General features: G+C 41.0%; 3 protein-coding genes, 1 non-coding gene and 1 pseudogene across 4 annotated transcripts; 3 read left to right on the forward strand and 2 right to left on the reverse strand.

Moving 5' to 3' along the window:
- The first annotated feature begins 48,731 nt into the window (after positions 1 to 48,731).
- Plp1 (proteolipid protein 1) lies at positions 48,732 to 63,655 on the forward strand. The gene is given in 8 exon segments (XM_032889326.1): positions 48,732 to 48,878; positions 56,851 to 57,037; positions 57,717 to 57,978; positions 59,010 to 59,178; positions 59,746 to 59,785; positions 59,787 to 59,815; positions 60,565 to 60,632; positions 61,517 to 63,655. Coding segments are annotated over 8 exon segments (831 nt in total). The 5' UTR covers positions 48,732 to 48,874; the 3' UTR covers positions 61,589 to 63,655.
- Positions 63,656 to 67,819: 4,164 nt separating this feature from the next.
- On the reverse strand, positions 67,820 to 67,922 carry LOC116889439. Its single transcript, XR_004386401.1, has one exon. It is a non-coding gene; the product is annotated as a U6 spliceosomal RNA (small nuclear RNA).
- A 10,728-nt stretch (positions 67,923 to 78,650) lies between these two features.
- On the forward strand, positions 78,651 to 79,403 carry LOC116888579 (glutathione S-transferase P-like). Its single transcript, XM_032889880.1, has one exon. It carries the CDS (start codon positions 78,718 to 78,720, stop codon positions 79,387 to 79,389), a length of 672 nt encoding a protein of 223 aa, XP_032745771.1. The 5' UTR covers positions 78,651 to 78,717; the 3' UTR covers positions 79,390 to 79,403.
- A 6,514-nt stretch (positions 79,404 to 85,917) lies between these two features.
- Positions 85,918 to 93,471, reverse strand: Rab9b (RAB9B, member RAS oncogene family). The gene is made up of 3 exons (XM_032890092.1): positions 93,323 to 93,471; positions 87,959 to 88,028; positions 85,918 to 86,812 (listed from the first exon to the last, which is right to left on the reverse strand). The coding sequence occupies exon 3, from the start codon at positions 86,766 to 86,768 to the stop codon at positions 86,163 to 86,165; it is 606 nt and encodes a 201-aa protein (XP_032745983.1). The 5' UTR covers positions 86,769 to 86,812; positions 87,959 to 88,028; positions 93,323 to 93,471; the 3' UTR covers positions 85,918 to 86,162.
- A 43,237-nt stretch (positions 93,472 to 136,708) lies between these two features.
- On the forward strand, positions 136,709 to 137,322 carry LOC116888062 (annotated as a pseudogene).
- The last annotated feature ends 6,857 nt before the right edge of the window (positions 137,323 to 144,179 follow it).

A 144,179-nucleotide genomic window follows, 5' to 3' on the forward strand; every position in this document is an offset into this window, starting at 1 on the left:
TGCTGTTGCTGCTGCTGTTGGCCATTTGCCACCTGCCTGTGGGAGGCCACATGGCCCTGCATACAGAGCAAGCAGACTCTACTGTCCTCAGCCTTACTCAGGTCACCTCTCCACTGGTCCCTGTCCTAGAACTCTAGGATAGGCTGGGAATCTTCTTTCTTCAGTCCCAAAGCCTGTTTTGGTTACCCAGATTCTGAGATTATCTTGTCAAAGGAACCAAGACTAAGAGTGACTTTGTGAAACCACTCTATACACCCTTTAGTTTCTAGAATGTTCCTAACACTGACAGGACCTAGAAGGGTCAAGAACTGACAGCCCGTACAAGGCCCTGGTTGATATGAGGAGACAATTTTGACTAAGCTATGGGCTACTTGGTCAACCTTTGGAGGGTCACTACCCTGCTCTGTGATCCAGTTTCCATACATAGAACAAATAGCTCAAACTTAGAACTCTCTACGAGTCTGTCTTGCTCTAATTCCATCTACTTGTTCTTGGATCTTGAGGCAAGGGTTAGCAAAGCCCAACCCAGTGAACCCTTTCTGTTTGTATACTGTCAGCTCCCTCTGTGCTGCCAGTCCACTTTTAGCTGCTTTTTCCTTCTAAGCATACTGTCCCATTCTGCGCCCCTTCCTGCTTGCCATCATGTGCCTGCAAGGAATGGGGCTGAAAGTGCCTAAGAAGTGAGATGCTCTGGGACACTCCTTGTGTTAAGAGGGAGAAGACACAGCTCTGGCATTTACTCTTTTTACTTTGTTAGGCATTCCTTTGAAGACCACTGTACCTGAGCCATAGCTATCTTGTCCATTCAGCATACCCTGTCAACCTATACTAGCTCTTGTTAAAATGCAGAAGGGGCAGATAGTCAGGGGACATTCAAAAGGAGCCCCAAGAATTCTTTACTTGCAAAGCGAGGAAATAACTGCTACCTGGTACCTCTCAAAAGGACAGTGAGCAGCCATGTGTAAAAGGGCAGGGTGACTGCAGAAAGCTAAGGTTTGGGCATCCCAGCTCCAACATGCTGTGGTCCTGTGGCAATCCTGTGCCACCTGCAGGCTATTTGGCAGGCATCTGACAGATATTTCTGTCATTTTTAGAGATCCAGCTGATATGGAGGTTCAGTTATAGGACGAATGACCTCCATTTTAGGGATCAGCTACCTAGCCCCTACCCAGGCCCATGCAATTCACCCATACAGATGCTCCTATACCAGCACTGGGGCTGCACATCTGTACTGGACAGCTCCTGAGTCCTGACTGAGTAGGGTGTGTCTTCCCCCAATGCCCTTCAGACTAGGTTTGTTTTTTCAAACTTAGAAGAAACTATGGCAGCTGCCCAGTCTGTTACCCCCAGCCCCCAAGTTGTGTTTGCATGCGCCTCCTTCTCACCCCTCCGAGCTCACCTGAGGAGGACCTTCCCTGGCAAGGTCCAGAGAAGAAGGAAGAGGCTTGCTGGAACAAGAGTTGTCATTCTGCAGGGACCTTGGAGTCCTTTCTCAGCTTGACTGCCAAGGTGAGAGCAGGTATCTCTGAGGGAAAGCCAACAGTATAGAGCCCTTCTCCAACTTGGACTGGAATAAGGAAGGAGCCTGTGTGTCTGGGCTAGGAGTTGAGCACTCTTTCCTTTCCTGCCTCTTTGCTGCCCTGTCCTTAGCAGTCAGGGTCTAGAACTATTCCCCTGAATAGATCTGAACCTGACACAGATAACCCTACCAGCTCCGGCTTGAGCTTATCTTATACTGAGAAGGGCCTCAGCCTGCTGGTCAGGGAGCCAGAAAAGATTCTCTTTGGGTAGCAATCACTCTCCAAACCCTGGAGAGTCTTGGAGGGGAGGGAGGAATGAGACCGGTAGAAAGATGTTTCTCTCCCTCCCACATCCCCCTAGATGCACCCTCTGAAAGCAGCAATTTAAAGGCACAGTCGCCAGTAGCTGGAATGGGGTTCCCGGCTTGTCTGAGTACTGGGGAGGAGCTTGGGCTGCTGAGCTGCCACTTGGGGAAAGCCTGAGGTGTTAGGTCCAGCCTCCAACTCAAACAGGAGGAGCACTAGCTCACTCGCAGTCTGTGCTCAGCCTTGTTACTCCTCTACCCAGCAGCTTTGTTTTAGCCTGGAGTCAAAATGGGGCCCTAGAGAATAGTATTAATGTTTTTTCTAAGGGAGTAAAGACTTGAGAGGGGTCATGGAGCAGCCACAGGGTATCCTGAAGATGAAACAGGTCAAACAGATGTATGGAGGCTGACTTCAGGGGGCTGCTTGTCTATACCCTCAGGATTAGAGGAATGGAGGATGACAGCCCACAACCTGACCCCCTCTTTACCTGCCCAGCTCTATTGTTTTCCTATTCACTTTAACCTGATCGCATTGTCTCCCCTGCTTGGTTCCCCTTGGTCTCGTACTCTTTGTGGAATCCTGTGACCTGTTGTAGCTCTCAAAATCCTTCCTCCTCAGTGTCTGCTCCCCAGGGCTGCTTGTGGGAAGGGACACTATCCTGAGTGCTTGGCTGGGACATTGGCTTTGTCAGCTTTAGAGGAATCACAAGTGGGAGGCAAGGCAGAATGTGACCTTCCTCCCTTGCTTTCTGCACATCTGCCCATGGCATCCAGATGCTTAAGCAGCTCCATTTTCTCCTGTCTGCTTGCTTGTCCAATTTTCCCTGTGTATCATAAAGCCCCAGGACTTCCCTGAGTACCCCTCCTACCTGATTTGCTCTCTCTTCACTGAAGTTTTCCACTGTCCACCTTTTTGCATCTTAGTTTTCCTCTGTTCTTTCTCTGTGTTTCGCCTCTCATGTCTGTCTCCCTCCTATATTCCCCATCTCTTTCATTGTTTCCTTTCTCTAGCTTTCCTGTGTCTTAAATCTTTCACACTGTCCTCCTAAATTATAGCAGTGAGGAACCAAGGGCTTTCTTTTCTTCAGTGGAAACTCTCCTACCAGCTCTGCAGAGTGCTAGGGAAGGAATCAGTACCATTGTATACTGGTTAATTTGTTGTCTGGGTGGCTGTAACCTGTCTAGCTTCATCAGAAAGAGGTTGGGGAAGATTGCCCAGGGATTCTTATTGCCTATATAGAGTGATTAATAACAAGGCATTCATGTGTAGATCTTATTCAGCATCCCCTTCCCTTTTTTGCTGTGTTATTAAGGAAGAGGATTTTTCAAATTACAGATGAAAGCCAAAGAAGAGAATTTTCAAGAATAAATGCTAAAATATTGATGAGTAAGCTCAGTCTTTGGAATTTGGACTGAGAATGCTATATGCTTCAATGTTTACATGGTGGGCAAAAGCAAAATACTAATTACCCTGTAACATCTTTAGCCACCCTTTTACTTCTTCACCCATTGTCCTTATTTCCCTTAAGCATCACATACCCCACTTTTAGGCAGGAACCGAACCTGGAACCTTTCAGGGCAGTGGACGGTGGTGGGTAGGGGGGACTGAGAACAGGGTTCCACTTGTCTCCTTTCTGTAACTTCCCCATCCTTGATAACCCTGATCCTGTCTCTTTCGTTGACCAAACAAGTACCCCCACTTCTTTCAGGTTATAGCACAAGACCCTGCAGAAATATCTGGTCATATTTTTCATTCTACCGATTGGTCTGACACTGTCTATTCTGTCTTCACAGCTCAGTGGTATTTTCACATGTTGTCTACAGAGTACCCTTCCTTATATTCTTACCTGTCCGGATGCAGTGTTCTTATTTTTTGTCAAACAAGACTATGGAAACACTTAGGTCTGAGTTAGGAGACTCTTTATGTATTCTCTAGATCCTTCCTTTTCGATCTCTCAGCATACCACACTTGATGATTTCTTTGCTTCTTTCTGACTCTGTCGAGAGCTTCCTGAGCAGAAAGATATTACCTGCCAAATCTACAGCACAGGATAGGCAATTAGGGAGCATGTTTGAAAAGCCGCACCCTTGGCACCCAAATCCACAAGTTTACCACCTATGAATCACTCTCTGTCAAGATAGAATGATAAGTTCAACATGCAGAGAAAGCACCAGCATGAGGCAATGGTAATAAGGAGAAATAAGAAAGCAGTTTTTATTCACTTGCCCCTTGGGCCTGTAGCCTCACATTCAGTCATCTGGAATTCTTCCTAATGGAAGGCATAGTCCCCTGGAGACTGGTCTATTGTTGTAGGTCTCACCTCCTCTGTGCCCCATGGGATCACTGAGAGCTGAAAAGCATGGCAGGGTCAGCTTCCTGGGAGGACAGACTCTTTCTTATGAGAGGCTGCAGCAATGAGCAAATGTCTGGCTGGTCTGATGAAGAGGCACGCTTCCTAGGGTGCCCAGGGGCAGACTCTGGATAAAGAAGGGAACCAAAACCAAGTAAGCTGCCACTTGGTTTTGCCAAGAAACAGCCGAGATGCTAATTCCAAATTTGTTCTACTGAAAAGAAAGCCATTTCTTTGAAATGATGTGGGGGGAAAGGTACAAAGTCTGACTAGCCTTGACCTGTAACTGCTTTTCCTTCTCACTACCACACTATGAAGCACTATGTTGGAAAAAGTACTGTATCTTTTCCAGTTTAGCAATTGGATGATACATTGTCATGAGAACTGGCTTCTATGTGTCCTTGAGGTGGTATAGAAGTTACAGTAAACAACCTGTTTTTCATATTTTGTCTTGAAAAAAATTACTTTCCTAAGTATAGCTTTGTAAGTGCCAAAAGTGCATTAGGCACATTTTCACAAATGTATAATTCCACAAAGGGAAGCCATCAGTTTCAGTCCTATACAGTGAGAATTGCAGCTGCACCCTGCTGACAACCAGACTTGCAGAAACTTCAATGTAAAGAGCAGCATTTCATTATTGGAATGGGTATTGTTTGTGAATTCTGTGACTTCTGGGCTACACTTGAGGAGGCAAAATTGGAGAAGGGTTTAGCATAATTTCCTGGACCTATTCTAATAACTGGGGATGCTATGGTTCTGATACTGTCCATTTCACTTACTGATGTAGAGAATGGACTGAGACATAAGTCAAAAAGGCAGGATGTATTCACAGTCTGAGAAAACTCCCAGGCTTAAGCAAGTTTTGGAAGCAGGGGGATAGGTAGTTAAGAGAGGGTGTGTATGGAAATAAAAGACAGAAACCATTTAAGAAATCTGTTGCTGCTGCTGACCAGAGCATTTCCTTTAGATCCCCAAGGAACAAGGCTATATCTATTTTCTATATGTGAAAGTTTTCTTTTCAGAGTCACTTTTAATTTCAAAGGATGGGACAGTTTACTTGAAAGTAGGAGCTCCACTTCTGGTACTTGGGAGCCTTGGCAGCAAAGGTAGGAGGCCCTTAAGCCCTGCAGATATCAGAAGATGGGCTGAGAGTACGCAGAGTACAGCATCAAGGGTACCTGGAGTCTCACTGTGCTAGATTCAGTTGGGGCAAGGAAGAACAAAATATGTTCAGCATTCTCCCTACGCTCTAGAGAGTGACTGGCTCAAGTTTGATGCTTCAAAGATTGGACCTGCTTTTTATGAAACATTTTAGACGAGGATTTTACAGGGATAATTTGGGACTACAAACTTCTGGGAGGCGCATGGAAAGGTTAACTGAGATTCCTTGAGTCTTCAAAGAGAGTCCATCTCTCAGCACCAGAACCAGGGAACAACCCCTGCCTTTGTTGCTGGCTTCTGTGTTCAGTGCCCAGGATATAACAGTGTGATAGTGCTCTAGCTAGAACATACGTATTTACTAGTACTGAGGTGTACCTCATTTCTCCCCTGCTACATCCTCAGGATCTCATTCTCTCCATTAGTCACATGAGGGCAATTTACTGCCTGTAAAGAAGTTTTGTTGAGGTTTCCCACAGAGCTTGCATTGACTATCCTATTTCTTGACTTTCATAACTTTCACATCCTTATTCAGCATTGATAGAACCATGTCATGGCTCTCCTCAGAGCTTATTGTGTGTGTGTGTGTGTGTGTGTGTGTGTGTGTGTGTGTGTGTGGGTGGGTGGGTGGGTGTGGGTGTGGCCATGCTTGTGAATAACTTATTTCTGTCATTTGGGCATTGTTAATAATCTGTGGCTATGTAAAATGAGAAGTCCTTATATAACAAAAGCAACAGAACCTGGGAAAATAAATATTTGCTGTATCAAATGGATTTCATTTTTACTAGTTCATGCACTTGTTCAACAATGATGTATTGAGTGCAAATCATACGACAGATGTTCTAGGTGCCAGAGATATGATATGATATGATAGTGAACAAAGCAGAAGTCTGGGTGTGCTCTTGTGTAGTTTGTACTCCACTGGGTTGGAATATAATTCCTTTCCGACCAGGAGGGCATCTGCATGAATTATCATCAGGTCCGGGCCTGAGAGCCTCTCCTAGCACCTGAGCAGGTTACATATTACATGATATAAAAACAAGCAGCTTTTCAGCAAGCAATAGTGAGCGTCATTTCCATCTAGTGTGGAATATGCCTGCCAGAAGTGACAGAGCTCGTCACTCTCCAGAAATGCTCCCCAAATGCTTACTCTCTCTTCAGTAATCCAGCCCTGCACACATGCTCCTCTTAAGAGAGCTCAGTGGGACTAGCAGTGTTGTTTGCTGTGGGACCTCTCTAAGTGGTTTCTAATAACTCATGGTTTTGGCTCCCTTCTGTTCCTCTCCGTTTCCACCTTTATTTTTAGTTTTTCTGTCTCTTTTCCTTTCTTTTATTCCACCATGATGTTGCTGGTACTACAGGAGTAGGTGGCAAGGAAAACCTTGTTTGGCGACTACATAGAATTATGCACAAAATTGAATTTGCAGTAGCTTCACCAATATTATAGATAGATAGAGCTAAGTCTGAAAAACTTACCTGGCAAGAATAAGAAATTTAATTGAATGAACATTGTATTAGCCTAACCTTTACTCTTGTTGGGCTCATTGTGTGAGTATGCACATGTGTGTGCATGCAGACAAATATATACACAGTCCCCTCTTTCATAATCTGAAGGTGATACTCCTGCTGCTAGCAATTATCATCCAAGAATGACTTGCTGTAGCCGAAGAATTTGGATTATGATGAGCAGACCTTTTGATTTCTAGCTGTGGTTTCTATATATACTGTGCTAATGAAGCCCTTTTAGCCACAGTTACTTAGAATAAATAGAATCCTTAGGTAAGATGCAAAATTGAACCACATTTTGTACCAGGAATGCTTATTCATTTTGTGAAGTTATACTATATATGGCTCCAAATGAAAATTTTTAATAAAGATCAAGCCCTTCAAAAAATCACCAGAGATGCTAATCAGACAACAGGCTACTCCAAGCCTCAGCAGGACACACATCAGCTTTTGCTGCCACCACCTCCTGCAATGTCAGCAACATTGTCGTTAGACACCGAGTTTTGCTCTGAGGAATCTGACTTCTTTTCTCTCGCCATTGTCAGTTTCTTTCTGTCACCTTCACACTGCCTTTCTACCATGCATTCCATCCCACGTGGTCTCTAATCCCCTCACTTTCCACAGCAGTGTGCCCACTGCTGAGTCAAAGGCAGGTGCTCTTTCACAGCAGCAGACCCAGTGCAACTAGCCTCAATTATGGTCCGGTTTCAGGAGCGACAAATAGGATGCTGAGGTCTTGATATTTCCAGGCAACCAGGAGCACAGAGGCAGGAAATCGCTCAGCTGTATTGTGTTAAGCAAGGGGACTTGGGGGGACCATGTGTTATTCATGTATATCTCCAGGTCTATGGAATAGAAGAAAACTGTTTCGAAGGCTCACGGAGTAGAGATGAACATGTTAGCAGGGTGGAGAAGGGCGCAGGAGGAAACTGGCAGTGAGCACAGCGGAGCTCAGTTTATGCAAGTGTACGAGATGAAGGGAATTTTCTTTTCTTTTCCCTTTTTCTCTCTGAGTTTTTAATGCCCACAAAATATTTGCTGTGAATCCATTCAAAATCAAATAGCAGTCAGCAGCAGTCAGAAGAAAAAGCTAAAGTAATAAGCCTCAGATTGGCATGCATGCCTGCATCCTCAGCACTTGGGAGATAGAAGCAGGAGGTTAGTATGTTTAAGGTCAGCCTGGGATACATAGAGTATGAGGCCTGATTTGGCAATATACTAAGACCCTGCTAACAAAACAAACTAGATAATGAAAACACACTGAGACAATCAAAAACCCACAACAAGAAACATTTCACCACCATCCAAATACCAGAATCCAGTCACCTGGAGAAACTTTTAATTCTTCATTCATGCCAATTGCATTAATTGAACCTTGCTGCGGAATTTGGTCTACTGTACCCTCCAAAGTATACTCCCCAAGCCACTGTCCTGAGTGGATTATTTTATCCTGTAAAGACTAAAAAGGAAGTGTAGTTATTATAAGAGACATTTCAGGCATTTAATTGTGCTCAAATTATCAAGGGTGAAAAGTCTTTGTTCCAGGTTGGTGGGATACAGAACAATTATCTGATACATTTCAGCATTCTGTTAAAATCTGACATGCTATCATCGTCCGAATGTGGTTAGTGAGGAAGTTGTCTCAATCCCAGTGAAGATATCCTTTCATCCACAAGATGAACCATCGATAAAATTAACTCAGTTCTTCTAAAAGTCTTCCTTTGTCTTCAAAGCTCCAAGCCCATGATACTAGTTCTCTTTAGCTCTGCCTAGTACCTTGCCTTACCTCCAGCCATGACCAGAAAAGTCAGTAAAATGAACTGTCCTCATAGGTGGTTTTGACATGCCTTTTGGCCTTTGTTTGATGGCTGAAACACTGTTTTGGTGATGAGTGGAGAGAAAGGTTAGACTTTCCTGAACTCTTCCAAATCTTCATGCAAAAGATCAAGTAAGATGTGGCCAGATCTTGAAGACCAAATGCAAGTCCTTCTTTTTGGAGGACACAGGTGTACACACTAGAGTCACTAAAGTGAAAGGCTCAAAGTGACCCAAGGATTTAGTGAAGCTGTTAGAGGAGACCTCTGATGTTTTGGTTTCTGCATTATGTTTCTTGTCATTGTTCCTCCCAGCAAAGCTCAAATTAGTCTGTTTTATGCTGACTGGCATGCCCACTGCTTCCTTCCCCAGGATACACGCATGTGCACACCTGTGCTATGTACTGTATGTACTCCATAGCCGTAGCCTCCTGTTGGTACAGCACAAGTTCAGGAAATCTTGCCATCCTGACTTTCTAGCTCTTAGGAACAGGCCAAAGAAGGTATTTTATAATTGAGCCACAAGTCAGTCAGTTATACATCTTCTACCATTTATGAAGTAACGTGTTCTCAAAAAAACAAATCAGCTGAGGCAGGAAGAGAGGAGAAAGAACAGAAAAACAATTGGATCCATTTCCTGAAAATTTCTTGACAATCTTTCCATTTACCTAAACTACAATGTGTGTGTGTGTGTGTGTGTGTGTGTGTGTGTGTGTGTGTGTGTGTTTGTATGAGTGTATATGGTAGTTTGAATGAGAATGACCCCCCCATGCTTATATATTTGAATGTTTGGTCCCTAGTTATTAAAAACTGTTCTAGGAAGGATTAGGAGGTCTTATGGGAGGAAATGTGACACTGGGGATGGGATTTGAGGGTTCAAAAGTCCGTGCCATCACCAATTAGCTTCTTTCTCCACCTTGTGCTTCCAGATCAGATGTAAACTCTCAGCTACTACTCTGATGCCAAGCTTGTCTGCCTGTTGCCATGCTCCCCATCATGATGATTATGAACTCACCCTCTGAAACTGTAAGCATGCCCCCAATTAATGCTTTGAACATGGTGTCTCTCACAGATAGAAGGTAGTGTAGTATGTGTATTATATGTGTGTTGTGGGGTTTTCTTTGGTATATTCACACACAGATACAGACACAGACACAGACACAGGAAGACACCAGATATCTTCCTCTATGGCTCACTACCTTATCTGGACTGGGCACATAGTGATTTGACTAGGCCAGAGAGATCAAGGATTCCCTGTCTCAGTACCTCAGTGTTGGGTTTACAGATATGCACAGCCATGTCAGACATTTTATGAGGGTGCTAGACATCCAAATCAGGTCCTCGTGTGTGTACAAGCAGTCTTACCTACTAAGCTGTATCCTCAGCCTTCTGAACCATTCCTTTAAACTATATTCTTTGGGACAACCATCCTTTGCAGTGCTGGCATCCATTGTCTCAGTACAGTGATGACAAAAATGTCTTTATCTACAATCCTCCTCAGCATGGTTTTGGAATTTAGTATCCTGCTCCATAGTGGGCGGACAGGCTCTTTAGCAACAAGAAGTAAGCAACTTGTAGTGATGTGCTTCTTTCTCAGAGAGACAAGTAGGTACATGCTATGGGCAACTTTTGAGTTTCCCCCTTTAAGAAAGTACAACCTTAATAGATATGGTGGTATAGGCCTGTAATCCTAGTATTTGGGAGGTAGAATCAGGTGGATCAAGAGATAGGAGCTAGCTCAGCTAGATAACAAGTTTGAAGTCAGCCTGAACTACATGAAACCTTGTCTCTAAAAGCAAAACGCAAATGAAGAAAGCCCACCCTAAGAACTTTGCTAGATGGCCCAGTGTTAGGCCTTGCTCATTAAGGTCGAAGTCTACCATTGTCCTGACCTTTCTCTTAAGCTCAGTGTGAAATAGAGGCCTCTGTTACCAGCAGAGCTTCTCCTTCTCTGACCTTCAAAGGGGAGGCTGAAACCCCACCCTCTACCCATGGAATGTTGTGTCACCTTGGTGAGATTACAGGTTTAGCTTCCTTTCTCCCCCACAGGAACCTGTCCAGCAAGCATCCTGGAATTCCTGGAATGTCTCACCATGCAAATCCTATATCTTAAGCAGTAGCCAATGATAAATACCTACCCATGAAATTCCTAGCTCCTTTTCCCAAACGATATAGCCCTTGATTCATTTCCATCATACTCCCCTGTTCTGTCAACTCTGCTCCCTTTGTCCTCATAGGACATAGTACCTGGGAAAAGGAAGGACCACAGCCCAGTACCGGAAGATCTATCTCTGGGAGAATACAGCACCCCTGTTTGTTATATTGAGAAGTTTCATTTTTTTCCTTCTTTTTTTTTCTTCATTTTTTTCTTTTAATGAATATCTTCCTTATTTACATTTCAAATGTTATCCCCCATCTCAGATTCCTTTCTGCAAACCCCCTATCCCACCCCTCTCCACTGCTTCTATGAGGGTGATCCTTGACCCACTTACTCCTACCTCTCTGCCCTGGCATTCCCCTGCACTGGGGCATTGAGCCTTTACAAGACCAGGACCTTTCTTCCTGTTGATACCAACAAGGCCATCCTCTGCTACATATACAGCTGGAGCTGTGGGTCCCTCCATGTGCAAACACTGGTTGGCGGTTTAGTCCCTGGGAGCTCTGATGGGGCCCAGTTGATTGATATTGTTGTTCTTCCTATGGAGAACTTTCTTTCTTTTTTTTTTTTCTTTTTCTTTTTCTTTTTTATTAACTTGAGTATTTCTTATATACATTTTGAGTGTTATTCCCTTCCCCGGTTTCCAGGCAAACATCCCCTCCCACCTCCCTTCTTTTTATAGGTATTCCCTTCCCATCCTCCCCCCTTGTCGCCCTCCCCCCCAACAATCTAGTTCACTGGGGTTCAGTCTTACAGGACCCAGGGCTTCCCTTCCACTGGTGCTCTTACTAGGATATTCATTGCTACCTATGAGTTCAGAGTCCAGGGTCAGTCCATGTATAGTCTTTAGGTAGTGGCTTAGTCCCTGGAAGCTCTGGTTGCTTGGCATTGTTGTACATATGGGGTCTCTAGCCCCTTCAAGCTCTTCCAGTTCTTTCTCTGATTTATGGAGAACTTTCTTAAGCAGAAGGGATTCTGTTCTTACAACGTTGACCTCTGTTTGCTAGACACTTTATATGGCACTTCCATAATTATCATTTTCTTTGACTCATAAATATCCTTATTCCTAGAAACAAGTTCAGAAGTGACAACTAAACATCCAGGTCCTATAGACAGGATGTTTGACCCCTAACAACTTCTCAGGAGTTCTGTGGCGTTCTAAGGTTACCAGAGTCTGGCTTATAGGGAACACTAACTGTATTTGTGTTTGGTGAATAAAGAATGAGTGTTTGCAGGAACTGTCTGGAGAAAGAATAGGCTCACAGCTAGGGTTCCTCCACTCCCTTTACTCTCTACTTCTCCATGTACTTAAGCAAAAGACTTGTTGTTTTATGTTGTTGTAGGTGGCGGTGGTGGTGTGTGTATGGGGGCATGTTTTATTTTATTTATTTTTGTCCAGAACCTTTATATTGGCAACACATAATTGAAATAGTATGGATCGATGTGTTTTCTTTGACCCCATTATTCTCATTAAGTAAGTCAGGACAGTATGCTCCTTAACTGTCTTCAGTAGACAAAGAGGGCAGGCAGGCTTTGGGTAGCCCACGTGTGTTCAGATCTTTTTTCTACTACTTACTATGTGACCTTTTACAGGCATTTTAACTATCTTAATTTCCTGTATCCCCAGCTTTGTCTTATTTGTTTGGCTTTGTTTTTAGACAGGATCTTGCTATGTAGTTCATGCTGGCCTGGAACATTGTACCCCAGACTGCTCTGGGCTCATGATCTTCCTGCCCTGACCTCCCAAATGCTGGGATTATATGCATGCATCACCATACCCTATTCTCTGCTTCTATTTGTTAAGTGAGAAAATAAACCACTCCATCAGGGTGGTTGTGACTGTCAAGTGGATTAAGAGATAGTAAGAACTAGAGCAGGGTCAGACACATATCACTTGGTAAATGTTGATTCTGACTCTCAGCCCTGGAGCCCTTCTTTCCTTTCATTTGCTCTGTGATCTGAAATGGTTTTGCTCTAGGTGTGCATAGCTTAGTGGTGAGAAGATAACAGAACCAAGAAGGTGGGCATTATAAGGAATACCATTTAGAACAATTGCCAGTACTTCCTAGGCCATTGGTACTATGACTGGTAAAGCATCCTGAATGAGGGTGTGGCTCGGGCAGAAAAGAGATAGAAATGATGCTAAGGATACAGAGGACTAGAAATTGAGAGGACTCAGAGAAAAAGGAGTCATAGTGGGGAAAGGGAAAATGAGGAGGCAGGAAGAAAAGGTTTGTAAATGATAGTGAAGGGGTAGAACTAAAAGATACTAAATTGCTCCTGGAACATGAATCATAAATGCGGGAAAATAAAATTAACATCTTTATTGAAAAGAAAAGGAAGTAGGAAATATCTTGTTACTGGAAAACTCCTATAGAAAGGAGCAAGAACTGGGACCTTTGGAGGCTGGTTACTGTGGTGATGCTCTATGTCTTCTATTCTATTACCTTGTGAATCTGTCAGCAGATGGTTGATTTCTGCTTTAGTTTCTATCATGAGGGGATAGCCCTTGGTGAAGTCCTGGAGTTTCCATCTCCAACATATTTGTTATGCTGTGAGATCTACTGGCTATTGTTGTCTAGCTCCTTTTTGATAAGTTGCAAGTCTAGGAAGACAATGGAGAAATTATATACTGGGACTCTGGAAGCAGAAGCCTGTGTACCTCTTTTCAGGTAAATGGGAAGGTATGTTTAGCAAGCCAGGAGCACCTCAGGGATGGGGAGATTTGAGAAAGTTTTGTAACCCCTTCCTTTGTAAGATAAAGTAAGGTGAGTGCTTTCCTAGAAAACTTAGGTCAACAAACATTTTGGTTTGTTGAAGACTAAGGGGTTTCCATGGAAACAAAATTTTCGGTGTTGTTATAAAATCAAGCAGATACTAGCCAAACTAGGATTGTTGGACCCCCTATGGGGGAAAAACCCTAAATTTCAAGTAGACACAAAGCTTAAAGAAGACTCATGAGACAAATTCTCAGTTTGGCTGTGGTGCACACATGGCCGGTGATTGGGTAGTTCAGTTTTTGCCATCACCCTGTTCTCTTTATCTTACTCACTATATGTAAGGTGAATCTCAGAGTTCAAATACTGAAACCAACTGCAATTTGTAAAACTGAAAACTTCAAGACCCTATTGTGATCTGTTTAGTCAAAGTTTCGGTGACAGTGCAGCCCAGGCATTGTACTTTCTAGGTTCAGTATAAGAGCTTGTCTCAAGAGAATACTGCAGAGAGCTTTAGAGGACACTTCTGGCCTCCACATTTGCACCGCACCCCCCATATTCACAGAGAAGCATACACTACACACATACACAAAGTGGAATAATAGGTTGAAAGGGGACAAAACAAACTGAAGAATAATACCCAAAGAAAGAAGTACCAGTAGAAAACAGCCAGTGCTGGCCCCCTTCTCTATAGTTCCACTAAAGGACATCATTATATCTATATCCCACCCAGAAGCACAAAACCCAGCAAAACCAAGGTCTTGGGAAGGAGAAAAGAGGAGACCCACAGCTCCTGCTGGCCAGGTAAATACCTGAGGGCAGGGGACAGTATTCTGCTTGCTGTACCTCTTAGCTTACCTACTAAGCATTCTTGGCCCCTGAAACAATGCTCAGTTTCTTCTCTGCAGTCTGGTGAGAAATGGGAGCACTGGTCCCCATGCAGTATTCCCAAGGCTGCATACATTCTGAAGCGCTGCCTCAGGCAACTTGCAAGAGAATGTCATGTTCCCTCTGCAGAGATAGCTGAGAGTACCTTGAAAGGTGAAGTTCTACGGATCAAGGGCCTGTGGCCTCTGATGAGCATCCAGCATTTCTGAGTATTTACCAGGGTCCAGCACTGGCTGCTTTATACATGTCTTCAGCACTCTTTGAGGTAGGAGCTACTGTTCACCCTTTTATAGATGAGGAGACTGAGGCTTTGGAAGAGTGAATGGGTTGTCACCATCACACAGTCAGGAACAAGAACTGGACCATGATCCTCATGTTCTATCCATAGAGCTTAAGATCACAATCCTTTTCTAAAATTGTCTGCTGTCTCATATGTAAGGATAGGACTCAGGCAACGGGAGGCCAGCCATGATCCTGAATTCAGTCATCCAGTTAATGCTAGAGCTGGAGTCAACAATTAAATCCCCCTCTCCTCTTCAGCATCTCTTTATCTAATGACTCCAGTGCCTCTGACTACACTAGTCATAACTTGTCCTTGTGTCTCCAGCCACATAGGGTAGAACCAATCTAGACAGGCCACTGAGATCTTCTGAACCGTAGGGCTACATCAACTGTGTGTGTGCTTGACTCTGAGTCCATGGTGAGAGCAGACCTTCCAGTTTGGACCAAAGTACTAGAGACTAATATCAGCCCCAAGGAGCACCATGGTCACCACACAGTCACTTTGTGACTGCCACCTTCCAGAGGTTCCTTCAGCCGTCCTTTCTTGCTTAGGAGTCAGCTGCTAGCCCTGCCACCGTCTGCCTTCCTCTTAGGCTTTCTCTTTGGCTAGCTGTGAGACTGGACCTGGATGGAGTTGGTCAACCCTACCCAGGGCTTTTAATGAGAAAAATTTGGTTATATCCAGGAAGCAAAAATGAATAATTCAGCAAAGGCAGCCCAGAAATGTTAGTGTTTCAGAGCAGATTCCCTTGACAGTGGGTGAAGCAGAACCGCGCTGCATCTTATGGGGGTGGGGTGACAGCAGCAGAAGGAAGGAGCAGAGGAGGCTACACCAGAATTCCTAGCAGAAAGCTAAAAGATCCTTGTCAAAATTTCTTCACCATTTTGGAATTAAGCCGATTTAGGCTGCTGTAAAATCTCTACTAATCTTGCCCTGTAAATTGGTGGCCTCTTAATGACCATTGTCTGTCTCCAAAGATCAGTGTTGACATCTCTGGGTGAGTGTTAACCTGTTTTCTGACTTCATTGGACTTTCAAGTGATTAAGATCGCTCAGAGGGGAAAAAGTGCTTATAGAAGGGAAGGGCACACAGCGTTCCAGTTTGTCTTATCCTTTGAGAATTTTAGACTATGTTATTTTGAATTCCTCGAATACAACCTTTTCTACCCTCTCATGCTGTCTCACCCAACTTGGTGATTTTGTTCTTTTTACATTCGTTCCGTATCAAGTCTGGTTTGTGGTGCTGACCTATTATTGGGATTGGGGCCTATCCTGGTAATGTATCAACTTACCAGGGGTTAGATCAGTAAGGAAACAGACTCTCCCTCTCCCAGTAGCTATCAAATAGCTCCAACTAATGATGAGATTTTACACCTAAGTTCCCCTTGTATGCTGTAATTGTCTGACTGGAGCTTCTGTGGGTCTTGTCCATACTGTCACAGTCTCTGAATTCCTATATGCTACTGTCTTGAAAGCACCGTTCCTTTGATGTTATGCCTATTACAATAATTTCCCTCCCTTTTCCATGGAAATTCATATTACAGCCCTTCCCCCAAGGCTCAGTTTCTTGTTTATGGGCAGGGTAGAAAAACAAATGGAGTAGATACACCTTCATATCTTAGCATAAGCCCCTTCCCTGTTGGGCAGCAGCTACTGAGGTCATTCTTAGACAGCACCTTTGAGGATAAGAAAAACTGTTTCTCCTACAAGGTGATGTGACTGTAATTGAGACCATAGAGAATTTCTCGCCAGTTGACAGCTTAGGACACAGCACTGAAGCCTTAGCCATCGTTTGGATAAAAAGGAGTAATCTCTTAATGGGGACCAGCCAGACTAAAGCAAGATTTCCAGGTTTTCAATGCCTAGGAGATCCAGTCCAGTAAGTAACTTAGGTTCTGATGTTCAAGAATCAGAAAAGAATTTGACCTCAGCTCTACTGCCCCTTAACCAAGAGAATACTTAGGAAATTGGTATAATCTTCCTAAGCCCCAATGTTGTTATCTGTAAAACAAGTAACATCGGAACACTGCTGGACTATTCTGATAGCAAGGGGTGTGTGTGTGTGTGTGTGTGTGTGTGTGTGTGTGTGTGTGTGTTTAGATTTGAGATATTTATATGTAGAAAGGTGCATTCAACAACCTCAGACTGGTTTGAGCAATGTCTGTGCAAAGCTTACTGGAATGACAAGTTTCCAATTAATGACTTTATTATTAATGGCACCTTCCCATTACCAGAGCTGCATCAGAGGGAACCTTTAGAGTCTTAGGGACCCAACTTTGGTGCTAGGGTCTGTCATTTATTAGTCATATTGAGTTTGGAAAAATACTTATTATCCTTGAGTCTCATTATTTTTATCTATGGAATAGAACTAATACCTCTTGGTATTTGCATGTGTGTTAAATTAGAATGTACATATGTCCTGACGAATAATAATTGCTCAATAAATGGAAGAATCAGTATATAGATGCTAATGCTATTTAAAGTGATTAGAAAATTACTTTATATACATAATAGGCTTAATTATAAAATCTTCACTGAATATTTATTGTGTGCCTAGAATACTAGAGACAGTGGTCAGCCAAATCATTTGCCTTGACAGAATAAAACTGGATCCCACACACACTTAGAAAGACAGACAGACAGACAGACAGACAGACACACACACACACACACACACACACGTAGATTATATCAGTCACTGGGGGAGCGGCACAGAGGGAAGAAGATGCATATTCAAGGAAAAAGCTATATCAGTTTGCAGAAGACGACATCAACTCTACTAAGAAAATAAAATGAGCAAGTGAACTTTATTAGCACCTACCCCTGAGTTTTTCTTCCGAAACTTATAGCCTTCCTCGTTAACTAATTGGATTTGGGAAAGTTAGGAATTCAGCCATACCTCTTCAGTATAGGACCAATGGGACTGACCCAAGCATTAGCTTCATGTTGGGTTTATAAGTCAAAGGCCAGGTCATACTGTGACTCAATGAATATCTTAACCCAAGCCTAGTTTCACCCTCAATCTCTTGGGCCAGGAGGTTACCTACGCAGTAGCTAGTAAGAATAATATAGCCAATGATATCCCCTTAAAGCAGTGGTTCTCAACCTCTGGGTCACTACCCCTTTGAGGGTTTAATGACCTTTTCGCAGAGGTGGCATATTAAACATTTGCATCATGATTCATAACAGTAGCAAAATTACAGTCATGAAATAACAATGAAATAATTCTATGGTTGGGAGTCACCACAACATGTGGAGCTGAAAACTTCTGCCTTTAACAGCTGTCCACCATTGCACATGACCATCCATCCTTAAAGTGTGGTGCCCTATAATGATCAAACAGAAGCAAACAAGGGCTGTGGCAATAGTGCCATTGGGAACGTTGGTGAAGGCAGAGTTGGATGTCAGAGAAACTTAAGTTGTCATGAATATTTCCAGAGGAATGCTTCTTCATTTCTTATTTTCTTTACTCTGTTTCCTCCTCTTGTTATGGAAGAAGGAGCAAGTGGCTCTATGTGCCACAAAGAGCTGACTGGTCACCAAACATGCATGGCATTTCTCTTAGGCTGTTGGACCGATCTTTGGAAGTTTAGGGAAGAAAAAAGATCAGGGTTCATGTTCATCACCAACACTATTTGAATTTTGATTCAAGTTCATATCGGAGGCCCTCAGTGCCTTCCCAAGAGAATTTCTTGGGGATGCTGCCCAATGCAAGCCTGCCATTCCTTACCACAGTCGTCCCTTTGTTCTCTCTGGGGTTTCCCCTTTCAGTTGTCATATAGCCCCAGACCTGGCTTAATTTAACCAAGTATTGAAATCATCCCAGGAAAGGCAGAGCAGCCAGCCTCTGCTCTTTACTGTCAACTGGGTTGAAGACTGAGGAAGCCTGGAGGCTTACTGGTTGCCATGGTGAAGAGTGGGCCCTGAGAGTATTCAGAAGCTGGGAGCTTGAGCTTTTTTGTTTGTCGGTTTTGATTAGTTCTGTTTGCTTTATACACCCCCCATTTCTCCTTTTCTTCTCCCCTGCCACCTACCCCTCCAGAGTCACAAATCACTAAGGCAGAAGGAGATTACTAGGGGCAAAAATCAGGTCCCAGGCTACACTAAATACAGGCTGCCCAGCTGAGGATAATTGCAGTGTATTTGGCAATGCAGACTCTTGGGAGGGCTGAGTTTGGAATATGAGTTGTTATACCTTTGTGGCATGGTGCAGCATCCTGAGACAGAAAAGGACTCCTGTGGAAAAAGAGAGACAGCTCTGTTCTGGAACTTTTGGCCTTGTGTTTTCTTACCCCAAGGGATTTGGGCTTTTGTTTTGTTTTGACAGCTCCAGGCATCTAGTCCACACAATTTTCCTCAATTATCTTCTCTCCCACTGCTGACCAGGAAGAACATATTTGTAGAGAAAGTGTGGGTTCTGGAAGAACCATGCACATTATGTAATAATTATTGTTATCCCTATTATTATTATTTCATAAATAATTCTCCTCACTTCAATCCATGTTTCTGAAAAAGGGAGAGAGCTGACTCAGGAAGATTTTTGTGGACTGGACTGCAGTGAAAACTGACCTCCTTCCTTTTTAATTGGTACCCTGGGGCTGAAGGAGGAGCACTATGAAGAGAAGGAAACCCTGAGCACACAGCAAAGGCAGATCATGGCATATGTAGGAGGTGCAGTGTCTCCTCTCTTGCATTCACTGCTAATTGCATAATACAGCCTAGACAGGATGAGTATGGCAGTGCAAAAAATGGCAACATGCTCATATCCCTCATCCAGCCATTTTTCATCCCAGCATAGGAATGGGCATTTCTTTTTAACTCTCAAAATGTGGAGAGTCTTAGCTTCCAAGTTCCTTTTTCCTTTATTTGCACTGTGAATTTTTGTATATAATCTAATCCATTTTCTCTATCCATGATTTTTTTTCTATCTTTATTACATTGGGTATTTCTTACTTACATTTCAAATGTTATTCCCTTTCCTGGTTTCCAGGCCAACATCCCCCTGACCCCTCACCATCCCCTTCTCTATGGGTGTTCCCCTCCCAGTGCTTCCCCCATTACCACCCTTCCCGCAACAATCCCGTTCACTGGGGGTCCAGCCGTAGCAGGACCAAGGACTTCCCCTTCCACTGGTGCTCTTACTAGGATATTCATTGCTAACAATGTTGTTGGAGCCCAGGATCAGTCCATGTATAGTCTTTGGGTAGTGGCTTAGTCCCTGGAAGCTCTGGTTGGTTGGAATTGTTGTTCTTATGGGGTCTCGAGCCCCTTCAAGCTCTTCCAGTCCTTTCTCTGATTCCTTCAATGGGGGTCCCAGTTCTCAGTTCAGTGGTTTGCTGCTGGCATTCACCTCTGTATTTGCTGTATTCTGGGTGTGTCTCTCAGGAGAGATCTACATCCGGTTCCTGTCAGCCTGCACTTCTTTGCTTCATCCATCTTATCTAGTATGGTGGCTGTATATGTATGGGGGGCAGGCTCTGAATGGGCGTTCCTTCAGCCTCTGTTATAAAATTAGCTTCCCTATACCCTCCCAATGGTATTCTTGTTCCCCTTTTAAAGAAGGAGTGAAGCATTCGCATTTTGATCATCTGTCTTGAGATTCATGTGTTCTGTGCATCTAGGGTAATTCGAGCATTTGGACTAATATCCGCTTATCAATGAGTGCATACCATGTGTGGTTTTTTTTTGTGATTGGGTTACCTCACTCAGGATGATATATTCCAGTTCCATCAATTTGCCTATGAATTTCATAAAGTCATTGTATTTGATAGCAGAGTAATATTCCATTGTTTAGATGTACCACATTTTCTGTATCCATTCCTCTGTTGAAGGGCATCTGGGTTCTTTCCAGCTTCTGGCTATTATAAATAAGGCTGCGATGAACATAGTGGAGCATGTGTCTTTTTTATATGTTGGGGCATCTTTTGGGTATATGCCCAAGAGCGGTATAGCTGGATCCTCAGGTAGTTCAATGTCCAATTTTCTGAGGAACCTCCAGATTGATTTCCAGAATGGTTGTACCAGTCTGCAATCCCACCAACAATGGAGGAGTGTTCCTCTTCGCATCCTCGCCAGCATCTGCTGTCGAGGAGTTTTGATATTAGGCATTCTCACTGGTGGAGGAGGAAACTCAGGGTTGTTTTGATTTGCATTTTATAACTAAAGATGCTGAACATTTTTTAGGTGTTTCTCAGCCATTTCGCATTCTCAGCTGTGAATTCTTTGTTTAGCTCTGAACCCCATTTTTAATGGGGTTACTTGTCTCCCTGCAGTCTAACTTCTTGAGTTCTTTGTATATTTTGGAAATAAGCCCTCTATCAGTTGCAGGATTGGTAAAGATCTTTTCCCAATCTGTTGGTTGCCGTTTTGTCCTAACCACAGTGTCCTTTGCCTTACAGAAGCTTTGCAGTTTTATGAGATCCCATTTGTCCATTCTTGATCTTAGAGCATAAGCCATTGGTGTTTTGTTCAGGAAATTTTCTCCAGTGACCATGTGTTCGAGATGCTTCCCCACTTTTTCTTCTATTAGAGTATATCTGGTTTGATGTGGAGGTCCTTGATCCACTTGGACTTAAGCTTTGTAGAGGGTGATAAGAATGGATCGATCTGCATTCTTCTACATGTTGACCTCCAGTTGAACCATCACCATTTGCTGAAAATGCTATCTTTTTTCCATTGGATGGTTTTGGCTCCTTTGTCAAAAATCAAGTGACCATAGGTGTGTGGGTTCATTTCTGGGTCTTCAATTCAATTCCATTGGTCTATCTGTCTGTCTCTGTACCAATACCATGCAGTTTTTATCACTATTGCCCTGTAATACTGCTTGAGTTCAGGGATAGTGATTCCCATTGAAGTCCTTTTATTGTTGAGGATAGTTTTTCATCCTGGGTTTTTGTTATTCCAGATGAATTTGCAAATTGTTCTGTCTAACTCTTTGAAGAATTGGATTGGTATTTTGATGGGGATTGCATTGAATCTGTAGATTGCTTTTGGTAAAATGGCCATTTTTACTATATTAATCCTGCCAATCCATGAGCATGGGAGATCTTTCCATCTTCTGAGGTCTTCTTCAATTTCTTTCCTCAGAGGCTTGAAGTTCTCATCATACAGATCTTTCACTTGCTTGGTTAAAGTCACACCAAGGTATTTTATATTATTTGGGACTATTATGAAGGTGTCATTTTCCTGATTTCTTTCTCTGCTTGTTTCTCTTTTGTGTAGGGGAAAGGCTACTGATTTGAGATAATTTTATACCCAGCCACTTTGCTGAAGTTGTTTATCAGTTTAGTAGATCTCTGTGGAACTTTTTTGAGATCATGTAATATACTTATCATATCACCTGCAAACAGTGATATTTTGACTTAATTCTTTCAATCTGTATCCCTTTGACCCTTTTTTTTTGTTGTCAAGATTGCCTCTGGGTAGGACTTTAGGGGAGAGGGAATCTTTTGTTCTTCCCAGGATTTTTATCATGAAGGGGGTGTTGAATTTTGTCAAATGCTATTCTCAGCACTTTTAATGAGATGGATCATGTGGTTTTTGTCGCTCTCAATTTTTATATAGTGGAGTATGTTTATGGTTTTCCCGATATTAAAACCATCCCTGCATACCTGGGCAGGTTCCTTACTTGATCATGATGATGATTTTTTGATGTGTTCTTGGATTCGGTTTAAAGAATTTTATTGAGCATTTTTTACATTGATATTCATAAGGAAATTATCTGAAGTTCTCTTTCTTTTGTTGGGTCTTTGTGGTTTAGGTATAAGAGTAATTGGCTTCATAGAAGGAATTCGGTAGTGCTCCATCTGTTTCAGTTTTGTGGAATAGTTTGGATAATATTGGTATGAGGTCTTCTATGAAGGTCTGATAGAATTCTGCACTGAACTCATCTGGACCTGGGCTCTTTTTTGGTTGGGAGACTTTTAATGACTGCTTCTATTTCCTTAGGAGTTATGGGGTTGTTTAAATGGTTTATCTGTTCCCCATTTAACTTCGGTACATGGTATCTGTCTAGGAAATAGTCTATTTCCTGCAGATTTTCAAGTTTTGTTGAGTATAGGCTTTTATAGTAAGATCTGATGATATTTTGAATTTCTTCTGAATCTGTAGTTATGTCTCCCTTTTCATTTCTGATTTTGTTAATTTGGACACACTCTCTGTGTCCTCTCGTTAGTCTGGCTAAGGGTTTATCTATCTTGTTGATTTTCCCAAAGAACCAAATTTTGGTCTTCCCATAATTTTCTATGGTCCTTTTTGTTTCTACTTTGGTTGATTGTTTGAGTTTTACTATTTCCTGCCTTCTACCTTCTGGGTGTATTTGTTTCTTTTTGCTCTAGAGCTTTGAAAAAGTTGCCCAAGTCAAAAAGCATGCCTTCCTCTCTCCTCATTTCTTTCTCTGTGGTACCAGAGCTATGAGTTTTCCTCTAGTACAGCTTTCATTGTGTCCATGTTTTCTGGGTATATAAATCTTCATTTCATAAATTCTAAGAAGTCTTTAATTTTCATTTCTTCCTTTGACCAAGTTATCATTGAGTAGAGCATTGTTCAACTCCATGTATATGTGGAGCCGCCTTCCTTTTTATTGTTATTGAAGACCAGCTTAGCCCGTAAAATTGAGAATGATGGGATTATTTTCATCTGTTGAGCCTTGTTGTGCCCGATTATATCGTCAGTTTTGGAGAAAGTACCGTGAGGTGGTGAGAAAAAGGTATATCCTTTTGTTTCAGGATAGAACGTTCTTATAAATATCTGTTAAGTCCATTTATTCTCAAGGGACTCTCTCTTAGTTCATCTAATGCCCTGTTTAATTTCTGTTTCTTGACCTGTCCATTGATGAGATTAAATAAACTTCCTACTATTATTGTGAGGTACCATGTGTTTTGAGCTTAGTAAGGTTTCTTTTGATGCATGTAGGTGCCTTGTATTTGGGAGAATAGATATTTAGATTGAGAGTTCATCTTGGTGGATTTTTTTTTTGATGAATATGAAGCTGTCCTTCCTTAACTTTTTGATGACTTTTAGTTGAAAATTGATTTTATTTGATATTAGAATGGCTATCCAGCCTTGTTTTTCCAACCATTTGCTTGGTTGTTTTCCAGCCTCCCTGAGTTAGTGTCTGTCTTTGTCTCTGAGGTGTGTTTCTGTAGGCATGGTGAGCAACCCTGTCGCGGTATCCAGCTCCTGTTAATCAAGTGTCTTTTATTGGGGAGTTGATCATTGATGTTGAGAGATATTATGATTAGTGATTGTTGCTCTCTTATCTTCGTATTTTAGAGGTGAGATTATGTTTGTGTGTTGTCTTCTCTTTAATTTTGTTGCAAACAACAGTTTCTTGCTTTTCAAGGTTTAGTCGCCTTTGGTATTGGGCTTTACTACGGTCATCCTTTTGTAGGCCAAAAGTTGTAGAAAGATATTATGCAAATTTCATTCTGTAGGGAATATCTTGGTTTCTCCATCTATATTAATTGAGAGTTTTGCTGAATACGAGCAATTGGGTTGGCTTTTGCATTCTTAGGTTCTGTTGACATCATCCAGGATCTTCTGGCTTTCTTAGTCTTTGCAGAGAAGTCTAGTGTAATTCTGTTAGGTCTGTCTTTTGTAACCTTTTTCCTTACTATGTCTTATTCTTTGTTTTGTGCATTTGTTTTGACCTATTATGTGATAGGAGGAGTTTTTTTGGTCCAATCTATTTGGAGTTTCTGTAGGCTTCTTAAATGTGTTTATGGGCATTCTTTCTTTTAGGTTAGGAAGTTTTTTCTTTATGATTTTGTTGAAATATTTACTGGAATTTTGTTTTGGGGAGTCTTCACTCTGTTCTACTTACACCGTATCCTTAGGTTTGATTTTCCATTGTGTCCTTATGGATTTCCTGGCGTTTTTGGTCATACTTTTTTCTGTTTACATTTGCTTTCACTGTTGTGTCAATGATTTCTATGGAATCTTCTGCCCTGAGATTCTTTCTATCTCTTGTATTCTGTTGGTGATGCTTGTATCTTGACTCCTTGTCTCTTTAGTTTTCTATATCCAGGGGGTTGTCTCCTTTGTGCTTTCTTTTATTGTTTCTATTTCCATTTTTAATTGCTTCACCTGTTTGATTGTGTTTTCCATAATTCTTTCAGGTTGCAGGGATTTTCTCCTGGACTTCTACTTGTTTCACTGTTTAATTTTATTTCTCTAAGAGAGTTCTTCATGTGTCTTTCTTAAAGTTCCCTCATCTATCCGCGATCAAATGTGATTTTTAAATCTAGATCTTGCTTTTGTGGTGTGTTGGATATTCAGTGTTTGCTTTGGTGGAGGGGAGAACTTGGTTCTATTGCCATGTAGTCTTGGTTTCTCTTGCTTGGGTTCCTGTGCTTGCCTCAGCCATCAGATTATCTCTAGTGCTACCTTTGTTCTGCCCCTGACTATAGCTTGACCACCCCATAGGCTTACAAAATAAGGAGAGTTTAGACCTGGGCTATTTCCTGTTTTCTTTCAGCCAATTATGGGAACAGAATGTTCTGCTTTCATGCGTGTATTTGTTCCTGCCCTCTGGCTTTCATCTCTTCCTGTGGGCATGTGTCCTGAGTCCACCAGGCAGGTCACTTGCAGCAGAAAAGTTGGTCTTTCCTCTGGTCTCCGGCCTGAAGCCCCTTTTTGGGGCTGGGTTTCTGCTCTCCGTGAGGGCAGCAACCAGTAGGGCCTGCCCCTCCTTCTCCAGGGTCCCTGTGCACTGTGGGCCCAGATGGAGCTAGTTGTTTTCCTCTAGTGTCAGAAATGTGGGCGGAGAGTAGTCTCCTCTGGTTTCCCAGGCGTGTCTGCCCCTCTAAAGGTCTAGCTCTCCCTCCCACATGATTTGGGTGTAGGGAGCTGTTTGACTGGGTCAGTTCATATCTGCACTCAGTCTGAACTGCAGGGCTCCTGCAGTTTGACTGCCCCTGTCTTCCTATGCCCACAGGCTCTATACAGTTTCCTCTTGGGCCACAGGTATGGGCAAAGGTGGGCAGAATTGGTGGTCTCTCCTGCCCTGCAGTCTCAGGATTGCCCACACATCTGTGCAATCAAGTGTCCCTCCCACGGGGTTTGCGAGCAGGAAGCTGTGGACCAGGATCAGTGAGGTTCGGGCACCCGGGAATGTGAATTTTTATCTAACCTGTGACAGATCAATTTTATTTCTGGTTATATACACTAGAAACTAAATTTAGATTATACTAAGTGGCTTGCATGAAAATGACTTTTGTAATGCTGTAAGATAGATTGGAATCAACCTAAATATACACCAACAAGAGAATAGATGAATAGATATCCATAGATATCCATAGAATTAGCTCAATAATTATATTACTGAAATAAACAGTAAGAGATACACTACGTAATACTATTTATGCAATCCAGCTACATAACAGTATCCCCCAAGAAAGTCAGTATAAATAGGGACAATGATAAGTAGGGAAATAAACGAAATTGAAGAATAACTAGAAATAAAATCAAATAAAATGGACTATCGATAACTAATAGTAACAGTGTGACTCTACCATAATTTTAATAATTGCAAACCTTTGCCCCTGAGGAACATCCTCAATCATGGAAAAAGTCAAGATAGAAAGGAGGACAAAAGGAAAAGAATAGATTAGATACAGTATAGAAAAATATTCAAATCAGTGTCTGGTTACAAGTTTTTGCCCAGCCAAGTGTTTGCTTTCTTCTCCTGCACCTCTGTTTCCTTACAGCAGCAAGTGGTAGTGAACAGGACAATAAGAGGCAGGCTGTAAAGCCAAACTCCTAGTAGCTTAGTATATTTTGTGCTGCTGTAACAGTATATACCACAGACTGCAGAAAATAACAGAAAAATTTCTCAGTTTTCAAACTAGGACAGCAAGTTTAGAAGCAACTGAGTTCAGTCTTCAGCTCTCAGGTATCACATTGTTGTTGCATTCTCCCAAAAGACCATCAATTCTTCCCATAGAAGAAAGCAGAAGAGCAAGAAATATTGTGTTCACCCCAAAAATCTTTTTATAGTGGTATTTATCCACTCATGAATGTCACCTCCAAACATTATGTTCTGTGAAGTTGCTGACACATATATTTGGGGAGGATACATTCAGGCTAAAGAACCTGTATATCTGGATTCAGGGTTCTGTATATTCTTGGATTCAGTTGATCTCTCTGGGGGAAGTGTCTCTGTTGAAGAGCACCTGAAATAAAACAAGGTGCTTTAGCTGAAGATCTTTAAGGACCCTACGTGTGCGCATGCTGTAAGGTTCACTGCTAAAAAAGTTGACATATCATTTAAGGGAACTATTCTCCTTATATAGGGACACAGAAAATGACCCCAAACTGAAGGGGCTCAAAAAAGGAATAATTCAATTGCCTCAGTCTCTGTCGCTGAAAGTTCATCAGTTTAGTGAAGTTTGACTGACCCAAAAGTGGTTCTGGGTATAGAAGCCCTTGGAGACTTATTGGCAAAAAGAGAAGTGATGGGAAGAAACCTCATTCCAAGGACTTAGTTTAAGCAGACCAATCCATGAATCCCTGATTTGTGACAAAGGAGGTAACCAGATAGTAGTACATATTTACAGTCTGGCCCTGGTCTGTTTTATATCTGAGGAATAACACTGTTGTAGTGGTCCAAGACAGAACTAAGCCAATTTCTTACAAATTTGGAAAACAGTATAGACCAGAAAGGAGCAGATAAGTATACATACATGGGGGCATAAAAGGCAAAAGCTTCTAGAAAGAACAATTGCTTCTCTCTTTTTTTTTTATTTCTTCTGAGTCAAGTGCTCTAGTTAGGATTCTCACTGAACCAGACTTGACACTGACCTTGACTTTTAGTTGTAGTAACGGAAATGCCCTACCACACAGCAAAGTGGTCACCTGTCTTTCTGCAGGAAGACAAACTTGGTCATGTGGTAAGCATCCATATTATGTCCATGTGTCTCCTTGCTTTTGCTTTTCTCTCCACCTCCTCCCCCAATTCCTAAGCTGTAGGGCCCTCAGTCCTCCTGGCTCTACATCTGTTGTCTTTCTGTCTGTCTTTGCCTCCAAGGTCAAATGATTGGGATTTGCTGATTTTTAAAAATTGTAAATATTTTGTAGGCTGCCTGCCCAGGAACACAAATGGCACAGGGAGTGCCAGTCCACTTTGGATACTCTTTTGTCCAATGTCCTTGGTAGATTAAGGGAGGGAGGGAAGTGGGCTAGCACCAGATGATAAGGGAACATTGCCAGTGGTGTGTTGCAAAGTTCACAGATCAGCTTTTGTTATTAATGTCCCCTCTTCTTCCTCCTCCCCTTGGATTCCTCCTGGAGAGAAGCACTGAGGATAGGAAAGAGCAAAGTGACAGAAATGTCCATTGAGTTATAGAGTAAGTAGCTACAATGTGTCTATAGCCATGGTGGGAACTTTACATCTGTCTCACTTGATGCTCACCTTGGCTCTTATTGGTCAATAGTATAAGCTTTTCCTGGGTTATAGTTAGGAAAATTGAACCGCTTGGTCATGTGATAAGCATTCCCTTCCAGGTCTCACATGGAGCTGTGATTTGGACCCAGGTTTTTCTCACTCCAGCTACATTGCCATTAGCCACAGGGCATTGTTAGGAGCACAAATATGTTAGGAGTATTGACTTATGTTCCTAGCCATGCCACAAATATGTGCGGCAAGTAATTGAAAATTCTCCCTGGGCCTCAGGTCCTCTGCCATAAAATAAGGAGAAATAGCCTTTGTCCTCCCAAGTTTGGGGATGATAGTAAAGCCAAAGTTGCCTAAGAATGTGGGATAAGAGTAATTCCTTTGGATAGGAAAGAATAAACACTGGCCCAGATCTGGCTGCCTGAGTTTCAGTGATGTCGTAGCCCTTCACTGTTTCTGTGGTATTTAATGAATCATCATAGGTTTCCAGGCCTCAGCATAAAATGAAGAAAGTGGCTTCAGCAGTACCATCCAGTTCTGTGGCTCTCTTATCATTTCACTTGTTTTGAAGGGTATCTGATGCTGGAGGAACTTGACCCCATTCAACTTTTCTTGGTGTGCTCGTAATGACTGAGTGTCATGGTTTGCCAGCACTTGTTATGGTCCCTCTTATTACCCTGTCCTATGAGTCTTGATCTAAGTAATTACCCTTACTCAACGCCTTGTTATTAATCAGTGCCTTGGCTCAATCTGAATGTAATCGCACTCATCTATACTTCCTAAACCAAAATGAGTGTCATTGTCTTCATTTGGTGTCACCTGATGCTGTTCTTAGGGAGATGGGAAAGACCTAGTCTAAGGCTTGGATTGTAAAATAGACACATGACAATGGTGTAAATCCCAAAATGCTGTGATTCTAGGCTAATCTTTATATCATGCAACATGATTCTATGGCAAATCTGTATTCTGCTTGGCACCAAGAAGGGCACTTAAGAAGCTTACTAGTTGGTAAAAAAACAAGTGGGTCTCCTGGCACATTGTAGCTGTAATGTCCTGTGTATTTGACTAGGACCTTCAGAATTGTCTTTCATCACTTTCTCAAAACCTTTTAGGAGATAAAACAGTATTATCTTCATTTTTCAGATGAGTGAGGAAGCTAAGCCACTTGAGTGAAACAACGTGTCTATGAAAGGAAGAGCTTCAAAAACAGTGTCATAATAATATGTGATATACAGACTCCAAGCACAGAATGGTGAGCCACTGAAAAGAGAAACATGGGAACAGTTTAATGTTAAGCTATCTTATTCTTTAAGAACTGGGGATCACTAAAGTATGAATTTTTACACAGAGGAATGAAAGGATGCAGAGCTGATGGGGACTGAGCAGGATAAGCAGAGTCAAGAAAGACTAGGACTTCTCCTTATACCTATTGAACCTGACTTAGGGTACCATGATAGAAATGCACCAGGATTCCCACAAAGTTATCCTCATAGTGTTTTGATTGAGCCAGTCCTGCTGAGCAGCTGATGGTTTTCTCAGCATCTGTCCTGTCGGAGGTGTTCTCTGAGCCCCAGGAGTCCTGCAGGTCACCCAGCCCCCAACACTCTGGCTTCTTTCAAAAGCAGAGCTCGAGGGCACATCTGCCAAGTTCCTCTGCTAACAAGCAATCTCTTCTCTGGTAGTTGTGCTGGAATAATTGAGCACAGCAGCATGTGCATGTGATAATGTGCATGTACTTGTATGTGGGGAAAGTGGGGTCAGCTGCTGCTAGCCTGGGGTGAGATGAAGTTTCTGTCTGCTTTCCAGTTACCTTGCAACTGCTTCCTTCTCCAGATATTTGATTTTGCTTCCTTCCTCTGTTTTCTCTCCTGCTTCTTCTCACATTCCTGATAGGGGCTTCCCTGTGCCCCTAAGACCACACTGTTCCAGAACCTTACCAGGGTAAATTCTAGGACTTTCTCTAAAATGGATGGTACCTCCAGGAAATGGGATAAGTTCCTGAGCAAAGAAGAGTAAGACTAACTCAGAAGGTAGAGGGCACAGGAGGGGCATTCTAGTCAGGTGATGTGCCCAGTCATTAGGGATATAAGGTTTAGAAGCAGGATATCTGAGTAAAAACTGTTTTATGTCCTCCTGGCTATGTAGCCTTATACTGCTTCAATTCCGTCTGCCTTTAAATTGGGAGGTAATAACAATAACTTGTGTTATTATCCGTATGTAGCTTTCCATTGATTTAAAGATTTTGAGTCTGCCTTCTGTGAGTGAGGCCCTGGAGACTTTGTTCCCAACCTCCAAGATCCAGGAGCTTTCATTGGACACATTCCTGCCCAGGTGAAGGGCCATGACAACTCTTAAAGCTTTCTGTCTGAGGGTCAGAAACTCAGCTGCAACCCAGTGTGATCAGCATTGAAGCTGTGGGGATCTCTAAGAAGTGCTTTCTGGGCCAGCTCCAATGCTGTGATTGTTTGAGTGACTTCTCGTCATAGAACACATAATAGTCTCACTTATGGAAGGGTCTGTCAGACTTGCAGGAAAACAATGGGGGGGGGGAGGTAGTCATTGCCTGCAGGAGCTGAGAAGCTGACTCCTCTTCCCTTGGTACAATCAAGCTGTTCAACACCATCTACGAGAGTAGCTCACACAGAGGTAAACCTCAGGAGATTGTCCAGCTTGAAGTCGAAGGGAAGGCAGTAGCTTTAAATCAATGCTAACTCCAGTATAGAGAGAAGAGGAAAAACAGATAAGAGATCCAGGCCAACTTTGAGAAACAGAAAGTTTAAAATAGCTGGGCGGTGTGTGTGTGTGTGTGTGTGTGTGTGTGTGTGTGTGTGTGTGTGTGTGTGATGCATTGAGAAAATGCTGGTTGGAGACTAGAGCTAAATAGGTTACACAAAACTCTTTTAGGTCTGTAGTTACAGTGCAATAATATAGCACTTAGCCAATATTAAGACATCTTAGCTTTGATTCCCCAGCACCACAACAAATGTCACCTTCTGCAGATGGGCGTCCACATACTGGCAACACTATGTGAACTCAATGTTTTTGTTTTTGTTTTTGTTTTAAACAGAGGGAGTTGAGAGAGAAGGCTGGTAGGAAGATGGGGAGGACTTAGAGAGGAGAGAATGGAGAATAGGACACTTAATAATTTATCTTTTAAAACATAAAACAAAAGTTCTTAAAAAAAAAAAAAACATTCATTCTGCTCTCTTTTGAATCGTAGGTGATGTATTCAACCTTATGTACTGCCATCCACAGTGGCTGTGTAGCAGCCTTGATCAGTGTTTTCCTTGCTGCCAGAATTGTCTGTGTTGAATTCTGTTCTTTGCAGGCCTTTCAGTAACTTTCACTGGCATCTGTTAGCTGACTCCTGAACAGTAGGAGAGCATGAGACTGAAGACTGAGTGGAAGGGAGCAAGCTAGTCTTGGTCTGTTCCAGCCATAGGAGTCATGTCAGAGGACTCCAGACAATGCAGAGCTGAGAGCCTAAGGCTAGAGAGACAGCATTAATCCACAGAGGTTTATAAGGAGACAGGGCCTTTTGTATTGATTGAAACATAAGGAGGATAGAACATTGAGCATTGACTAGTTCCTAAGGATGAGGTAAAGAAAGATACTGCTTAAAATACTCACTAACCAGGAGGAACCTGGGATCGCAGTAATTGAGATAAGTACATGCCAGGCCAATCACTTTGTTATCAGGGATGGGGAGGAACAACAGAAACTACTACTTATTTTTATAAGACCTTAGTATCATTAAACAGCAGATCTACATTAGTTAGCATTTCCCCCCAATATACTACTTTTATTGCTTATTTGGGTATTTCACACCATACACTCTGATCAGACTCCCCGGCCATCTCATATCTACTTCCCCTTGTGACCACCCCCAAGAAAAATAAGAAAAAAATAAAACAAGTCAAATTTGCGTTACCCATATACTCACTAGAGCATGGTCAAACTCCCAGTGGCCAGCCCCTTAAAGAAAACTGAGTCCTTCCCCACCTACATCCTCTCCAGAAGCCGTCAGTTATGGAGAACTACACTGAGCATCCTTATCACAAATTTTAATTGTTCTCTTCAGTGGCTTACTGTTTAGATTGTTGCCTTTTTGGTGTGTGTGGAGATACAGCCAAGATCCTTTTCCCCACAGTGGGATGGGTCCTTCTATAGCGATTGACAATGAAAATAATCCCGCACGACCTTGCCCACAATCCAGACTGATCTGGGAAATTTTTGAAGACTACCTTCTCAGGTATGACTCTAGGCTTTGTCAAGTTGACAGTTAAAAGTAACCAGGACATATACCTACTCTTCATTTCTTTGCGTTAGACAAAATTGAAGCACTTCTGCTCACATTCTGAAGATAAACCAACCTCTCTTTGCAAGAGACTCCAACTTTTCACTATTCTGTGAAGTTGTCATTCTCTGAAACACACCTTGGGAAACTCTTTTCTCTCCAGTGATGGACTCTAATAATATTTATCAGTTCTTTGGGGGATATTTGCGTTTGTTTTCATTGATAAATTCTTTTCTATTCATTATCTTCTATTTCTAAGGGAAATGAAGAGAGGTTTCCTTTTAAATATATTTTTAATTTCTATGCACTGGTGTTTTAGTTGCATTCATGTCAGCGTAAGGGTGTCAGATTCCCTGGAACTAGAGTTACAGACAGTTGTGAGCTGCTGTGTCAGTGCTGGGAATTAAACCCGGGTTCATCTGGAAGAGCAGCCAGTGCTATTAAACATTGAGCTGTCTCTCCAGCCCCACGAGGTCCCCTCCCCGTTTTTTGAGACAGAATCTCACTGTAAACCTTAGCTGTACTGGAACTCTCAGAGATGTACTGTTCTCTGCCTCCCCCGTGTTGGATTTAAAGGCATCTGTCAGCATATCTAACCAAAGTTCCTTTCCTTACAAATGCACACTGCCTTCACAAGGTCAAGCCAGCCAAAATCCCAGTATGGCTTGGAGACAGTCTTATGACGTCCCACCCCTAGCTGAGAAGCTATTGACAAATGGATGTCCATTGAGGAAGAGTCACCTATCTTTGGAAATATGAGCTGAGGTTACCCATTCTCCAGTAGATGGTCCCACACTCATACATACAGTACTACATGAATTCGGTGACTATTTTTTTAAGTGCCTAAAATTGGTAGGGAAAAATGGTAGAATGGATAGGAGAGGAATTGGGGGGGGGTACAACTGGGAGTTGCTGAATCAAAATACATTATATGCATTATGAGTAGTAAATAAAATATTAAAAAAATAATGCAAACTTCATAGTCTGGGCTGCTGGAGAAGGGCAATGAAAAGTTGTGTCTGTTGAGATTGGAGCATTCCACTGGAAGGAACAGAAACCAGACTGGTAGCTATATGTAGTGGCTATGAGATAAACAATAGCATAGTAGTCCAGATGGACCAAGTCAGCCCTCAACTCTAAACTCTTATGTCTGCAGTCTGGAGGGTAAGGTCTTACGAACATGTAGACCATCCTACCCATCCCATGCTTCTCCTATGTCTGCCGTTGCTTTTGATTGTTTAATAAAAAGAGCCATGCCAAGAACTGTACTAGTCTATGATCTTATGAGGAGAGGATGCTCTGTTCTTATAACCTCACCATGTGAGATCTACCTAGTACAAACCTTGGCCCTACAACCACAATGCCTTCATAAGAAGGTCCTGAATGTGGTCTTTTTTCTCCTCCTCCTCCTCCTCCTCCTCCTCTTCTTCTTTTTCCTCTTCTTCTTTTTTACTATGTCAAGGCTTGTTTTTAATTATCACAGTCCTATGGTGGAACAGGGATTTGAAAATTACAATATTTTAGAATTGTATAAACAGTATTAACTTGTATGAATTGTATAAATAGTAGTAAGCACAAAATAGGAAAGACCCTCACATCTCTGAGACAGGCTCTGGCAAAAAGCCAAGCATGGGTGAAAGAACGCACAGGATACATCCCAACCCAGTGTTCCTCCTAGACAAGTACCTGCTGCAGTAAGACCTCAGCAAGTGCGCCAGGCCCAGGGATGGCACGTCCAGCCCCAGACACTGCACTATCTGCATGTAGGTGCTGGAAAACACATCCAGATCTGCATACAACAGAGTGCAGATGGCTCCCATGATGGGGGCCAGTTACATTGCTGACAAGTGATGAAGACACAGGATCGACTACCACTTCCTTTTGCAGCCTAGCACTGCAGATGCCAGACAGCTGATACGCCTTTCGGTAGTAGGAGATTGCGGTATCCTCGGATATTAGTGGCAACTTCAGAGTCTGACACAGGTGTCTTACTCCACTGAGAGCTCATTGCAGCTGAGACTAACTTGTTCGTTTTCCCCTGTGCCTTGAGAATATGTCACTTCTCTGAAGTTACCCTCATCGCAGAAGGTAGTAGTAAGGACCCCTTCAGTGACCACACAGTCACAGTCAGAATATACCAGCTTGTTCTGAGAATAATGTGAATCTAACATGAACTCAGAGGAGCCGCAATCCAGAGAAAGGCTTCCGTTCAGCATCTCACCATTTGTCAAGTGCTGTGGTATGGCCACACACCAACTCCTAAGAACTTATAACTCCCTGAATATGGTCTTAGGGAGTCCCCAATAGCACTGTCTGGCCTGAGAAGGATCCTTTGTATCTGAAATAGTTTGGTCCCTAATGGCTCCCTCTCAAGACTCTTGACAGTAGACTCCCTCATAACACCTTTGCCTCACAGTGGGCTGGGGGCAGCTTCAGTTCTACTCTAGTGTAACCCATTACCTGCTAACCAAGCCAATCTAAGCCGAAGAGTCAAAATAAGGTAGTTTGAAATAAATGCAGACACAGGCAACCCATTCCCCACTTCCCTAATGTACATTTCAGATTGCTGTCACTAAAGCTCTGCTGAATCAACTTTGTTTTTCCTCCCCATGTTTTTTTCTAACCATAGAAGATTTTGCGCGGAGTCTTTATCCTAGGTCAATGAATCTTGACACTTGCCTATGTAGGAAGCCTATAGCTGGGTGTCATGCCTACGTCAACCATCACATCCATCTTCCCTCTTACCAAGAGAGCTTCCTTCAGCATTTCAACACTTGTTCCCAGTTGGAAAGGAGAGAAGAAAAAGGTTTGCCCATTGCGGGGGAGTCTAAGAGAAGCTTCTTCAAGGAGAAGCCATGTCTTTTGCTTCTTCCTAACCTGTACTTCTTGTGTCTATTCCAAAGTAGACAGGAGGCTGACAGCAGTGAGGACTCACTCCATCCTTGTTGCAAGACTAGCTGTAATTCTCCTCCATCAGCACTTAATAGACATTCTGCAGTGGTAGCTCTGCCCCTCCCTTCAGTCTCCCTGGAAAGTCCTGTGCTGAGCTAGCAGCTGCCTCACTATGGCCTGCAGAGCACCTAACCTCTATCAGCACCAGCCTTAAAGAGACCTGAAAAAAAGAGAGCTTTTCTTGTTGTTATACTCTGCACCTGTGCTTACAATAATTTTATAAGCCAGGTAAAACCCCAGAAGAAATCAAACAGCACATTAGCATGCATCAGAATCCATAACAGGCAAATACAGGAATGTGGGTATCCACCCACAGCACTTTCCCCTTTATACTTTTGTGGTTAGCATACAGAAATAGGTTTCATTGTGACATCTCCCTATCACTGTTCTATCCTTATCTACCTACCTTCCCCCACTGCTGAGCTTCTACTCACAAGGTTCCTCTCCTTATGCTTTAATGCCATATACATTCCATTGCACTCTCTTGCTTTTCCTCTTCCTACATTTCGGGGTTTTCTCCTCTTATAGTTCCTTATCAGTTTATATATCCTGAATGTATATGTTTGGAAGAGGTGGAAGAAAGTACTTTAAAAATACAGACTATATCAGTATCATATATTTAAACCTTAGTTCTGCATATGAAGAAATACAACATTTGTCTTTTTTACACCTTATTTCATGTACTATGTTTTCCAATACACTACATTTTCCTTTAGATCTCTTAATCTCATTTTTCTTCACTACTGAATAAAATTTCATTGTGTATATATACCACATTTTCTGCATATGAATACCTAGACTGGTTGCATTTGTAGGATGTTCATACAGACACAATTTAATGACCCACTATGGCGATCAAAGGCTAATTTGAGCATTTAAAATTACTGAGGACAGATTTTTAAATTTTTTTATTATTTAATTTAAAAATATGTGTGTGTACATATGGGAACAGTGCAGGTGCCCACAGACGACAGAAGAGTATGTCAAGTCATCTGGAGTAGGAGTGGCCGGGAAGTTGTGAGCCACCTGGTATTAGTCCTGGGACCTGAACTTGAGTCCTCTGAAAGAGCAGTGTGTATGTACTCTTAACCACCAATCTTTCCAGCTCTTGGCATGGCCAATTGAAGAGTGTATAATGTGAACTTAAGATGTAACTTGTCAGAAAATAGAATTTTTTTGAGGAACTGCCAGGAACATAGTAGAATTTCATCTTCTTCTTCATCATCATCATAGAATGTACTCTTTTAAGGACAGTGTAGCCTAGTGCAAAGATCGAATCCTGGGTTCTTGAGTTTCTTAGTTTAATAAATAATTTGAAGAAGTTATTTAAATTTGGGGGTTTCATGTTTATTATCTGTAAAATGTGAGCAATAAAAGTGCAGTAATATGCATGTTACTCATTGCAGCAAGGGAGAATTAGGTTGTACCTTAGTAAGATGGTGTTAGGGATGTCAGATAGGACTTGTCTTAATGTGATTTTGAGGAGAGCGTTTGGAAACAGGACTTTACTCAATGTTGGATGCTCTCAGGCCCTCTCTTCTACCTCCCTACCTTCTCCCTCCTTCCCTCTGTGTATGTCTGTACTTTATGTTTGTGTATGTGTGCATGAATGTACATGTGTATGCATGCTTATATAGAGGTCAGAGGTTGCCACTGAATGTCTTCCTAGGTTACAACTCACTTTATACCTTTGTGTTTGTCTCTGTGTATTGTGTATCTCTGTTCTAACACATGTATTCATGTACATATATGTGGTATGTATGTGACTGTGCTCACCCACACAGGTGTGTATGGAGACCAGCGGCTGAGGTAAGAATATCTCCTTCAGTTGCTTTGACACTTCAGTCTTTGAGACAGGCTCTCTCACTGATCCTGAAGCTGTTTTGTCTAGGGGGTTGGTCATTAAGCCTTGGGGATACTCCTGTCTCTGTTCCCTAGTGCTGGGGTTACATGTATGAGTTACCACATCTGGCTTTTCCTTGGGCGTTGAGGATCCAAACAGATCTTCATGTTTGTACAGAAGGAACATTACCTACTGAGCCAATGCCCCAGACTAACTTTTGAAGTAGGGTTTCTCATTGAACCTGGAACTTACTGATTCATTTAGGCTGGCAGGCTGATGAGCTGAAGGGATCTTCCTGTGTCCATTCAGGATGCAGGTATTTCTATAACAAGGCATCTTAGTAATGTTCCACTGTAAAGAGAACTATGAAAGGAACAGCAGTTCATATTAGGGAGGGTAGTGGCAAGTTTAGTCATGTGTGTGGTTTAAATACTGTTCATATTTTATCTGTGCTCAGATCTCAAGATCATAGTCTTGATCTTTCATGGTCACAGAATGGCCTCATATAATGTTGATACTCTATGACTCTATTTTAGCAGAGGACTGCAGGAGCAAACTGATTCAACCAGGGAAGTTTCTAGTTTTAGCAACTATTTGTTTCTTTCTTACTTCCTTACATATTCCCAAAGACAAAGGTAGACTGCAGGACCTGAATCTGTGATAGTCAGGTTTTCAATACCACTGAGATTTTGCTTACAGAACAGAGCCTGTGCTAAGAATGTTAGTCTAATCAGTTCCTTAGGCTGCAGGATGAGCTGTTGAGACCTCTCAGCAGACAATAGGTATGCAGCACCACCACGGTTTAGTAATTACTGGCACTTTTCACAAATGAAATGATTAGTACTTTTTGAAACCTAAGTTTCAATTATTTTATTTACCTCTTAGTATAGGCATAGCAAGAATTAGTTGTTACAGCATAAACTTCCCTTGACTAGTCAAGAGGAAATCCACATTAGCGAGGGCAATGTGACTGCTCATAAAATCCATAAATGCTGAGTTTAGAATAGTTTATTGTGATTGTAGAGTAGAATGTTAACTTATGAGTAAATGTTATTTAGGGGTCAGAAGTAATCATTTCTGTTAGTTGTATTATTCCTACTGTGAGATTCACAGCTTGTGTAGTGGGCATGAAGAAGCAATCAAACTTCCTTTTTGGGAAGTTCTAAAAAGAATCCCATGGGAGGTCTAAAAAGAATCCCATGTGTGCCTTATTTTGGAGTAATTGAGTATTTGGGGGGTAATTTTTTAAAAAAAGATACCCATTTTTAAATAAGATATGGTTATACATGCCTTTGATCCCAGCACTTGGGAAACAGAGCCAGGCATACCTCTAAGCACTTGAGGCTAGCCTGGTCTACAGAATTCTAATCCATACTACATTCCAGAACTACATAATGAATCTGTTTCAAACAACAACCAAAAAAGGTTTGTTTTTGTTTTTGTTTTGAGAAACACTATCCTCTGGAGGTCTGAATTTCTAAAAATATCTACTAGTCTCTAAAAAGTATTCAAAGTATACAGGATAAAGTAGAATGCTGTGTGTCTGATGCCCAAATTTAAAGATTGTATTGGGAGCAAAAGCATCATCTGTGACAAGTTGAATGAACCCATTTTATATTCCTCTAAGTTAATAGATTTATGGTGCTTGGGCTGGGGCCCCCAGCTTTGTACTTGAATGTAAGTGCACTGCCTACCTCAGTTACTTAAAATTTTAACTAGAGTTAACCAGTTCCTGTAAAGCCGTCTGAAGTCTCTGAAGATCTGCGCAGGCTAAGGGTAGTGACTACAGTGAAGCAGCACACTTATGTTTAGAGCACACCAGCAAGTGTGGAAGAGACACTGATGGAGCGTGAGCGATGAGAGTCAGTAGCACTGAGTTCGCACAGGGTAAAGACTCAGTCGTTTAGGGATGAGCTAGGACTCTGCCAGCTGAAGCTTTCCCACGCCCTGCTGGTGCTACTATGCCTCTTACTATGTCTCGTTTCCTACAGCTGTTGAGAGCCTGAAATATATAACAACTTCTGACCATTCCCATCAAAGAAATACCCTTAGCACCTATACAAAAACTTTGTAAACAGAAAAGAAGTAGGGGTTTCTGCTCTAAAACCCCAAGAAACAGATTTGGGCACACAGATGTCTTACAGTCTTTGTGTTTAAATATAAATAAAGTTTTGTAAGATATGCAGTCACTGAAATATGCTTGTGTTTGTATACTTTACTTATATCTGGTTAATGAATTCTACTTTTGGTTGGATTATCTTGAGAAGGTCATACTAAGTAAGACAGGCACAAGTCTTTGATAGCTAGACTTAATTGAAAGAGAAGCTTAGATGAACCTAATCTTTTTACTCATTCTTTAATAGAGTAAAATGTTTAATCATTGTGTTACCTAAATCGCCATTTTAGACATAGAAAATATTTTAATGATTTTATTATTCTGCACTAAGGAAGGTATATTAGTTATGTTTTTGACGATGGGTTACAATACCATGACCAAAAGCAACTTAGAGTGTTGATTTTGGCTTACGGTTACAGGTGGCTAGAATCCATAATGGTGGGGAAGGGATGGCATGCTGGCAGGTTAATGGACAGAATGCTAGACCACAGAAGGCGTTTATGGAGCATTTAATATTCTTTAATGACTGAGCTCTTACTGATTACCCTAGAAATGGCCAATTTCAAATTGAAAAAGGAAAAATTTCAGTTTCCTTTGCACCCCTCTTCTAGTGAAAAGTGTAAGAAGAGACTCCTACTCCACCATTTGGAGCTGATCTCTCCTCAGAGTCACCACCATGCTTCTGTCTATCTATGGTGTTAATATCTCTTCAAATACATCTCTAATAAAAAGGACAGTCTGTCTGTCTCAGTGTTCTTCGTAAACTCTAAATACGAAACTTTTTGATCACTAAAGAAAAGATCTGGGTCTAAGGTAGAGATAGTTCAGGTAAATGTTGGTCAACCTCCATTCTATCGATGCCTCTCAGCCAAAGGTTGTGTTTGATATTGTTGAATTTGTTACTTCTACTTGAGGGGAAATACATACAGTGGGTGACTGTAGGGTGTTTCCTTTGCTGCAATGAACAAACCTGGCTTTATCAACTCTAGGTGTATGATCTTTGATTGATGTTTATTGACAGCATGTGTGTGTGAATCCAGGCAGCAAGCAGTCAGGCTTCTGTGACCCCTCACTAGATGGCCAACATCATTTGAGTTCTCTGGCGCTCATGTTTCTTCTGTTGATTATACATAGGAAAAACACCCACCTTAAACTACTATGAGACATTGAAACACAATTTGTTTGCAAACAATACAAAAGTCAGATCAGTAGACCATACTTAAAATAGCATCTACATGAAACAACTCGGTAATACTGCAGCGTAGTGACTCTGTAGGGGTGGATTTTACTGTTGACGGTTTTGAAGATGGCCAGAGAATGTGGTTATAGCCCATAGCAAGCAGACTCTATTCCCTCACAAAGAACCCACCTCCCTGAGAGTATTTCTCCACCTACCATCCCTGGTACATGTTTTTTTCTATACTTGCCTTAAATACATAATTTAGTATTTTCTGAAATACCTTTCTACAGCAACTTCCATGGGTAATGGACAGAATACTAGGCTTGAAAGAACTGGGATTGAATTCTAGGCCTCCCAGGAGAACTGGGATTGAATTCTAGGCCTCCCAGGACTACTTGAGAAAGCTTCAGTTTGCTCCTGTGTGAAACAGGTATAACAACCCTGCCTCATATATTCCTGAATCAATATTGATTCCGTTTGTACCAGAGTGATATAATAGAAACAGGATCACATCACACTTTTGCTCTAGGAATTTCTTTCTTGGAATATGATAGGATGTGTCTGTGATTGCAGTGCTTCAGGAACTGAGACGGAAAGATCTCAAGTTCAAGGCCAACTCCCAAAAAAGGGGAGACTGCCTCAAAGTAATGGGAGGAGGAATCTGATGAAAGGGAGTAGATTATAGCACAATATGAGGCTAAGATATTATCCATCAAGAAGTGAATGTGGATTTGTGGTGAACCAGAGAAAAACCGAAAAAGGAGAGACAACAGGGAGGAATGGAATGAATCTGTAGAGAGACATTGGAGTTTACAGAGAAGTTCCTAATGAGAATGGAATGCTATTAATCAGTTTTTAATTGTTTATATTGTTATATAGCTCCTCCATTTCTGTAAACTCTTTCTGTATATGTCAGATACAAAACCCTTCATATGATTGGATTTTTAAAAATTATGAATCAGGGAAAAACACTGTTCGTAATGGTTCTTGTCATCAGATAATAATAATAACAATAATAATAAACAACAATAATAATAATTAGAAGGTTAACTATGAAATCTGAAGTTTATTAGAAGCCCCAGTTCTGAACCACATAGGTTTCTGAGCCCTGAAGATTTCAAAGAAATCTCTAAAGAAGACATTAAACTTTCTTGACAAGGGTAATGTTGAGGACTTGGGCCAACTTTATTTGAATTTGAAAGGACAGGCTGCCCCTGTGCTTATTTCTGTTGAAGTAGTCACGCAGCACAGGTGTGCTCCTCTGTATCTGGAACTCTGGTTAAGTGTTTCTAATAGCCTTTCCAGATGAAGCGCTAAGCACTCTTGACAAGTGCTGCAGCCACAAACCATCCCACTTCTCTAAACTTGCCAGGTGCAAGCCAAGAAGGAGAGAGAAAAGAGAAATTGGAGGATCTAAGTATTAACAATAATTGCCACTTGCTGTGCTATGGCCTAAGCTAGAGGGGGTTAGAAACCCAACTTGGTTGACCACAAAGCCCCGAACATTGTGCAACCTGTTTCAGGGCCCATCTCAATTTCTCTTATCCTGACTTAGCTTCCCTAGATGAGAGCAAGACTAAGAGAGCCAAGGGCAGGCCCATCAGGTGAAGGATCTGGGGATGAAATTCAAAATAGAACATCTGTTTACAGGGCACTGTATTTTTTTTTATTGGAGTTTTCCTTAGCAACTCTCCTGGCACCTTCCCCAAAACTTCCTGGTTTGTCATTTCCTTATGACTGCACTGACATGTAGGATTGCCATATTAACAAATGAAAAGATATCCAGTCATATGTAGATTTTTGGGTAAATAATGGGCTTTTCAAAATATGGGCATGCTCCATTCAGCGTTTAGGACTCACATATTAAACAGTAATTCAATTTATCTGGAATACAAATTCAATTGTGCATTGTGCAATTCATCTGGTAACCCTGCTTTGTCTGAACATAGTGTTTCAGAGAGTAGAGGGATGAGAACTTAGGGAATGTCCCATACAGTTGCCTTAGCACAGGGAGCCTTGTAACCTGCTATGGCTGGCAATTCTTGAGACAGGTGCTTCATGTATAGAGGTTAGGTAGTTCTTCACCACTGGTGGAGCCTAACTAACCTTCATGAGGTCCTTAGGATATACCCAGTCATCACACTGAAACACCTACATCTCTTGGGAAATACTTTTCTTGCTGGCAAATTGGCAGCTGGTGATGGGTTTAAACTTAGAGGAGCAAACAACAAATGAATTCTGACACTGCTAAGTGAAACCCAAGACATTTTAGTATTTTTTACCAAGCACATATCCTAATTGCTGTTTTAAACACAGGCAAGCTTTGGGGATATCTAGAAATTCTAGATCTGGAAGGTGTTGCTGCCAGAGATCACTAAAGTTCAGCCTCTGCTTCTTTATGGGGCATTTCCAGACTGTCCATCCCTCACCTGGTTATTATTACTGTTAATTTTGTACCTTGGCATAGGCAGTGTATTAAGAATTTCATGTTCATTTTCTTGTATAAGTGCTAATGGGTTCTGTGCCCTATAATAATAACAATAAAGTACAGGACAGGGGAGGGGAGTGCTGCATGCCTTTAATCGCAGCACTCAGGAAGCAGAGGCTGACATCTCTGTGAGTTTAAGGCCAGCCTGGTCCATAGAGTGAGTCCTAGGACAGCCAGGATACAGAGAAACCCTGTCTTCAAACGTAATATAACAATAGGAAGAAGATCAATCTGAAGTTAGTAACTATATGAGGTTACCACAAGTATTATATCTTTTTAGGAACAAAAAAGCAAAGACTAAGGCTCAGCCATTGCCTAGTGTCGTAGAGTTGACTAACCAAATCTATGGATTTTTTAAAGGAAGGATGCTTTGTTTTTACTGATAACTACTAAACCAAGGGCTTTGCTATGACTGACAAGCTGTTGATCACTGCTCCAACTGCAGCTCAGAATCTAGGTGTTATGCTCATATAGATGCCTGACTAAGTGGAAGGCTACTTGATAGCTAGCCAAAATCTTGGATGCTACTGTTCAAAGACCTTTCTTTTTTTTAGTTATGGAGAGAAGATGCTAGTAGGAAAACAAGAAAGATAGTTTCTCCAATGACAGCTTTCTGGGAATGATCCAGTCATACTGCCATCTCTCTGCTTCCTTTTTATGGAAATTTGAGGAGTGTTGAACAGCTCTTAAATCTAGCATAGGGATGTTTAGGCTTAGGTCTGGTGGCTCTTTCTAAGGCCAAGACCTTAGTGGTGTATATTAAGCAGTGCACAGAATGAACTTTGTAGGGCCAGGCCATGCAAAAGTACATCCTGGTGAGGGTTTTCTTATCTTTCTCATAGTTCAGCTGCAGGCATGCAAGAGATGCTGCAGGAACCTGCTGCCATTGGTTCCCTAAAATCCCTCCAAAAACTGCTAGGTTCACTCTGTAGAAGTGAATGCAGTGCTTTCTAAATTCTGAAGGGTTGTAAAGGGTAAGTGAAGGAGGAGAGATGGCCCTCTCTGCAGGGTCCTCTGAGAGGAACACTTCTTTGACTTTACAGTTTTTCACAATTGCACTTTTTAAAAGAAAGCATTTTCCCTTGACAGGGTCACACAACCTTAAAAGTTAGGCCAGGGTAGAGGATATATTGGCAGCTACTGATTCAGAGGGTGGCCATCAACTTGGCAAGGTCATGAGGTAACTTCAGCTTCAGGGCTCAGGGCCCCTCATGTTACTCCCGGTTTCACAGAGAGAACCCAACAAGAGTGAAGTTCTTTGAGCAGGAGTTATTGCACAGTCAAAAGCCCTCCCACCCACATCCTACCTAGAGACAGAAGAGTTCTTGTCTTTTGCCTGTGCCAGCATATAGGCTGTCACTTAGACCTAGGCTTCTGGGCAAATTGGTTGCTTAGACAGAGCTTAGCAGGGGCATGAGAGGGAGAGAGCAAAGCAAGGGCTCTCTGTGGGGCCCACTTGCCCTAAGCTCCAGCAACATGACATGTACTTACCCGAGGCATTTAACTCTCAGCAGGGAGGATTGAGGCTTCCCCTGCTTCTTCATTCTACCTGTTGGCCTAGTTTCCCAGGAAAGGTACCTTAACTTCAAGGTTAGACAATCTGTTCTATAGCATGCCACCACTCAGACTGACCCTTCAACTGCCTATGCAGCCAGATACTTGCCTTCGTTTCTCTGAAAAGCCCAGAAAATTCTATAATTGCTGTTGTTGCATCAGGAGGCGTAGGTGAGTTTATCTCTGTAAAGACTGCCCAGGACTGTGTTATCAAGAAGAGGTCTAGGCAACTGCTAGAACTAATCCCTCAAGGGCCAGATGCAGTCCACAGTGTTGGTGGATCCTGGAGAGAAGCAGCCATTCCTTCCCCAACCAGCTGTGTCCTAAGAGAGTTTCCAGGGGGATTCCCACTTACACTAACATCCTTATCAGCTGTATGTAAGAATATGGTTGTGGGCAGGGTGAATTTCAAATGCGACAGTGGGGACCAGCCTAACCACTGTACCGAGGACTGTCTGGAATCAGTGGAAGAGACTTTAGTGGCCTGTGGACTGCTGTATTGAAGGAGTTTTCAGATGAAAAATTTAATAAAGTATGCATGAAATACATATAATTACCAACTACAGCCATGCTAGAATGTAGAGTCAAAATGCTTCCCTTAATCTCCACAGTTCTACCCCTTTCTCCAGAAGCAGCCACTTCTTACCAGGCTAGGTGTTCACTTCCAGAAATAGACATCCCCCTGGGGAAGGGTTTCCTTTTTGTTTCTGGCTCAGTCAGAATTTTAACTGTAATGATTCTTCTTTTTTTTCTGACTTTATATTTTAATCATACACAAAGTAGAGAAAGTAGTAGAACAAACCTCCATGATGTCACGCAGTTGTAATAATTATTAAAATTTGTCTGATGTTATTTCATTGAATCTTGTTAATACATTTTTCTGGAGCTTTTTGGTAAAGCTCAAGGATTGTGACATTTGACTATAGAGACTTCTAAAATAAAAACTCTTTAAAAAGCATTCCTGCAGCCAGGGTTGCAACTTAGCAGTGTAGGCATAGAATACTGAGTCTCTGTTGGGTCTCCGATAACACACAAACTCAGTCAGTCCTGGTACTATAGTCACACCTAAGAAGCATACCAGCAGTCTTTTCTGTCATATTGTGTCTTCTGAATCTTGCTTAGTTCAAATCTATCAAGATATAGAAAAACAACTACATTCCAAAATTCATTTTATCCTTTGCTTAGAGGAGTATAAAGGGTTAGAAACTTGGGACATAGCAGCCAGAGAAGCGCGCCCATCCTCCCCCTGGCTATTCTTTCAGGAAAGAGGCTCTGTATTCAAACATTCTTTCAGAGCAGAACAATTGTCCCAGCAAGTCCCAAGCAATGAATCTGGACAGAGGTATTTTCTAAAGGTACCTTTGTCTTTTGCCTATTAGGTGGCTTCTGTGTACCCCATTATTCAAATGATATAAATAAATATGTTCCATGGAGTTAGGTGACTATTGACAACCAGGGAAATAATTTTATTTGTTGTTAAACCTCATACATCTGCACTCTCTCTATAAGGGCTACCCTAGCCAAGCCAGCCAATTTTCAGGATTCTAAGTGGGTTACATGGACACCTGGTTTCTTCACACTGGATATTTCGCATCTCTCAGGTGCTCTTGTTCTGAATTTATTTATTTGAATATTTTATCTTCTAACTTATTTTCTTTACTCTATCCCAAGCCATTAGCATATCTCCCTTATAAATACACAATTTATTAAGTCACCCTGTCCATCCTTGCTCTTTTTTGAATTACCAGGAAGAACAATAACCCTCCCTCCCGACAACACATTAATTGTGCATGACCAAAAGAATGGACATTCTCTGGCCTCAGCCCTCAAGTTCTCTTGGCCAAAAAGGCACGTAAACCAATTGGCATAAAGTTGTTAATGAAAGTTCTATCTGCAAAACACAGTGTGATACACTCGTCTGCCACTCTGCCAGTATTTTGTGCCAGGACTGTGAAAATTTGTAAAACCCAGCCACTTGCCTTTCCACATTTGGCCTATGATGACAAGGTCTTGGATAGGACAAGAAAAGCCTCAGCTCTAGATGCTCAAATACCACCGGGTGAGCCCAGGAACTCACTGGTACTGTGCCTTCTCTGTTTCCTTTTCTATCTTCTAAGTGGATATGGAGAAGTGAACCACCAGATTAGGCACTTATGTGCTTATCTAGTTTTCAGGCAGAAAGTCACTGGACTTCTCCGAATGTCCTAGTTCAGTGGGGCAAAGAAAACTTGCTAGCTTTCTGGCCTTCCAGAATCTGGTACAATAGAGGAGAGCATGGAGGTACTATCCAGATGTTTTTATAGTTAACTGAAGACAGTTGCACAGCTAAACTGAGCTATGATCAAGGAGGCCCACATTCTCTGGTGGTACTACTAGAACTGCATGAAGCACACCTTTTACTGGTGTACTACAATCCTGCTTTGTTCTTCCTCACAGGCTCCCAAAGCAGGCAGCAGACTGCAATTATGAAGGCTGTTGGTGCCCTCTGGAGGAATTTTCAGGAATTGCAGAAGCCCAGCCAGAATGGAAAATATTTTGTTCAGCTCACTTAAGAGACCCAATGAAAACAGAATCATAGACACAGGTAGGGTGGATGGGGTTGATGGGGTCACGAGTTCTGAAGACTGTAAAAAAAGTCCTCTAAGGACTGTAGCAAGGGCTTAGAAGAAGGATCAGTGGGAGTGTGCAGGCAGACTGTCGTGTCAGATGACAGAGCAACACATGCTAGATCTGAGGGAACTGGGAACTTTAGGGGACAGGGGAGAGTGTGACATAATCACCTGGCTGAGCACCTTTCCTAGCCATTGGCAGAAAAGCAATGCAGAAACAGGAAGATCTGCCCCCCATCTGTGAGGAAGGAGAAAGGAAGAGGTAAAAGGGAGGGGACAAGAGAAAGAGAACAGAAATCAAGAGTAAGACAGTGGGGGTCATGGAAAAGAGCAAAGAGGCCTCAGAAGACTATGGAAGATAAGTTGTGTGAGTTTACTGGGGAATTACTTTCTTCTGAGTAGTGTAAATAGTCCCAGAGATGCTCCTGAGAATGTGTGCGATGCATCTGAGCACTCAACCTGAGCGATTTCCTCCATACATAGATCTGCGCTGGCTATTGGCTGCTTGATTCCCCTCATCAGAATTCCCAAAGTTTAGAGTCAGTTCTTTTTGCCATCACCCCTCTCCTCCTGGGCCATCAATATAAAGATAATCCCACAGCTGCACTTTCGTAACAGGCAGAATTTGTGTCTTGAGGGCAGTCCTAGGAAGGCATGGGTCTTAGATCCTCAACAGTCAGTCATGGCCTTAGTCTGGTATGCCCTGGGAAGCTACTACCTTACTGTTCCTCAAGAGGCAGGTATAAGGATACCTTACCTTTCATCTTCACTTCCTGGGAAGAGTTTTGACTGGCTGATTTCCAGTTTGTGATAATGTTTTGTCTCAAAGTACATTTTCCTTGGAAATCACCTACATGTTCCACTCTTGCCATCTTTTTTCCTTGTGACCTTGGCACAGGCTTCAGCCTCTCCTTTCTTTCTGTTCTCCCAGCTATCCTATCATTATACTTCTGGCTCTCTTGAGCCTGGTCACACACAGTCTGTTCAGAGACTTAGCGGCTTGTTTTATCTTCATTCTTCTGAAAGCAAAGGTTTTGAAGAAATTATTTTAAATGACAACTTTTCCTTCCCTATTGTGTTTCCAGGGCCAGGAAGAGAAAGAATGCTTTTTTGCTTGCAGAGGGAAGGAAAGATTCCATGGTCAAGGCCAACTAACAGTGAGTGTTGGGTGGGGGCATGTTTGGTAATATAGCCAAGTAGGGTTTTGATCCAGATCCCTCTCCTCACCAGGGCTACCATTTTCACATGATTCATGCTCAGGCTGAGGTATGATACATTTAAATGGACCCAAGGACAATTTGGGAGGATTTAAGGACCCCTCCACTTAATTTCCACCCACAATTTACATTTCATGATTCATTTATATCAAAATGAAATTCTGGAGAAGCTTTGGTGGGGGGAGATGAGAGAGAAAGAAAAAAACAATTGGAAGTGAAAAGACAGAAAGAGAAGATGGAGTCCTTAAAGAAGGGAGTATCCCAAAGGAGGTGGGGACAAGGGGAGGAGAAGGGGAGGAGGAGAGGAGGAGGAGAGGAGGAGGAAAGCGAGCCTGTCTCTTTAAGGGGGTTGGCTGTCAATCAGAAAGCCCTTTTCATTGCAGGAGAAGAGGACAAAGATACTCAGAGAGAAAAAGTAAAGGACAGAAGAAGGAGACTGGAGAGACCAGGATCCTTCCAGCTGAACAAAGTCAGCCGCAAAACAGACTAGCCAGCAGGCTGCAATTGGAGCCAGAGTGCCAAAGACATGGGTGAGTTTCACAAACTTTAGCAATGAAGATGCAGGCACAGGAATTCAACTCTGGGGCTTCGGGTTTCCAGGGGCTTAAAGAAGTTGTGTTTGGCAATTATTTTCTGTTTTAATTTCTTAGCATTTAATTGTATTAACTCCTTCTCTGCTGTACTGCTCATACTGCTTCACTGCCAACAAATTCTGGCAGTACATGTGGCATCCCCCAGATCCTTGGAAAATGCACACAGGATGGATGTGACAGTGTGGCTCCCACCCCTTCACTTTCTTGTCCTCTCTCCTTTCCCCAATCTTAAGACCCTGATTATGTTCAAGTTATCTGGAACCCTCATTCTGCTGGAAGCAACTCAAATATTAACTAATGCACAGATGTATTAAGTACTTGCTTCCCTGATACAAACTTCAGAGCATGTTTTGGATCAGTAGGATGTGGAAGAATAGGGAAAATCGTACTCAGACTTGGCAGTGCCTATAGTGGACATTCCAGGTTCAGAAAATGAAAATATAGTTCACGGTGATTTTACCATGGGCAATGGATAACGGATTGTATATGCTTGTGTATGTTTGTATATGTGCATGCACGTGTGCATGTGAGCACACACATACAGGAGCACATTTCTAGTATCATGGACTTAGCCTGAAACACTGCTGTAACAAGGAGATTTCTAAGGACTTTTGTTAAGTTGTCTGAGACCTGAGAGCTTTTCTCTGTTCCCCAAGGATGGAAGCTGTGAAATTCTGGTGTCCAGCAGTGTCTATTCAGAATAAGGTGTGTGGGACATAAGGGTCTTTGCCTCGGTAAGATGCTACAGAGATATGCACATACTGCTCACATTTGGAAAAAGTGTAAAAATAGCAGCTTGAACACATACTGAAGGAAAGGAGATTGAATTGTCCTCTGGATTCACCGTGCAACATTGTAACTAGTAAAAAGATCCACAGAATTAGTCTTTCAGTTAGACTGAACTGTTGTTGTCCTTGGCTTTTTTCATCTCAAGTCACTGAGAGAACTGTTAGAAACATATACGCAGGCAGGATACCTAAGAGGAAGGTGTCCTAGACTACGGGTCCAAACAACCGGGTTTTGATCTCAGCTCAGTCTCTAATAACTCAGCAAAATTAGGCATGTCACCATGAATTGCCACTTCATCATCTGATAGACAGGGGCAACAATAACTGTTTTGTCTACTTTCAGGGTGGAAGATCAAGTAATAAGGATGTGGCAGTACTGTCAGTGTAGACAAGTCCTGTAACCACTGGAAATTGATGATGCCACCTAGTCTGCAGCAGCCCATATCTAGGCTAATCGTTCCTCTTTCCAAGGCTATGGGGGTGTGTGTGCACACCTTGTATGTTTGTGTAAGAAACAGTCAATCACCTAAGTGCAGCAAGGTGGGAAAAAGCTACTTCCTGCTCTGGACCCAGGAACTCTAACATTTACATGGCTGATTGAGTAGATTGTTCCTTCAAAACAGAGGAGGAGTGTAAGTTGAATCTTACTTCCTCAGGGGATAGGCCTTAAAGAAATAAAGACAGGAAGAGAGAAAACAATCAGATGAACATTTTAACAGAGGCTGGATGATTTCCTCCAGAGGAGGGTCAGCACAAATTAAGGTGTCCTTGAGGATGTGTATTTGGGTAAGCAACACAGACTAGGGATATACGATGGACTAGCTCTTGTCTTTGCAATCATTCAGTAACACAGTATCTCAGACCATGTGAATTTTCAGCCATTTCTGACCAGGCAGTGGAATGTCATTGCTTCTGATGTGGAATGCAATGCTGTTTAACCGTTGCAATACACAAGTCAAATCATAAAATCTGTAATTGAAAGAAACATTGGAACATATCTGACGTGGAGCTATGTGTGGTGTCACATGCCTTTAACACCCTAGGAAATGGAGAGAAGAGAATCATTAGAAAAGGCTAGCTAGACAACATAAGGAGGCTGTGGTTCTGAAAGAAGTCGTCTGAGCCAACCTTCAATGCAGAGTTCATTTTTCTGACACTAAGTTAAATATACACACACCTCTGCTTAATTACCTCCAGAAACAGGCAGCTTATTATCCCAACCACAAAGTCTCTTAGGATTAGAACTGCGCAAGAGTTGACTCTGGTGATACCTGGGCAAATGCTGTATGGGCAATATAACAGCCTGGCAAGGAGATGCGTCACATGAGTCTTTGGGATGACAGTGGAGCTGAGGAAACCAAGAGCCAGGTGAAGATTTACTGCTCGTTAACAATGCCATCACTGAACAACAAGGCGCCTGCTTCCCTCAAGCTTGTTGTCATCTGAGGGGCTGGTGGCAGAACCACCTGTCCTTGGTGCTTCCTTCTAACAGTGGTTTGGAGGTACAAAATGTGGGAGGCAAAACAAAGCTGGTTCCACTACCTGAGACTATCAGATGAACCCCATCTTAAAACACAAGACTGCTAGGAGTTTTAAAAAAGCAGGTTTAGACCAGTATACTAACTGACTCTTCCTAGAGACACTGACTGAAATGATTAAGGGCATTTTTCACCATACCACTTCTTACCTTGCTCTGCCTAGCTAGGAGCTCTAGAAAGACTAGAGAGATTTAAAAACTTGCCCTGCTTTGTGGGCTTCACCTTGGCCCTGAGCCAGGACCCCCAGAAACCTTGTCAACCATAAGTTCCCTCACAGCTGTCTGAGTAGTGATATCTTTAACTCAGAAAGGAGGATAGGAACAATAATATCTTTCGGTCCCAGCCCAGCCAGTTACATATTTTTCCCTGCTTTATGTTTGTTCATTTGTTTGGTGTCTGTGTGTGTGCGTGAGTATAAGAGAGAGAGAGAAAGAGAGGGAGGGAGGGAGGGGCAGAGGGAGGGAGGAATGGATGGACAGAGGGATGGAGGGACAGAGGGGAGGGAGGGAGTTGAAAAATCATTCCTCCAGTGTGGTTCTTTGTCTTGAAAGAAAAAGACACAAGTATCTCTGTCCATAGAACTTCAGGTCTAGAAAAGATCAAGCCAGGGCAATGACCTGATAAGAAAAGGTCATAAGCCATGATCAGTGAACAGAGTTTTCCCATCTTTCCCCACTTACAGACCCTCCACATTGTCAGAGTTACATCAAAGGTTCAGCAAGTCCTTCCTGAACCTCTGCCAAATGAATAAGAGCAATAGCTCACTGACCTCAGAGCTCTGCCTTGCAAGGCTTTGAAAAAGTCAATGGCATCCCAGGGAAGAGAGTGGTATTCTACAAGTCACCTTCACACTTTAACCAAGGAAAGAGGGAATCTGGTACCACAAAGTACAGCTACACTTGTCTGTAGTAACAGATTGTTCTTTTATCCTCACAACTGGCTGGACAAGGCCAAGACAATGTTCCAGGAACAGATTTTAACAATCAAGCTTGTATTTTGGCCTTCAAATGTTTGCATATGAATTGGTATTTCTTTCTGCCCACTCTGTGTGTGTGTGTGTCTGCGTATATGTTTCTGTCTGTCTGAAAAAGAACATACAAAGTGGTGGTCCAGATGCCTGTCCCTGAGGAAGGAGGAGGAGGAGGAGGAGGAGGAGGAGGAGGAGGAGTGGTGGTGGTGGTGGAGGAGGAGGAGGTGGTGGTAGTGGTGGAGGAGGAGGAGGTGGTAGTGGAGGAGGAGGAGGAGGTGGAGGAGGAGGTGGTGCAGGAGGAGGAGGTGGTGGTAGTGGAGGTGGTGGTGTTAGTAGAGGGAGGGAGGTGGTGGTGGTGGAGGTGTGGCTGGTGTTAGTGGAGGAGGAGGTGGTGTAGTGGTGGAGGAGGAGGTGGGTGGAGGTGGTGGAGGAGGTGGTGGTGGTCAGGAGGTGGAGGGGAGGAGGAGGAGGTGGTGGTAGTGGAGGAGGTGGTGGTGGTGATGGTGGTTGTTGTTATTGTTATTTGTTACCACTAATGTAGGCTTGGCAGCAGTAAGTAATTCTATCTAATAAGGCAGTTGGGTTCTTTTTTTTTGTTAGCCTTGTCCATGTGAGCTGCTATCAAGCAGATAGTTCAGTTCTGACTCAGACCTCAATGTCTGTAGAGGCCCTTTGAGTTCTTGAATGTGGTATAAGTGCTAATATCATGCAGGAAACACAAAAGTCCTGGGTGGGCTTTGTGCTAACAAAGATAAGGGCCAGAAAAAAAAAAGTCTTTTGTCTTTTCACCTCTCTTGATAATTGTTTTGCTTTGTAGAACTCACCCCTCGACATCTAGCTATAGTACCATCACAGCTGCTGTAGTATCTCTGGCCCATGTGTTTAGCCTAGACTCTGATCAAGGAAGCCTCTGTTCATAGGTTGAGGTTAAGGGGTGGATTCTGGGAGGAGGGGAAAACTGCAGTGCAGATTAGAGACTTAGGGAGATGGGACCAGTTTCTCACTCAAAGAACTTGCCTGTTGTTTAGTTCTATTGTATAGGGTTCTTCTATCTCTCCCTTTGTCAGCTGGATTCAAGAGACAAGCTGGGAATTGTGTGGAGTACAATTGGTCTCTTTCTACCATTTCTTTCTATGAAAGACCTTCCTCTCTTCCCTTTGATGAGTTCCCAGATTCACACAATTTCCATCATGAGACTGGTCCTTGAGAGTGTGTACCCAGGGCATAGGGAATGAAGACTACGAACGCAACCCAAAGAGACAGTGTCGGATAAGACAGTCAATGCGGATGGGCCTTAATCAGAGACTCAAAATCATTTGTTGATCTCAAACAGAGAGCACTAGTGAGAAGAGAAGTTCTATTACAGATTGGTTGTGCTTGTTTGGAGGGTTTGGAGATAAATAGAACCAATTCTGAACTGCTGTCTTTGATTATATTTTGACCGCAGGATTTGGTAACATCAATTTTAACACTAGATAGGTAGCTCTGCTTTTCAATTTAAGAAACAAATTTGTTCTCCCAAACAAGAAGGGAAGTTTTCCAAGGAAAGCAATTGGGCTCCAAATTTCTTTGTTTCTTGCAACATCTTTGTTATGAGTAATGTGTTTAATCTTTGTCCTCAAGCCTCTCAAACACAAAGGAAAAGAAAGCATTAAAAAGGGTCATTAGCTTTCTCTGTGATCACGCATTAAAATGAGACCTTTAAATCTCATTGAGTAGCATTAGCATTATGTAATTCTTTTATACTGACTCTACCACATCATAGTTTACTTAGCTGGGGAAATGACAGAATGCCTTTTAGAACCATTTCAAAACCCTATTGAGCCTGATTGCTCTAGAACAGAGGAAACTTATATAGTTTTTAGACTGTTGTCCCCAAATTAATTTCTTGGACTGTGAAAATCTAAGTGAACAATGGACTTTTATTCAGAAGAATGTTTGACTGTCAACTACTTTGATGAAAAGACAATCTCTTGCATATTCTGAGTTTTCCTGTTAAAATTCAAATTTTGACTTTTGCTTGGGCAGACTAGCTGAAATTTTGCCCTTCTATTGAACTTAAATGCCCTTAAACATTTTATCTGAATTTTGAGGAATTTAGCATCTGATGCTTTTGATATTGTTGAACTATCTTGTAGCCTAACAGTCATAGATTTATCTAAGGGCATTTGTATTGGATTCCATGTTAGAGACTCACCAAAGCCTATGTATGCCCTTGTTTCTTTCTTTGAGCATCAGTAGAGCAGAAAGGGGATGTTAAGTTATTATCTGAGCTCTGATAAAGTAGATAAAAATGTGTGTTAAAAAAGGTATCAGGTGGTGATTTAGAGTTGCTCCCAGAGTTCTGCCAACCAGTAAAAACACCAAAGCTTACATTTTCTGGCTATTTTGATGACCACCAATGATCATATGTCCAAGATGATAAATCATCCCTTGTATATTCCATCACTTGATGATATGAGAAAAAGAAACATCCTTAGTGTAGATGATATAGAGGGGCATCAGCAAAAGTGCTGAGGAGAATTCTGTTTGCCTTGCCACACCTGCCTCACTGTTAGACTTCCCATGGTGAAAATGCTGGGGTGAGTGAATGGTCATAGGGTGACCACTTGCAAGGGTACATGGATTTCCTTATCCTGGGCTAAATAAACAGTTCTGCCATTGTTTACTGGATCTGACCCCTCCCCACCCCCAGGCCTACAGGGCCTTGCAGAATACCAATGAGGCTCCTAAGATCTCAGGACAAAACAAGGCTTCTTTGTCTAGGGAAGTTATGGAGGGCCGTGTCCAAGGCTTGACCCTTTGCCGGGAGAGAGAAGGAACAGTGGGGTCACTGACCTCCCTCCCCAATCCCAGACTTCAGAGACCTTCTTTACTAGAAGAGTCTAAGAGTTGGAGGGTGGAGAGGAGTTAAAAGGGCAGAGAATGAAGATGGGGATGCTGTTCATTCCCCAGTGCCTTTTCTTGACTTACGGACACATTTAGTATCTTAACCTAAGGATAGAAGGAAGAGCAAGTTCTGGAGTGTCTCCATAGAGACAGTGGTCCATTTCAACTTTGCTTTTTTTTCTCTGCTGTACACATGCATATAGTACACACACACACACACACACACACACACACACACACACACACACACACACACACACCACACCCCATAGACCGGTAGTGAGCATCCTCTCTCATAGATTTCATGTTGGTGAACTAGGCCTCTTCTCATAGGCCAGCTATAAACCAATTAATTGCACTTCTCCATGGAGGCTGTCTTCCAACAGTGGTACTTCAGTTTAGGAAAAAAGGGACCCAGTTCTACCACAAATGTTTTGCTGCATACTTTTGGCCTGGGCTTTGGACCCCTCATCTTTAATGCCAGTGGTGTACAAGTATCTTCGAAGACACTCTTTGAAAGCCAGGGAGCCAGCTGTCCTTTCACTTTGAATGGTGGGTAGTAGTACTCACTTATTCTGTGGCTCTGATAAAAAAGACATGCCTCTATCCCAACTTTTCCGTGATACACATACTTTGATCTTTTAATATCTGTTGACAATTCTCAATGTAAAATTTGGGATTTTACTAAAAAATAAGCTCATATTAAGGTGATAAAGCAGTGGATTTCTATTTCACCTAGTATCCCATTGTAGATAATTGAACTTGACTTGGAGAATTACATGAATATAAAAGTCCAAACTTTTAGAAATTGTTTTTTGTCCTATAAGGAGATAAGGAATTGCAGCATACTTATCACAAAATAGTACTTTCTAATGTACATTTTCTAATTATTTGCATGTACATACTCTATAGGAATAGATGTATAAAAACAATTGGCCTATACATATATTTATGTATATAACACATTCTAAGCATATGTGTGTATATATCTATTATATTACATATGTATGTGCATACATTTGAATATATTATATCTATATACACCATTTGATATATCTATATATGCATGTATATCCCATACTAGTTTCTGTCTTCTCTGGATTGCTCCCTTCTATCTAGACTAGGAAGGATTTTGCATTCCTTTCAACAACTTTACATTATGTGGAATACTCTTTCTATTCTAATTGTATCTTAAAATACTAACACCCATGGTTAACACTCATTTCATCTGAAATTCCAAATACATACCCTCTGTAGCCAATTACTCTATTTCCTGCAATTGTTGGTAGAAAATATTACATCTACGTTATGTATTCATCCTTATAAAGACTCCAATCTGGTAATGTTTATACCTTTTCTGTTTTTATGTCCCATGTACTACTCCATAGTAGATGAATAATTAAAACTAGTCAACAGACTAAAAAAAAAAGTAAGAAAAGAGGGACCCATCTTATCACCTCCTTGTATTACTACTTGAATTATTTGAATACCTTATAGAAGCCCATCCATTCTGAGTATTGAAGGTGAGGTTCATTTTTTAAGAATAAGGGCAAAGCAAAGATTCTGAATTGATCTCATTCCCAGAAGCTAAAACCTGTGATTCTTTAGAACTCCGATAGCCACACTCTGTGCTTGCTAGCATGGGCTGCTTGGCACAGCAGTATAGTGTGAGTGGATGACTTACCTCTTATGCATATCTGACTTTTCTCCACCTTCTTCCCTAGGTTTGTTAGAGTGCTGTGCTAGATGTCTGGTAGGGGCCCCCTTTGCTTCCCTGGTGGCCACTGGATTGTGTTTCTTTGGAGTGGCACTGTTCTGTGGATGTGGACATGAAGCTCTCACTGGTACAGAAAAGTTAATTGAGACCTATTTCTCCAAAAACTACCAGGACTATGAGTATCTCATTAATGTGTAAGTACCTCACACCACCTCCAGACTCATCTCTTTTTCCCTCACCCTCACCCTCACCCTGTCTTGGAGGTAGAGCTTATCAGCTTGAAGCTACATAGCTTTCCTGACTTATCCCTCTGGGTACAGGTTCTACCATGCCATGTTGGAAGCTCTTAAGGAAGGGGACAGTGTCAGACTTAGAAAGGAGGTCTGCCTCCACTCACTCCTCCCTGTGTTTTCACACATGGCCCAATTTCTGCTAGGTATGTTTAATGTTGCCTGAATTGTCTCCACAATGGCAGGTAGAGGGCTAATGACTGCGCAGAGTAGCATCCCTGGTTTTGCTCTGACACTCTGCTTATGTATACTCAGGCTTAGTAATAAGTCTTTCCTACTTATAGAGCAAGTCAGGCTACCATTCCTTCATGCATCTCTCAGTTTGTCTGTGAAGTAACACTTCTGAAGGGTCAAACAAGGAGCGGCAAGCTTGGTTCTCTAGGATGCAGGGTAACAAGGAATATGGGAAGAAGCTATGCTCTTGGCTCTGTCTGACCTCATTTACTTCAGTGAAGAAAAGGTGGAGGGCAATATGAAATACCTAGTTACTCCTCTCAAGAAGCCCTAGCCACCCAGATGTGTGACTGATAAGAAGAGTGGTGTCCTCTGAATGAGGCTATCTGGATTTTGTGTGTCATTGCAGGATTCATGCTTTCCAGTATGTCATCTATGGAACTGCCTCTTTCTTCTTCCTTTATGGGGCCCTCCTGCTGGCCGAGGGCTTCTACACCACCGGCGCTGTCAGGCAGATCTTTGGCGACTACAAGACCACCATCTGCGGCAAGGGCCTGAGCGCAACGGTAACAGGGGGCCAGAAGGGGAGGGGTTCCAGAGGCCAACATAAAGCTCATTCTTTGGAGCGGGTGTGTCATTGTTTGGGAAAATGGCTAGGACATCCCGACAAGGTGATCATCCTCAGGATTTTGTGGCAATAACAAGGGGTGGGGGACAATTGGGCGTGAGTCTGTAGCCTCATCCCCACCCAAGGTTGGGTCCTCTCCAGAGGCCTAGCTTTTGAGTGAGGAAGCGATGGCTACAGCCGAACGATATGGTCAGGAAGAACGTGGTGCCTGGCCGGCTTAGCCTCACCTTTCAAAGGTTCCCTGGAAATTTTCATCTTAAACTGAAAAGCATGAATTTTGTAGGATGCTTTGTACAATAAGACCATTTCTAACCAATCTGTTGGTATCCCTTTCTTTGTTCCTGGCAAGGACTACAGAGTGGACCAGACTATACAAGAATCTAAAATGCTAGTCATGGGATTGAGGGTGGAACATAGAAATGAAAGCATTGAGTCCAAGTCCCAATATTCTGGGATTCTGTACTATTAGGGGTCCCAGAGAGAGCTAGGCTAGCTCCGCATCTTCCTTGCTTATCTTTGGGATAGCTGTGTTTTAGAAAGACATACATCGTTTTTCAGTCTCTAGACTTAAAGATCTTTTGGGGTCTGAACATGTGTGTGTTGTGGAGATGACTTTTTGTGACCAGCAGTTAGTTTAGAATGGTTTTAGATCTGAAAATTAAATCTCCTATTGGCATTGTTCAGTGACTGGGGAACAAAAATCCTGTGGCAAAGAACATCTTCTAAGCTCAGCCTAAGGCACAAAATGGCACAACTTTCTTTCAGGACTTTTTTTCTTTTTTACTTTTTTACACCTTCTCTGCCCTCCAAATCCCCTGAAGCCCCCTCTAACCCAGGGATCCGCCTCACTCCAACTCCCACCCACTCCCCCTACCCTCCATCACACCTGGGGCAAGTTATCTAAGTGATACTGCCAATGACACTTCACAAAAGTGCCCTGCTCACTAATTTCATTTAAGGGAGATGCCTGGAATCTGACTTCATTGGCACGTGCCACTCCGGGATCTCCCAGTTTTTGTTTCAAGGTCTGCAAGTTGATGCTGATTTTTAACCACTCCATGTCAATTGTTTTAGTTTGTGGGCATCACCTATGCCCTGACTGTTGTATGGCTCCTGGTGTTTGCCTGCTCTGCTGTGCCTGTGTACATTTACTTCAATACCTGGACCACCTGCCAGTCTATTGCCTTCCCTAGCAAGACCTCTGCCAGTATAGGCAGTCTCTGCGCTGATGCCAGAATGTATGGTGAGTTGCATATGGGAGCTTTGGATTCCCTGTCATATGCAGAAGCAACATGCACTTGTTTGGGGTTGGGTTTTTTTTTTTTTTTTTGGCTTAGAGTGAGGAGGATGGTGATTATGAAACTATTATAAGATGATTCATCTTAGTTTAGTAAGTTCTTTCCACCGAAACTAAGAATGCTTTCCCCCAAAGCAAACATAGGAATTTAGGGGTTTTGGTTTGTTCTCCTCCTCCTTCTCTTCTTCCTCCTCCCTCTTCCTCCTCTTCCTCCTGCTCCTTCCCCTTCTTCCTCTTCTTCTTCCTCCCCTTCTTCCTCCCCTTCTTCCTCCTCTTCCTCTTCATCTTCTTCTTCATGGCTGCTCTCTTTCTCTGATTGCTGCTATTAACAACCCAAAGCAGCACATTTCAATATACACCTTTGCTTTTATGTAAGGTTTTAGAAAACAGGATCATGCCTCCTGTCAGTATCAGGTTTATAGCTAGGATAGAGAAGGTAGAAGGCTATGGAGAAAGCCTCCACATAGCCTTCAAGCCTTACCAAGTTTACTCTGCCTGCTTTCTGCATCTTAGGTGTTCTCCCATGGAATGCTTTTCCTAGCAGGTTTGTGGCTCAACCTTCTGTCCATCTGCAAAACAACCGAGAGTAAGTGAATGAGAAGGTGATTTTAAAAAAAAATAGATCGACTAAGAATGCAGAAATTTCTTCCTCTACCAGTAGTTTCTTCTCATGAACTTTAGTTTCAAGGATTATAGTATTTCTTGTTGGACTTTGAATTAGCAGATTTCCCTTCTACAAAATAATGGTGAAATGTACTTGAATCAATGAGCATACCGATTAAAACAAAAAGTACTTATTTACCCTAGAGCTGCACTAAACGTCTTACTTTTTCCAAACTTCCTCGTGAAAGAAAAGTGTGTAGCTTTAAATAAAAGATAATACTTAGTAAAATTTTCCAAATGAAAAATTTCATTTTGATTAAAAATTTACCAAGAAAATGGGCCATGCACAGATGCAAACATGGGCTCTATAAAATGCTTTTAATTTAGAGCTTCTTAATATCCAATGAGAGGTAAAATAAGTACATTTGGAAGAAGAGAAAATGCTTCATTGAGAACAGACACATACCTTTGCAGTCAGGGAATAAAAAGCAGATCCCAGGGAAGAAGTCCGAAAAACAGTGTCTTCTAGATGCTGTGGGCGTGAGGTGCTAGGATAAGCAGTAGCAAATAGGGCCTTGACACATAGGGAAGTGAACAATTTAGTCAGAGACACAAAATGAACAGGCGGGAATGGTATCAGCCCAATCCAGACAACTATTTACTATTTACAGGAGACCATGGTTTGCTTTTCTGATATAAGAAGTAATTCTCTCTCATACATTTTCCTGCAGTTCCAAATGACCTTCCACCTGTTTATTGCTGCATTTGTGGGTGCTGCAGCCACACTAGTTTCCCTGGTAAGTTATTTTAAGATAATATTAGAAAAGAAGTGGTCCAGGGTAGCTTGAGTAGCATTAGGCTGAAAGACTAGAAGAGAGACTCCTTCCAACCTTGGAAGACTGTTGACAAGCTATGCGGAGGCACAGCAAGGTGCGGGGCTACACATTTCTGCTGTGAGTTGTCAAGAACTGACAAGAGCATGGAACTGTAAACAGGATCTGCTGTGTGCTAGGATTCTAGAGAGTATAAGCATTCTCCACACTCTCTAGTGGGTTTAAGTACTCCCAGAGAAACTGCAGGTTCCGCTTCACATTAGAATTGCTATGACTGTCATGCAGTCCTGTGCCCCAGGTCCTTTGGATAGTGTTAGTGTAGTGCCAATGCAGTGTGCTCATCGTGCAGATGTAAAGGCTCAGGTGCCACTGGGCAAGGCGATGTACCTTAAGTTTCTGAGGTAGCAGTTCAGTACAAGGATGATCTCACAGAATCCTCCTCAGTACTACAGAGGTGTTCACAAAATGCCAGCACACTTGTACTTTGTGAATTCAGGTGTTAATAAGAGAGCGGAGGGCTATGGTACATGAAGTAGCTGTGTATGTACAGCACAAGCATAGCCAATTTCCTTAAGGATAGGTTAGTGGAAAGGAGCCTCGCTGTGGAGTACATCTTTACTGATTATGTTATTTAGGAAGGGGTTATTGTGGAAGATCTAACAGATTTCTCTTCACAAATATAGGAAAAATGGGTGTGCTTTTTATTTTATTTTTTTTATTGCAGGTAGATTATTTCCTTTTATTTAGTTGTGATTTTACTTCAACTCTCCCTCATTCCCAAAAGGTTTTGAATAAGAGAGAGCTTCTCTTCCTACTGTCACTTACCTTCTTTCTTCTGTTCCCTACAGCTCACCTTCATGATTGCTGCCACTTACAACTTTGCCGTCCTTAAACTCATGGGCCGAGGCACCAAGTTCTGATCTCCCATAGAAATCCCCCTTTGTCTAATAGCGAGGCTCTAACCACACAGCCTATAGTGTTGTGTCTCCTGTCTTAACTCTGCCTTTGCCACTGATTGGCCCTCTTCTTACTTGATGAGTATAACAAGAAAGGAGAGTATTGCAGTGATTAATCTCTCTCTGTGGACTCTCCCTCTTATGTACCTCTTTCAGTCATTTTGCTCCACAGTGGGCTCCTGCTAGAAATGGGGAATACCTGAGAAGGTGATTCCCCCGCTGCAAGTCGCAGAGGAATGAAAGCTCTAATTGAGTTTGCAAGCATCTCCTGAAGGCCAGGATGTGCTTCCTTCTCAAAGGGCACTTCCATTGAGGAAAACAAAGTGGAAAGAAAGATTCTCAGGTAGAAAGCAGGAATGTCCTTGGTCTCCTTGCCATCAGTAGGAGTCAAATATATTCTCTTTGAGGCACAAAACCAAGAACTCACTCTTTTCTTCCTAGTTCCACTGAAGACAGAAGGAAATAAGCAATAGCATTTGCCCAAATCTGCCTCCTGCAGCTAGGAGAAGGGGGTCAAAGCAAGGATCTTTCACCCTTAGAAAGAGAGCTCTGACGCCAGTGGCAATGGACTATTTAAGCCCTAACTCAGCCAACCTTCCTTACAGCATTAGGGAGCACAGTGTCTATTTAGACAAAGTGGGGCCTGGAGGAGGGGGGCATCATCTGTCCTTACAGCTCATTAGGAAGAGAAACAGAGTGTTGTCAGGATTGGCTCACTCCCTTCTCCCTGATAACAGCTACCATGACAACCTTGTGGTTTCCAAGGAGCTGAGAATAGAAGGGAACTAGCTTATATAAAATAAGACTGTGACCTAAGGAGCATCAGTTGGGGGATGCTAAAGGTGTAAATTGAGATGCCCTCTGGCAGATGCAAAACACTTAACTCTTTGGATAGCATCTCCCCCTACCCCATCAGTTGTGTCCTCTTGGCCTCTGGCACAATATCTTCACAATGGTGCTCTTTTCCTTGGGTTTTATCCATTCACTTACAGCAGGTGATTAGAGGATTTTGATTAGTTTCAGAATGATTCCTGTTTCATATTTCCCAGTTGTTTATCTCTTGTTTGGAGCTGTACCAGAAAGAACTGGAGAATGATTCTTTGAGCATAGTTCTTTTTTAAAAGAAAAAAGAAAAACTGGACAGTAAGCATCACAAAAATATTTGAAATTGTGTAGTCCCATGAAATGATTGGGATTTTCCCCAAGTATTCTACCTTTTGTAGAACTAGGCTTGGTAAATTTGAACCTCCATTTGAATAACCTGTCCAATATTTTCTTTTCTAATGAATGACAGATGATTTTACTTGCTAATATTATCTCAGCATTTTGAAAGTTTAGGCTTAGCATAGAGGTTATTGTGTCTTGGTATATATAGGTCACATAATAGATTTCAGCAGCTGCCAGCTGTTTAGTTGGTGAGCTTCCAGAGAGCTCTGGAGACATGGTGAGGACAGACAGAATTGGAAACCTGAAGAACTCCCAGATTTCAGGCTTATCCTGTACTTGTTAACTTTGGGTGGAAGAAAGAAAAGCAAAGAAAGAAAGGAAAAGCCTCTGATCTGTTTTTACTGAAGGAAAAATTACTGTAGATTTTTTTTTGTAGATTTGTGCTGTCATTCCCCAAAGTGCTTTTGTCATGTTGAAAGAGATATAAGGATTTAGAAGAAGATACTTGAGACTTGTTCTTGGGCCAGTATATAAGGTAAACTAGCAGGATGCACAGTAGTGAGGAGAGCTTAAAGGACCTGGAAGAAACCAATCAAGATAAAGGAAGGTGAAATAATCTACATCTTTTATTTGGTTTGATTTTAATATCATAACAGATAACCAACCACTCCCTGAAAACCTCACACGTATATATACACACACGCATGCACATACAAAGAGAGTTAATCAACTGCAAGTGTTTCCTTCATTTCTGATATAGAATTTTGATTTTAACAACATAAAGGATAAACTTTTAGAAACTCATCTTACAAAATGTATTTTATAAAATTAAAGAAAATAAAATTAAGAATGTTCTCAATCAAACATGTGTCCTTTGAGTGAATTGCTCCATATGACCTCAATAACAGAAACTTTTACACTAAAGATACACAACATACAAAACAGTTTTCCTAAAGAAACTCAATAAATACTTGTCTCAATTTAAATATGGTTTTATTGAGCCAGGATTTTACTATGTATCCTTGGCTGTCCTGGAATTCTCCATAGCGAGCAGACTGATCTTGAGCTCATAGAGATCTGCCTGCCCTTGCCTCCTGAGAATTGGAATTAAAGGTATATGCTACCATGCTGGGCTGAGCCCAGATATCTATACCAGTGTATCTCATACTTAATGGTTTGGTTTCTCTTGGATTTCAGTGTTTTGCTTATTCTGAGTCAGTATGGTTTACTTGCCCAGTGCCATTGTGGTGCCCCCACTCCTGTTGTATTAAAGTATTTTTACCTTTGCTCAAAATTGTTCAGCTATTCTAATAAAGATAACCTGATACTTCCCACATGAAACAGGTGCACTTGACAAGTACTAAATAAAAGGTTTGAAGCTGAATATTTCTGTGGCCGAGAAGATATAATAAGGAGATAAGAGGAATTAAGCATGGTGTGCCAGTTCAGGATTAAAACAAGTTAATGACAGCTAGTACCCCGCAGTGCTTACTACATGAGGCCACTAACATGACGTGGACCGTGCTGATGACCAGCCTGAAGAAAGTTCAATTAAAATTAGCTGTAGGTTTGTCTTGTAGTTGTGACTGACAAGGAACACGAGAAAGGACACTAGCTGTAGGCAACACGTTAGTCATCAGTTAAGGGGCTCTAGTCAAAAGTAGTTCAGTTGTAGTCCCCCGATTCCTGCTTTATCACAATTAATTTCTGCAAGTAAGTCTGGTTGAATGACTTTAAGACAAAGGGAATAAAAAATACGATTTATTTTTAGACACTGGAAAGCAAGGGCAGAGCACCACAGTTTGGAGAATTGACTTAGGAAGCTCCAGAGTGAATGTATTTTTGCCTCAGAGAAGCAAAAGCCAGCTCCCAAGAAAGCTGTGTTTTCCGTCTGTCCTTATTTAGTTCTGCCCTCTGGGATGGTTCTATAGATGGAGTTTCTAGGCTCTCAGAAGCTCAGAGCATCTCTGGTTTATCAATTGAGCCCATTGTTCTTAGCTTTCTCCCACATCATAAACCTTCTTTCTCTGAACAGAAAGAGCTCTCTTTGTGCTCAGATCAGCTAAAAATTAAAATACAGCAGTATAAACAAGAAACATTTTCTTACAACATCAGTTGTATGGCTTTTCTTCAGGGTCAGTATTGAGTGCAGTTTTACTGTGTGTGTGGAAGCTGCCATTTTTTTTTCAAAGAGACATGCATTCATTCTGTGCACACTCATTGAGAAAACTTAAGCTTTGTGCTAAAGCCTGGGAGGTTCATGTTTGGGGGCTTTCTGGGTAGAACGATCATACAGATGTGGTCTTACACTCGGGGATCGCTCTTGCCTTCAGCCGTAGCAGAGGGGCTCCCAGAGTGGACTGGCGTGGAGGCAGGAAGCGTGGAAGGCTTCTGATTAACTGGTGCTCCTCACATCTCATCCCTCCCTTCAGTACGTGGGAGAGGCAGGGGGCAAGGGTCAGCCCTTCATGTGGCTTTGGATTTCGGGGACCTCGATTTAAAACAAAACTTCAATTTAGAGTTCCTGACAACTTGTGACTTGTGTTATGTCACCCTGCTTCTTGCCTTACATGTGACAGTATTTATGCATGCACTGGCACAATGCATGTTCTTGCTTCCACCCACTTAGTCATTTGAGGAGTCAGAGGGCATGGTTGAGTATTTATGTAAACACAGGCTATTGAGCCTGCCTCTTTCTCAGTCAAGGCTAAATATGACAAGCAAAGGAAACAAAGGGTGACATAAAAATAAGATAGAAATGTATGTATGTAGAGAAAAGAGGCCTGATGTGGAATGGTACTAAACATTGAAAAATGTTTATTAGCCTTAAACAGTTTTACTTGCCAACACAAAAACCTGAATAGGGGTTCCAGAGGAGCCAGCTTCATTAATACTGTCTGTATTATGGGAAGCACTGGCTTACAAACATCGAAAAGGGAAACTACAAAGTCAGGTTCTAAGAGTTGAAGTACTGAAAGTTGAAAGTTCATAGCTGAGTTGAGTCCTAACACATGAGGAACCCACCACATACAACAACTTTGTAATATTAAAAAGAAGAGAGAACAAAAAACTTTAAAGGTGTCCAGCACAGTAACTTGGAAAGGGAAACTTACATGTGCAAGCCTGATGACTTGAGTTTGATCTCACATAAAGGTAAAAGAGGACAGTCAGCTCACTCCACTAAATTTGACCTATAGATGTGCATACATGTGTCACATAAGTTGTACACACACACACACACACACACACACACAGCAGAAGTAAAAACTTGAAAAATATTGATACCAACTACAAGTGGCCCAGCTAATTATTGCTAAAAATGGAGCCTATGTACTATTTTTAAAATAAGTTTGTTATTTCAGTATTCTCAATTTCTTGTGCAAAAACACAATTCTGTAGAGCAAGTACGTCATAATTTTCTTCAGTGAGCTTACCTGGGGAGACATACAAACAAATGATATCTCTCAAAGGACAGTAGATAGGTGTTTACTGAATTTGTGTGTATTTATGTGTGTTTGTTTTGGGTAAGTTAAAGGGTTTTAGCCAGATTAGATATTTTTCTCAGCCTAAAAAAATTTAGTTATACTTTGGCATAGTAATATGTTGATGGCTCTTTGTCTCAGTGTTAAAACTCAAAATAAAAATTGTCTGAAGGTAACCATTAACCAATCCATAGGCAACCATTCCCAGCTATAATAACTGCACTTTACTGAGTGCAGTTACTATAAGATACCATGCACATTTTATCACACCTCAGTCCTATTAACCAATCCATAGGCAACCATTTCCAGCTGTAATAACTGCACTTTACTGAGTGCAGTTACTATAAGATACCATGCACATTTTATCACACCTCAGTCCTATAAGGCAGAAGCAACAGTCATCTCAACCCCATGCCGGACTGGGTGCCTTTTTTAGTTCTTTCTCTTCCAGCCGAGGGATGTTGATCTTATCCCAGCTCCACTTACTAACCAAGTTTGTAATGGTGGAGACAGCATGGCAACCAGAGCAGGAAGCTTAGCGTTCAGATGGTTTAACACGAACGTGGAGGAGACAGAGTGACTGGAAGTAGGGGCAGGCCACATAATCTCAAAGCTCGCAATCAGTGACTTCCTCAAGCAAGTTTGCACCCACCTACACCTCCCCAAACACCACCACCTGGGAACAAAATGTTCAAACACCTGAGCCTATGGGGGACATTCCTGATCCAAATCACTGTAGTTAAGAAGTAAAAAGCACTGATTGTAGCTTAGTTTCTTCCAAAACTACTGGCAGAAGCAAAGAACTGTTACCAATTCATTTTTGTCAACAATCTCCACATATATTTTAATTGTACAACCCTATTAATAAACATGACATTGCTACTTAAAAATGTGGTGTGAGGATAAGCAGAAGCCAAATTTTGGCAATATATGTCCCAGGATAACTTTTATATACATTAAAATTGCTTTTTTTCTGTGTGTACTCTTATAAGATACATTAAAATATATAACTTATTACACTTTAAAATTTAAGCAGCATATTCATATATCGCTAGACTTACACATTTAATGTGCAATAAGATTTTAAAGTATGAGAAAGACATAAAATTATCTCTTATGTATTTTGATGGTTGTAGAATATATCTCTTATTTTAAACATGTTATTAATATTTTAGTGAGGACAGTACAGATGACTCTGCTTCATTAACTGTGAAGCCATGCTTTAATGTTCTAGAGGTCTCAGTTCATTTTAAACACGTGAATAGATGAATATGAAAATAGCTGAAAATGAAACCTCAAAAAGACTCATGTATCTGAATAGATGCATGTGCCCAGAAAATCATTAAACTTTCACTCTTACTGTTTAATTATTTTAAAGGTTTTTAGCTGAAGTTGGATTTATTAAGTTTCATTCTCCCTAACATCTGTTCAGTGACTTTTATAAAATAAAAACTAAGTTCATTTATATACTCCCTATGCTTCAAAAACTTAATTTAAAATGAATATATAGGGTATTAGATATCATGACATTTTCAATGTCTGTTTTAGAAAGCGGATATACTTCATGAATTTGCATGCCGTCCTTGGGCAGGGCCATGCTGATCTCTGTGTGATTCCAATACAAATATATGTGCTGTTAAAATAAGCACCAAAGTATTAGTCCAAATGGGTTTACACTACTGTGTATAGTTTAAAGCAAGTTAAAATGCCCCCTTCCATTTTTTAAAGTTAGGGCAAATAGAGGATGGGGAGATGGCTCGGACAGTGGCTAAGAGTACTCATTGTTCTTACAAAGAATTTGGGTTCAATTTCCAATGGTGGCTTACTACTGCCCTTAACTCCAGTTCCAAGGGATCTGGTGACCTCTTCTGACATCCTTGGCCACCAGGCACATGGGCAGTGCACATATATACTTTAATTTTTATTTTGTGTATATGAGTGTTTTGCCTCATGTATGTGTATGCCTAGTGCCTACAGAGGCCATAAGGGCTGTTGTATCTCCTGGAACTGGAGATATAGATAGCTGTTAGCCTCCATGTGCGTGTTGGGAATTGAACCTGGGTCCTCTGGAAGAACAGCCAGAATGCTCTTGACTACATTTCTCCAGAACAAATCTCTTTTTTAAAGTGCTTTCTTTAAGCATATGCCTATTGAAAGGAATTTATCTTTTCACTCATTGTTAAAATCAACTTTCCTTGATGACTAAAGTGAGAATCCCACAGTTATCTTTATATTTGATATTCGTATCAAACACAGTACAGACTTTCTATGTCTTACTCATTTTCATGTTTGAGGTGTAACAGAAACCCCTCATTTCCAACCAGCAAAGTTCTGAAATGTAAGAACCCTAAAGGGCAGAGTATGCCACTCCAGGGCATAATGTTTGTTTATTAATTTATTTTATTTATTTTGTCTATTCTAAACATGCTGATGGGGGAGTAATGGTTATTAAAAGTAATGGTAAAACTCAGTCTTATGGACATTAAACCTGGAAAGCAGAGGTAGAAAACTGAGACACAGCATACTATGGTTCCATGCACATTTTTTGAAAACCATTACTTGTTTTGTTTCATCTAAAATATATGACTTTAAAATAAAATTATATTAAAATTGTTTTATCAAATTTTTTCTTTTTAATTTTATTTTTCTTGGATATTTTATATATTTCCATTTAAAATGTTATCCCCTTTCGCCCCTTCCATACTCCTTCCTCTGTCCCCCTGCTTCTATGAGGTTGCTCCCACCCCCCACCCACGCCAACTCAACACCCTGGCATTACCCCACATTGGGGAGATAAGCCTTCATAGGAATAAGGGCTTCTCCTCCTATTGATGACAGACAAGGCCGTCCTCTGCTACATATGCAGCTGGAGCCACGGGTCCCTCCATGTGTACTCTGGTTGGTGGTTTAGTCCCTGGGCACTCTGGGAGGAATCTGGTTAGCTGATATTGTTGTTCTTCCTAAGGGGTTGCAAACCCCTTCAGCTCCTTCAGTCTTTTCCCTAACTCCTCCATTGGGGTCCCTATGCTCAGTCCAATCATTAGCTGCAAGCATCCTCATCTGTATCAGAAGGGCTCTGGCAGAGCCTCTCAGGAAACACCCATATCAGGCTCCTGTCAGCAAGTACTTCTTGGTATCAGCAATAGTGACTGGGTTTTGTGGCTGCATATGGGATGGATCCCCAGGTGGGGCAGTCTCTGGATGACCTTTTCTTCAGTCCCTGCTCCACTTTTGTCCCTGTATTTCATCCTGTGAATATTTTGTTCTCCCTCCTAAGAAAGAATGAAGCATCCACATTTTGTTCTTCCTTCTTTTTGAGAGCTTCATATGATCTGTGAATTTTTTTCTTAGGTATTCCAAGCTTTTGGGTTAATATCCACTTATCAGTGAGTGCATACCATCTGTGTACTTTTGTGATTGGGTTAACTCACTCAGGATTCTAGTTCCATCCATTTGCCTATGAATTTCATGAAATCATTGTTTTTGATAGCTGAGTAATATTCCATTGTGTAGATGTACCACATTTTCTGTATCCATTCCTCTGTTGAAGGGCATCTGGGTTCTTTCCAGCTTCTGGCTACTATAAATAAGGCTGCGATGAACATAGTGGAGTACGTGTCTTTTTTATATGTTGGGGCATCTTTTGGGTATATGCCCAAGAGAGGTATAGCTGGGTCCTCAGGTAGTTCAATGTCCAATTTTCTGAGGAACCTCCAGACTGATTTCCAGAATGGTTGTACCAGTCTGCAATCCCACCAACAATGGAGGAGTGTTCCTCTTTCTCCACATCCTCACCAGCATCTACTGTCTCCTTGAATCAATTTAGGTTGTTCAAAATATTGAACAAATATTAGTGAACTAGCCATTCCTAGTTTTCACTCTAAGTAGAATGGAATGTGCTTTTGTCAGTCCTGAGTAAAGATTTGGGTCGTTCACTTTTTAAAGTCCATTTTGCAAATATTTCAGAAGTGTTTCCCAGATAGAATCCCTTCCATGTTGATATAACAAAGTGAACAAAATTTCTGAAGTTCTTTATTAGGGCTGGAATATAAATCATACTCAAATCTGCTTGACAGAAATTAATTCACCAAACTTAAGTCAATTTACTAAGTTACAGACGAGTAAGCTCAGTGCTTTAAACACTGGATTACAGAACTCAAAGTGAGGCTAAGGAAGAAGAGATCTACAGCTATCTTCTTTCAACTCTGTCATGAGTACTGTCACAGAAAGGATAGGAGAAACAGCAGGAGAAAGAACCTGACAACATAGCTTGTTTCAAATGAATTTGAACCATTCTGAAATCGATCAGTACAAAAACAAGTGATGTGCCCACTCTCAATTTCCAAAGCACAGTTATACTGGTAAGCTGTGTATTCATGCTGAACTCTGCTGTTTCAAAGCCCAACGGTTTTGTGATGGCGACTATAGAGGAGCATCTCCTGCTGCTCCTGTGGAAAGTCTGAGTAATCTGGAAAAACGTGGTGAGCAGAGCCTCTGATCGTAGGGTTGCATTTGAACAATAACCCTTCCTGTAAGTCACTGACATCACAAAACAATTCCTTTTAAAATAATTCCACATTTGAAATATAAATACATAAAATATCCAAGAACACTAAAATAAAATAATTCCACAGCACTGTGGGGCATTCCAGTATGATGCTGCTTGTTAGTCTGACTTAAATCAGGAAGGTATTTTTAGGACCTAAGCTTTGCACCTCAATCCTTTGGAGGCTGAGGAATAAAATGAAAACAGGAAGTCTCCATGCCCACCTGAACATCCAAGATTGTATTTGGACAATATTAAAATACAAGTTCATTTTAAAGTGCTACTGAATGTCGATGGTTACTGAAGTTACTGTTGTCATGGTACTGTCAAACCTTTTCTCACAGTGGCTTCTACATTCCATAAGAAGATTCCAGTTTCTCCATGTTCTCATTAACAATTGCTACTTGATTTTTTGAGTGAAACATTAAAGATATGACTGCATTCTCTAACAACTTATGTCAGAATTAAAGATGTCAGTGCATGTATTTATTTAACAATGTGTAGATATTGAAGAAATGCCAAATACTGATTCAGTAGTTTGTCTATTTTTTTAATTTTTAATTAATTTTTTGATTGGGAACCCCACATTATGTACCCTGATTGTGCTCACCTCCAAGTCCTCCTATGTCTGCCCCTCTCCCTTGTCACTCTTTGTACCCCCCAGGAAACAAAAAGAAGAAACCAAGTCCCTTTTGTGTTGTCCATATGCTCACTAAAGCAAGGTCATATTCCTAGTATCCAGCCCCACAAGGGAAGGTGAGCCTTTCTCCACCTGTACCAGAAGTCATCAACTGATGAGAGAGACCTACTAAGGTAGAGAAAGGCGGGGCCACTTCTCTGTGCCCACAGATATCAACATGGCTTCAGACAGCAGCCCAGACCATAGACATCCAAATGGGCTTCAGTAACAATACAGGCCACACATATCAACATGTCCCCTGGCCATATCAAAACCACTGACCCACTTATGGCCTTCATTGAAGACTCTGTGGACTATGAGCCTCAACATGGCCTCAGGTGGCTACACAGGACACTCACATTCAGATGGCAGCAGAGCCTGAGGACATGACCAAGGAAGGCAGCAGGCTCAGCACAGACTGATACATAACCACATGGATCTCGGGCTTCATTCCAGTCTAGGGCTGCAAGATAGGCCACACACGCCGACATAGACTCTGGTGGCATTGTAGACAACTATGGTCCTTCAAAACGGACCAATCCAGAAAGCGAACCTTTGCCAGGGGATGCCACAGCTGGCTGGCATGGTCAGGTGTTGAGTCTGCATCTGCACAAGCTTCAGGCTGTTGTTGCACACTGTCCCCAGTGACCCTACTGGGCAGTGACAGTGTGTTGACCTCAGCCCTCTCTCTCCCCTTCCACTGTCATCATGTGTCTGGTTCTGCCTCACTCTGGAGCACAACCTCCACTCCGTTTTTTTCTGTCTTCCCACCTCTCCATCACATATTTTTCACCATAGTGTTCTGTCCATCACCCCTAGTTTGCCTATTTTTAGGTTGGGTGATCAATTTTTTTCTACAAATTTTTAAATAAAAATTCCCCTTTTATTAAAAGTAGATTCTTTCTCATATAATTTATGAAACTGATTACACTTTCCCCTCCCTCTACTCCTCCCAGTTCCTCCCTGCCTCCCCTCCCACCTGGATCCACTCCCTCTCTGTTTCTCATGAGAAAAGAACAGACTTCTAAGGGAATAACAACAAAACATAACAAAATAAAATGCAACAAGCTAAAACAAAACATCACATCATTGTTGGACAAGGCAAACCAAAGGAAGGAAAAGAAGCTCAAGAAAAGGCACAAGATTCAGAGACACTTGGAGTGGATGGAAACAGTAAGCTGGAAGCTACAGGGGACCTGGTTCAGACCCGCGTAGGCCCTGTGCTTGCTGCTTTAGTCTCTGTGAATGCATATGGCTCACCAATTATTATGTTGAAGAGGCGCTTTATATGTTTTACATATCAGTACCGTAGCGGAGGGCAGTTTTTATTCTTCCCCACTTTAAACTTAGTTAGGTCATCTTTAATTCCTGTTAACAACGTTTTGTACTTTTAAGTTTATCTACTTTTCCTTTCTTGTTAAATTTTCAAGTATTTTCTTCTTTGGGTGCTAATAAGTGGACTTCAGGTCTGGAGAGATCGGGCAGCAATTAAGAGCTGTCTCCCAGAGGACCTGAGTTTATTCCCCAGCACCTGCATTGTGGCTCATAACCATCTGTAACTCCAGTTTTAGGAACCCCAACACCCTCCTCTGACCTCCACAGGTACAAGGCACCCATGTGGCCCACAGACATAGGGATAGGAGGAGCACCCATACATATAAAATAATTTTTTTTAAAAAATCAGTGGAATTGAATTAAATTCAGTTATAGAATATTCAGTATCAGTGCATAGGAACACAACTCCTTTTCACGTGTTTAATATCCTGAAACTTTACTGAGTGTATGTATTAGCTCTAATTGATTCCATGATTTTTTAATGTTTGATAGCATCTGTGAATTAAAATATGCTCCTAATATCCTTCTTCCCCATTTGAATGTCTCTTGTTTCTTGTCTAGTGGATATATTTAGGATGTATTAGAGTGGCTTGGAGGCTGTAGTCCAGCTAATCTAACAATGATTTCCAATGCAAAGATCAAGAATCCAGTAGTTCAGTTCACAAGACTAGACGCCTCAGCTGGCCTTCAGTGTATATTGGAATCCCAAAGAAGTGGATTCTAGTACCAATGAAGGGATGCCTCAGCAAGAACAGGATACGTGAACTTGCCAGTGACAGTGAGAGCTAGAAGACAAAAAGCAAAAGCTTCCTCGGTCCCTGTCGTTTTATGTGGGCTGCCACGTGAAGGATTCACCTAGGTCTAGAGTGGGTGTTTCCAGGTCAGCTGAGTCAATCAAGAGAATTCCTCACAGGTGTGCCCAGCTGCTTGCTTCCAAATGTAACCAAGCTGACACTCAAGACTAGCCGGTACTCTCGTCTAGAAAGCCATCCCGTCAGACTTTGTGAACGTGGGTTTATAGACTTACGAAAGTGCTAATGCCTGCACAGTGCTTCTCCAGAATCTCAGGTTAAGGAGATCCAGTGAAGAATGTGCCTTCTAACACGGCCCTCAGTTGATTCTGCCAAAGTGGCTTATTCTTCTTACCTCATTTCTTTTGTCCATTTTCAGCTCTAAATCTAAATCTGTCATTGTCACTTGCATAGTCCTTTGTCTTTTCTTATCCATGGTTACTTTCTTACTGGCCACCTGTCTAGAGTGTCTCACCTCCACTGCTGACCTAAACCCACCCTCTGCATCACTATTGAGTCTGTGACACGGGCCTATATCTCCCCCCACCTGCTTAAAACACATTTTATCCCCTGTTGTTTCCATGTGGCATAAATTATTCTTTCTGCTTTTATTTCTTCCACTTTCCACTTTAGTTTTTCATCATTGTGCCTCAAAAGCACCTGGTATTAGGTTTACATCCAAGAAATATTTATTTCATTAGTAGGATAATAGGATTCCTAAATGTATTATGTTTTATTGGAGGGCTGGCATATAATTCAAGATATAAGAATGCTATAAACCAGAGGCAAATGTCTGCAATCCCAGCATGCAGGAGACTGACAGGACGAGTGCCAGGACTTTGATGTTAGCCTGAGCCACATAGTCACTTCTAGACGAGTCTGAATTCAGAGAGAGAGTTTTGTCTTTCAAAAGCTCAAATAATTAATGATAAGGAAGATTTTGATGATAATGTCTAGGAAGTAAAAAGCTATCTTGATTCAAGGGACCTTAAGTCCAAGAAGTATAAGTCCCATGGAGCCAGTGTTTTACTCAATAAAAACAGCCACCGCTGTTTTTACAAAATATGGTAATAGACTTTGAAAAAAATGTGTGAGTTTGAGGACAGTCTGGGCTGCATCATGAGACTGTAAGCAGAAAGAAAAGAAAAAAAGGAAGGAAGAGAGAGAAAGAAAGAAAGAAAGAAAGAAAGGAAGGAAGGAAGGAAGGAAGAAAGAAAGAAAGAAAGAAAGAAAGAAAGGAAGGAAGGAAGGAAGGAAGGAAGGAAGGAAGGAAGGAAGGAAGACAGCAGCAAACCACTGAACTGAGAACAGGACCCCCGTTGAAGGAATCAGAGAAAGAACTGGAAGAGCTTGAAGGGGCTTGAGACCCCATATGTACAACAATGCCAAGCAACCAGAGCTTCCAGGGACTAAGCCACCCTAAAGACTATACCATGGACTGACCCTGGACTCTGACCTCATAGGTAGCAATGAATATCCTAGTAAGAGCACCAGTGGAGGGGAAGCCCTGGGTCCCCTAAGACTGAACCCCAGTGAACTAGACTGTCGGGGGAGGCGGCAATGGGGGAGGGTGGGGGGAACACCCATAAGGAAGGGGGAGGGAAGGGATGTTTGCCGGAAACCGGGAAAGGAATAACACTCGAAATGTATATAAGAAATACTCAAGTTAATAAAAAAAAATAAAAAAATAAAAAAAAAAAAAAACAGTAGTTTTGAAAAATCTAAAAAAAAAAGAAAGGAAGGAAGAAAGAAAGGAAGAAAGAGGGGAAGGAGGGTGGGAGAGAGACAGAGACAGACAGAGAGAGAGAAAGAAAAACAGAGGAGAAAAGGTTTAGAGCTCAGAAAGGTAGAAAGGAGAAAGATCTTCAATGTGCTTTGGCCTTAAGCATCAGTCCTATTTAGCACTCTAAAGTAAGGGGGGCTTTGCCTTTAAGTTCTTAGTTGTGCTAGACTACTGACTCCCTTTTTATAGTGTTTATTTGGTTTTTAGAATTTGTATTTAAAAAACATTTTTCATGCACTCAGGTGTCAAGAGGCTTCAAACAGATTTTCAACGTGAGTGGGTCGTTTCCATTCCCATGTTTCCTAAAATTTCCATCCTTCTAAGTTGCCCCAGGAAGGTTATGTGGAAGAAATAAAGGCAAAGTGGGAAATGAAAGAAAATAAACTCTGCATTCCAGGGAAACAGCAAAATGTGGTTCCTGTCAGACATACTTCTGTATGTACACACACTATATATACATCTGTTGTTTATTTTCCATACTACAGCATAAGCCTTAAAAAATATCTCCTATTGTTCTTTAATGACCCAGAAAGCAGGTTTGGCCCTTACAGCACCCAAGGGCCAACATTATGAACATTAATTCTCTTCATAAAAATTCCAGCAAAGAAAACTATCAGATAAGCCTGCTCTCATTACTAGAACTAAAAAGTATGGTGAGGGAAAAAGGGCACCACAGAGAGACAATAAGTCACATGCTCTATTCAATGGATAAGTACATCTAAGTCATATCATGCAACCCATCTGGATCCATGCAGTGGAGTCATTCCATGTCTAGTGAGAGGCCCTTCTTCCTTGATAAATGCCTTCCTATTGTGCCCTCAGATACAGGGTGGGGACAGAAGGGGGTAATCTATCACTTCCTCAACCTACAAGGCACTGATTTGATTATGATGCCACCTTTGATGACTCCTTTTAACCCTGAACAACCCCAAAGGCCCCATTTCCAAATAGCATCAAACAGCAGACAAAATAAGAATTTTAAGTATCATTCAGAGCACCTGGGGACAGCTGCATAGTGACCACTTCACCAGACAGTTCATGATTGATCTTGTCAATAACCATTTTTCTTATTTTATCTCTAAATAAAACGTCATATCAGATGGGGGGTGTGGAATCTTGGAAGTCATCCCCCACTAGGGATTTCTCTTCTTGTATAAAGTCTTGTCTAAAGCCCCAATAGCACTTTGCTTACAATTGAAAGCATCCCTTTAGTTGCCTGTCTTATTTATTTCCTTCCCAGAGAGATCTGTTTTCATCTTTCTGAATGCATTCTTGGCATTCTGAACCTTCGTGCTTTAGAATCTGTGCCCACATTCACTCTAGAGTGGTGTATACAGCACTATGCTTATGATGTGGTCACTTGTCCCTTTTCAAAACTTCTCTAAATATCTTTGCTTTAAAAGACAGCACTTTGTAACCACTAAACATTGCGAATTTCTTTTACCAACTGTTATAAGACGCTAGTTAATGGAGTTCTCTTTTGTTTTATGGTATTACAGTATTTAGGGCACCTTGAGAATCTAGAACATTCAGTCTTAGGCACATGCCCTACCAGGGTTCGGGATCACCAGTTCTTTTAGTTGTATTTTGAGACAAGTCATTATTAAATTGGCCAGGCTGGCCTAAAACTGCCACGTGTAGCTTGAAGTCCTCCCGCCTCAGTCTTCCAAGTATCTTACATTACACACTCGTGCCAAGGAGTCCAAATGGAAGTTCTTTATGATAAAATGGTATCTCTAAGGACATTAAAACCCATAGTTCCCACAAGATGGGAAAATGTACTATGGAATCGTCGATTTTTATTTTTAGTATAAAAACTACATTTATTAACACCAGACAGGAGTGGGTGGTATGTATTTTTTTTCTGTTTTCTGCTTTTGTTTTGTTTTGTTTTTAAGTTGGGGCCTGGAGAGATGGCTCGTGGTTAAGAGCACTGACTGCTCTTCCAGAGGTCCTGAGTTCAATTCCCAGCAACCACATGGTGGCTCACAACCATCTGTAATGAGATCTGATGCCCTCTTCTGGTGTGTCTGAAGACAGCTACAGTGTATTCACATACATAAAATAAATATATCTTAAAAAACAAAAAGAAGTCTTACTATTTAGTTCAGGCTGGTCCTAAACCCATTACGTGCCTGACTCAACTTTCTAAGTACTAGGATTTGAGGCAGGTATGACCATACCTGGTTTACATTCATATCTTGAAGGATAAGAATAATTGATGTCTCTTGTGGCTATCACTTCTAGCAGTCCTCATATCAACTGAGTATGGAAAGCATCGCTTTCTCAAGTTGAACAAAAGCCTAGCAAGCTTATGGAATTGTCGTAAGAGAAATCATCATTGAATGTCGGGACTAGATGTGGGCTGGGAAGCTGTGTGTCTTCTCCAACACCGTGAACATACTAACGAAAAGTGAATTGAATACTTTACCTATTTAATGCTATCTGCGAGCTTCACTTCAGTATATAAAAATAAAATGAGTTTTATAAATCAGAAAAAAAAATGTGTGTTGAAAGTTTGAGTGAGTTTAACTAAGTCCTGGTACTGTGAATGAATGGGAAAATCTCTTAAACAAAAGGTCTCTGTGACCTTAAACAGTTTTTTTTGGGGGGGGGCAGTGTTTTTGTTGTTTTTGTTGTTGTTGTTGTGTTTCGTTTTTGTTGTTTTGTTAGTTGTTCTATTTTTTTTGTTCAACTGCTCTAGTGTTTAGCTTCCTTGTATATAAAATAAGAGAACGGTAGGGTAGATAGGCACTTTCTATGCGCCTCTTTGACTCGAACAGTCCTTACTCTAATGTCTATGACAGTAAAGTAGCAAGTCTTTATTGTCCCCTTGTGGGGGAAAGCTGAAGTTACTCTCACTGAAATTTGTATGAATTAAGAGCAATCTGTTTACTACAGCAACACTAAGCCAATGCAAACAGCTGCTGGGTTTGCTGTAGTGGAGCATCTGGATGGAAGAGTGTTTTGATTTCTCTCTGTGCTTCTTATTATGTTGACAAGTGTAAAGACACCGAGAATTTCTAAGGAGTAATAGTGCCTACATTCGCAATGTGATTCAGAGCAAAAAAGGAACTCTATTTCCCATCTATCACAGTTTTCTATTTTATCTGAACACACGCATTCCAGTAATTTTAACATATTTAAAAATAGCCATCAGCAGATTAAAAAGGGAGAAATATGGAGGGTGGGAATATGGATACGACCAAAGGTTAAAACCCACAAGATAAAATGGATTTTCTGCGTCCGTGTCCGAGATACTTCACCGTCTATGCAGCTTTGAGTTCACACCTCTGTCTACGCAGCAGCTATGCCGCCGTACACCATTGTCTACTTCCCAGTTCGAGGGCTCTGTGAGGCCATGCACATGCTGCTGGCTGACCAGGGCCAGAGCTGGAAGGAGGAGGTGGCTACCATAGATGTCTGGCTTCAAGGCTCGCTCAAGCCCACTCGCCTGTATGGGCAGCTCCCCAAGTTTGAGGATGGAGACCTCACCCTTTACCAATCTAATGCCATCTTGAGGCACCTGGGTCGCTCTTTAGGGCTTTATGGGAAAGACCAGAGGAAGGCCGCCCTGGAGGCTATGGTGAATGATGGAGTGGAGGACCTTCGCTGCAAATATGGTACCTTCATCTACACTAACTATGAGAATGGTAAGGATGACTATGTGAAGGCCCTGCCTGAGCATCTGAAGCCTTTTGAGACCCTGCTGTCCCAGAACCAGGGAGGCAAAGCTTTCATCATGGGTGACCAGATTTCCTTTGCTGATTACAACTTGCTGGACCTGCTGCTGGTCCACCAAGTGCTGGCCCCTGGCTGCCTGGACAACTTCCCCCTGCTCTCTGCCTATGTGGCTCGCCTCAGTGCCTGGCCCAAGATCAAGGCCTTTCTGTCCTCCCCCGACCATGTGAACCATCCCATCAACGGCAATGGTAAGTGGATGAAGAGACCGGAGCTTCTTATCCCCCTTTTCCCAGACTAATAAAATTTGTAAGACAGAAAATAAATAAACAAACAAACAAACAAAAGTGGATTTTTAAAATTCTATAAAAAACTAAAATTAATGCTGGACCTCAGAAATAAGACTGCTTGCCCAGTAGGCCTAGGCATGGATTCTATCCCCAGCACAACAAAATGAAGTATGAGAGAAGCAAATATGATGTCCCACATTTACTTCAGAAATATGAAAATGGTCAATATACATCTGCACAACTATTGCTCCCGTAATAAATGCAAGAGCTAACGTGAGTTTTTACTTTCATTGGCTGAAGTCGGTGTGTTTAAAGACAGTATATGTGGGTGTTTGAGAAAATCAGTCTCTTATTCTACTAATGTTGATATCATTTGGGACAACTTTCTAATGGGCAATTTATCAAACGACATAAAATATTCATCTAGAATATTGATCTGTGATCTGGAAGTGTTGCGTATAAGAAATAGGTACAGATCTGAAATAAGCTTATTAGTAGTAACCTCCTTTTCCCCTTTATTGTATAAAAGGACACAATTTCATTACAACTATTACAGTGCATTCTTAAATAGAAAATTATGCAAACATTAAATTCAATCCCTGGAATAAAAACCATGATTCATGGAAGTAACTGTGTAATAAGTGAAAAAGATTGCACAGTGAGTGTATGGTATTACAATTTTCCCTGTATATAAATATATTAAAAGCCCACACAACAAAGATAAATCTGCTCATCTTAAAATTATATTATTAGAAGCAAATATTATTTTATCTGGTTTGTCTATTTCCTTTTCTTGCTTTCCTGCCAGATATATGAGTATGCCTCCCCTGACCCCCACCCCCGCCCAAATAGAGAAAGGCTTCAAAATGTACACTGGTGGCACTGTTTCTCCCCCAGAACAATAGAAAAAGAAAAGATTAAAAGCTACCAACACACGTTCATCTATCAGCGGGCTGTTAAGCTATGTAGTCCAAGAAAAATGCGTTCTTTTTAAGGCTGCCAGGGACAATGCAATGGACGACAGAGATCTAAGCCTGGCTCTTGCTTCATCACCAGTGCTCCACATGTAGTCATGATTCAAATTTTTACACTAATCAGTATCATTCAATTGACTTATTTCTTTCATTAGGTAGCATTTTATCAGCCAGTCAGAATAAAGAACATGGTTTGGCAGTCTGGTTAAATTCGGGAGTGCGCGAGAGAGACTTGTCCATAGTTGGCAGGGCAAGAAAGGAATTGACAGATTGAAAAATAAAGATGTGGACATACAGAGCTCAGTGATTAATAAAGCCTTGGTCTGTGGCTGCCTAGTAATCCTCTGTGTTCCCTTAGAGTAGACAGAAAGGTTTATGAAGATGCACAGTTTACTGAGGCCGTTCCTGGAGGCCGGAGGATGACAGCTTCTCACCTCCAGCTGTGGACAAGCTTAGTTTCACAGGGAAAACACTAAGTAGCCTCTCCCTCTGTAAGGAGTAAACAAAAACCCTTACCCCCAAATCACTACACCACTGGCATCTAAATAAAAGGCAGGTCACTGATCACCAGCGTGGGTAAACTTCTCAGTAAGATGTTAGTGAGTAGTGTTTAGCTTTTAGATTTTCTGTATTTCAAAGCTTATTTGTAGGCATGCGTGTCTGTTTGTAGCTATGTGGATGAGACTGCAGGTGCCCACAGAAATAAGAGACTCTCAATACCTAGGAGACTGGAGTTACAGGTGATTGTGAGCACCTGACATAGGTGCTTGAGCCTGAACTCAGGAGATCTCTGAAACAGGAGAATGCACTCTTAACTACTGTGTCATCTCTCCAGTCACTAATATGTCTTTCAAAAATTAATATTTTATCGTGTAAAACATGCCTAGCTTCTGTCGTTCTCCTTTTATCCTCTTCAAAAGAGTAGACTAAACAATAAAGGCTCTGTTGGTATGAGAAGTAGGTGTAAGTGAAGATATTTGCTTGAAAGAAAGGAACATTAGTGATAAACTCCAAAATATACACATATTTTGGGATATATGATATATGCTATGATCCTAATATTTATACTCACTCAGCCCTAATTCATGTCGAAATCCTAATGCACCAGATGCTGGTATCAGGAGGCTGGGGCTGGATGAGGTGATTATGTCATGGGACATTTATCTCCATGAATGGGACTAATGCATTGATTAGAAAGAGACCCCCTTCTGCTTGCCACACAATAAGAAGATTCCATTTGTAAATGAGAAATTACCAGACAGAAATCTGCTGGTACCTTGATCTTAGCCTCTCCAGCCTTCAGAATTGTGAGAAACGAAATTCGGTTGTTTGTAAACCACCCACCTTCTGGCATTTTCTTGTACCAGTCTGGACTATGACAGCATATCACAGTTTATCTTTCCTGAAATCAAGTATAAGAAGAATCACTCTCTGTGACAAATTCTGTTTGTCCTTAGCAAGGAAAGAAAGATGTGTGTTGACTAGATCACTGGACACTGAAAAATATTGTTGCAGGATTGCTTTAAGTAATTAAAATGAAACAGAGATGGCAGTCTCAAGTCCCATCATGAAATTATTATGCCTCAATTTCCCAAAGTGTTTTAATATTCAATTTTAGAATAGAACAAAAACTATGTTTTGCATACCCTCCATTTTCTGGGAAAAAAATCAGCTACTGTCCTCAAAATGAGATTTCATATTATGTCTTAAGACATCAAGAGGAAGTTCACTGTAAGTAATGATTGGGGCAGAAAAAATAGCAGGCAGATAGTTTCCTGCTTTGAAAATATCAATCTGGATGACAAAATTGATCCCCTCCCTTCTTTTTATTAATGATGGGGACCAAACCTAAGGCCTCAAGTATATTACAAGCACTCTGCCGTGAAAAAAAAAATATCTTTTAAGGTGATTCGAAATTTGTGTTATTCTGTAGTCTCAAAGCCATATCATTATAGAATTTGGAGTATTATAATTTGAATATGACATAAAAATTCTGGAACAAGAAAGAAGGATATTTTTGTCTTCCCAAAGGTCTAATAACCAAAAGCATGTGGAATGGATGAGACTGCTAAATCCGTAGCAGATGGAATAATCATTGTGATGAATCATGTATGATGGGGAGCCTTGCATCCATAATTTAAATGTTGCTGGACCAGCAAGATGGCTCAGCTGGTAAAGACACTTACCATCAATCCTGGTGATCTGAGTTGGAAAATTGTCCTCTGATCTCTTCACACCTACCATGGTGTGCACACACACAAAAACAAATGAATGAATGAATAAATAAATGTAATTTAAAATGTCACTATTATATACGTTCAAGCCATCTGATGTTTAGTGTAACATTCATGGCCAAAATGGGGGGGGGGAGATTAAGAGAATAGAACATTTTTGTATAAAACTATCATTTCTGTTCTGACCTGTTTTATCTATATTTTCATATTTTAAATGTCTGGGTCATTTATCAATCAAGAAAATAAAGAGGATGGACATAGTCTGTTTATATTTATAATTTCAATATTTAAAATGTATGATTAAAACCACAGTGTAAGATTAAGATCCATAGTCTGGTCTCAGCACTCTATGCATTACAGAGAGGTCTGAAATAAAATAAAAGGAGGATCTAACTTTAAATCTTTTGAGTTTGTTTCTCAATCACCACTGCATGACGACTAGGGACATCCACTTGGAGTATCACAGAAAAGATGATCCAGAGACCACATCGAGTGCCATCTGAGAGAGGGACTTGACTGATAGGTAGAACTGCTAAACTGACAAACTGCTCAAAAGAAGAAAAGGAGAGACATAAAAACCCACAAACACTGTATGCTGTTTATTAAAAAATGCACTTTTATTCACTTTGACACAGATGATTTTTTCAAACAACTGGAAAAAAAATATCTTATCCACATTTTTTTTTTGAGATTTTTAGCAGCACCTGCAACAAGAGAATGGTGGAATACCTCAGGATAGAGTAGAGATGGCCAAGGCAGGCACAAAGACACCCAAAATGCATCAATCCACTGAAGACGTGGGATCTGAAGCCCCTTGAAAGACAATGCGTGATGATAAATTAAATAAATATTTTATATAATATTTAATGGACTATTGAAAACAGTATACTTCTAATTAGACATATATTAGTGTTCATTAAATATCTAGTGTTCATTAACTATCTAGTGTTCATTAAAAAACACCTATTGAAAATATTTCACTGCATATTCTAGAAATGCAGTCTATTTCTGAACGTATATGCACAGTTCTTGGTACCATGGCTATCAGCTTTTGGTGTTTTTACTCTTACTCAAACTACGTTAACACCCGCTGAGTGTCACTCACTAAAACACCACTGTTTTGTCACATATTGTTAAGCACTTGACATTGTGAAGCGATTTGGTAGAAAAAAAAATGTATGGCTAAGAAGAAAGGGGCTTCAGTATGCCTGCCAATAAAATTAACACTTGTCTCGACGGACAGGATGTCTGTGAACTGAACCCTCTTGTACTTTGATTTTTACTCAAATGGCCACATGCCACTCTACAGAGACAAATACTTTTTGTGAGCTGATGGAGATCTTTATGAAGGCCTGAGATCTACAGATAGAAACTATTATAAGCAGAGTGCAAGTAGAAAGAGAAGGCCCCAGGTCTCATGCACTTAAAAAATAATTACCATTTATTAGTTCTGACATACAGATTTTCACCCTAACATGATTGTAGCAAAACGACTATAGAACATTGAAACCAGTGTGGCTGGCTATAGGCATAGGCAGGATAGGAACCACTATTTGGAAGAGTGTGGGGTCCCAGTTCTGGCTTGACTTCTGCATCTAAAATTAACTGGACAATAGGGCTGGACTATACAATAATTAGAAATATTGAGTAAGTCTGAGTTGAATAAATACTGTCCTATCTTTATCTACGCGGGCCAAAAGTACCAGAGTTCTTAAAGCACATAAGGTCCCACAGGTAAGGCTGATTCCATGTGTGGCTACAATGGAGAATTCTAGGCTGTATTCCTGTGAATGCTCCCACCCAATCCCAGGCCTAAATCTCTTTGGGGGCCTTATCTAACTGTCCCTCTCTACATTGGTTCATACTTTTTATCATACATTTTTTAAAGCACAGATTAAAATCCATGCAGATCAACTAATTACAAAAACCAGATGGCACACTCATCATAGTATATATAATAATGGCAGTCATGGTATTCAAAAAATTGTCAAACCATTTTTTGTTACAAAATATGGTACCTTTGGGATATTTTTTTATAGTCAAGAGCAGTAAAGGTTAATCCCCAGAATGGCTTGAGGATTTTTGAAGGCCCTCACTATTTTTTTAATTTTTACTTTCATATAAGTTCAACCAGAACATGGCACTGACATAGTTTGTATGTTCAGAACGTAAGCCTGAAGGAACCTTATATCAAACATGTAGCCAGTACAGGAATTCTTTTTACAGTATGTTAACAAATGGTCAGCCAGTGACTACTTTTACTGGGAGGGAGCTCACGATTAAGGCAGTCTATTCCACACTTGAACAAATTTAATTATGAGGAATTCATCCTAACACAAAGTTAAAAAAAAAAATCTGCTCCTTTGCCAATTTTAATGTCCTAGTTTGGCCAGCTGAACATTCGGGGAGACATCCCAAGAATCAGATCCTTCTGAGATCTGAGATCTAACAAACAACTGAGTTAAGGAACCTGTGAGAAAAGCTCATCACTCTCCAATCCTTTCTGAGGCCTTCTGCATGAGCCAGCATGGTGAGCCATAGGACCATGTACAATGTAGGCAGAGAGCACTGCACCCGAAGCCACACACTAAGCAGCATCACTAAATTGATAAGTTGTCAAGGAAGCGACAGCTCTCTCTATGCAGCAGCAGTAGACTTAATGAAGGAAAAGCAGGCCAACCTTGTATTTGCAAAGGTGGTTGGCATATTTAAGCATAATCCATTCAGTAGTGTTCTGTGACTCAAACACATGGATTAGAATCAACCTCCAGTGTCATTAGAGTAATTCTTATAGACATGATTTTTCTTAAGTTCATGTGAGAGTAAACCATACATAAGGATTTGAACATGTCAGCGTGTGTGTTTTTATACATCTACATTCCTAATCATCACCGTCTTTTTCTAATACATGTTTAGAAATCCTTACTTCCATTATTGTTGTGGTAACACAGCTCAGAGTCTTATTTTTTTCCCTTTGGTAGAAATGACATAAACTTCTTGGCAAGAGTCTGGTGATGGCCTTTGCTAGCTGGTTAATGGAACACTTTAAGCTCTTTCACTCCTTCATGCGGCTGGGTTCTAGGTTTAGACTGTGATTTAAAAATACTTAAATCTCTCAGGACTAAAACTCTCTGAAATGTCCTGAGGCACACAAGAAGGGAAAACAGCAGAAATTGCAAAATACACTTGGCCTAATAAAGCTTTTTTAAAACTGCTCAACTTCATTTGAAAGGTTCTGTTTCAAAACAGAACATTATCTTTACCTCTGTGTGCGTGTGTGTGTGTGTGTGTGTGTATGTGTGTGTATGTGTGTGTGTGTGTGTGTGTGTATGGATCACATGCATGCATGTACTTTCATGTGTGTATGCACGCACACCTGTGTGCATGCAATCACATGCGTGTTTCCATGTATATGTGTCTGTGCGTGCACGCACCTGTGTGCGTGCACTCGCATGCATGTTTCCATGTACAAGTGTGTGCGTGTGTGTATGTGTGTGTGCATACTACCAGAGAGCACAGTAGTTTTTACACTACAGACTGACCAACTTAGTGCACACTTGTCAAGAATCCCTATATCTAACAACAAGAAGAACTTGCCTTGGAGCCACTGTTCAAATCAATGGTGTGACCTAGCATACAGTGTTCCAGCTGCTCCTCTACAGCTAACACCTGCCTAACAGCTTCTTCAAAGGCCACTGTCACATTAGTATCATCTTTGGCACTTGTTTCTAGATAAGGATAATTTCCATTCTCCATGCACCAGGCTTGTGCCTCCTCAGTTGTCACTTGCCTATCCTCTTTGTCTACCTTATTACCCAAAACCACAAAGGGGAAATGCTCAGGGTCCTTCACATCTGCATAGTAGATGAATTCTTTTTGCCAGTTACCAAGGTTCTCAAAGCTCTGCCGGTCATCCACACTGAAGGTCAGCAGGCAGCAGTCGGCTCCCCTGTAGAATGGTGTTCTAAGGCTCTTGAACCGTTCTTGCCCCGCAGTGTCCCAGATCTGAAGGGTCACAAAGCGTCCATCTACCTCCAGATCTCGATTTAAGAACTCTACCCCTATCGTGTGAAAAGCCTGTGAGTCGAACTTGTTGGTTACATAACGGTTCATAAGTGAGCTTTTCCCAACTCCGCCATCACCCAAGAGGATGACCTTTAAGAGAAGGGATTTCCCACTCATTGTTGCAGCACCAAACACGGAGCCTTCTGCAAACAAAAGAACCTGAAAATACATGAACAGGGAGGAAGGGGAACAGTTAAACCCAAAACAAATCAACTTCATAGAAAATTTCCCTGAATTATGAGCCCCCTGACAATGTTCTTATACAATCATTACTTGACTTAAAACAGAGAGAGGGGCAAGGGGAGGGGAAGAAAGAAAGAAGGAAAGGAAGGAAGGAAGGAAGGAAGGAAGGAAGGAAGAAAAGAAGGAAGAAAACTGGTTATTTTTTCTGAGGAAGTGTCTTACCTGGGCAAGGAAAGGCTGAATGCCATGCACAAACCACCTAGCAGATGGGTCCACAGTTTGTTCAGTTCTGACACTATTCTAGGTGAGAGCCTAGAAGAGGCGTGCCACTCAAATGTATGACCATATTGGCTTCCAGTTTGGACAGTTCCAAACAAGATGCAAACATGAAACTTATTTGAGGTTTAATGTTTCCTTCTGAGGGACCTAGGTGCTATTGAAAGGTATATAAGCTGTATTCTTGATCTTATCAGTTGAGATCTGGGTCCCATTTAGAGCAGACCCAAGAATTTGGAAAAGAGAAAACGTTCAATGTTCTCTGGGCATTTACTCCCATTATACTTGCATTGTGATGGATGCTCTAATAAATGGAACCTCCATAAATTTTTCTTCATGTACAATTACAGTTAACTAATATCAACATAACAGGCATTATTCAAAAGAGGATATTATGGGCATTTGAATTTAAGTTTAATTACCACAAAATCAATAATATGAAAATTCGTAATAAAATCTAAACACTAGTAATCACACAGTACTTCTCTTGTCACATACACAATGTATTTATACCTGGCTACCTAGAATACAATATTAAAGAAATATTATATGTTAAAATAAAATATTCTGTTAAGTACTGTCATACTAGATCTGTACTGGAAACTCAACAATGATGATATTAATCTAGCAATATTTAGGCAAGGGCCTCAAAAGAAGGGAACTTAAACTTTGATCAAACAAGTGCTTGCAAAAGAGACTCAGACAGCACACACATTTAAATGGTAATTGAAAACCATAAAAAAGAAAACCATAATAGTCCTTAAATTATTTGAAATGTATTCATTTATAAATACCACGCTATCAGATGAAAGATCAAATTATACATATAACTTCCTGATTACCTACTCACTTAGGTTTCTTTTCACAATTTCAATGTTCTCCTTTGTCCTTTTTGTTGCTTTATATTTTATTCAAGTTCTAAAAAACAGAATGAGAAGCAGATTTTTAATAATCTGTAATACAATAAAATAAGTCTTCAGGGAAAAACCATACTCCATTCAGGGAGAAGTCCCATAGCAATCTCAAGTAACCTGTGGAGAATTTTCCCAAATATTTTCAAGAGTTCAAAATGTTGCAGGTATTTAACGTGATCAAAAGAACTTTATGACCCAAACTTCAATTTACCCTAATAAGTTTGTACTTTGTGTGATTTTAAAAAATTGTGTTGTCTTTCTGCTGAATTCTCTATTCAAATAAAAGTAAATCAAAGAAAGTGGGTGACATTCCAAGAAGTGAAGTTTGGGAGAATGAAAGCACAGGAATTTAAGGTATATCACAGATTACTTTTTCTTCCCTATCAAGCTACCAATATTCCCATCTCAAAAGCTACCGGGCCATTCAGCAATGTGCCTCAAGGCTGTCTTCAATTGATTCCACATCAGAGAAGAAATAATTACTATTTATGGACTTACAGTATGCCCTGTTAGTTAACTGTTTTATTCATTATTTGATGGTATCTGTCTTGAACATAAGATTTTTTTGATTGGGTTTTTTTCTTTTGAGACAAAGTCTCTCTGTGCAGCCCAAGATGCTCTAGAGTTCGCTATGTAGCTTGAGATGGCTTTAAAAAATGAGAGTTGAAGAATTTTGAACCATAAAATTATACTATAGTCTAGTATTAAAGATAAGGTATGAAGTGGGAACATGGCTCACTGGTTGAGGACTTTTGTAGCCCATTGAGGCCCCATGTCCCTCCTAAGTATATCAAAAGCAAAGACAACAAAATGGGAATTTAAAACTGTGCTAACATATCGGTTTCACCAGCATTCCACTTCAAGAAATATTGGTCACTTAAGCTAGTTCTAAAGACAAAAAACTTGAAAGCAGAGAAATGTGGACAAAAGCCAAGCAACAGAAATGGAAGACAATTTAAGATTCTACAGAGTTTTAGTTCCTGATTCAAATAGTTATTAAATTCCTGATTAGCTTTGCCAAACAACATATGATAATTAAACAGCTTCTTCATGCTTCAACAAGAAAGCACACTTAACAAGACTATAGTATAATTTTATGGTTCAAAATTCTTCAACTCTCATTTTTAAAAGCAACAGAAGGAAGTACACATGTATGTAAACCATGGCTGGCTAGTATTAACAGAACCTAGAAAACAGGTGTTAACATCATTAAATAACTCATTAACCTTATTTTCCCAGCTGTGGATAAGCTCACTAGATGGGTCAAAAACAGGAAATATGGAAACTAAATGCCCATCTCCAGGAATAATGATTAGTATTAATGTCCATTTGAGAGTTCTCTAGTTGGTAATATGCACATGTAACTCTAAGTAACTAAACTATATGCTATGGGGGAAAAGGAAAAAGAGTCTTCCTTGCTGCTATACTATTTGTTTTATTAAAATGTTAGTTCCTCCTTGTTCTCAGAATGTGTAAGCAATGCCTGGCCTTTAACAATTTCAAGCATCTGTATAGATGTCGAGAGTACGGAAAGAATCTTCCAGTCTAACTTCTTCTGATGTTTGAAAGCATTGAATGCTTACTGTGTGCTTGTGTCCTTACCAAGATGATCCTCTCTATCAGGGGATCTTAACCTTGCTAGTGCTACAACCCTTGAATACAATACCTAGTGTTGTGGTGACCCCCAGTTTATCTTTGTTGCTACTTCCTGACTGCAATTTTACTGCTGTTATAAATCATAATGTAAATATATCTGATATACAGGATATTTTATATGCAACACTGCTAGACACTTGTTTCATTTCCCCTAATAAAGAGTTCATGAGTCACAGGTTGAGAATGGCTCCCATACATCCTCCTCCTTCATTGCTAATGCCCAGTTATGGCTAAAGGTAGAAAGATACACAGTTTAGGTTGGCCTCCTTGCCTTCACTAAATCCTGCTGACTTGGCCTCCAAATACTAATTTCTACTGCTCTATTTCCACCTCTATTTTTAAAATTAGAGTCTTTCTGTGTTGGCCAGACTGGTGTCACATTTATGGTCTCAAGAAATCTATCCTTTTTTTTCCATTCCATGCTTCAAACTAGGTGAGGTTACAGGCATTTATCATTACACATGGTTCTGTTGCCCTTTGGCCATCATCTTCTTATATCTAAGTTATGTGCGGTGAGCCTTTCAGATTTTCTGTTCCTACCTCTGGTTTCTCTTCACCCAATCTATTTTGTAGTTTTAACACTGAACACCCAATAGATAAAGATCTCTTTGGAAATGTTTAAGGCAACGATTTGCTCGTAAGGGGTTTACAAATAAGCATCTAAGCTTTAATCTCACTATAGGGACTGAGGATAGAACCCACTGGTGGGAGAACTTGTATAATGTGTATGAGATTCTGGGTTGGATTCTCAGGGGAGTTCTGTTTCACACTAGAGAGAGTAGGAGAAACTTCTGCTCAAAGCAATTGATTATATATTTTAAAATAATCAGAAGATACCTCAAGTAATTGGTAGAGTATTTGAATGCCCCAAGTTTGACCCTGAGCACCATATAAAACCAGACAGTGGTGGCATATATGTTTAACTGAAACGCTCAGGAAATGGACGAAAGAAGATCAGAAATTCAAGGTCATGCTCAGCTAGAGGAGTTCAAGACCATTCTGGAGTACATAAGGGCTCACAGAGAGGAGTAATTGACAGGTATGGGAAGGAGATAAGAGAGTGCTGCAGGTGAGAATAATCACAGTGCATTACATACCTGTACAAAATTGTCAACGATCAAATTTAAAACAAAATATTTAGACATTTTAAAAAGGAAAATAAAATTTTTTCATTGAGTCCTTTATAGAAAAAAAACCCAGTCTCCAATATATAGAAATGAGTAATACTTAAGGAAATTGAATCAGTTATTACCCTTTGATTATTAAACATTGCACATTTGAATCAAATGATCATATCGTACCCCATAAATATGTCTATATTTTATGTCTCAATATAACCTCTCATTATTTGCAGTTGATATTATCTCACTGTTTGGTGTTGTTAACAGACTTCTTTTTTAAAAGTCTGTCTTTCATGCACAACCAATTTAAAAATTTTTGAATAGTGAGTTATATCTGCTCAGGTATGTTTTTGAAGCGATTTCAGCAGGTGGTACCAGAATCCATCATAAAAATAAGCAATAAGTATTTATGATTTAATAGATTAGGTAGATATACAAATTAATGTCTTAGAATTTATGCCCACAATTGATTGATGATCCTGTAAGATATCCAAATGTTAACACATATAATGTAACCAAAAATACAAATTATGAATTCATCTGGATCCCTTTCCAGACAGTACTCAATAGAAATTCCACCTGTTGAACATCAATGGAAGATTTTTAGTTTCCTTTTTGCTACACTCTCATTTTAAAATACGTAGTTCTAACAGGATCTCCATTCCTACCAAAATCAAGAGGAGAACAATGATATCCATTTTGTTTTCAGTAGATGCTGTCATTCCTGTTATTTTTCAAGATGAAGATGAACTACGTCAGTACGTATCCAAACTGAAATGAACCAGCACAGTATAAAAATCAACGAACCCAAGTTCCCTCCCCCAGGAGATGCCAAATTTGATCCAACACAAAAAGAAAAAAGCATTAAGCAGAGAGAAGGATTTTTTGATAACAACAATTATATCACATGAAGGTGAAATTCAGTATGGCTCCCATATCAAACTAGATCTGAATGAAATCTTCTTTTTCTCTTCCTTTTCTTTTCCTTTTTTAAAAACCTCAGTACTGGGAATCAAACCCAGGGCACTGTGCATCAAACACTCTACCACTAAGCTACACTTCCAGCCCTTGGACTACAATTTTTATTCTAATTTTGGTCCCATTCAGAGAAATATCTGGCTTTGATTCAAATATCGTCTTGGATAATAAGATGTATCGGAAATTCATATAACCAATATTCCCAGTTCTTTCTTCTTCAGTGCACTTGAAACCTTTGGAATCAGCTATGTTTGCACCCATACAGGCTTATTAAAATTACTGGATTTAGTTGGAGGTGCTTGAGATTGAGAGCGAGGCAATAAAATAAAGGTTGAACCTTTTTAAAACAACGCATGTTATTATGATTATGGAGAGAGAGAGAAAAAGACGCAGAAGCAAATTAGCAGCATCAGTTCAGTTTCCATGGTGTGGAATGATGCTTCCAATCAGCACAGGTTATTTGGTAGCAAGTCTTCACAGGGATGTGTGCTGCAGGGCTTGGTGGGGGAAAGAGAAGGGGGATAGACAATGGATGACAGTGGCCTTGGTGGAAGTCTGTACAGGGGAGGGGGACATGGCTGGAGCTGCCACCAAAACCCATCTTGTGGCGACATGCTGATTGGGGCTATTCAGTTTACTGTTTAATCCTGAAATGATATTCAGAAATGCTGCACTGAAGAAATGGGTGTGGCTTTCTTTAATGTATGTAAAAATCAACACAAGAAATAATTGATCTTCAAGGCCCTCTAATTTAAATGGTGTAGGTTGCTTCCCATACAACCTGATGCTGGGAAGGGGGTTGTTTTTACAGCGGCGGGGAAGCCCTGTGACGCACTCAATTTACTTCGCAGAGCTCAGTTATCAGCTACACCCATGCTATAAAGTCTAGATGCCATAGTTGTCATGCCACTGAAATGCTATTTCTAACTTTATGCTTGCATTTACATCATATATGCAACGAAGTGTTCAGTGTGGAAAATTATGTCTAATATTTTACTCTTCGTAACAGTTCTGAGCCAATAAGCCCAAAGACACACTTGATAGGAACTTGGCACTGTCCCCAGGCCACATCTTCCTTAATAGGCTGCCTGGAAGTAAAGGTTTTCAGGACACGAATACAACGTCCTTAGGAGACCAGGAATGCTGGCATCTCTACACCAGGAACACTGTTTTAATATTGAGAACTTAAAAGTGTAATATCCCCGCATAGTCCCAACTCAGATCCAGGTCCTCTCACCTCATCCTTAGCTCCTAGAGCCAGCCTGCGGCGCATGCGCAGTGAACCACACCCGCTCCCCACGGAGCCCTGCGCCTCTCTGCCCCGTCTGGCAGCCACTCCAGATTACTCAGCAACGCCCCCCTCCACCATCACCTACCTCGGACTATAACCTCAGCAGCTTCTAGGCCCCTTTACTGAGGTGCCAGTCACCCCAGCGATGACCTAAACTGCCCTTTCTCCCTCCTCCCACAGGCCCCCCACCTCCTGGCCTCCCAGGTCCGCCAGCCCTAGCCCCCTCTTCAAGCCCACTCGCAGACACCTTACCCAACACAATGGGAGGGACAGAGGACAGGGCTGCAGATGCCGGGCAGGTCAGCTCTGCGTGCCTCTAGCCTGGCTCCTTGGCGACCCGGTCGCAGCTCACGCTGCCACCTCGTCCCTCAATGGGGGCAGCAAGTGCAGCTTTGGACCTCAGGGTGACAACTGGCTGCCTCGCTCCCTGCTGCTGTTGCCGCCGCCGCCTAGCGTCTCGCCCAGTGCCCGCCAGGGGGGCGGGGCCCGCTGGCCTCCTGGTGCCCCCTTCTTTGCGCTGGGGACCCACTGCAGCCGCCTCTGGGAAAGAGTGTGCCCTGACTGGCTTGCTCTTCCTTCGTGCTCCTTGTCCAACCCTGAATCTCCTGTCTTTCTTCCCTCAATTGATTAGAAGTCCCAGTGACAATGGACCATCGTACCTCTGGAAGCTAGCTTCTTCTGCCTAGGGGCCCAAAGTCTCAGGAAGAGCTTAGTTTGCTGTAGTCTCATTTCCCCAATGACTCTTCCTATTTATCCTCATTTACCAAAGAATCAATCTTTCTTTCTTTCTTTTCCTCCTTCCTTCCTTTCTTTTTTCTTTCTTTTATGGATTTGCTTGTTCCCTTTTTATGCCAAGGGGTTAATATATACACATTTCTTCTACAGAAAATCACATGATCACAACACACTAGTAGGCCCTGTTGGTTCCCATTGCTTAAGAATTTCTCATGATTTCCAAAAGAAAAGCTGACATTTGTAACTCAGACACAGAAAGCACATAGGCCTGTGCATCTCCTTACCAATTACTGTTCTAGAGAATCTCAGACAGCAGTATTCGAGGTTCCAGGAATTCAATAATCCAATTACGGCCCAGCCACCAAACTAGTTCCTCTAACCTCTTGATACCCTCTGATATCTTCTGTAAATAGTTGGTGATTACCGCCCCACCCCCCACCCCTCCACCCTCCTAACCAAGGAAGGCAAATTTCTTGAAGTAATCTAGCCTGTGCTTTAGCTATTTCTCAGTTACACTCATGCCTTAAGCCTCACTGCTTTCTGAACAGTCATGCATGTATGACACTGCCCCCTCCCACCATATGTTCCTCACACACACCATCCCTCCGCCTTATACCACTGTCCCTCTGCCTTTTCACAAGGCAAAACCACCAATCTGAGGAAGGCTCCACTTAAATGCCATGTTACAGGATAGTCTTTCTCCATAATCTCATCACGAAGACAGTGCCTCAATTTATCTCGTATAGCCTTTTGTAGCTTGCTGTGCTCTTATTTCTCATCAAAACCAGGTCTGTGTGATTATATATATTTAATACATACTTATCTGGTTACAACTTTCTACCCCACTGAACTATAAAGTACTATGGTTTCAGATACTGTGTTTAAGTCCCCTCCAAATCTAGATGCATATTATGTACCAACAAAGTATTTATTAAATATGAATGAATAAATGATATATCACCAATAATTTTTGATATTTTAAAATAAATGGATCTAATGCCATCCCTTGCATGGAGTAAACCCACCTCACCTCTCAGACAAACACACTATAATAATCTTGAGGTGAGAAAAAGATATATACCATCCCCTAAAGTAATTTTTACTAGTTCTAATTTTCAATAAAAGACAATATCTTGCATGATCCTTCTACAGTTTGGGGGTGGTTTGTCCTTCAATTGTTCACATAGTGAAGCTTTTGTCCCCAGCAGACCAAGAAGGATCACGGTGATGTAGCATCACGGTGATGAGACCATTAAGAGATAGAGCCTGGTGGAATGTCATTAGGTCCTGAGGAGTGGATTAATGATGATCTGGCAAAATGGATTAGTCTTTAAGGAGTGAGCTAAATATCATGGCAATGAGATGCTAAAAATTAAAAAAAAAGTAAAAAGACACCATGGACTTGCCTGTGTGTTCATTTTTGCTTCTTCATCATGTTGTTTCCCATCCAGGAACCTCTCATCAAGGTACTGGTGGCATTCCATTTGGACCCTCTGTCCTTTATAACGAAATAAGCATCTTCATAAATTTCACAGTCTTGGCTATTTTAGTATAGCAGTACATAATGGAGTAAAGGTCTAAATATTTGTATTTGCATATCTAATTTATATATGTGTAATAATTGTGCATATATACTTTGTTACACAAATACACACATTATAAAAACACATTACAAAAAATCACTTCTTTTCAACATAGAAATTGTGAAAGAAAGAGAGGAAATATATTGATGTTACAATGTTTATTTTCTGTACCCTAGTAAAATGTTCTGTGAACAGCTCAAAATTAAATGTCTTTAGTAGAGTTTCATCTTCAGGCATAATAAACTATACTTGTTTCTTCTTTGCCAAGAAATGCTGGGTTTTGACAGTTTTTTCTTTTTCTTTTTCTTTAGTTTTATTCTTTAATCCTTTTCTACAATCCAGTCTTTATCCCCTTCTTGGTCTGCTTCCCCCTCCCCAGACTACTCCCAATCTCATACCTCCTCCACCTCACCCCACCAGACCTCTCCACTCCCTGGGGCTCCAGTCCCTTGAGGGTTAGAAGCATCTTCTCTGACTGAACCCAGACCCAGGAGTCCTCTGCTGTATATGTGTTGGGGACCTCATCTCAGCTGATGTATGCTGCCTGGTTGGTGACCCAGTGTCTGAGAGATCTCAGGGCTCCAGGTTAGTTGAGACTGCTGGTCCTCCTACAGAGTTGCCCTCCTCCTCAGCTTCCTCCAGCTTTTCCCTAATTCAACCACAGTAGTCCCAGCTTCTGTCCATTGGTTGGGTGTTAATATCTGCATCTGACTCTTCAGCTGCTTGTTGGGCCTCTCAGAGGGCAGCCATGATAGTCTCCTGACTGTAAGCACACCATAACCTCAGGTTATGAGGTGGATACCAAGTTGGACCTGTCACTTGACCTCCTTTTCCTCAGTCTCTTCTCCATTTTTGTCCCTGCAGTTTCTTCAGACAGGAACAATTCTGAGTCAGAGTTTTGGCTGTGAGATGGCAACCCCATCCCTCACTTGATGCCCTGTCTTTCTACTGAAAGTGAACTCTAAAAGTTCCCTCTCCCCACTGTAGAGCACTTCATCCAAGGTCCCTCCCTTTGAGTCCTGAAAGTATTTCACCTCCCAGGTCTTCTATACAATTTAGAGGGTCCCCCTACCTCCTACCTCCTGAGGTTGCCTGTCTCCATTTTCTCCTGGCCCTCAGGGCTTCAGTCCTTTTTCCCCCACTCAATACTTGATCATGTTCCTCCCTTCCCCTCCCTGTCTCCTCTATCACCTAGGTCCCTCCCTCTGCCACCCTCCCCAAGATTGATTTCTTTCCCATCCCAAGTGGGATTGAAACATCCTCATTTATGCCCTTCGGCAAGTTAACCTTCTTGAATTCTATGGACTGTATCCTGGGTATTCTCAGCCTTTTGTGGCTAATATCCACTTATCATGGAGCATACCAGACATGTCCTTTTTTGGGTCTGGGTTACTACACTCAGGGTGATATTTTTCTAGTTCCATCCATTTGCCTGCAAAAATTCATAATGCCTTGTTCTTAATAGCGAATATTATCCATTTGTAAATGAACCACATTTTCTGTATCCATTCTTCCATTGTGGGACATCTGGGTTGTTTCTGGCTTCTGGCTATCACAGATAAGGCCACTAGGAACATAGTAGAGTATGTGTCCCTGTGACATGGTGAGACATCTTTTGGGATTTTAATGGTCTTCAGGAATCTCCCAAATCTCCATATGAGTGGTAAACACTTTCTTATTTGTAGGCTTGGAGATTTAGTCCGTAGTCAAGATCTCATCACTAATGAGGACCTTAACTTCACTCGTTAGAGAATGTTGAATCATCAGTAAGCAAAACCTTTGCCAAAATTCAATAATGTGATCCTAAAGGTAAATTTATACTAAGAATATTTATATATCTCTTATAAGAAACAAATAAGTAAACTTTAATGACCTTAAACTAGGCACTGTATTCTTAGATATGATACCAATGACAAAACACACGTTGAGTCCTTCAAAATGAAAGAAATAAATTTTGTATGCTTCAGAAGACAATGCCAAAGCTCTCTGTGATAAACACCTACACACTACAGTGACTGATTTGCACAGCATTGCTAACACAAAGTTTAAGCAGTGTTTGCTGATTACTTTGTACCACATAACATTGCTTCAAATCTCTAATTTGTAAGTGTGGAAAATAGTAGTACTGTGCTAATCATGGGGATTTATCTGTATACAAAAGTATCTAGGACTTTAGTAAGTAATCAAGGAATGCTAGTATTATTAAAAATCCCAGAAATATCTTGGACATTAAATGTATATATTCTTTACAAATATAAGACACTATCAAGAGGCTGGGGAGATAGCTCATCATAGAAAGCATGGTGTGCAAGCATGAGGGCCTGAAATCAGATTCCCAGCACCTGTGTACAACGCAGGGCACAGATCATGGCAATGTGCATGTGTGACCACAGCAGTGGAGGTCTGAAACAGGCACTTCACTGGAATTCATTGACCAGTGAGACCAATCAGTCTATTAACTCCTGGTTTAGCAAGAGACCTTGTCTCAAAAAATAATATGTAAAGCAACCAAGAAAGACACTTGAAGTCAACCTCTGTCCTCAACACACATATGATGTGAACAGATGCCTGCATAACAATACACACACATACACACATCGCACTTTTGATAATGATAATAATAATGATATTTTTAAATGAAATCTGCTGAGCATGGTACCCATGTCTTTAATGCTAGCATTTGGAAGGCAGGAGCAGATGGATGTCTGTGAGCTACAAGTCAGCCTGGAAGATATACATAATGAGTTTCAGGCGGGCTAGGGTTATATAGAGAGCTCTGTCTCAAAACACATGACAACCTGAACATTTCAAAAGTAAATGGGAAATTTGAATGCTAGACTATACATTTTATGCTATTAATAACTGTCAATTTGCTTTCAGTTGCCATAGATATTGTGGTAGTAGTTAAGAAAGAAAATTCATCTTCTAAAGGCTTTGCTGAAGTGCATATAGATTATTGATATGAATGACATCTGATATTTATTTAAAAGAATATAGTGGATGGTAGGAAGATGGGAGGTTTAGCTAAGGCCAGACTGGGCATGAGTTGAAGCTGTATCATGAGTCTATACATTAACTTACTATGTAGTCTTTCCTTTTTTGTACATTTAAAAGGAAAATACTTCATTGTTATTTGTTCCATTCTATGCTTATATGACTACTTCATATTTTGTTTATCTAGTACTTAATCCTGGTTTTGTCTAAAAGATAGAAATAAGAATCCAAGTGACATAAAAATGTACATATCCACTCTAAGGGAATAAAGAAGGTGTGAACATAGTAAGATTAGTTAATAAGTTTCCGTTTCCTCCAAGGTTTCTGGAGCCTGAAAAAAAATATAATGTCTGTTATCCTGCTCTTCATTACAGGTTCTCCATCACTTGAAGTTCAAGTAAAGTAGAAAATTCATTTTTACCTCATGTCTTTGGAGCTCACCTCATAAATTGCAGCTTTGGAATACATGTTAAAGGTTATATAATCTAGTGATTTTCTAAAGTAATTGTACATTACATCGAGAACTTATCACAACTATAATTTAATTTCCTATTTAGTGACCTTGAAATGTCTATAGTAGGGCAAATATATATATATATATATAACTTTAGTATAAATAAACTTTAGTATATATTTATATATTATATATACATATATATTTTTAGTAAGTTCTCTAGACAATTATAATTCCATGTATATGCATTTAGGAGCTATGGACTTCATATGTCCTCTTAGCTATTTTCAGAATCCCCTCTACAATCCCTGGACTCATAGGTGTTCAGCTTCTGAATAATGGCTTCACAAGTTCTATCATTTAGAGAATTACTTCACCAGAGAGCTCTTCTTATGAAACAATGAAATCTGGAATCTCTTAACACCCACACATGTTGGTACTAGTTCTGATCTTGGAGATTGCAGGTAGATTTGATTTTGTTGAACTTTCTCCTAAGAGCATACAAGCTTTTCCCTTGGGGGATTGTAAGAAGCTTCCAAAAAATAGGTTGCTTGTTGGCAAGTATGATGTTTAAAAGTAAAAATAGTCAAAACACACAGAGTGTTCAGTAACTCTGTTCATGAAGGCAGTCCCTCTGCTACTTTTAAACCATATGCAGTTTTTTCTTGAAAATGACATCATTTTATTTTTCCTTATGGCTGAATGAAAAAGTATGTATACATGGCACATTTTTTATCCATTTGTCTATGAATGGACTGCTGGTTCCATATTGGAGTAATACAAATAGACACAGAGGAACAAGCATCTCAGAAGCACACTGACTGGTCCTTTCATAAGTATTCACAGGAGCACTATCACTGGGTTATATGGTAGTTCAGTCTGTAGATTTTAAGGAAACTCCATAGTGATTACCACAGAGGCCACTTAATTTACATTCTTATCCTCAGTATAGAAAGATCCATGTGCCTAGCCCCATCCTTATGTCTACTATCTATGGCTTGTTTCCAGGATGGTAATCCTGACTAGAGAGAGATGGAATCTCCCGGTTGATTTCATTTGCATTTCTTTAATAGTTTAGGAGTCTAGAGAGCTAGGAAAGGGGGTAATTAGAGAGTATAATGCTGAAAATAAGATAAAACTAACATGTTTTCTTTCACATGTGAATCTTGATTTAAAAATATATCCACACATGTGTATGTGTGCGCGCGCGCGCACACACACACACACACACACACACACACACACACACACACACACACACACACAGTAAGAAAGGTGAAATGGGTGTGGGGAGGCATGGGGCCAGCTGAAAGAGGAAACAAGACAAGGAGACAGGACCTACAATTATATATATATACATATATATGTGTGTGTGTGTGTGTGTGTGTGTGTGTGTGTGTGTGTGTGCACAACAAAAATCATCACTTTTATGCTAACTAAAAAAATCAAAAATAAAAAAGAAGTCATAGAATACTAACAAATTCAATTTTAAAATACATTATGTTTTCTAAGTTGTAAGACAGTATTTCACTTTATTTCTCTTGCTAATACTATAGACTCATCTTATAATTGTTCTAAATGCTATAAAACCTTGTTAAGATAAGTATGTGTGTGATTTGACATTTGTGTGAAAATTAATATTTTATAATTTGTGCCAATGAATGTGAAACATCCATAGCTTGCTCAACTTTTCTTAAAGCATTATTATCAAAGCCTACAAAAAGGTCAGTTTATCTTTCTGGGAGTAGAGGTCCATGCACTTAATCCCAGTACTCGGGTGCCAGCAGCAAGGCAATCTCTGTGGGTTTGAGGTCAGACTGGTCTACACAGTGAAACTCGCATCAAAAAATAAAGCCAATTTATCTTGATAGTAAGAGAGTTAAAATAAGGCTTCATCTGAAAAGTAAAAGGGTTTCCCTAATTTTATATGTAGTATGCAAGTTTGTTAACTTAAATAGTACCTTCACTCTTTCAGTTCATTTACTACTTTAGATCAATTGAAACTTATTGTCTCAGTCACAATGGGAAAAATTCTCTGGTATCTGTCGCAGGATAGGAAAAGCAATGTGGCGGCAATCTGCACAATAATGTAATTCTTCCTCAATGTAGTAGTAGACCTTCACATATCCAGGTTGTTCTCACACGCTCTTTTTTTCTTCTTTTCCCTGGATTAAGCATCTAGAACTATTTTAATCATTATTTATGTCTACCTGTTTTTTAAATGGATTTCTTTTCTTTTTATAAAATTTTATTTTTATTGGTGTGTGTGCAGTGTGTGTACGGTCACCTGGCCACATGTGTGTCATGAGAAAAGAGTATCAAAGAACCACCTTTGAGAGTGGTCACTGCCTTTCATTCTGGGTCTGGGTATTGAACTTGGGTCATCAAGCATGCACAGCAATCACACTTACCAGCTGAACCACCTTGATGGCTTAGTTCTTTCCTTTCCTTTCTCACCAAACGCTCAGCTCTTCATCACTGGTCCTTCAAAACTGTGGTACCAAGACGTAAGTCAGTGCACACATGCATCAGCCACATTTATAGTATGAGTAGTCAATATGGAAAATGGTTACTTACTTTTATTCCATTGGTGATCAATCTGTTTTATTTCTAGCCCATTCTCACATGTGTGGTACTATTGTAAATCACTCTTTTAAGATGCTTGCCTTCTCTTCAAATTTGGTGTCACAGTAAATCAGCGCCCATGCTCTTGGTTTTATAATTTAGGTACGATTCATCCATCTAATAAGCGCAGGTGATTGCCTACTCTGTTCTTGACCTCTACTCTAAACTGACAGTATGGTAGAGAACAAAATAAAATATGGCACTAGAATACAGTTTTCTGGACTAATAGCCTAAATTCCTTCATTTGTATATGCCCTCCAAATCAGTGATAGCAGTCATTACAGAGAAGAATCTGGGACAATAGTGTCTTATACAACTACCAGAGTACTTTAAAGGTCAAGAAATTTTGTTTACAAAGGTGTGTTTTGAGTAGCCTGGAACCTACTGCAAAATTTAACATTTACTTAGAAAACCAAAGTGATATTTCCCTATCAAGAAAAATACATTTACCTTTTCTCAGTACAATAATACAAATATTCACTTCCTGCAGTAGGAAGTGGTGTGCAGAGATAGACTTTATACTCCAGATGAACAGCAAATTCATAACAGATTAAACCACGGGCTAGAAATGATACTAAAGAATTAGTGGTTCTAATTTAACAGTATATAAATAGGATAGGGTATATATTGGTAAATTACTTTCCATCACTATTTGGGGAATGATGTGATGTCACATAAAGTGTCTAGAACAAGTTGCAAGTATGTGTGAATCTCAATGAAGACTGACTGACACATAGGGTATGTGACAGCTGTGCTAAATGACTCTTGACCTCAGTCTCCCCATCTATACAACAAAGATAACATTGCCAACCCTACAGTCATTAAAACATTGCTGGGACTATGTAAATGTGATGAAGTTCACTGAGACATTTGGAAAACAAAAGGCAGTGTGGCTGCCCCCCAGATCTCCATAGATAGTAAGCCCTGGAAACTGAAGACATCACAAACTTTAGTTGTAGGACACAGAATTCAAACTGGGACTAAGGTATAGCTCCTTCCCTGATAGCTAGCTTTCAAAGTGCTAGAGGGTGCGTCTCAGGCTATTGGGAGAGAAAAGTCATCAATGTTACTTAGCTACCGGCATGCTACAGTGCTGACCTTCCAGACCAGATGTACCCATTGGTACTGTCATTGGGGTTGCCAACCATTTTCTGACTAAATTTGAAGCACACACCACATGAGGGAATTCATATCTAGAATTGTAAACCTGACAAAGAGCCCGTGGTTAGGGAAGTCACAGTCACTAGGAGGAGGTTATTACTATTGTCTTCCTGTCAAACTGCCTTCCGAGTGTTTATGTTTATGTCAATAGATTAGTGCTGCTTTCAGCTTTGGTCAGAAAAGCTTTTTGCACTGGGAAGCAGTTAAGGAGCTGACTCATAACTGGTCAGCACTGAGAATAAGAAACTGCTGAATGCTCAACTCTAAGCAGAGCTTTTCCATTAACCACTCTATGGCTCAGGAAGTGTCATGGAAGGAAAAGAAAGAATCAGAGGAAAGGAAGAATTTGTGAAATACTGTTCATGACACAAAATAGCTTTTGCACTCATGAATTTATTTCAGCTATTGTTACTGCACAAGACAGGCCCATCAACAATCACAAGAGTGCATAATGCTCTACCCCTAACATGAGAGGCTATTGGAGGTTAATGGTTACAGAAGGGAAAGTCATTTTCTTCAGCAATGTAGCCACTATTAAGTTAGCTGTGCTCTAGTATAATAACTTCCACTCATGCTCATGCACGCAACCCTAATTAAACACAAAGTACCACATACAAAAGAAGCCATGAAAGCAAGAGAAGGAAGGACTTGATCAAAAATGGAAAGAAGACAAAAAGGGGTAGTTATAATAGAAATAGATTATACACATCTATTAAATCATTTAAAATAAATTTTAAAAGATTTTAAGACATAAATGGAAAGTTTTTACAATTATTGGCCATTGTGCTTTCAACAGGATAAAAAGATATTATTTTCTTATGAAGTTCTATAGTTTTACCATAATGAAAGTTAGCTCAATGCCTATTATAATTTGTATATTAATTTAAAGTTTCAAAACGTAATTTTGTAACTATACTATAAGGCTTCTCACTGCAAAATTCATGTCATCAATTACCATACAAAGAAAAATAAATAATTATTCTTTGATAAATTTAAATCAAATCTATGACAAAATAATGACAGGAATAACCTGATATAGCTCTTACTATATCATCATTAGTCTAGTTTCTAAGAAATTTTCCCTTCATATTCATATTCATATTTATATTGCTAGTATCTCATTTTGCCTACAGATTTCCAATATTTCAGGATTTGTTTGAAATTACAAATTTCAGGATTTGTAAGATCAATAGAAAAAGAAACATCACAAGAATCCTTTTCAAAGTGAGAATCAAATCACATAATATCTTGACTTTGGAAACAATACTACTGAAATCAAGAGTAATTTTGTGGAAATATACCTGCTTGCAAGATATACTGGTGAAGAATGACACAGGTGTTACAGAACCAACTACTGTGTGATTTAAGGCCGAATCCATGAGGTGGAATCCATCCTAACACTCTGAAGTATCCAAGAACGTGAGACTAGGTAGGTTACAGACCTAGAAGAAAATATAATAATATTATTCTGCTAAAGGAATACAGCAATAAATTAACTCCTGAAGACACGTCACCATACCCATAGATCAGAGCATTACTCAAGTCTTATGAGAGAAGCTGCTTTTTGTAGTAGATGGGAACTAACAGAGAAAGCAAAAACCAGACAATTTATGGAAAGTGAGAGACTTCAAAGTAGCCAGTCTCTTTTTTTTCCTCCTTTTTTAATTGGATATTTCTTATTTACATTTCAAATGTTATTCCCTTTCCCAGTTTCCTGTCCATTAGCCCCCATCCCCTCCCCCTACCCTTCTTCTATAAGGGTGTTCCCCCTATCCACCCCCCATACCCCCCCTCGGGAATTCCCTACACTGGGGGTCCAGCCTTGGCAGGACCAACATCTTCTCCTTCCACTGGTGCCCAGCAAGGCCGTCCTAGAGTAGTCAGTCTTAAATGGAAGTCTTCGTCAAAATCCTTCCATCAAGGTTCATCAATCTATGGAGAAGAGGAAGCAAAAAGAATGTAAGAGGTAGAATAATGTTTTACAGATACAGTCATACTGATACACATATGAACTCACAAAATGTGGTATCATGCATAAGGCATGCATAAGTTCAAGCCACATGCAGTCCCAGCACTGAAAGGAGGAAGTACACACAGCCTCTCACCCATAACCAAGAAACTATTTCTGATACCTACTGATAAAGGAAAAATCCATTTGCTCCAATGGAATATCACTGGGTTTTAATTAAACTTCAAGCCAGGCCTGAAACAAAGTTTTCTTTGTTTTGGCATTTTTTTTGTCTTATTGGTCTTATGCTTGTCAGGTTTGATTTCTGTTTTTGTGGGATTTTATTACACGTGTGTTTCTTACTTTTATTGTTTGCTTGTTTGTTTTTTAAAGAGAAGTTAGGTGGGTAGGGAGATGGGGAGGATTTAGGATGAATTGTGGGGGAGAAACATGATGAAAATATAGTGTGTGAAAATTTTTCAATAAAATGCAAATTCTAAAGCATATAATAAATGTCCCACAAATATATTCGTCTTCCATAATTACATATCATCAGCATTCTAGATTTGTGGGCTCTATGCACTCTTCTTCATTTATAAGGTATCAGATACACAGTACTGGACATCAGGAATTACATCCTAATTACATGGTATTAGTGCTGGTGCTGGTGCTGGTGCTGGTGCTGGTGCTGGTGCTGGTGCTGGTGCTGGTGCTGGTGCTGGTGCCCAAAGTTAATTCCTATCCCTTACTCTCACACAGCACTGCTACCACAAGATACAGAACTACAGGGCAGTATTGCAAAGTGGTTCAGTGTGTATGTGTGCTTGTTGCCAAGCCTGAGGACTTGAGTTCCTCATTAGCATACTAAACAAAAGACAGGGATTTTAAAAATTTGTGATGTACACCAGTGTTTTTTTAAGTTGCCAAGCAAAACAATGCAAGGCACCTTCCCTGAAATTTTAGTGAGAATAGTAGGCTGCATAGAATTCTAACATATTCTACTCCCATAGTCTCTCTCTCCTTCTGTGGTAGCCTTGGAAACCAACAGACTGCAATCACAGCAAAGGCAGAGCTAAGGTCAGAAGGCTAAGTAAGATGGGGTTGAAGCATTTTCAAAGCCTCACTCCTAGAGGAACAGGTTATTTTGTCCTATTCGGCAGTTTTCTGAAAACCCCTCCTCACAGTGTGCCTTTGTTTTTTACCTGACCCTTAAGCTACCTTTTCCTCAAAGCTTTTGTGTAAAACAGTAAGTGGCAATTACGTAGCATTTCTTCTGGCAATGATAACAATGGAAGAAAACCAGAAAATTGACTATGCCACAGTAAGGGAGAAGCTGAGGGATGAAGCTGATCATTTCAACAGACATACAAACACCGGTCGCAAAAATCCAATACAGTTTCATTGATTTGAAAACAACAGCCAAAAAACTACAAGATGAACTCAGCCGTGTAAGTGCATCTACAAAATTCCACATGGAGCATCATACTTACGAAGAAAAGACTAGGAATGCTCTACCTAAATTCAGTAACAAAATATGGAGGGCCAGCGCTGGTGCAAAAGCTAGGCTAGCTGGCCTCTGAGCACCAGGCATTCCGTCTCCACTTGTCTCATGCTGAAGTTACAGGTAAACACTGCCATGCTTGGCTTTATACATTACTCTAGGAAACATATTTAGATCTTCATATTTGAGCGGCAAAACTTGTATCAAGTGATCTAGTTCCCAAGACCTGCATTAATAGTTTGTAAAAGATAAATTGTGTCATGGATACCTAAGCTTTCTGGCATAATATAGATGTAGGTGGATTCCAGGGACTCATAGGCCGGGCATCCTACCTTAAGCAGCAAGTTCCAGGTTCTACCAAGAGGTTTTTATCTCTGAACAGAAGCATGTGATATTGTTCGGGTCTCCACATTTATATGAGCTCACACATATATACACATCAGTTTACACCTGTACACATATGTGCATACATGGATGAACACACACAATACACACACACACACACATACAAAGGCTTACAAATAATTACTTTTTAAAAAAGTATGTGGCCACAGTCTTCAAAATCATGCAATCATGGAACCTATGGCTGCTGTTTCAATCTTTGCCTCCTTCCACCTAACCCCACATATCTTCTCCTTAATCTCCCCTTCTATAGACGTTGGTTCGTGTTTTGTTTTCAAGGTCATTACAGGAAACTGCACTTTCTTCTGCCAGATCTTACAATCCTGTCTAGCAGTGTACCCATATTTATCTCAACCTACTCTTAAGAGTGACTCAGTCTACATCCTTTACCATGCCAGTTGTTCAACCTGCACTCTGTGGACTGCACCTCTTATCTCTCAAGAGCTTTACTTTTTTCAATTGCTTATTCTGTCTCTTGAATTATCCACTCTGTTTCTACATAATAATGTCCATTAAGCAGAAAACATCTATTCTGCCTACTAGAGAAACTTTTAGGTCTACGTCCCTACCAGGGACTCTTCTGATCTTCACATTCTTTTTTCCCTAACAAAACATTTCAATAAAATTGCCTCTAATTGCACTCTTCCCGAAGTTGTCCCCTCATTTCTCCCCACTCGACTCTTTTCTGAATTCCACCTTGATCACCGCATGGAGACTACTCATGCTTCCCCCCCCTTCACCCCTGCATACACAGGCTCAGTAGTCTTGGTTTGTTTTCATGTATTTAACTCCTCCTCCATGATGCTTCTCTCTTCTTTAAACATTCTTCTCTTGGTTTCTGTATGGGTCATCTTGAGATTCTTTAAAAATAGTGGAGGCTGGTTAGCTTAGTCAGTATGAATTTACTTCTTAGTTATGGAGGCTGGGAAGTTCCAGATCAAAGACTGGCAAGGCTTGGTTTTTGGTGATGGTTCTTTTCTGGATTGTAGCTAGATGGCTGCTTAGTCATGCCTTACATGGCAGGGAGGGTAGTGGGCAGAACGTGCTCAAAGGCCTTGAAATACCAAAACTATTTCTTTGCCAGTTGTAGGGCTCTGGCACACAGAGATCTCTCCCACGGCCAGATGTGCAGGTTCAGGCGATGGAGAGAGAACTCAGGCAGGGACCCGGAACAGCTATCCCTGCCCACAGCTGCCGGTCCTTCTCCTTTCTGCTACTGTCGCTTGAGTTGCTCAGGCCAGGCTGAGCCAGCAGGAGACTGATTAGCCAGTGAGGGGTGCAGGGTAGCTTCTGATGGTGATTTCAGGAGAGCGGATCTCTTCTCCAAGCTGCAGTGTTACAGCTCTTACAACAGAGGCTCTCAGACGATGGAAGAATCTGTGCACATCTTTAATTCTGAACACGACACTTAAATACGGCTTTTGGAGATAGCAGGTACTTCCTATTGGTTTGGCCTGAGAGCTTGGGAAGACCTCATCTACATATTCAGGGGCATGGTCCTGTTTCTACAACTCATCTGTCTTTAGCCTACATGACCTGGGGTCACATCTTCACCTGTGGAGGAGGGGCTTGAGGTGTTGTCTTGAACCTGTGTAACATGAGGCCCTGATATCCTGATAGACTGGGAATGCACCTGCCGTCCCTTTTAGGGTCTCCTGGGGATTCGACCTATCTGGACCAGGAATCAGGGTACCTTTCACTGCCTGCCGCCCCACATAAAACTAGGTTGCTTAGAGATGGAAGTGCAAACGCTGAGAATGTCAAAACAGAAAGGGTCTTATAAGGTCATAGGAACCTGTCTCTCCTTGTCTTATTATAAGGGTATTAACCCTTTCAGATTCTAGCTCCAGTCTTTAACTCCTAACTCCCCGTTTTCAAATGTAATCACATGGTATATTAGAGCTTATAGTCATTACCTTCCCATTTCTACAACAAAATACTTTAGATTATCTATGAAGAGAGAGGGTTTATTTTGTCTCCTAGTTTTTAGAGATTCTATTCCAAGTTTTGAATAAACTCATGCTTTTGGGCCTGTGGCAAGGGGGCACATCATAGAAGGAGTGCATGATGACTGAAGTTGCTTACCTCTTGGTGGACAGGAATCGAAAGAGAGTGGTCATGCAGAGTATAGATTCTAAAGTGCCCTTCAAAAGCATGAACTCAGTGTTCTCCCATTAGACCCACCTCTTAATGCTCCATTACTTCCTGGTAGTGCTAGAGAAATAGGAATACATTTTTAATATGTGGGCCTCTGGGGAACACTAAGATCCACATTATAACAGGACTTCTACATATTGATTGGGGAGGTGGGGACAAAATTTAGTCTGTAATGTCTTCTGTGATGCTAATGTCTTCTGATTTTTTCCCTACCATAGCCTCTTATTCCTTTTAATTTTGTGCTCTTTCCTTTTCTCAGAACCATCCAACTGCTTTAATTTATTTAACCATGAGGCACTGTGTATTTTTATGTAACCTTATATGTTGATAAGTATTTTCATTCTTGGGCGGTAGTTTTCCTTATTTTAAAATGTATTCTTGTCTCATATATTACATCCCGACTGCAGTTTCCTTCCCCCCCCCCCTTTCTCCTCTCAGGCCCTTCCTCTACCACCACAGCCTTACTTTCTGGCTCTCTCTATGTAATGAACTGTAAATGCTGTAATTGTTCTTGCTTTCAATGAGTGCTCTTACTACATATTCTCTTTAGGGTAATCATCAGTTTATAGAGTCAAACACCAATTCATAGTGATGATTTTTACATTTGCACCTATATCCAGAGTGATAATTGTGAAAATGTGTGTGTGTGTGTGTGTGAGAGAGAGAGAGAGAGAGAACATACATTCAGCTATCTGCTTGAAATCATAATATTGATATTAATATCAAAGAACTTGAAAATGCAACACGTATTTTTCTCTGATACATTTACTTCCTATTCACAAAATTCTCCATTCAACTTAATAGTGCCAATACCATCTTGTGTTTTTATAACCAGAAACCTAGGTTATACTGGTCCTTTGCTCTGCTCTCTTAATATCTCCTTCAAAACTTAAATTGGCCCTCTAATGCTTTTATGACCATTTTCCAACTTACACATAGTATATATAGATACAAATATGATATGCTATAGAATGCATGATTTGAGATTGAATTTTAATAATTAAGATTGAAATAAAGGAACCTGTGCTTGCTCACAGCTCTCGAGGGAAGTTGAGATTAGTTGGAAAATTGCTACAAAACAACAAAACTAAACCAAAAAACAAAACCAAAAAATCTTGTTGCTCATTGTGAGTTGATTATTATTCAATAAACTCTGGTATTGTAGAAAGATACAAACATGTTTGTATGCATTTCTGACATAACACACTCACAATAAGAACATAGTTAAAGCAGCTGTTTCCTTAAGGGCGCCTTTACAACTCTGAACAGACATTAGTGAGCCTCAGTGGTTTGGGGGAAAATCATTATTATATTATCTTAAATCCTATCTAGTCTTCATCTGTCAACATTATTGAACGTATCTCACTGCCCATTCGTATGGTGGCTGTTTGTTCCCTTATTCTAGATTCTGACAAGTCCTGTGCCAGTATGACAACAGCACTCTATGTTATCTGACTATTGTTTTCTGTCTCAATCCTCTCAGGGCTCTAGACTTCTATATTGATTGAGTAAATACATTATCATGTCATCAACAAAGAAAATAAATTAGCCATAGAATGGAAATGGACTCAAATTAAATTGTAGTCAGGTTGTATATAAGTTGGACACATGAGTAGAAACCATAACAAACATTAAATTGTTGTGTCTACTTCCTGGTTCTGTGAGCACTTGAATTTGTGGGCATGGCTTGTGCCTACAATCTTGGGAAAGTTTGAGCTAGGACTGGACAGAAACTAGATGCTTGAAGATCAAGAAGGAAAAGACATAGGCACACACTGTAAAAATAAATGATGGGAAGAGATCTTAAAAGAAGCAGAAATAATGAGTTAAGAGTGAGAGAGGAACAATTGGCCTTGGATAAGAGGAGGAAATTTTTCAGTATACACTCAGAATCTATGACTTAGAGTCTGAAAAAGGCATGAGTCATCAACTTTATTCGGAAGGTTCCTGAAATAAGCAGTTAAGACTGATATTTCAATATAGATATGAAGCATCAGAAGGTCCTTTAGATATTTATGTTATTACATTGACACTTCTGTTACTACCAAACATAGGTATAGTGCAATGTAGTATGTTTATAAAGTATTTAATATGTAATCAACAATGCTCTTTATGATCTGTAATTTAACAACAAGATATAGTTTATACACAGACAGATTTCATATTCTTCAATCTTCTCAGTTTATCTCAGAAAAGGAAACTGGGTTTTCTGAAAGTTTAATCTTAGTTTAATAAAATTAAAAGTCTTCCTAGACCCCTTAAAGAATATAAGATCTGGTTAATATGGTCTTCCTTATCACTGATGTGGGGCTTTTGAAAGAGTAGGCATTAAAGGAATTAGAGAGTGAAATCACCATATTCTCCTCCATATACACATATATGGATATATACACACATATTAAATATATATACAGACAAACATATACTCATGTATTATCAGCATTCTCTACAGGAACAGACTATATTTACTAAATACATAGGTGATTTATTGGATTGGCTTTTATGAAATTGTCTGGCTAGTCCAACAGTGACTCACTTCACACTAGAGAGCCTGAGAACCTGGTAGTTTCTCACTCCACAAGGTTGGATACCACAGCAGTCCAAGTTTGGTGCTAAAAGCCTAGAGGGTTCATACAGGGATAGTGATGTTCAGTCCATGTTGGGAGAATGGAATCCAATGTCAAAAAAGGGGTGGGAGATGGCAGAAGTAGTTAAGATACAGTCACTAACAAGGAGTGAAGGCAGGCAGGCAAAGCAGCCCTGAATTTTCCTCAGACCTCCTTATATCAGGACCGACATAGGATGGTGCTGCTCATTCTATGGGTGGGTGTTGCCCCGCCAGTCATTCTTCCTTGTAAATACCTTTATGCACTTGCTTACAGGCTTGTCTTTGCTTCTCCGATTCCATAGCCAATTGCCTTGACAATGTTAACATTCATAATACAGCCTACACTTTCAAATCTTACAAAATTATTTAAAAACCTTACAATACAGCCAGGCAGTGTTGGTGCACATCTTCATTACAGAATACGGGAGGTAGAGACAGGAAGCTCTCTGAATTCAATACCAACCTAGTGTATAGAATGAGTCCCAGGATGGCAAGGACTACAGAGAGAAACCCTGACTCAAAAAAAAAAAAGCAAAAATAAACATACAAAAATCTGAGAATACAAAGTAAATATGATACACCATTTTATTATAGGCAAGAATCTCAGAGCATTTGTGGCTTCCTTAAATTTACAGTGCTAGCAGTTGGTAAGACTCAAGACCAGACACTAAGTCTGCTTCAGAGTTATTGAAGCACATGGATTACCTCTGAGCATTGTTAAATTCTATCTGCCCTTGCCTTAGAGTTTCTACTGCTGGGCTGAAACACCTTTACCAAAAGCCAAGTTGGGGGAAAGGGTTTACTTGACTCATATTTTCATATTACTGTTCTTCATTAAAGCAACTCAGGACAGGAACTCAAACAGGGCAAGAATCTGGAGGCAGAGGCTGACATAGAAGCCATGGAGGGATGCTACTTACTGGCTTGCTCCCCTTGGCTTGTTCAGCTTGCTCTCTTATAGAACCCAGAACCACCTCTTTCAGGTATGGCACCACTCACCATGGACTGGGCCCCAACATATCACACACCTTTAATTCCAGGACTCGGGAAGCACAGGCAGATGGATATCTGTGAGTTCGAGGCTACCCTGATCTACAGAGAAAAAGAGAGTTCCAGGACAGCCTTTTTAGTATCTTTTTAGTGTCACATTATCTTCCTCAGTTGCTGAGAACCATTGGACTGCAAATGTCCCAGAGTATACCTAGGAACTTGTCCATGATAATTTAAGTATTTCTTTATTCAACTTCTCATTTGCCACTAAGATCTCATCTTGGACTAGAGATCACTTTCACAAAAATAGAGCCTCCCGACTCACATTTTTACTCTGGAGGAAAATGACAGTGACCCGAAAGGCGGAGGTACCCATGATCATGTAGCTATTTAGCAACAGGTACAAAGTCCAAACGTCCATCTTGCACTGACTGAGCGTCAATTCCTTTTGTGAAATATCCTCACTGATCAAGATACTCAGATGAAGAATACCTTGCCCCTAACGCTTTAAGCTGAGATCTTCTGACTGAGAAATATGTTAGGTACCTTAAGAATACTTTGCCATGGGTTGGGATTTAGCTCAATGGTAGAGCGCTTGTCTACAAAACCGTGAAGGCCCTAGGTTCGGTCCCCCCACTCTGAAAAAGAAAAAATGCCTTGCCACTACTTTAATGTTGCTTTGAACTGTATCAGAGTAAATTGTTTCTACTTTGACCTCACCATCAAAATGGTCCTTAAGACATGAATTAATTACTCCTAATGTTTTTATACTCAACTCCCTGACAAAAAGCAACTTAAGAAAGGTAAGATTTATTTTTCTTCATGCTATGAAGCTGTATTCTATGAGGGGCAGGGGAAAGGGATTGCAGTGGGCACAGATTCAAGCTGTGGCAGTAAGAACACAAAAGTGTTTGCTTATATCTCCATGATCAGAAAGGAGAGAGCAGGAAATGCTGGCTATTGGCTGGCTTTCTCCTTTGTATCTTTTAAAATATATCAGTCCTTGGGATCTGCTCTCTGTAGTTAATGAGCTTTGGAATCCACTCCCAGACACACGTGGAGATGTGTCACCTCAGTGACTCTAAAACCAGTCAAGTTGGCAATGAATCATCACATGATTATCACATAACTGTGTTGGAACATAGAACAGTTGCAAACATTACCCTAGAGCCTTCTTTTGTTTGACCTACATGGCATGTGCATATATATTTGAAATGGAACTATGTTGCCTAAGGTGGTCCTGATTTCATGTATTCAAGTAACTGTGCCTTAGCCTCCTGAGTATCTGGGAATACAGGCATGCACTACTGTGCCCAGGTGGCACTTACATATTTTATACAGTCAATTAAAAAATTGAGAACATTCACATTTAATAATATAGACATTTGGATTATTCTGGGAAAAAATTAAACAGAAATCTGGCCTGAATAGACCAGTGTTCTCTTGTGGAAATAATTCTCTGGAAGTAATGCGTTATTGACTGCTTTATATAGGCTGGTGATAGCTAATTCAGTTAGTCAGTAAGCAGCATCTTTTACCTATTTCTGCTGTCTACTCAACAGAGGCAGCCTATCTGTTCTAAGCCAGACTCACTTCTGGGCTTACCAACTATATGAACCCTGTGTAACAGCAGGTGGCAGTACTAAGCTGCTCATCCAAGTGGGAAAGCTTCTGTGCCTTACCAACAGGCTTCATTCTGGGACCATTCTTCTTTTCCTCTGAAATATTCACCTGTGAAAATGCAACGCTGCTATATTTTAGTGGATACATATTGTGACAAAATGACTTATAACCAAAGATTTGGTACTAATAGCTATGTAAACAGGAATATGTAAGGTATGAATTTTAAAAAATCCTGCTACTGGGGGAAAGATCTTTAATTTAAGAGCTAAAACTCAGGGAAAATTGGATCTCTGTGAATTTGAGACTAGCCTGGTCTACATAGTGAGTTCCAGGATGGTCAGAGCTACATAGTGAGGTCCTGTCTCTGAGGGGGAAAAACCCTAGAACAGAGGAGTGGGTCTCTGTGGCTTCAGACAAGGCAATGGTTTAGATATGGCATCAAAAAGACAAAACCAAGATACATGAGACTTCATCGAAACTTAAATTGCTCTTGCTACAAAGGGCACCATGGAGAAATAGAAGAGACAATCTGTACAATTGGGAAAAAAAATCCCAATCACATACCATAAGAGATGTTAAAGGATGTTTAAATAATTCATACAACTGAACCCATTAAGAACAAACTAGAGGAGGAATATGTAGCTTAGTAGGTAAAGACACTTGCTCCCAAGCTTGATGGTTTAATTTTTGATTCCTGGAGCACATGGTGGAATGAAAGAACCAACTACCACAAGTCACACTTTGACCTCCACATGCTAACAGTGACATTCACACACACACACACACACACACACACACACACACACACATGCACACACGCGTAAGCACACACATGTATGCACTAAATCAATAAATAAATGTTTAAAATTGAAAGAAAAAAAGTGGAACAATTAAACGGAGTCAAAGGATCTGGATACATTTTCCCAAAGAAGAAAACAAAAGTCCAATAAGCAGAAAAATATATTCTATCTCATAAATCATAATGGAAATGTAAAAAAACCACAATGAGATACCAGTCACTCCATATAGGATATCTACAATGCCTGAACAAATGTTAACATATGTTGACAATTATGTGGACGAGCTGGAAGCATTGCTAATAGCATTGCCATGGTAAGGGGCACAAATGTAACCTAGAAATTCTACATGTATATTCTACATATATAGCAAGTAATAATAAGCTGGTAAAGCTTTCTTGACCAAAAACTTCTTTTTTCTTAATATACTGTGAAGACGAGAGCGGGGTGTGGGAGAAGGATAGAGAATAGATGGATGTTGCGGGGATAATGAACTATTCTGCCTGTAGTGCTGCTTTTAGAACTCCAAATGTAGAGAAGCAAGAGGTGGACAGAAAGAGGGAGGACTCAGTATTTCATGATGGCCAAATTAATCAGAGAAAATTATGGTATGGCTCTCAGTGGGTTGCAGGTAAATGAAACCTAAAATACCACGGTTCAGTCATCACACTATGGGGCAAGTGGTGGCTGAATAAGGGAATTTGCAAGAAGTGGGATGCCCAACAGACGTAAGTTTAGATCAATCTCTGAATCAGGAGGCCGAATCACAAAGTTTACCATGAGTTTGAGACCACCCTTACTTAGTAAGTACAAAGCCAGCCTAAGATACCTACAAAGACCTTATCTTAAAACAAAAATCAATCATAGGGCTAAATATCAGGAAAGCAAGGTCTATTCTGGGCTCAGAGGCCATAGAATATAAATTACCACAAAAGACACTGAATACTCAAAGTGAACTAACCGATTTCTTGAAAACCTTCATAAAATGTCGACTATGTTCTTCAGGAGGCCAATGTAAGCATTTCACAAGTGTTCCTTCACAAGTAGGCCCATGGGTTCTGTTTTTTAGAAGTCTTTGATGTTATTTGCTTTTGTTTTTTGTTCTTTTGTTTTTTTCAGACAGGGTCTCACTGTGTTGGTCTTGATCTTGTAGGCATCCACCTGCCTCAAGTTCAGGGGGTTAAAGTCCTGCTCCATGGTCAATCTTTCTGTTCATTTTTAATTACCGCTTTATACCCATTCATAAAAGGACATAAGAACAGCGCATGATAAGAGAAATGTGTCAGTATTTCAGTGTTCTACATTTTAAAGTGGGAACCTTTGAAAACCAGGACAAAAGTAAAATGGTGCCTTGTGAAAACTAGGGGTGGGGTGTTATATGGACTGCTTCCCTCTCCATATCTCCAGAGTCATCACCGTTTGTTGGTTTATTTTTCTCACCTATTGCAGCACACATCTGTTCCTCTGTTTTCAATCTTATTATGGCTCTATTAGACCAGGTGCTCATCAATTCAGGCTTGCAAAACAACATGACTAACGTAGGGAAAATGAAAGTGTCAGCTTTAGAGTTAAATAAAAGAATTTATGTTTGTTTTAGTCAAACACCTATCTAGGTGTTTTCATTGCTCAAACATTACAGCATGGTTGGGCTAAGCCTAGAGTTGAACTACTCTGCTTGGAAAATTAGTGGTAATGGCTTGGTTGAGAGATGTTAATGGATTGGTTCAGTGAATTTGTAACATATGGGAAGATATGGAGAGGTTAATGGGAGAATGAAAAAAAGTTGAGCAACACTGGGAAAGTCAAAGCCTTTGTGTAACGGCTAAGGAGTTTTAAATAAATCAAACCTCTCATATTTAAATGTTTTTAAATACATTTTTAGTTTCTCTCTGAAAATTTCACAGAGGCATACATTGTACTTTGATCATAGCCACCCTCAGGGAGAGTGGACCTCAAATCCAAGCAGAGGGTAATTGTTTTTTTTCTGGGAACTTCCAAACCAGTAGGAGAGCTTCAAGGATTCATATAAATAACTATAACGGAAGTTAATTGTAATTAATTAATACAGAACAATGTAATTAATTGATATAAAAATTCAAATAAAATTATTTTCATGTTGAGAAGAAGAACAACAAGTTGTCTAGACCAAATACAATTTCATGGCAGTGGACTGATAGGGACTGGACTTTACAAGGTCAGTAATAGTTTTATAGGCAAATATAACTGAAATCAAATTTTAGACAGTGAATCATTATCTCCCATAAGATCAAATGGCAACAGATTTGAAAGATAAAATTACTGCTTCACTCTTAAGTAAAATATTGAACTGTTCATTACCCACCAAAACAAAACACATCTTTTATAAATCTTAGACATCCACTCTTCTAATGTAATATACTAAAGTTGAACATTTAATCATGCTTCTTGATATCCTTAAAGAACCAAGACTCTCAGACTAGTGTTTTCCTTTACTAATGAACAGAATTTTATCTTTTTCATGAATCTCACATATAACAGCATCCAAATTATATATATATATATGTATGTATATATATATATATATATATATATATATACTCACTGTATTTATATGATTACACTGTAACTGTCTTCAAACACACCAGAAGAGGGCATCAGATCTCATTATAGATAGTTGTGAGCCACCATGTGGTTGCTAGGAATTGAACTCAGGTCCTCTCTGGAAGAGCAGTCAGTGCTCTTAACCACTGAGCCATCTCTCCTGCCCCAGGTGCATTTTTATAGCACTGGTTGTTTCATTTAGGAGATGTAGTTTGGGGAACATAGAAATCTTGCTAGGGAGAAATAGAATAGCTTAGTTTGATTACAAATCAACCCCTTTCCTTTCAACTTAGATCCTGCCTTCTTACAAGTTAGCTTAGGTACTCTCAAAGCTATTTTCTTGAGATCAATAAACACTCTTGGAAAACTACAGATGAGGCATCCAGTAGTGTTTATGTTTCTATTGATCCAGATTAGGCTTATGACAAGAATATGGTCCACTCAAAACACCTATCCAAAGAAATCCAGATAAATTCTTTCAAACAACATCATGGTCCTATAAAAACTCCCTCGGCTCTAATAATTACACTGGATTAAAAACTCAAGTGTTATAATAATGTTGCTGATGATGATTCCCCTTGCTATAATAGACTCTTTAAAATAATTTACCACTATAATAAACTCCTTAAAATAATTTACCATCCTGTAAGTAAAGCTTGAGTCAGTAAGAGGATATGAACGTCAATCTCATCTGTAAAGCCATGTGTGACTCACCTGAGTAATTTGGTTCTTGAATCTAAAATGGTGATAGCTACAGTGACATTTGCCATTCAATTAGAGTAGCAGTAGAATGATGAAACAGGATGAAAGCATTGGAATTCATTTGGTTGAGTCATAAATTCTTGCTGTGCCAGTGAAAACAGGAAGTACATTCAAAGCTTTTTAAATGCCAGTGAGCTTTTCTCTCCATCCATTTTCCTTGATCCTTTCTCTTGCACCCCAATCTCAACCATTTTAAAAATAACTTGGAAATGTGGATGACACCAGGGGAAATACATGGTAAACATCAGCCGAACATCATATACTGGTACATGTTATTCATATTTGCTTTGGTGGGAGTGAGACTGCATCTCACTGTGTAGCTCTGGCTGTCCTGGAACTCACTCTGTAGACCAAGCTGGCCTTGAATTCATAGAAATCTGCCTGCTTTCTGCCTCCTGAGTGCTAGATTAAATGTTGACAGGACTAAGGTAATCATATTTTGTCCCAGCTTTATTTTGCACATGCTTAGACACTTCTCAGTTTCAACCCCAACAGTCACATCTGCCTTGGTAACACTTTTGAGACCATCGGTGAAACTTACCATGGTTCAGCTGCAGTCGCCAAAATAATTAATGTTTGTGCATGTTTGAACCTAGAACTAAACTCAAAAGAAAGTGTTAATAAAATAAGTATTATATTATGCCTAAAAATACTGTTGAGCTTTGAAAAAAAAGCAGGTATTACCAGGCCACCACAAATTCCTCATTAATGTAATCCCATCCTCCTCCCTTGGAGCACTGATGTAGTTGTGGTTTTGTCTTTTACAACGCTTTACCCTGGAGCTTGGTCACCAAGAGACTTTTCAGAGGCATGTGCCTGCCATCAGTCTGGCCACTAATTAAAGGACCCAACACTCTTAATTGGCTTAATCTGTATGGTTATTAAGAACTACTTCATGTGGATCATTTCACTTGGAGGCCCCAACGATATCCCTAACACTTTGCTGGACTGAACCTAGCTTCCAGTTTTCCTGGCTAGTAGAGGTTTCTGGGGGGGGGTCTCCCTGACAAACATTCCAGAGCTCCCTTGAGATTAAAGAGGACATGCTGATTTAGGGAGTCCTCTTCTTGATTTGGGAAGAAACATTCTGACAAGAAATCCTTCCCCAGTCTTGCCTTACTTGGCTTCGGTTTTGTTTGAATGAATGCCCTACCAACTATGTCAGTGATTGAATATATGCTGGGTAAGTTTGGCCCAGGGACTTATTAGATTTATTGATTTTTGCTGCTGGTATTTCTGATTATCTCCACCCCTAAAAGGGGAGTTGGGATGTCCTCTGATTGACTGCCAGAGATTCTGCCTGTTTCTCTGGATTTTGCCACTAGGTGGTATCATCTATGTGCCATTGTTTGCTTTTTTTTTTTTTTTTTTTTTTTTTTCCCCCTTATCCAGAGGACTCTCCCAGTTTCTTTAGATTCTGCCAGCAGGCAGAGCACTCTGTAGACTGTTGTTGCAGCTTCCTGTCTTTTTGTCAATAAAAATGGCTTCCTTTACAAGATGCAAAATTTCCGGTCACACCAATCCAGTCCTGGAGCCACCCCCAACTCTGGCATCAGGGTCCTATTCGCTCCCCATAACATGGGGATTGTGGTAGGCCTTACTTGGGGTTGTCCTCCTTTAATTTCTGGTGCTACTGGCTTGTTCATATTAATTTTCTACTATGTTGAGTTACATAAATTTTCTTCTAACAGAGGGACCGCCAAATTGAAACTATAACCCCTTCAATATAGACTTAGGAATTTCTCCAAAGGGGCTGGGGATGAATATGGGGGTGCACTCTACAGAAAGACTACAGACTTACTGTGAGATTGACTGGCCATATGATGTGGGGTGGCCATCTACTGGTTCCCTGGATCCAGCTATTGCAAAGGCTGTTTGGCTCAATGTCATAGGACTCCAGGCACCCTGATCATTTCTTTATATTGCTCAATGGCTGACACTTATTCAAACCTCACCTGCTTGGTACCACTAGAGATCATCCTGCTGTTTGGAGTTTCTAAAAACCTTTCCTCCACTGGCCTCCCACCACCTGTCCTGTCCCCTTCAGAGACTGAGGTCCCTCTGTTGGATTCCCTGCATATACCGTGTATCTTCCCCACCTCCTCTAGATGCATCCTCCTTCGCCCAACCACAGGTCTCTTCATCCCATCCTACTCCACTCCATCCTAGTTTTCACACTTTCTCTTCTGGATCTATAACCCTAGTGGAAAGGCATCACTGTGCTTACTATGTGGGAAAATGGACCGTGGAGAAATGAATGCCCAACCTGCCCCAAAGCCAGGAAAGCAATGAGCACAAGAGAGATGGATAGTGAAGCAAAATAAAGGGATGAAGGCTCTGCCTGCTTAGGCCCCCAGGAGTCCTTGGTTGTAGCATCAGGAGCAAGCCACTCAATTGAGATTTTGGTTCTTAATTGAAGGGCAGCAATTTCTGTTTTTAAAATTCCAATGGGGCCAGTTACCAATCAAAAAGAGAGCAATGCAGGGAGGCACAGATACAATTAAGGACCATAATGAATGGTCAGCCTAGGCCACAAACAGGTTACTCCTTCATAGCGGTCCCAAATTGCCCTTCCCCACTTCTAAGCAGAGATCTCTAAAAATTTGGCACAGCAATTACCTTTTCTCCTCAAGAAACTAAAATTTCCTTTACACATGCTTACAAGACCTGCCCCTCTTTCTGAGGAATATTTCCTATCACTGTCAGACTCAGCAGAAACAAATCTAGACCCAGGAACCCTACTCCAGGACCAGTAACAACAGTTTCCTAACGGGTGGGCTGAGATATCCTCTGGGCTTGAGAGTATACCACCCACCAGTTGCAGCAAGTCTCTTGACTCCAGTTATACCAAGGAGGGCCCAGCAACATCCCAGGAACCAAAAGGCTGCACTGGGAAACCTCTCCATGCCAAGAAGCTGTTGGAAGCTAGCATTCTTACCCCCATTCCAGTAATGTTGGAATATAACTTTCCTGCCTGTCCACAAACCAGGGATCTCAGATTAGCCAGCCCTAGATGTCTGTGAGATAAACCGACTAAAACCATTCTTCCCACTGTTCCAAATCCACACACTTCACTCAGTCTCCTCCTGCCCGAGAACAGGTCTATAGGGTTCTAAACCTTGAGGATAATTTCTCTTCCATTCTCCTTGCACCCACGAGTCAGCCCATATTTGACTTTGGATTGATCCATATTTGAGAATGGAATGATCCTGTGTCCAGTGAGACTAGCCAGCTAACCTACACATGACTACTCCAAGGGTTCCAAAATTTCCCTATACTCTTCGGGGAGACATTACAAAAAGACTTACTACAGGATTCAGAATGTCACATCCTGATTCAATTCTCCTCCAGTGTGTAGATAATCTTTTTCTGGCAGCAGCCAACACTGTCACCAGTATAAAAGACACTAAGGACCTGTTTCAGTTGTTCCAAACATTGGGATAATATGTCTCCATTTAAAAAAAAAAAGCCTAGCTCTGCCAAACAGAAGTCTGTTACCTAGGATACAAGCTAGCTCAAGGTAGAATTCTCAGTGCTGCCCAGAAGGAAGCAGTCCTCAGATCCTGCTCCCTAAACAAAGGAGCAGGTTCAAAAATTGTTGGGGGTGGCAGCATACTGCAGGCTTTGGATTCCTGTGTCTGATGAAGTAGTCCAGCTTACTTATTCTTCCACCATGGGAGACCAGTCTTTGAAGTAAACTTACATGGAAGAACAAGCTTTCCTGCAACTAAAGCAGACTCTAACCCAAGCCCTAGCTTTGGTCCTACCAGATGTCAGTAAACAGTTTCACCTTTGTATTCATTACACTCAGGGCATTTTGACTCAAACCCTGGGACCTTGCTGGACATCTGTAGTGTATCTATTCAACCATTTGGATCCTGTGACCTCTGGTTGGCCATCCTGCTTTTGTAACCCAGTCACAACTGCTATACTGATAAGGGAGAGTGAGACGCTTGCTTTAGTCCAGGACTTGGCTCAAACAACTCCTATTGCTGTGGAAACTCTTCTAAGAGGGACAAATCATCAGTGGATGCCAAATGCCTACATCACTCACTATCAGAGTCTATTGCATAATGTGCCCCATCTCATTTTTGCTGCTATTCAGAATCTAAACCCTGTAACATTGATGTCTAATAACAAGTCCTCCATGGCTCTGAGGACTTGATAGACATTTCTTAGGCAAGTTGCCCAGACCTCTAGGGCACCCCCTTGCCTTAAGCAGAGGCTGATCTGTTTAACAATTACCAGGATGCTTCTAAGCAGCCTGGTGATCAATGGAAAAAGGAGAGACAGGACAGCAGTAGCTACCCAATCAGCTGCAATATGGGCACAAGCCTTGCCACAGGACACTACAGTCCAGAAGGCAGAGCTGATTGCTGCCTTTCTCTCTGTGTCCCGCCCTCCCCATGCAAGAGAAAAGACAAAGGAATAAACATTTATATAGAAGCAGGCCTATTGACTGATAAAAAAAACTGTTTACACACACACACACACACACACACACACACACACACACACACACACACATCCTTCCTTTAAGTAGTCTGCTGGTCTGGTTCCCCAAGGAGGTAGCTATTATCCATTGCAAGGGTCATCAAGCCCCTTTCTGACAGCCTTGGGGGAAATGCCGTATAGAATCACATATAATTGTGAAGGTGTTAAAAGAGACAGACTTTTACATATGTCCAGGTAAACAGGAAGATAATAAAAGGACCTCAAACAAAAGTTCAAAATGTAGTCAAGAAGAGGAATAGAGGAATACTTCTGTACTAAATGGATATGTAAAGACATTGCCACATATTTAGGGATATAAATGACACCATTTTTCTGTCTATATGGAGGGAACCTATGGGGTAATTGTTCCATTCTTGTGACTAGTGTGCCTACAAGTAAACAACTCCCTAGGTTTTTCTTGGATTGTGGGATCCATATGGGGAACAAGATTATATTCAACTGGGCATGACTGGGGAGGGCTCTGTTTACCATTCAAAGAAGATGATATCAAACCCTCTCCATCCTATCGGTCTGATAGCCCAATTGGAGAAGCCCCTAGTCACCTTCTCTCTTGAACCTCCTCGTTTTCCCTCTACCTCCTCTTCAAAGTAAACTGGAGCCAAGAGCTTCTTTGGCTGTATGCCTGCATTTACCAAGCCCTGAGTAGATGTTAATTATCTCTGCTCCTAAACTGACATTTTTATTATGCTTCAGGAAACTTACCACCTCCTAAATTACATACAACCTGAGGTAGCACAAGAGTGCTGGATCTGTTTAAAAGCCTTACTTCTTTACTCTATTGGGAGTCACTGTATCCTCCAACTGATCAACTTGTCTGTTTTAAGAAATAGCCATTATGCTTCTACGTAACACCTCATGCGTAGAAGGTCTGACCACCAGAATATTTATTTTAGCTGTATTGAAATACAGCAAAATTTTGGGGAAAAAAATTGATAACACTTAACTCAGTCCTGTCAGTAGAGCAAAGCTTAAGGCATGTTTATGCTGAAGCTCTTTACAAAGTACGGAGGGCTGCGTACATAAGATGAATTCTTGTTGACTTAGAAACAATTCTCGAGATAAAGGTCCTGGGAAAATGACTGAGGTAAATATAGTCTTTGTGGGAGTCAGGATCTGTCCTAGCTCTAAGATAACACAGAAGTTACTAAGACTGATAAAAAGAACAGATTCTCTCTCTCTCTCTCTCTCTCTCTCTCTCTCTCTCTCTCTCTCTCTCTCTATATAACTTTTATGACCTAGCAAACAAATGTTCACGATTTAGAGGGAAGGGTCTGGGATAAGTAAAATATAAATTCTGTGAGATCCAGGCAGACTCTGAATCATCAGAGAGCAAAGGATCACCAGGTTGTAAACTATAGCCTTTCCCAGCATTCCAGGGGGAACAGCTAAGCATTTCATCCCATGAAAGAGATAAGTTGTATACTTAACTTTCTCCAGCTTCTCCAATGCTTATGTGTGTGTACAAGACAGTTTTGCCCTCTACACCCATGTCATGTCATGGCAAATTTCCTCCTTGCTATTTCTCCCTTCCTGTCTCTTACACTACTAGATTCATGATTATTCTTAATACAGAAGCATATTCTGCTCCCACAAACTTGGTACTTTGTTGTACCACTAGTCTCCTTCTCTATATGACCTCAGAATGTCTGTATAATAATCCAGATTTATTTATGATTGTTAATGTAGTCCCCTAAATTTATGTTTATTCTGGACCAGAGGTACCTGAGTCCTGAATCCATTCCTCCTACATGTCAACACAGCCAGACCCTATGCTAGTGAAAAACAAACAAAGAAACAAACAAAAACAGCCATTTCCTGAGGATTTACACTCAGTAATCAGGAAAAGGGATTTGGGGCTACTTTCACCCTCAGAAACACAATTGGAGGATTGAGGGGCAAGGTATGGTAACTCCAGCGCCCTGGGATCTTTTGCCCTCTGGACCCTGCTAGACCCTGCTGAACCTTGCTGGACCCTGCTGGATCTTGCTGGACCTTGCATGGAAGGGGTACATATAAATCCACACAAGTGCATACACACACATAAAAAATAAATAAATCTTTTAAAAAATTTTCTGTTAGTTTGCAGAGAGAGAGAGAAAGAGAGCCTGGAGAGCCTGGAGAGAGAGAGAGAGGGAAGGATCTAGGATGGATGTGGGAAGGTAGAGGGGAGAGGCAGGGAAGCCATGATCATAATATGAATGAAAACATCTTTTCAATAGAGAAATGGAAAAGAAAGTTGCCCTCAGACACCCACACACACACACTAACACCACCAACAACAACAAATTTGAAAATATTTAAAAGAAGTTGCATGAAAGTCAGCTTTCTTCTGGAATGAATGTTAGTTAAATTTGTGGAGCTGTTTTTCCTACAGTTTATGCTGTTGCTGAGTCCAAATTGAACAAGCATTGAAGTCTGACCAAGCTTTCTTCACTTTGGTAAATTTCTTTTCTTTCCACAGCAGGCGTCGTCTCTTCTGGCTACTTGGCTTTCTTCTTTGTGAAGCTTATGTATATTCTTTCACTTTTCCAAGACTTCTAAGACTATGTGCCCTTGTGGTGGCTCATATTTTAGCTGGAAAGTGTCTCCTATGGGGTTTTTGGAGTGTAGAAAACAGCAGCAGCACTGAGATTTGAAAAGGTGGAGTACCTGTCTTTGTTATTTCCAGATAGCCGGAGGGTTATTCATGTGACTGGAGGGGCTGCTGGGGCTGTCAGTATCTACGAGTCATTCTTAAGTCTCTGAGGTGTGTGAAGTTCTCTCCCTATGACCTTTTCAACCTGAGGAAAGCCACCTGCTTCCTGAACACTGGAGCTTCTCTGGGTCAGGCCTCCTGTTCTTCACAGCCTGCTCCTCTACAAAAAGTCCCATACCTGACAGCCGAGGCAGGCCAAACTCAGACTCTTCAAGCTATTCTCAGGCCCCAGGGCATCTCAGATTTTAACATTAGAATCTCTCAATGGCACTAGGTTGTTGCTCACTGACTCATACAAAATGGCAAAAAGGGATTTCTCTATATTGTTGACTCATCTGATGGAGGAGGAATCACTCTCTCATCAATATCTGCGCTCAGACTTGGGGCTTATGAGAACTCTGGGCATACTGGGGGCAGGACAGTCTATATCATATCTGTCTTATCCTCTCTGAAACAACTTCTAAGTTCCTTTCCTGCCACCAGAGAACGGTATGTCTGTAGCCTTGCTTGATACTTCCCAGCTTTAATAGTCTTTCCTGTCCCCCACCACCACCCTTGTGTCTGGAATCCTTTAACTTTCTTTGTAGAATTTCAAAATACTGCCTCTTTCTTTTGTGTTTGTTTAGAATGTGGTTTAGTTTTTCTCATTCTCTCTCTTCTTCACTGACTCCCACAGAGGTAGACTTTATTCAGTCATTTTACCTAGAAGTCCTCCAAGCTGGACTTTTTCCCCCTGGGAAAAGGGAGATGTGAAGGGAAATACCACCCCTTCTGTTTAACTCTCTGTGAAGCAGAATAGACAACAGGAGAACTTTTTGTCACAAAGTGCAATCTTTGGGATTCATATTAACATTGCAAGAATGGAGAAGTTGAGAGGCTGAGAGCTACATCAGTAGTAAAATCCTTTCCACACAAGCATGAAACCTGAGCTTGGATCCCTAGTACCCAGGCAAGAAAGCCAGGTATGGTAGTTCCCACTCATACTCCCAGTACAGGAGAGGTTTTCCAGTCAGTCTGGCTTACTTACCAAGCTCCAACAAGTAAGAGCCCTTACCTCAAAGAGACAAAACAAAAACAAAAACAAAACAAGGTGGATGGTTCCTCAGGAATGATATTAGAGGTTGATCTCTGACCTCCCCATGCACACATGTAAACACACATAAACAAACAATGAACTAATTAATTATAGAAGTAAACATATGGCAAACACAAATTAAATACTGTCTAGAAGGTCCAAACTACAAAGCAGGCTCTATCAAATGCTTATATTAGGGTTCAGCTTAGTTGACTCTGTTGGTCTTCCTGTGGAGTTCCTATCCTCTTAGGGGCACACAATCCTTCCTCCTATTCTTCCATAAGAGTCCTCAAGCTTTAGCCACTGTTTGGCTGTGGGTGTCTGTATCTGTCTGAGTCAGCTGCTCAGAGCCTCTAAGAGGACAGCCATGCTAGACTCCTGTCTGCAAGAATAATAGAGTATCATTAATAGTGTTAGGGATTGATGCTTGTCCATGGGATGGGTCTTAAGTTGGGCCAGTTATCGATTGGCCATGAAATATTTACATATAATATAAAATATATTTCTTTTATGTATTATAAAATATATTTATAATATATTAAATATTTATATTATATTTTATTTACTAAATATAACAATTTAAATATCATTTATTAATATTTTATCTGTATTTTTCTTTTCTTACTGTTCCTAGCTTTTTTTTTTTTTTTTTTTTTCTTCATGGTGATTTATTTTATTTTATTTTTTACATTTTTCCATCTTTTATTAAAATTGGGTATTTCTTATTTCAAAGTTATTCTTTTTGCGGTTTCATGCCATCCCATCCCTCAACCCCTCCCTCCCTTCTATATGAGTGTTTCCTTCCCATCCTCCCCATTGCCGCCTTATGTCAATCCGTTCACTGGGGTCCAGCTTGGCAGGACCAAGGGCCTTCCCCCACTGGTGCTCTTTAGGCTATTCATACCATGAGAGTTGGAAGGGGGAGTCCATGTATAGTCTTTGGGTAGTGGCTTAGTCCCTAAGGGAAACTCTGGTTGGTTATTGTTGTTCATATGGGATCTGGAGCCCCTTCATGCTCTTTCAGTCCTTTCTCTGATTCCTTCAACAGGGGTCGAGTTCTCAGTTCAGTGGTTTGCTGCTGGCATTCACCTATGTATTTGCCATATTCTAGCTGTGTCTCTCAGGAGAGATCTACATCCTGTTCCCTTGTTTTTATTTGGTTTTTATAATTTTTGAATAAAACTCACACAACATATTTTAATTGGTTATTTGATTTATTTACACTTCAAATGTTATCCCCTTCCCCGTTTCCCTTCTGCAAGCCCCTTATCCCATCCCCCCCTCTCCCCTGCTTGTATGAAGGTGCTCTCACCACCCTAGCATGCCGTTATGGTGGGGCATCAAGCCTCCACAGGACCAAGGGCCTCCCATTGATACCAGATAAGGAAATCTTCTGCTACATATGCAGCTAGAGCCATGGGTCTCTCCATGTGTACTCTTTGGTTGGTGGTTTAGTCCCTGGGAACTCTGGGGGTGTCTGGTTAGTTGATATTGTTGTTCTTCTTATGGTGTTAACCCCCCCTCAGTTACCTCAATCCTTTCTCTAACTCCTCCATTGGGGGCCACATTCTCAGTTCAATGGTTGGCCGTGAGCATCCACATCTGTATTGGTCAGGCTCTGGCAGAGCCTCTCAGGGGACAGCTATACCAGGCTCCTGTCAGCAAGTGCTTCTTGGCATCAGCAATAGTATCTTGGTTTGGTGTCTGCATCCTTAAGTGGGATGGAATCCTTAAGTGGGGCAGTCTCTGGATGGTCTTTCCTTCAATCTCTGCTCTACTCTTTGTCCCTGCATTTCCTTTAGACAGGAGGCATTCTGGGTTAAAAATTTGTAGATGAGTGCTTGGTCCCATCTCCCAACTGGGGGCCTTGCCTAACCTCTGGATATGGTCTTTATGGGTTCTCTCTCCCCTTTGTTCATTATTTGAGTTAATATTATCCCAGTTGGGTCCTGGGGTCCTCTTGCTTTCTTAGCAACTAAGGACCCAGCTATACCACTCCTGGGCATATAACCAAAAGGTGCTCCAACATACAACAAGGACACATGCTCCACTATGTTCATAGCAGCCTTATTTATAATAGCCAGAAGCTGGAAAGAACCCAGATGCCCTTCAACAGAGGAATGGATACAGAAATGGTACACAATGGAATACTGCTCATCTATGAAAAACAATGACTTCATGAAATTCATAGGCAAATGGAGGGAACTAGAAAATATCCTGAGTGAGGTAACCCAATCACAGAAAAACACACATGGTATCCACTCATTGATAAGTGGATATTAGCCCAAGTGCTTGAATTACCCAAGATACAATCCACAGACCACATGAAGCTCAAGAAGAAGAAACACCAGTGTGGATACTTCAGTCCTTCTTAAAAGGGGGAATAAAATAATCACGGGAGGTAGAAGGTAGGAGGGACCTGGGAGGAAAAGAGGAGGGGGAGGGAAAAAGTGGGGCAGGATCAGGTGTGAGAGGACATGAAGTACAGAGGATCAGGAAATCTGTATTTTCTATATTGTTAATAATTAAAATATGTATAAATATATTATAATCACTATAAGGTAGTTACTAGATTATAACAGAATATACAAATATATATTTGTAAACACTTAAAGTATTAGTATTAAAGTATTAGGTATTTAGGAATATATATTATATAATACATATAATATATATATATATATATACTGTAAAATACATCATACACCATGGGTAATATATAATATGTAATATATAATATACAGTAACATATTTATATATATTTATATATACTTATATGTATATATGTACATTTATTTTTATATAAAAAAGAGAGAATATGATTATAACTATATAATTTAAAAATATGTGATATAAATATAAACATAGACATAGACATAAACAACACAAACATAAACATAGACAAACATAAATGAACATAAGCATAAACACATGAATATATTCATATTTATAAATGAATATAAATATTTTTATAAATATATATTTTTATGTAAACAAATATATGTTATAAATATAATATTGATGATTATATTAAGCAATAGAATTATATTAAATGATATATTGAATGTATTATTTATTATGCTATATGAAATTATATTAATGTTATATTAAGCATATTAAATATACTATATTAAATATATTAATTAATATATTCAATTTATTTATTTTTTTTACTTAGTCACTTTACATCCTGCTCACTGCCTCCTTCCAGGTCACTTTCCCACAATTCTTCCTCCCTTCCCTTGTCCCCTTCTCCTCTAAGTGGTTATCTTCCCACCCTGGTATATTATGTCTCTGCAAGGCTAGGTGCACCCTGTCCTACTGAAGCCAGACAAGGCAGCCCAGCTAGAAGAACAGATCCCACATATAGGCAACAGCTTATGAGATAGCCCCCACTTAAGTTATATATTGTATATCTATTTCAAAATATATAAAGATATTAAGTATTATATAATATTTATTATGATATATTTATTATGATATAATATAATATACAATATACCATTAGTATATTAGTATATATCAGTAAAATATATTTGTGTACTCATATATTTATATAACGTACTGAAAGACCCCCAAACTTGGGGAGACTCTCGCTCCAGTCACGGGTTGGGGTACCCCCAGGAAACACGAGTAGCCGGTCTTGATGTAATCAGCAAGAGGCAGTTTTATTTACGAGATCTCGGGCTGACACATATCCCACACAGGAGATTGAATCAAGCCCCGAGCCTCTCTAGGCAGGAGCTTATATAGGGAAAACCAGGGGTTTCGTGTGGATACACATAATTGGCTAATACAAAGGGTGCACAGTTACTATTGGCACGGAGTTACATCAACAAAGCATACGTGTAATCCAGCATCTCAGCAATGTGGGCAGGGCAACTCATCTCACTGCAGCAGGGGGATGACCCATCCTCAGGGAGTGAAGGAAGGGGAGGGGGTGGCTCCAGATGGCCAGTGTCCTTGGGAGCTGATAGTCGGGCCAGTGAGCCCTATCTCAAATTCTCTCAGGCATGTCTGGACTTTGTTTGAGACTAACTTTTTGAAATTTAACTCTTCATTCCCCTCTACTTGTTGTGAGTAGTTCTAATCTTAGGACTACATGATGAGTCTAGCGTCTAGAGGCTCCTCACCCCGTACATGTATAGCACTAATCCGTTCCCTAACAAAAGCAAAAAGGCGGTTAATGATGCAGGGCCCAACAGTGAGCAAAAGGAGGAGAATAATCAAGGGACCAGCTGAGGCTGACAACAGGGTGGTAAGCCATGGGGACACATCGAACCAGCTTTGAAACCAGTTATCAGTGGTTTCTCGTTCTTGTCGTCAATCTCTTGTCCAACCTCTCTCTAAGTTTAGCCATAGAATCTTTAATGGTCCCGGGTGATCGAGGTAAAAACAACATTTTTCCCTCAAAGCAGCACATAGCCCTCTTTCTTTAAGGAATATCAGGTCTAATCTTCTCCTATTTTGAAGGACTACCTCTGAGAGGGAGGTTAGGTATTCTTGGAGGTCAGCCAAAAAGTCTTTAGGATTCCAATCTGAACACTATCTAAACCTATACACCAAGGTCATGACTATCTTAGAACTTTTAAACTTATGGTCCCTGAGGCACAGTCCCAAGAAGTGTTAGGAGTATTATCATATGTAATGTTACATCATTTGTAATTGAAATCAAGCCTATCTCTATATTTTTCTCGATGGAACCCAGGGCAAACATGAAATTCTTGTCCCCGGGGCATAGGCTGCTGTCAGCTGTGAGCAGATTTCTTTCTGTATCTTATCTGTAGGTCTTTTACCCTGACACATAAATCATTATTACTATGACATATTGGTTCAGTAACATCATCTAATACAGTCAGAGGAGCTGAGGCCCCATATAAGATCTCAAAGTGGGTAAAGCTGAATCTGGAAGGGGTATTTCTTGCTCTGAAGAGAGCAAGAGGGAAGGAGTGTCACCCAGTCTGTGCCAGTCTCCATGGTTAATTTGGTCAGGGTCTCTTTTAGAGTCTTATTTATTCATTCTACCTGTCCTGAACTTTGAGGTCTGTAAATACAATGTAATTTCCAATCAACCTCTAAATACTTGGCCACACCCTGGCTTACTTTGGCAACGAAAGTAGGGCCGTTGTCTGACCAGATTACCTTGGGCATTTTAAATCGGGGTAAGATTTCTTCCAGTCCATTTCTGTATTTGGCAAAGTGAGTCTTTTCTTTGTTCTCTGAGGAGTATAGCTTTCTCAAGGGTGTCATTTTCTTTTGTTGTTTAAGCAATTTGGGCCTTTTCTTCTGTTGTACATTCTAAGTGAGGCTATCCCTTAGTCCAATCCCAGTTCCCAGTGGCTGTCTCTTGTAGGCCTGTAACCAGGATAGGCTCCTGTATAGCCACTTCCCGAGCCACTTTATCTGCTTTGTTACTGTCCCATGCCACTGAATCTCTTCCTTCCTGATGTCCTGGGCAATGATTAGTACTCACAGTTGTTGGCTTTACCAGGGAATCCAAGAGATGGCAAAGGCATCTGTGGCACTGATGTGCTGGGGGGTTGAGGTTCAGCCATCCCAGATGACATTGTGTTGTCCACCATGGCAGCACCCCCTTATCTATCAGCCAGTCGCAGAGGTCTTTCCTCTTCCCATAGGCTTCCGTCAGTGCTTGACACTCGTGCTGTGGTGGCTCCAGGTCCGGATTGGGCAGCAAGGTGACCAGATTGTCCCCAACTGGTGGAGAATCTAGTCCATGGCAGCTGACCAGTGGTCCCATCTTTTGGGACACTCTATTCAAAGGCAAAACATCAGCCACTCTATCACAGTTTAAGTCCTGGATTGGGTGATAATTGTTAGTGTCCGGCTGGCAGGAGTGATGTGTTCTAGGCAGAACAGGACTAAGCACATCTCTCAGCATCAGGTACTGGTGCACTGAGACAGGTCTTAAGCTCCACATACACAGTCTGTAGATATGTATACATATGGCCTCACCCAGCCATTTTAGCCCATGTGCCATTTTTGGAGAGCAATTTTCATGAGCAAGTGGATAGGGGCAGTCAGGGATGACCATGAACTAGTGGGTGGGTTTTGCCCACGCCAAGGTCCACTGTTCTTGGGCAGTCCATAAGTATTGTTCATTGCCAGCAGCCCCTTGCACTCAAGGTCTTTGGATATTGGCCCACTGGGGGAGGGGGGCATAGGAGCACAGAGCATTGGGTCCCTGTATCTACACTTCCCTTCTATCTCTGTACATAGCCAGCACTCTAAGACCAAGAAGCTCTCCAGTGGCCCCTCTTGTTCTTTCTTGGGCAGTCCCTGACCCAGTGTCCTTTTTCTTCATGCAGCAATGGCACTGGTCTTTAGCCAGGAATTCTCTTCTGTTGCCAGGTACTATCTTCCTAGGTTCCCTAACTACTGTGGCCAGTATATGTTCCTCTCTTGTCTCTTTTCTTCCCTAGCTTCCTGTTTTTTTTACCTTTTTCTCTTTCTCTTCCTCAGTCTCTCTGTCTGTATCTTCTTCTACAGCTATTAGTTGCTGTCCACTTTTTTTGCACCGACCCTGAACCATATATCAACCTTATTTTCTCTGCAACAACAACTCTCTCAGTGACTTAGCTTAACACTTCAAGTTTCTGTAACTTTTTTTTATATCTTTTTTCTTACTTTAGCCAAATTTGTGGGGCGTTTTCTAGCCCCTCTGAGACCCACCCTTGGAGCCTGGCAGCAGACCTGGCACTCCCTACCTTTAGGCATATTCAAGTTAACAGTCAGGAGTGAGGGTCTTCCATCCGTGTCTGGAACATTCTTTCTGGCCTCCAGTAGGATTCCGTCTTTCCTCAGTGGTAAAGAAGAAGACCTGTAACAGTTACTAACAAGCATCTCAAATGGGATGGTGAGAAAACAAGAGAATCTTGAGAATAGAGGTCTACTGAAGAGGGCAAACAGCATTTTAGTCACACAGCTAAACCAGGAGGCAAAAAGGCCATTGTACAAATAGCAAAGGTTTGTAGTCTCCAATACCTCAACAAGGAGACATTGTCCTAAATTCTTTTAGAAGTCTGGTTTCTAGGATAAAAATTCCATAAAAATATTATCTCAATTTAGACCTGTTTCCCTAGATTGGCCCACGTCACATGTTGTCTAGAACGACTTCATCCAAATTACCAGGTTTATGTCAACTTTCTGTTACCAATATTATATCTTTTTAACCATATCTAATAACTTAAAAGCCGATAGTCCATAACCAAGGCATGTAGAGCATATTTATACATTTAAAACCAATGAGAAACAAAATTGAAGTGGCTACACATATCTTTAATATTTAGACCAAGCACCATTTTCACCTGTTGAGTCTAATAATCACAGTCAAAAGATTTTCTAAGAGAAACAGCCATCAGTTTTTATTACCATAGAAGCTGAGGAGCTGCTGGTGCCTTTAAGATCAGCTCATGCAGACGCTCAGCTCCCGGGCGGCTTCTCCAGCTGAACTGCTTTTTATTCATCTGTTCCTTTTGAAACGAGTTAAAACCAAATCAAGGTGGAACGACCAGCAAACAAAGTTTTTACCATTTTCTTTTGAACATGAAACATAAAATATTTAAGCAACAAGAAACAAAAACCACAGACATGAATTGACATACATGGACGGCTTGGTGCACCAAGGACAGACAATAGACAAAGAGGAAAAACTAGATGGTGTTCCACAAAAGGAACCCAGATTAACCAGTTCACCTGGGGCTATCAAGACCTCAGTAGCAGCCCTTTACCAAACTGTCTCACTGGGTTAAAGGCCCATGGAAAAGAAAACATTAATCTTGACCTTGGCCACCGCCAAAGCCTGAATTCTAAATTTTGACTGGCAAAACAAAGTTCTTCACAGTTTGTTGCAGATTCTTTGAAACTATTTTGGGGCTTCTCTGCCCCCCAACCTGGGGCATTTTGACACAGGGGAAGGAACTGGCTGCTGTGGGGATAGGATCAAAGGCACTCTCCATGTCAATCATGACTAACAGGGAAGGTTACTTAATGTTGGAGATCAACTCCTCTCTTGGAATAGGGCCAGCAGATAAGGCAGGCTCCCTTAAAGAACTTCCCTTCATGAATACTCTCCTTTTGTGAGCAAGTGTTGAAGGTCTGGCCACTGAAGGCAGCAACTGGAATTATTTTATTTATTTATTTATTTATTTATTTTTCAGGGCCAAAAGTCTCATAATACAACCACTAACTCTACGCTATCTTTTTGTTGTCAAAGCGCCAACCCCAGCCGGCCTCCTTACCTTGAAACTCCTCTTACGCTGACTTGGCCAGAGCTGCGCTGCTGCCCACGCGCAGCCTGCAGCCTGCTAGCAGGCCTGCATGCTCACCACCCTCAGCCCCTACATTTTCCTACTCTGTGTTGTCCCTTCCTTAGAAGCTGTGAATGTTTAAGCAACAGGGAGAATTTTTCTTCAGGATCTAAGGTAAAGCTTTCAGGTTCTTGTTAATGCTTGCTTCAGGCGGATCACCGCTAACCTGGAGTCCTTCATACAACAACGTTAACAGCAGCTGGGCTGGACAATGGGAGTAAAGAGAGGGCAGCTCTCCTTGGGGAGGAGGCTCAAGAGAGAAAGATAAACTCCCCGCAGAAAACAATTTCTCTCAAGCAAATTATTTTAACTTTAAGTTAAGCACCAAGAGGACCAAGTAAAACTCCTTGACAAACAAAGCAAACAGTTTCAAGATTTCAAACACAGTTGTCAGTCCAAGATTTTAAACACAGTCAGATCTTTTTTGACTGTCAGTTGCCCGTCCTCCGACAAAGGCTGGCTCATGGAACGTCTCTCACATCGCCCCAGAACCTGCGCGATTGGGGATCCCCCCCCAGCGCTTTCTAAAAGGAGAAAAAGAGAAAGAAAAAAGACTATTCGAGTAGGAATCCTTCATCTACTCACAGGCGTCTGTCCGGGGTGGGAAGCCCTTCCACCCAAGCACACTTAAATACGGGGTAGGAAGCCCATCTACCCAAGCGCACTCAAAAACAACAGGGTGGGAAGCCCATCCACCCGAGTGCACTCAAAAACAAAAACAACAGAGTGGGAAGCCCATCCACTCGAATACAGGGTGGGAATCCTTCTTCTGCCCAGTCAATGCACCAAGACCTTAAACCGGTACTGAAAAACACAGACTACAGGACTTAATTCACACACACTACTCTCACACTCACACAGCGGCCGCTTTCCAGCACTCACACTAACGTACCTCCAAGAGGCATTCGGGTCTCCAGGGGTCACGCTCCTATCCCGGACGAGCCCCCAATGAAAGACCCTCAAACTTGGGGAGACTCTCGCTCCAGTCACGGGGTTAGTACCCCAGGAAACACGAGTAGCCGTCTTGATGTAATCAGCAAGAGAAGTTTATTTACTGAGATCTCGGCTGACACATATCCCACACAGGAGATTGAGTCAAGCCCCGAGCCCTCTAGGCAGGAGCTTTATAGGGAAAACCAGGGTTTAGGTGGATACACATAATTGGCTAATACAAAGGGTGCACAGTTACTATTGGCACGGAGTTACATCAACAAAGCATACGTGTAATCCAGCATCTCAGCAATGTGGGCAGGGCAACTCATCTCACTGCAGCAGGGGGATGACCCATCCTCAGGGAGTGAAGGAAGGGGAGGGGGTGGCTCCAGATGGCCAGTGTCCTTGGGAGCTGATAGTCGGGCCAGTGAGCCCTATCTCAAATTCTCTCAGGCATGTCTGGACTTTGTTTGAGACTAACTTTTTGAAATTTAACTCTTCAGTACATCTTTCTAAAAACTTAAATCATATATATATGTGTGTGTGTGTGTGTGTGTGTGTGTGTGTGTGTGTACCATTTAAAGAAGAAGCCATGAATTTGAGAGAGCGGGTAGAAGGGGATGCATGGCAGGAATTGGACAAAGAAATGGAAGAGGGGAAATAATTTGATTATAATGTCAAAAGCAAAAAATATATTAATATGTTTTAAAAGAGAGTTTGGCCCAAACATGCTTAGATTAATTTCTAAGTTGAGTTACTGAACTCAGGGTCTTGAAAAGAGCCAGAGTTAGGATATGTATTTTAAGAACTTTTTTTTCTTTTGGTTGCATCTTTCAAAGCTGTAGTGGCACATCAGTCACCTAATGTGACGACACTAAAATGATGTAATGCTCAGATGGGTATCTTCCTCTCATAGAGAAACTAGAAGGCTCCAGAGTTCCAGCTGTCCATGGGTATTAATTAGCACAATGCCAACAGGAAAGACTATTCTTATCACATCGAGTGCCCATTCTGATTGGGCAACGTGTTGTCAGGCTGATAAACCATCTAATCATACTCAATAAATTGTTGTTCAATCAGATATCAAGTTGGCTCATTACGTGGTATAACGCCATGTTTATGTTACCTCAGAAACAGCCATTTTCTGACTTAGTCAGGTTCACGCCATCAGCCATGGCGTCTACCTCGGCTGTTGCAGTTGTGGAAGAGCTATCTTCTGATACTTCTGAAGAACTGATGCAAATAAGAAGGTCTAAGAAAGCCAAGTCCAAGAGGGAAAAGGACAGGTCAAAGAAGGAGAAGCCAGAGGATAAGAAGCCCAAGAAAGAGAAGCCAGAGAAAGAGAAGCCAGAGCAAGAGAAGCCAGAACAAGAGAAGCCAGAACAAGAGAAGCTGGAGCAAGAGAATCCTCATTGAGAGTAGCCCAAGAGACTTCATCAATCAGCCTTTTCCAGCACCAACACATTGATGAAGATGAGCATAGAGCTGCCCTTCTCAACAGACACTGAAAGACCAGCTTCGCTATCTACTTTCTGAAGGTGCTGAAGAACATCCATGTGGGTTTCTCCCTCTCGCAGCAGTCCATCAGCCTCCTGGATTCATTCGTGAAGGATATGTTTGAAAGAATTGCCTCCGAAGCAAACTTCTTGGCCCATCAAACCAGAAGCTCGACTATCAACTTCAGAGAGATCCAGACCGCTGTCCATCTTCTGCTTCCTGGAGAGCTCTGCCAGCGAGCAGTGGCTGAAGGCACCATGGCAATGGTCCCGTACATCTCCAGCAACTGAGCAGCTTCTACTTCAAACCAACAAACCCCCAAAGGCTCTTTTCAGAGCCACCACTTCTCCTAAGAGAGCTGTAGAATGGACATCTCCAGCAAGTGAGCGACTTTGACTTTAAACCAAACAAAACCCAAAGACTCTTTTCAGAGCCATCACTTCTCAGTTCGAGTTTGACCTCTGGAAGCCCCTGGCCGGTTCTTTAGGCATTCCCAACTAACTTAAAAAATAAAATGTTGTTTGTTAGACTAAATGTTGTCCCTGCTAGTTCATTTGGATATCCGCTGGCAAAGGGATAGGTTTGTCTTAATTACATCATATTTTGTCATTTTTTTCCCTTTCATTGAAAATTTTTTTTCATATTCTGATTATGGTTTCCCTTCCCTCTTTGCCTCCCAGTTTTTCCCCAAATCTCCTCCCTTCAGGATTCACCACCTTTTTATTTCTCATTAGAAAACAAACAGGTTTCTAAGGAATAATAATAAAATTAATATAACATACTAGAAAATATAATAACATAATATAGTATAGTTATATTAATATAATATAACATAACAAAATATTTTATAATGTAATATATATTAGTATAATATAAAACAAAAATTAACATCAGAATTAGCAGGAGAAACAGAGCCCCAGTCATTCACACTCAGGAATCCCATAAAAACATTAAGCTTAAAGTCACAATATAGACACAAAGGACCAGGCGGGTAAAAGGGAGAAGAAACACACACACACACACACACACACACACACACACACACACACACACACACACACACACATATATATATATATATAATTATATAATTTTTAAAATGAATCCCTGACACAATATTGTGAGACAAGAAACCTCCAAAAATGCCATTGTGTTCATTTTCTCTTGGCCATCTACTGCTGGGCATGGAGCATACATTTGAGACTCCCTTTGAGGAAACTAAATTTTTATTTATAAGTAGTTATCAATTGGAGACTTTTCTGGGTTAGGAATGGGGGATAGGACATGTGTCCACTTCTCCTTTCAGTGATAGTCCTCTCTCTCCCCAGGCAGATTCATTGTAGGCAGACCCTGTGCATGCTGCCCATCAAGTTCACATGTGCATGAATAGCGGACTTAGAAGGCCTTGCTTTCTGTGCTGTTCTCCATCCCTCTGTATCGCTTTTTTTCTTTTTCTTTTTTTTTTTTTTTTTTTTTTTTTCGGAGCTGGGGACCGAACCCAGGGCCTTCGCTTCCTAGGCAAGCGCTCTAACCACTGAGCTAAACCCAACCCCCATCCTCTCTATATCTTATCCTGCCTCCTCTTCCAGCAGGTTCCCTGATCCCTGGCGCCCATGGGAGCAATAGATGAACACATCCCATTAAGCCTGGGTGTTTCAAGGTCTCTCAATCTCTGCTTAATGTGTGTCTGTGGGTCTCTGTATCTGTCCCCATCTGCTGCAGGAGGAAGCTTCTCTCATGATGGCTGGGCAAGACACTGATCTATGGATATAGCAGAATGACATGGAGTCATTTTTATTGTTAAATGTTTTTCAAACAGTGGCATTTGGTTATCCCCTAGGTACACAGGCTATCTAATAGTCTCAGGTTCTCAGTCACCCAAGCAGTGTTGGGTATGGATTCAATCTCATGGAGTGGGCCTTAAATTCTATAAGATGTTGGTTGGTTATTCCCACAACTTTTTTCTTTTCTTTTTTCCATTAATTTAATTCACTTTATATCCTGATCACAGCCCCCCTATTCACAGTTCTATCTTCACATGTCCCTCCCGCTACTGCCCCCTCCTTTTTTCTGAGAAAGGGAAGCCCATCTTGGGTACCCACCCCATCCTGGGCATATCTATCACAGCAGGACTAAGCATATCCATCCCCTCCCACTGAGGCCCAGGTCAGCTAGGAGGAGATCCAATGATAAGGAACAGAGTCAGAGATGGCCGGGAAGATCAAGAACTCAAGTGATCGCACATGCCAGCAAAGATGTGGAGCAAGGGAACACTTCTCCATTGCTGTTGGGATTGCAAACTTGTACTACCACTTTGGAATTCAATTTGCCTCTTCTCAGAAAATTGGCAATAGTTCTACCTCAAGACTCAGCTCTACCACTCCTGGGTATATACCCAAAAATGCTCCACTATACTCCATGGACACTTTCTCAACTATGTTCATAGCAGCTCTATTTGTAATAGTTTGGAAACAAACTAGATGTCCCTCCTCTGAGAAGGGTCAGGACCCTTCTCCCCCCACTCCCCGGATACCAACCCACCCTGGTAATCAATTCTCTCCAGGACTAGGTGCATCCTCTTCAGCTGAGGCCAGACAAAGCAGCCCAGCTAGAGGAACAAGACCCACAGGCAGGTAAGAGAATCGAGGTAAGCCTCCACTCCTCTTGTTGGAGGAACCTGCATGAAGACCAAGTTGCACTTATGCCACATATGCATGGGGAGCTTAGGTTCGGCCATGTATGTTTTTGTTTGATGGTTCAGTATCTGGGAGGGGGGTCTTCCCTAAGGATCCAAGATAGTTAACTCTGTTGATCCCTTTGTGGAATCCTTATCCCCTCCAGGTCCCTCAATCCTTTCCTCATGGGGTATTTTACTTTTGATATCTTGTTTAAGATTCATTCTGTCACTCTGTGTGCCTTTGTTTCCTGGAGAAAGAATATTAAAATTAATTTGAATTGATAGTGTCTGTTTGGACTCTATGATTGATATGAAACAGTGAGACTGAACTCTACAGTAATTGCTCTAACTACAGGTTTTGGATCAGATGTAGTCTGGGCTTCTCAGCTGGACCTCTTACTGAATCTACTACTATACTGGGTAAATGATTACATATATCTAAGCCTCAGCAGTCTCCTCTAGAGAACAGAAGCCTAGCAGTTGTTGTGAGGTAAGGGCAGGAAGCATATTCTGTAACCAGTTAGTGACTAATGGATATCTTGACTCTCAGTTCTGAGAGTCATGGGTAATGAGAAACAGTGGGTTTAGACTCTGTTCCAAACAGCTGTGTGGGTGCACTCTTTGGCTCCCTGGGCCCCATTTGTTTGCTTAGGACTGACAGCTGAGATAAGAAAGGATGACCTTTTCTCTCCTGAGTCCCACTTTATGGCTTTATGCTAGAGAAGTTGCATAGATAAGCCTGCTCTGAGTAATGATGGGTAGTTGCTAGGATGTATTTGGAAAGTGCTTTGTTGCTTCACTAGCTATGAGCATTGCTGACTCGGGGCTTTGCGATAAGCCAGACCTCTTCACCCCCATGAAATCTCTCCTTTCCCCACTCTGTCTTCCTATATAAAACTGTTTATCTTTCAAGCTTTGGCTCAAATCCTATGTGATTATTTGTTAAAATATTCTGACCATTCCAGAAAACTGGGTATACTACAAATTCCTCTCCTATAGAAAGGTTGTGATTAGCATTTTATGAAAGGGTGGAGGTAGTGCGCAGGTTGCAGTATCTTCCTCTTCCTACTCCTTGAGCCTCCAAGATATATGATTCTTCATGCCTTCTTGAAATGCTGACTACTAAGAGTCACTCAGTGATATCCCTGAGCCAATTCTCCATTCAACTGTAATGTCACAAAGGATAAGAGCCACATCTCATCTTCCTTCATATGCTAAGATTCAGTCCTACAATAAATGGTAGGATGAGCTTCTATATATGCTACACATCTGACAGTCTGACACTTTATATATATAGTGTCTTCACTAGTAAGGGAGCAAAGGAGGCAGGAGTGAGAGAGAAAGAATTGTGTACTAACACAAGTTGAGCAAAAGCCTCCTCTGAGTCCAAGGAGAGTTCTGAAGGTAAAATGGTCCTTTAGAAATATTAATTTCCCTTGGGAAGAAATGTCATTATCTTTATGCAGAAACAAAAAGTGGCCCAAACAAAATGCCAAAAAGAAGTGCAGAACAAAAATCCTTCTATTTCTTACAGTCAGATCTTAGCTGCCTGGAACTTGAGCCAGTGCTTTGTGATGTCTTACACAAATAATCAGAGCTCCTAATGACCTCCAGCACCTCATCTCAAATAGCCAGTCTCAAGGAAGGCTCAACCAGTGTTATGAAATTTACTACCTAAAAGATAGTGAGCTGGCCATAGCTTACCTACTCAAATTGAACTGTGAAAATGGCCCAGAAGACAAGGTCAAATGGCTTAAACAAAAAAGAACATTTTAAATTTGTTCTTTGAGGATTTCATGCATGAATAAAATGTAATTTGAACATATCTGCCTCCAGTCCCAGTGTAACTCCTACCAGACATCAAACTTACTGCATCCTCCTCTCAATTGTATATTCTATTTTTTATAATTCACTGAGTCAAAACAGTACTACCCATATGCATAGTTGTAGCACCATTCACTAGTGCATGATCAGTCTACCAGGGTTCACAGAAACAGAGACAAGAGAGAGGGAGGGAGAGAGAGAGATGATCTTCATGCTAGGCATACTTTCTTATGAGTTACTGGTTAGGGATGCCCCTAAAACAATATAATCTGTTGTAATTGATCTTGGTTCCCCACCATAACTAGATACTAGACTGTTCCTAAAGATATCACTTTGGATGCAGAATGTAGAGAAATTAACTTTAACTGAAGGAAACCCTCCCTACCAACTAGCTTACATATTACAGAAAGGCTGCTGGGGAAAAAGATCTTTAATGCTTTTTTTATTCAGTGGTGGACCTTGCAAAAGCAAAGTACACCACCTCAATCTTGGCCTGTCTGTTCTGGATGGTCATTTTCACTGTAATCCTGAGACCTTTCCAGTCACTGGTAGCCTTGACAATGTCATCACCAACTTTTTTTGGAGACAGACTCAGAGGACCAATCTTAGGGGCCAAAGCAGATATGGCACTGAGCTCGCCTCCAGTGCACCTCAAGTACACGACTTTGATCTTGTTGGGCTCGAACTTGGGCGCAGGCTGGAGGCAGCTGGTGTCAGATGAACCCGTGTTTGTGACAACCAAAGAAAGTTGCAATATAGTCTTGTCCGAGCCGAAAGTCAAAAAGCAGGAAAAATTTCTTACTGGTACTGTAAATCTGATCAAAGGCACATGACTGGGGAGCATATAGGCCTTAGGGAATGCTAGTTGTCATTTTGCTAAAAGGTCATGCTGTCAAAATGTATTGTTTATTTGTTTTATGTATATGAATGTTTTACCTGCATGTATGTGCATTCCTGGTTCATGTAGAGATCAGAAGAGGCATGCAATATGTGTACCACATGTGTGGCGCCTTGGAAGTCAGAAGAGGGCATACGATCCTCTGGAACTGGATTTATAGATGGTTGTGAGCTACCAAGTGGGCGCTGGAAAATGAACCCAGGTCCTTATTGAAAGAGCAACAAGAGCTCTTAATAGCTAAGCTCTCTCTCCATACACACTTAAAAATGCTTTCTAGATATGTTAGGTGTATACCCCTAAATATGTGCTGCTCTCAGTTTAGGTCAGAGTGGCTTCTTTTTGTGGTGGGTAATGGTTAATGCAGAGGCTCATAACTGGGGTAAGTGCTGAGTATAAATTACTAAATGGTCTCTATCAACCTCCTACTATATCCAAGGGCCAGGAAACTTCATGAAAGAAAGCCTAGAAAGAATGTAAGAGTCAGTAGGTGAGGAGAATAGCTGTAAAACTCTGACTGTTGGACATGACATGGTGGCGGCACATATCAAATCACAGCAGCTGTGCCTATCTGAAAAAGACCTGTACAAAATCAAGCCAGTCAAAATCCCTACATGGATAGCAGAGGGACCCCAGAGCTCTCTATTAGAAAAGCTATTGGCAGTTGATGGCCTCTGAAGGAAGGAGAGTCACTATGCTTTGGTGATGTGGCTGTCAATAAGGTGGCCATGCCTTAGTAACTCATGAGCATATTGGTAGCACTAATCAGATTCAGGAGTTATTAATCATATAAAAACAGAGGACATGAGGCTGGGAGTGGGACAGAGGACAGCAGGGAGTAGTTGGAAAGAATTAATGGTGGGTAGATGTAATCAATATAGATTGTATAAACATATGGAACTTTCAAAGAATAAATATATTATCTTAAAAGTTGTGTAAAGGCCTCAGTAAGGTGTTTCCAATGGCTAAAGCTTGAATAGCACCTTTGTGAATGCATCAAGTCATCAGCTGAACCAGGTAAAGATGAGAATCCTGGTTGAAGACTTTCCTGTTAGGTGTTGTCTTTGTTTTCTATCGCTATAAGAAACACCATTAAGAAAAGCATTGAGAAGAATGTTCATTTAACTGCACAGGTCACAGTCCATCATTAAGGGACGTTATGGCAAGATGTCAAGGTAGGGAGGGATCTGGAGGCAGAAACTAAAGCAGAGGCCATGGAGAACTGCTGCTTACTAGCTTGCTCTCTGTGACTTCCTCAGTCTGATTTCTTATAGCAACCTCCTGACGGATTTCCAAAGTAGCTTCACTAGTTTATTCTCTCAATTGCAGAATGTAAGATTTACCCTTTCCCAGCATTGATGCCATCACTTATCGTTATCTGTATCCCACGTGGTGCATATCTGAAGAAAACTGATGCTTTGTTTCCCATCAACCATCAACTGCCAATTTGATCGTTTTAGACTGCTTATTAGCATTAGTATTTCCCCCCCACACCTTTTTTTGAGAAATTTTTGTTCTCTTCCACATCCCATCTTTAATTGGGTTGGTTTTTGGTTTTATTTTCCTGTTTCATTTTGTAAACATTGTTCAGATATCCTAAACACCATACCCTGTCAGATGTATAGCTAACATAGAGTAGAGAACACAGGGGCCCCCAAGTTCTCTAATAGAAAAGCTACTGGCTTCCTCCCACTCTATGAACTTCTTCTTCTCTAGATTAATGGTTTTCACTTTACAGAAGCTTCTAACTT

The sequence above is a fragment of the Rattus rattus genome, chromosome X (assembly GCF_011064425.1).
Source record: "Rattus rattus isolate New Zealand chromosome X, Rrattus_CSIRO_v1, whole genome shotgun sequence".
Lineage (NCBI taxonomy): Eukaryota > Metazoa > Chordata > Mammalia > Rodentia > Muridae > Rattus > Rattus rattus.

Bases quoted from the DNA above. Each gene is read 5' to 3' on its own strand.
- LOC116888579 (XM_032889880.1), top strand. From the start codon at position 78,718: ATGCCGCCGTACACCATTGTCTACTTCCCAGTTCGAGGGCTCTGTGAG.
- Rab9b (XM_032890092.1), bottom strand. From the start codon at position 86,768: ATGAGTGGGAAATCCCTTCTCTTAAAGGTCATCCTCTTGGGTGATGGC.